Below are 101,978 nucleotides of genomic sequence, written 5' to 3'. Positions count from 1 at the left end.
TGTGTACAAATACATAAATAACAGCATCTATGTACAATGCTAGCAACATTATAAAACGAGGTTTAAAGTATTTACAGTGCAGTGCAGTCAATGGGGTAATAGAGGTGTAGGGGTTACTGCAAATGGTTGATCAGATTAAATAACCCGAGGAAATAACACAAACAAATTGCTAGAGGAAATCATCAGGTCTGGCTGGATCTATGGGGAGCTCTCGGCTCGAAACGTCGACTGTTTATTCCTTTCCACAAATGCTCCGAATTTCCAACATCCGCAGAATTATTTAGCTGCTTAGGGGAAGAAACTATTAAAATTGTTAAGATGGCGTGAGCTGTTTCTTTTGAAAGTCCTATAACGTTCTCCACAAGTTTTTTTTTGAAAAAGGCAGTATGCAAAGGGCGCAGTCTGCAATGACTTTTTCATGCACGCTTCTTTATTCTGGACACTTGCAAGTCCTCCTGTGATGGTCGACTGCAGCCAATGACATTTTCAGTTCATCTGGCAGTTTGCTGTAGATTTTGTATTTTAGAAACATAGAAAACCTACAGCACAATAGAGGCCCTACAGCCCACAAAGCTGCGCTGCACTTGTCTTTACCTTAGAAATTACCCAGGGTTACCCATAGCCCTCTATTTTTCTAGGCACTATGTACCTGTCCAGGAGTCTCCTAAAAGACCCTGTCGTATCCGCCTCCACCACCGTCACCGACAGCCCACCTTCTGCGGAAAAAACTTACCCCTAACATCTCTTCTGTACCTACTTCCAAGCACTTTAAAACTATGCCCTCTCATGCTAGCCATTTCAGCCCTGCGGGAAAAGCCTCTGACTATCCACACGATCAATACCTCTCATCATCTTATACACCTCTATCAGGTCACCTCTCATCCCCGTCGCTCCAAGGAGAAAAGGCCAAGTTCACTCAACCTATTCTCATAAGGCATGCTCCCCAATCCAGGCAACATCCTTCTAAATATCCTCTGCACCCTTTCTGTGGTTTCCACGTCCTTCCTGTAGTGAGGCGACCAGAACTGAGCACAGTACTCCAAGTGGGGTCTGACCAGGGTCCTATATAGCTGCAATATTACCTCTGGACTCCTCAACTCAGTCTCACAATTGATGAAGGCCAATGCACCGCATGCTTTCTTAACTACAGGGTCAATCTGCGCAGCAGCTTTGAGTGTCCTATGGACTCGGAGCCCAAGAACCTCCTGATCCTACACACTGCCAAGAGTCTTACCATTAATACTATATTCTGCCATTATAGTTGACCGACCAAAATTAACCAGTTCACACTTATCTGGGTTGGACTCCATCTGCTACCTCTCACGCAGTTTTGCATCCTATCAATGTCCAGCTGTGGCCTCTGACAGACCTCCACACTATCCGTAACACCCCCCAACCTTTGTGTCATCAGCAAATTTACTAACACAACCCTCCACTTTCTCACCCAGGTCATTTATAAAAATCGTGAAAAATGGAAGAGTAGGGATCCCTGAACAGACCCCTGAGGCACACCACTGGTCACCGACGTCCATGCAGAATATGACCCAGCTACAACCACACTTGTGGGCAAGCAGGTTCTGGATCTACAAAGCAATGTCCCCTTGGACGCCATGCCTCCTTACTTTTTCAATAAGCCTTGTATGGGTTACCTTATCAATTGCCTTGCTGAAATCCATGTACACTACATCTACTGCTCTACCTGCCTTTGACAAAGCCAAGCTGACTATTCCTAATCATATTATGTCTCTCCAAATGTTCATAAATTCTGCCTCTCAGGATCTACTCCATCAACTTTCCAACCACTGAAGTAAGACTCACTGGTCTATAATTTCCTGGGCTATCTTTATTCCCCTTCTTGAATAAGGGAACAATATCTGCAACCCTCCAATCCTCCAGAACCTCTCCCATCCCCACTGATAATGCAAAGATCATCTCCAGAGGCTCAGCAATCTCCTCCCTCGTCTCCCACAGTAGCCTGGGGTACATCCCGTCTGGTCCTGGTGACTTATCCAACTTGATGCTTTCCTAAAGCTCCAGCACATCCTCTTTCTTAATATCTATATGTTGAAACTTTTCAGTCTGTTGTAATTCGTCTCTACAATCGCCAAGATCCTTTTCCATAATGAATACTGAAGCAAAGTATTAATTAAGTACCTCTGCTATTTCCTCCAGTTCCATTCACATTTTCTCACTGTCGCACTTGATTGGTCCTATTCTCTCACGTCTTATCCTCTTGGCCTTCACACGCTTGTAGAATGCCTTGGGGTTTTCCTTAATCCTGTCCGCCAAGGCCTTCTTGTGGCCCCTTCTGGCTCTTCTAATTTCATAGATACATAGAAAACATACGGCACAATACAGGCCCTTCGGCCCACAAAGCTGTGCCGAACATGTCCCTACCTTAGACCTACCTAGGCTTTACCCATAGCCCTCTATTTTTCTAATCTCCAACCAGGAGTCTCTTAAAAGTTACTATCGTTTCCGCCTCCACCACAGCCGCCGGCAGCCCATTCCACGCACTTATCACTCTCTGCGTAAAAAAAAAACTTACACCTGGCAGCCTCTCTGCCCCTACGTCCAAGCATCTTAAAACTATTCCCTCTCGTGCTAGCCATTTCAGCCCTGGGGAAAAGCCTCTGGCTATCCACATGATCAATGCTTCTTATTGTCTTGAACACCTCTATCAGGTCACCTCTCGTCCTTCGTCGCTCCGAGGAGAAAAGGCCGAGTTAACTCAACCTATTCTCATAAGGCATGCTCCCCAATCCAGGAAACATCCTTGTAAATCTCCTCTGCACCCTTTCCATGGTTTCCACGTCCTTTCTGTAGTGAGGCGACCAGAACTGAACACAGTACTCCAAGTGGGGTCTGAACGGGGTCCTATATAGCTGCAATATTACCGCTCGGTTCTTAAATTCAATCCCACGATTGATGAAGGTCAATGCACCATATGCCCTTTTAAAGACAGAGTCAACCTACGTAGCAGCTTTGAGTGTCCTATGCACTCGGACCCCAAGATCCCTCTGATCCTCCACACTGCCAAGAGACTTATCATTAATGCTATATTCTGCATCATATTTGACCTACCAAAATGAACCACGTCACACTTATCTGGGTTGAAATCCATCTGTCACTTCTCAGCCCAGTTTTGCATCCTATCAATGTCTCGTTGTAACCTCTGACAGCCCTCCACACTATCCACAACACACCCAAACTTTGTGTCATCAGCAAATTTACTAACCCGTCCCTCCAGTTTCCCAAAAAGGTCATTTATAAAAATCGCAAAGTGTAGGGATCCCAGAACAGATCCCTGAGGCACACCACTGGTCACCGGCCTCCATGCAGAATATGACCGTCTACAACCACCCTTTGCCTTCTGTGGGTAAGCCAGTTCTGGATCCATAATGTAATGTCCCCTTGGATCCCATGCCTCTTTACTTTCTCAATAAGCCTTGCGTGGGGTACCTTATCAAATGCCTTGCTAAAATCCATCCACACTACATCTACGGCTCTACCTTCATCAATGTGTTTAGTCACATCCTCAAAAAATTCAATCAGGCTCGTAAGGCACAATCTGCCTTTGACAAAGCCGTGCTACCTATTCGTATTCGTACTATGCCTCTCCAAATGTTCATAAATCCTGCCTCTCAGGATCTTCTCCTTCAATATTGTATCATTTCTTCATGCATGCATGCATTACTAAATGACAATAAAAGAGGACTGCGTATCTTCATAATCACATAACTTACCAACCACTGAAGTAATACTCATTGCCTTATAATTTCCTGGGTTATCCCTACTACCTTTCTTGAATAAGGGAACAACATCTGCAGCCCTCCAATCCTCCGGAACCTCTCCTGTCCTCATTGAGGATGCATAGATCATTGCCAGAGGTTCAGCAATCCCCCCTCCCCCCTTCGCTTCCCACAGTAGCCTGGGGTACATCTCATCTTGTCCCAGTGACTTATCCAGCTTGATGTTTTCTAAAACTCCAGCACATCCCCTTTCTTAATATCTACATTCCCAAGCTTTTCAGAGCACTGGAAATCATCCCTACAATCGCCAGGATAATTTTCCATAGTGAATTCTGAAGCAAAGTACTCACTAAGTACCTCTGCTATCTCCTCCGGTTGCATACACACTTTTCCACTGTTACACTTGATTGGTCCTATTCTTTCACATCTTATCCTCTTGCTCTTCACATACTTGTAGAATGCCTTGGGGTTTTCCTTAAACCTGTTCGCCAATGCCTTCTCATGGCCCCTTCTGGCTCTCCGAATTCCTTTCTTAAGCTCCTTCCTGCTAGCTTTATATTCTTCTAGATCGCCATCATTACCTAGCTTTTTGAAACTTCCGTAAGTTCTTCGTTTCTTCTTGACTAGATTTACAACAGTCTTTGTACACCACGGATCTTATACCCTACCATCATTTCCCTGTCTCATTGGAACATACCTACTCAGAGCCCCACGCCAATACTCCCTGAACATTTGCCACATTCCTTCCGTACGTTTCGCTGAGAACATCTGTTTCCCATCTATGCTTCCAAGTTCCTGCCTGATAGCCTAATATTTCCCCTTACTTCAATTAAATGCTTTCCTAACTTGTCTGTTCCTCTTCCTCTTCAATGCTATGGTAAAGGAGATAGAATTGTGATCACTATCTCCAATAAAACTATTATACTGAATAATTTTATTGTGTTTCTTTGTATCTCCTGTGAATGCCCGTAAGAAAATGAATACCATTATTGCATTTGGTGACATACGTGTACTTTGATAGTAGATTCACTTTGTACTTTGATAATAAATTTATTTTGTTTTGATAATTGACCCTGCTGAAATCTAGAGTAAAACACACAGAGGATGCAGAGGGGGATCACAAAGGCGAGGAAAGAGTACCGGGTCGAGGCAACAGAGACCTATGGAGAAGAGGAGTTCGGTAGGTAATAAAATGGACGAGGTCACGGCGCTAGCCAGGCGTCAGAGAACATTCCTGGAGTGCAATGTTATGTGTTTCACTGGAACAGGGCTGCACGAGGACATACCCGATCAAAACTTCCGATCAACGGCTTCCAGACCGTTCCGGCTGACTGGAAGTGCACTGAGAGCCGTAAGCGTTAAGGAGTTGGGTGCTTACTGTTCTGGTTAACAACAGGATGGTACAATCCGGGTCATATTACGATCGAGGAACCTGTTTGTAGACCGGATATTGAACTTTTTACTGTTGGACTTCGGCCACATTCCACCGAGGTACAACACTGGGCGGAACGGGAGGCCGTTCCTGCCTGTGGCCATCGACCTTGCAGCTCCTCCCGTGGAGGGCCAGACACCCTGAGCCAATAGACTGGTCCTGGACTTATTTTCCAACTGGCATAGTTTGCCTTTTGTTGTTTGATTGTTTGTGGGTTTTGTATTGCTATATTTATGCTCTATGCTTGGTTGGTGCGGCTGTAATGAAACCCAATTTCCCTCGGGATCAATAAAGTATATCTATCTATCTATCTATCTATCTATATTGATTATTATAACACCTGATCAATCGCTGGTGTACTACAATCACCCCATATATTATCAGCTGAAAAATAACAACTACGGTTGCCAAAGTAAACAGAGGCGTTTTCCAGAGCAGCCCTTTAAGCCCACTATGGTTTTGTCTTGCTTTAAACCCGCTCTCTAAATTACTGAACCGAACGAAATTGGGTATTAAAATTAGAGACAACCAAACGAGTTATACCTTGACACGCCTTCTGTACATGGACGATTTGAAATTATATGCTCATTCATCAGTAAAACTAAAGGAATTAATTCAAATAGTAGACCTATTTTTGAAAGATAGAAACATGAACTTTGGACTGGATAAATGCAGAACATTAAACATATAGAAATGTGCAATAAAGCTAATAGAATATAAAACGAAGCAGCAGGATACAATGCAACCGATGGATGAAATGTAACATATAAGTATCAATGATATAAAGCAAAGAAAAGTGCCACTAAGGGAAACGTTCGACGAAATTCATGGCTCAATAAAATCAGCCCAACCGAGCTCAATAGTAAAAATATAACAAGGTCAATAGACAATTTCGCTTTACACATATTAACATATTATTTTGGCATTATATTTTGGTCCAAACCCATCCTGAAATTTTAAATAGAAGAATAAGCATTTTAGCTAACACTATATACACCCGAACGAACTTGGAAATAATACTATCTAAGATAGAAGAGAAAAGAGGGACAACAGACATAAAATGTACATAATACTTCTAAGGATATGTTTTCATCAATCAGAGTTCAGCAATTCAGATGGGAATTACGCACTACTAAACTCAAATGAAAGCATAACCCAGAAAAGTGAAGAAATTATCACTACAGAGGAAGATGTTAACCAATGGAAGAGCATGCCCTCAATCGAAGACATTCCCTCGTTCTGAGTTGAGTAGATGTCGACGAGGAGGCGTCGAACGCCTGGCTCAGAGTTGGAGATGTCTTTCCAGACACGGGTGAGGTTCCGAGTGGCAATACAGGACCATATGGCCAACACAGAAATGTCAAAAATATATAATAAACGACTAACAAATTCAAGGCGGTAAATGCAGGAAATGCAAGGAAAAACCAGAAACAATCAGCACGTCAGAGAATCTTACAGCAGGTTAACTCAATCTCATCACTTACACGGACACAATCAAGTGGTAAACTTCATTCACCAAAATCTTGCTTTAAAATACAAACACATAAAAGACTTCATACTCTGCCATAAATAAAAGCCTGATCTAGATTTAGAGTCAGAGTCCTACAAATTATATTACGGCCAATCCATTATTACAGACGGGACAATACATAATACCCGTCCAGATATAATAATACAGGACAAACAAGCAAGAACAGCTTACTTAATAGATACAGCCATTCCAAACACACATAATGTACAAACGTTAATAAGTGAAAAATACTAGAAATATGCTGAAATAAAGAGGCAATTGAAAGACAGTGGAACATGAACAGAGTATACATTGACCCAACAGTAATATCTCTAACTGGTATCATCCCAAACTTACACATTCACATTCAACGATTAGGCCAACAGAGCAATATTCATGAAAACCTACAGAAAGCCACGATGTTAAACAGCAATAGAATAGCCCGAAGGTTCCTGAGACTATTCCTCAGAAATGAGTGTGCTTGGCTATGCCAGTACCTCAGGTTCTACCAGCTTGAGCTTTGGAAAAAAAAAAGAGAATAGTAATAACAATAACCAATAAACAAATTAATCAATGAGCGAGCAAGCAATAAATACAGAGAACATTGGTTATAGAGTCCTTAAGATTGAATCCACAGATTGTGAAATCAGTTCAGAGTGAAGTTATTCCCTCCGCTTCAATGGATTATGGTCGAGAGGTAATAATTCATCTCGAACCTGATGCCATCTGTACCTCCTTGAAGGGATTTATGGTAAGTACGTGGAAAGAAGACAGCCCAGCCAAAGTCCTTTGAAGTCAGCGATTGGGAACGTACTTTGGTTACAACAATCATTACAAGTTAATATAACTGCTTTCACAAATAGCCGTAGTTCATGACGATATTGGTTAATTCTCGAAATCTCTCGAAGGAAAGGACAATCATAAAGAAAAAGTGGGTCTTCGATCGTCCACATCATGAGGATAATATTTATATTTTCAGACCATAAGATACAGGAGCAGATTTAGGCTATTCAGCCCTTCGTGTCATCTTGTTTGTAAATCGTAGCTGCTGATTCCCGCCTTTTCCCCATAGCCCTACTCCCCTTTACCAATCATAACCAATCATTCTCTACCTTAAATGCGTCCTGTGTCTTTGCCTTCACAGATAACTGAAGCAACAAATTCCACAGATTCACCTCCCTTTAGCTAAAGGAATGTCTCCTCGTCTCAGATTTTGTGGGTTTTGTAGATAGAATGTGCCGGCAGCGGTGGTGGAGGTGGATACGACAGGGTCTCTTAAGAGACTCCTGGATAGGTACATGGAGCTTACAAAAATAGAGGGCTATCGGTAACCCTGGGTAATTTCTAAAAGAAGTTCATGTTGGGCACAGCATTGTGGGCCGAAGGACCTGTATTCTGCTGTAAGTTTTCTATGTCTCTATGAATTGACTTGATGACATTATGAATGCACATAAATAATACATTGAATACAGCACATTTCCCTGCATGCATTTTATATTAATAACCCTTAGTATTGATTACTAAAATCACTGTATTTACCAGGTTGAAGTTTCACCAAGGTTCGGAGAGCTGAGAATGTGAAACTGGTTCCCGTTGGCTTAATCGGTAAATTAGCTTATTGTTATCACAGGAACGGTGAAAATTTCGTTTTGCACGCCTTCCATACATCAGTGCACTGAAGAACAATAGAGATGAATTTTAGTAGGACATGGATTAACAATACGACGAAAAAGATCAGAGGACAGGAGGATGTCAGAGTAGGGAGAAGGGAAGGAGCGCAGGGAGATGGGAGGTGTCTGATGTATACGGGAAACCCCCAACAGCAGGAAGATGGACCAATTGGCTGAAAGCTCGGCTCATTGTAATGCAGAGAACCACGCATGCGTTGAGAATGAAAGGGATGAACTGAAATGGACCCGTCAAGCAAATCTCTCTGATATTTGCCATTGTAGGTAATTCATATTCCCAGAAACGCATCTCAGTTAGTTAAACACCGGAATATTGGAACGCGTGGATGCGGAGATGGGGATTGATCAACGCGTCAGAATCTGTGGATAGGAATATAGAATTCACGAATCGGCCAGTAAGATCGACCTTTTCTTCCTTTCCATAGATGCTGCCTGACCGGTCGAGTTCCTGCTGCCTTTTGTGTGACTTCAGGCTCCTTAGCGCCTCCTAGCGTAATGGTGGACGGTCTATTGCAAAGAAATATCATATTAACCCAAAATATTAATAAACAGTTACTTCGATCGTCGCCATTTTCTACGATAATGACAGTCAGAATCTCCTCCCAGGGTACAAATGTCAAACAACAGAGGATGCTTAGCTGGGGGACGGGAGGGGGGAGTGAAGTTCAAAGGCAAGTTTTTTTTTACAAAGGAGGAGATCAGTGCCTGAACGGTGCTGCAAGGCGTGTGGTCGTTGAAGCAGATACGATAGAAGAGTTTAGGAGTATGTTCGATAGACACATGGAGATGCAGGGATTGGAGGGATATGATTATGTGGAGGCAGAAGGAGTTTAATATTGTGCTCGGCGCCTATATTTGGTTCCTGTATTCTATTCATGGGTATTCTTCTGTGTTTTTCGTCTTCTGTGCGTGAACTTACAATAATTTCAAACTCCCGTTTATTGTCACATGAACAAGAAAGTGTACGCATGGGTGTTCTATAAAATTCACAGCAGCATCACAGCATTCACAAGGAAAACAAAAATTAACCATACACATATTTTAACAAGGAAAAAAAAACCTTAACAAGTCAGTAGTATCTACAGCCTGGCGCCCAGATCGCGTGAACAGGAAACCCGCAGGGAGCCGATCTCGCGGAGATGGTCACCTCGCTGAGGCGGACGGACAGTCAGAGACGGACGATCCCTCCGCTCTCAGCGCGCTCGGCCGCTCTGCGCTTCGGCGCTGGCCCTCTCACTGAAGGCACCGCAACGCAAGGATCACGGTGAGAGTTCGGAAGCCAAAGCTGCTTACAGATTATCCAGAGTACTCAGGGCAACAGCGAGCGGTGCCGCTGCCTGGCAACTGCAGATAACGGGTTTGATTCCGACCTCCGGCGGCGCTTGTGTGCAGTTTGCAGATAAGCAGCTCGGTTTGTCCCGCGTATTTCCCAAAGAGTGCGCACCTGTAGGTTAAATTACACTACACCCCCAATGGGCGGGTGTTCGTGGAAAGACAATGATGGACGGGTCTGAGAGAGCAGATGACAGGGGAATGGGAGTTATAGGATTTCTCTGAGTCGTGAGTAATTTCACCATTTCTCTTTTTCCGTTCCCCATTCTAGTTTCTTTACGCTTCTCTTCTCCTCGCCTGCCTCGTCCTCTCGACCCCCTCATCCTTTACTTTTTCCTGCGGCCCACTTTGCTCTCCTATCAGATTCCTTCTTCTTCAGACATTTATCTTTTCCACCTAACACCTCCCAGCTTTCACTTCATCCCCCTTTTCCACCCATCCACCTTCCCCCTCACCTGGCATCACCTATCACCTGCCAGCTTGTTCCCGTTCCCCTCCCCCTTCCCCCACATTCTTATTGTGTCCTCCGCCTCCCTTCCATTCCGGTCTCAGGCCCAAATAGCGAGTATTTCCCTCCATAGATGCTGCCTGATTGCTAAGTTCCTCCAGCGTTTTGTGTGGCCCACTCAAGATTTTCTGAGAACTGGGAAGGCCACGATGGCCAATTCGCCTCCTTCTGAGAGAGAATAGAGAATATTCTGCCCCAGACCATCCTCTGCCTCCACAGATGCTGCCTGCGCCGCCGAGCTCTTTCGGCTCCAGATTCCAGCATCTCTCGTGTTTCCACAGGGCCATCGAACACGACAGCACAGAAGTAGGCCCCTCATCCCATCTAGTCCGTGCCGAAATATTATTCTACCGAGTCCCATCGACTCGAACCCGAACCATGGCCCTCCGTACAGCTCCCATCCATGTACTTATCGAAACCTCCCTTGAGTGCAGCCCTCGAATTCGCATCTACCAGGAGACAGATGGGCTCGTTTACTGAGACTTTATAGATAGTCCTGAGAAGTAATAAAGGGATGACCACGTTAATGGGAGCTCGTTCACCCTCTGTGTGAATCAGAATAACAACCAGGTTACAATACATAATAATGTAAAAACTGTGAATCACAATACATATATTGTATAATTTAAATAGAATTAGTAATGCAAAAAGAGAGCAAACTTTTTTTTAAAATGAGATACTCTTCGTGAGCTCATTGTTCATTCAGAAATCTGATGGCAGTGGAGAAGAAGCTGTTCCTGGATTGATAAGTGTGTGTATTCTCACTCCTCAACCTCCTCTTTGATGGTAGCAATGAGAAGAGGGCATGTCCTGGATGATAGGGGTCCTTAATGATGGATGCCGTCGTTTTGAAGCATCGCCTTCAGAAGGTGTCCTGGATGCTGAGGAGGCGAGTGTCTATGATGGACTGAGCTGAGTTTACAAATATGTGCAGCTTTTTTCTAAACTGTGCAGTGTCTCCCCCCCACCCCATCCCCACTCCCATACCAGATGGCGATGCAACCAGTAAGAATGTTCTCCACTGTACATCTGTAGAAATTGGCAGGCCAAATTTGCTCAACCTCCAAATGAAATATAGCCACTGTCATGCCTTCTTTACAATTGCATTAATATGTTAGACCCGGGATAGATCTTTCAGTGTCAGTACAACCTCCTTCTGTAGACTGCGTACAGTTTGCTCTGGTGTGGAATGGCAGGGTTAATGGGCAGCTTATAATGAAATTTGGGCTAGATAAGTCACCGGTTAAATGTCTTCCACGCCCCTCCCCGGGAGCCTGGCCGGGTGTTGGGGCGGGGGGAACACTACAGGTGCTACTTTTGACGCCGATACAACAACAAATTGCATTTCTGTATCAGATTCCGCGTGGAGCAGGCAGATCGGACTGAATGATATCGAGCCCGATTTTACAGCGTGCTGTGGGGAAAAAATGGAACTAGGAATTGGTTGAAGGTTGAGATTTGTATGACTGGTTTCCCTTCCCGCGGCAGAGCAGCTTTATTTATTTTATATGAAACATTGCGGAGTAGGGCCTTCAGGCCGAGCCGTCCCAACAACCTCCAAGAAACCAGATTACCCGTCACCGAATCACCAGACAATTTACAATGATCAATTCACCAACCCAGTATGACTGAGAGGGAACCGTAACACCGGGAAAATGCACTCATTCCACGAGGAAAATATAAGGAGACTCCTCGAAGCTGTCGCTGGGATTGAACTGTGAACTTCAGAACGGCCGAGCTGCAATGGCGTCTGATATTATCTGTTGTGTTACTGGCGAGTTCCTAGTCTTTCATGTAATGATGTCTGGTTACAAGGACCTTTCCACACACACACACCAGACTATGTAAAGTGTTTAATCCCCGGAGGGCATTGGTGAACGAGATGTTTTGTTTCCACATCTCTGAAAACGTAACCACTCCTTCTCCTCACTCCTTCCCCACACTTTCTCCATCTTCCTATCACACACCACCTCCTCCTGACCCCTGCATTTCATAGCTTCCTTCACATCATTAATAAAATGCTGTAACCTCGAAACATTAAATCTGCTTAACGATCAAGTTTAGGGGAGTTTAAAACGTGCAACACGTTAGTGCCGCGGTCAGCGTTACCCTATTGCAGCGGCAGCGAGCAGGGTTCAACTCCCGCCGCCACCTGTAAGGAGCTCGTAGGCTTTCATCGCGACCCTGTCGGATTCCTCCGGCTGCTCCGTTTTCCTGCCACGTTCCAAAGATGTACGGTTAGTAGCACACAAAATCTGGAGGAACTCTGCAGGTTAGGCAGCATCTCTGGAGAGGAAGTCGATGTGAAGAGTCTCGGCCAGAAGCCTAACTGTTTATCCTTTTCCATGGATGCTGCCTGGCCTGCTGACTTCTTCCAGCATTCTCTCTGCGTTGCTCTGGATTTCCAGCATCTGCAGAATCCCTTGTCTTTAGGGCTAGTGCGCTGTTGTATGTTGGCGTCGGAAGCGTGGCCATATCCTGGGACTGTGTTGGTCGTTAACGCAAAACGACGCATTTTGTTGCATGCGTCGATATGCACGTGACAAATAAAGATATTTATCTTTTACAAAAAATAAATTATTTCAGAGAGAACGGGCGGGGTGGGGGGGGGGGGGTTAGGGATCCGGAATCCGGCACCATGTAAGGAAGAAGGAAACAAAAACGAACTCCACACTTGCAGTTGAAACATAAACGATTTAATGAAACGACTTTCCTTGATTGCACAGGCAGCATCGGTCACTACAGCGATCTCTGACGTGATTCGCGGTTAGAGCTCGTTAATCAGCAATAATTTAGTTTTCAAAAGCCTTGTGCTGTCACTAAAATTTTCTTCACACATAGCCCTGTGGGACAGCTGAACCACGTTGTGGGCGGACAGGGATGCGGGATCAGGGAAACTCCCGCAGGCTCCAGACCAGCAGCAGCAACGCCGGCAGGGCCCGAGTCATGGCGGACAGCCCGAGGGATCCCAGAGGCGGTGAGTGTGACAGAACTGGGAAACAGAAAGAGGCAAGTTCATTTATTTATTTAGAGATCCAGCAGAACCGGCCCTTCCGGCCGAAAAAGCTGCACCACCCAGCAACACACCTATGTAACCCAAGCCAAATCACAGAATTTACAACGACCTACGAACCGGTACGTCTTTGGATTGTGGGAAGACACTGGAGTACTCGGAAGGAGCCCATGCTTTCACGGGGAGGAAGTACACACTCCTGGAATTCGCCCCCAGCGTTAATAGCGTCGCCATAATGGCTGCGCTGCTGCCCTGCTCTGCAGTCAGAGCCCGTTCATCTAAAGACAGCACCGCTCCCCCCCCCCCTTCCTCACTGTTTGCACATACCCCCTCCTGTTCTAGAGGAGCTTTCCCTTCTGCCTGGTCCCCATCTCCAGCACGCCCGTGCGAGCGAGCTCCATATTCACTGGGAATGATGTTCCTCCCTAATTATCTGATGGATATACCAGTTCTTGTCTGAGTTTTTCAATTCTCCACTCTATCCTCTTCTCCCTTCTCCTCACCTGCCCATCAGCTCTTCTCCCTCACCCTCATCACCCTCTTCTCCCTTGGTCCTCTGTCCTCTTCAGTACTTTCCCTTTTCCTCTTGCCACCTCCCATCTTCATACTTGATCACTCTCCCCACCCACCTGGCTTTATCTATCACCTTCCCTTCCGGCATCTGCCCTTCCCCGCACTTTCACCAATTGGAGAGATCCGCTCGACGCCGGCCCCGTCATTCTTCACTGTAGATTTTTGCCTTCTGCATTCCTTAAACCCTGTGCCCGGCGCCCTCCGGCTGAGAAAGGCATTTGCAATGATTCCTGGTATTTGAACATTCAGTGGGGAGAGAAGGCGAGACTCTGCTGCCTTCCCGGTGCCGCTCCGGAACACTCGTACCGCTGGTGGGAGAGATGCACAGGGAAGTCCCGAGAAACATGTGCAGGGGAATGTTGTGGCGGGTGAGGCGGACGGATCCTCGATGCCGGTGCACAGTTTGGTTTGTTCACCAGACCAGAGGAACAAGGTAACTGCCTCCGGCTTTACAGTGAGACTAGTCAGATCTGCCGGACAGGTTCGAGAGGAGGTGACCCACACCCCCAGCCCCCTCCTGGGTTGCAAACGGGACGGAACAGTCAGGCCTCGGCCACGAACTCCCGGATGTTGGGCGGACACTCACCTATCGGCATGGAGGCCTTCATGGTAATTGGCATCCCTAGCGCCTCCTTCAAAGCAGCCCGCTGCTGCTCACTCACTCGGTCCAGCTGAGCCTCAGTCACGGCGGCTGCACCCTCTGGAGAGAGAGTCTTCAGCTGGGACACGCTCAGGGCCTGGCACAGATACTGAGACGTCACTACCAATGTACGTCCGATATACCCACCCCGTCACTGCCCTCACCAACAATCCCCCATCACACCCCGTCTACTCCACCTCTCCCCAACAACTCCCCCTATCACTGCCCGTCTGCTCCAACTCCCTCCAACAAGTCCCCTTGTCACTGCCCGTCTACTCCCCTCTCTCCAACATCCCTCCTCCGTCATTGCCCATTTACTCGACCGCCCTCCAACAAATCCACCCCCGTCGCTGCCCGTCTACTACCTATCCCTCCATCAACCACCCGCCACTTCCTGCCTGTTCCAACTCCCTCCAACAAACCCCAGTCACTGCCCCACTACGCCACCTACAAACAACATCCCCCATCACTACCCGTCTATTCCCCTCCCTCCAAAAACATCCCCCAGTCACTACCCGTCTATTCCCCTCCCTGCAAAAACATTCCCCGTCACTACCCGTCTATTCCACCTCCCTCCAATATCCCTCCACCGTCACTGCCCGTCTATTGTCCTCCCTCCAACAACTCCCCCGTCACATCCTGTCTACTCCAACTGCCTCTAAACTCCCCCTGTCATACCCCGTCTACTCCACCTCCCTCCAACAACTCCCCTCGTCACTGCCTGTCTGCTCCACCTCTCTCCAACATCCTTCCTCCGTCATTGCCCATTTACTCCACCGCCCTCCAACAAATCCACCCCCGGCTGCTCGTCTACTACCCGTCCCTCCAACAACCACCCGCCACTTCCTGTCTGTTCCAACTCCCTCTAACAAACTTCAGTCACTGCCCCTCTACGCCACCTACCAACAACATCCCCAGTCACTACCCGTCTATTCCCCTCCCTCCAACATCCCCCAGTCACTACCCGTCTATTCCCCTCCCTCCAACATCCCCAGTCACTACCCGTCTATTCCCCTCCCTCCAACAACATCCCCAGTCACTACCCGTCTATTCCCCTCCCTCCAACAACATCCCCAGTCACTACCCGTCTATTCCCCTCCCTGCAAAAACATCCCCAGTCACTACCCGTCTATTCCCCTCCCTGCAAAAACATCCCCCGTCACTACCCGTCTACTCCACCTCCCTCCAACAACATCCCCCGTCACTACCCGTCTATTCCCCTCCCTCCAACATTCCCCGTCACTACCCGTCTATTCCCCTTCCTCCAACAACATCCCCCGTCACTACACGTCTGCTCCACCTCATTCCAACAACTCCCACCCCCGCCCCCGTTCACTGGACGGGTGCATTCCGCCAGGTGCAGGGGCCAGGGGTGCTCCTGGCGAGTTTGGGGCACGGTTCAGTGAGGGCATTCGGGTACAGAGTTACTGACGGCTCGGGGTGGGGGGGGGGGCGGGTGCAGACTGGGTTGCAGCTGATGGAAGGAGGAGCAATGCCGGAGTTTATAGAGCGATAGAGGGGACTGAAGTCGATGGAGTGAGTTTTGAGAATTGGGTGAACAGAGGCCAGAAGCCATGAATCTGGACTGGTCGCCCGGAAGCCTAGAGGAGTCAGCATTGCGACCGATTCTTTTCACGTTATACACTCTGTCAACGGTTTCGATGAAGGACTTGGCCATATTAGGAGAATGGGCAAAGAAGTGAAGATGGAATTTAGTGAAGAGAAGTGCATGGTCATGCGCTACAGCAGAACAAAAACAAAGGCAAATGCTATTTTCTAAAGGGGAGAAAGTTTCAAAACTAGTTTGCAAAGGGACTTGGGAGACCCGGTACGGGATTCCGCAAAGGTTTGCTTTCAAATTGAGTCGGTGGTAAGGAACGCAAATGTAATGTTAACATTCATTTCGAGCGGAGTGCTATATAAAATCAAGGATGTAATGTTGAGGATTTATAAGGCATTGGTGAGCGCAATTGGAGTTTTGCGAGCAGTTTTGGGCCCCTTGACTAACAAAGAATGTGTGGCACTGGAGTGGGTCCAAAGGGGGTTCGTGAGAATCATTCTGGGAATGAGAGGGTTAATTTATATGGAGCGTTTGATGACTCTGGGCATAGACTCGCTGAACTCTAGGAGAATGGAAGGCTGGGAATCTCGCGAATATTTAAAAGCCTAGACAGAGTGGATTGGAGAGGATGAATTCTATAGTGGGAGAGTCTAGGATCAGAGGGCAAACCCTCAGAATAGAGGGACGACCATTTCCAACAGAGATAAGAAGGATTTTCTTTAGCCAATTCATTGCCACAGAGGGCTAAGAAGGCCAAGTCATTGGGTGTACTTAAAGCAGAGATTGATAGGTTCTAGATTAATCAGGGCGTCAAAGGTTACAAGGAGAAGGCGGGAGAATTGGGTTGAGAGAGATAATAAATCAGCCACGATCAAAAAGTGGAATGGATCGAATGACCTAATTTTGCTGCTGTGTCTTATGGACTAAGAAGCCTCACACTTGGCAGCGTGTGACCCCAACAGTTCGGCGGGTGGGAACTGGGATCGTCGGCGTCCAGTTCATCCGACACAGGCGCCCACAGTGAACCATTCCGCGGCTAATCCCCTCGGCCGACATATTACCCCGCAGGCACTCACCTTGAACCTGTCGGGTGGGATAAGGCTCACAGCCTGGCTGCAGATGAAGGGCATCACTTTTGGATCCAACTCGCTCAGCTCCTCAGCGCTCGCTCCAGCTGTAGGATATGGCGTTGTATTGATTAGTGGGATGAGGCACTACCTTCTCCTGCTACCTCACTACACACACCGTCCCGCACCAGGGTCTCGGTCAAAGTCCGGTCCTTCGATCCGGGTGTCCCTCACTCTTGGGGGGGGGGGGGGAGTGTAGAGACCTGAGCCTGTTACCCGTTTAACTCGGTGGTCTTGGGGTTCGGATAAATATCGGTTTCATATTATAGCCACAGGGTCGCATTGAGCAGCTCATTATGGTTCTCGCGCACCGCTCCCTCCTCGCCCCCTTCCCTCAACGCGGCGCTCCCTCCTCGCCGCCTCTCCGGCGCTCTGGTGCTTCTTCCTCACCTCGTCTCCCTCCACAGCGCTGCGTCCACGCAGGCCCTACCACAACGCGGCGCTCCCTCCTCGCCCTTCCTTCAACACGGCGCTCCCTCATCCGCCTCTCTCCATCGCCGCGCGCACCTTTCTCAAATCTTCACCTCTAGCGCGAAGCCCCCTCCTCACCGCTCATGATACGCGGTGTTCCTTCCTTTCACGCGGCGCAGTCCTTCCACCTCACCTCGCAGCCCCCGGCGCGTTTCTCTCTCCTCGCCTCCCACGGCACGCTCTCCTCTCTTCCACACCTCCCCCTCAATCTTTCAGCCGCAGCCCCCGGCGCGGCACTCACTCCTCTCCGCCCCAATACAGCACGGCGTTGCCCCCCCCCCCCCCCGCCCCTTCGCAGCTCTTGTCGGTAGTGCTGCGCTCCCTCCTCGCTGTCCCTCCCTTGACACGGTACACTCTCCTCGCACATTCACGGTGCTCCCTCCTCTCCTCTCCACCAGCCCCCTCCCTCAACCTGGCACTCCTTCCTGCCGCCGTCTCTTCAACAGCTTGGCACACCCCCTTCACCACTCATCGATAGCACGGCCCTCTCTTCGCCGCCGTTCCCGGAAGGCGACGCTCCCTCCTCGCCCCCGTTGCAACAGCGTCGCGTTCCATCCTTACAGTCCCTTCCACAGCACGGCACTTCCGCTTTCTCTCCCGCTGTGCTGCTCACCACCTCCCCTTCCGTAACACGCGTTCCCTCCTCATCACCCTCCCACAGCGCGACACTCCTTCCTCACTACCCCTCCCACAGCGCGACACTCCTTCCTCACTACCCCTCCCACAGCGCGACACTCCTTCCTCACTACCCCTCCCACAGCGCGACACTCCTTCCTCACTACCCCTCCCACAGCGCGACACTCCTTCCTCACTACCCCTCCCGCATCACGACGCTCCTTCTACGCAGCCTCTCTCACGCTCTGCAGGAACCGGATTAAACGGTCTGGCTAGGAGTCCGGAGTAGAGCGGGGGATGTTAAGCTTACCAACGATAGCGCCCATCTCCGCCATGTCCTCCGCCTCCCAGCTGGTGATGGGGCCGAAAACATTCACTGCTCTGTCCTTCAGTGCGTCCAGGGTCTCGGGGCCACACGCCTGCTGCCCCAGGCTCCCAGCTGCTACTCTGTTACAGGGGAGGACAACCCCACTGAGCCGCACAGTCTGTCAATGAAGCTCCCTCCTTCCTCCTTCCTCCTTCATACCAAGTACAGTGGCAGGGAAGTGTTCCCACCTCACCCTCCCAGCCTCACCCTCCCACCCTACCCTCCCAGCCTCACCACCACCACCTCACCCTCCCAGCCTCACCACCACCACCTCACCCTCCCAGCCTCACCACCCCCACCTCACCCTCCCAGCCTCACCACCACCACCCCCACGTGATTGTTGAGGCCCGGACAGAGTGTTCCTGGTGTGTGGGTTGAAGAGAGAAAGTGGGAGCAGCAGATGGGCTGAAAGGTGGGAGTAGGCGTGTCTTTTGTGAGCAGAGAAGCTTCGAGAACAGATGTAATGGAGGCTGTGGGAAGTGTGGATAGGGCTCGGCGAGGCAGACGCATAGGGATGGATGTGGAAGTAGCCGGGCGGTGCAGGCAGACGCAGATCGGTGGGGATGTTAGCAGGCAGAACAGGCGGATCGGTATCGGTGGGGTCGCCAACATCTCTCATACCAGAGGAGATCGGTGTGGACGGGATTGGTGCCACCAGCGTCTCTAACAACTGAAGGGATCAGTGAGATTACCAATCTCACATACTTGTGTCCACATTGAGTTGCAATGCAAAAGGCAGACAAAATCGAAAAGGGTGAATACAGGACTTGAGATGCTATATTTGAATGCGCGCCGTATACGGAATAAGGTGCACAGTTACAGATTGGCATCTAAGATGTTGTGGGCATCACTGAATCGTGGCTGAGAGTAAATTAGAGCTGGGACATTAATGTCCAAGGATACACATTGTATCGAAAGGACAGAATGGTAGACAGAGTGGGTGGCGTGACACGGTTAGCAAAATAAAAAAAAGAAATGAAATCATTAGAAAAGTTCCCATAGTGTTCGAATGTGTAAATCGTTGTGGATAGAGCTAAGGAACGATGCTGCCTGGCCTGCTGCGTTCACCAGCAACTTTGATGTGTGTTGCTTGAATTTCCAGCATCTGCAGAATTCCTGTTGTTAGAGCTAAGGAACTGCAAGGTTTTAAAACCTGACAGGAGTTACATACAGACCCCCGAACAGTAGTAAAAATGTGGTCTACAAATTACAACGGGAGGTAGAAATTGCATGACAAAAGGGTAAAGTCATAGAGGATTTCAATATCCCAAAATTGGAAAAATCAGGTTGGTGCTGGATCCCAAGAGAGAATTTGGAGAATGCCTACAAGGTGTCTTTTTAGAGCATCTTGTGGTTGAGCCCACTGATGGATCAGCTATTCTGTATAGGGCCCTATGCAATGAACTGGAATTGATTAGAGAGCCTAAGGTAAACGAACCCTTAGGAGACAGTGATCATAGTATGATCGAATTCACCCTGAAATTTCAGGAGAAGTTAAAGTCAGATGTATAGGTAGTGTAGTGGAATAAAGGGAATTACGGAGGCATGAGAGGGGAGCTGGCCAAAATTGGTTCGAAAAGAACTCGGGCAGGTATGATGACAGAGCAACAATGGTTGGAATTTGTGGGATCAATTCAGAAGGCGCAAGATATATACATCCTAAAGAGGAAGAAGCGTTCTAAAGGCAGCATGCCACAAGCGTGGTTGACAAGAGAACTCTAAGCCAACATAAAAGCCAAACATATGGCATATAACTGAGCAAACATTAGCGAGAAATTAGAGGATTAGGAAGCTTTTAAAAACCAACAGAAGGCAACTAAAAATTCGTAAAGAAGCACAAGATGGAATAGGTAGGTAAGCTAGCCAATAATATTAAAGAGGATACCAAAAGTTCCTTCTAATACATAAAGTGTAAACGAGGGGCGAGAATAGATATCGGACCACTGGAAAATAATACTGCAGAGGTAGTAATAGGGGGACAGGAAATTGCAGATGAACTGAATAACTTCACTGTGGAAGACACTAGCAATATGCTGGAAGTTCCAGAGTGTCAGGGGTAGAAATGGTGAAGTTGCCTTTACGAGGGAGGACAGTCATGGGAAATGAAAACTCTAAAGGTGGATAGGTCAAGTGGAACAGATGGTATACAGCCCAGGGAGCTGAAGGAGGCAAGAGGTTGTGGAGGCATTAGTAAAAATCTTTTAAGAATCAATTGATTCTGGCATGGTTCCGGAGGATTGAAAAATTGCAAATATCACTTCACTCTTCAAAAACGAAGAGACAGAAAAAGAAAATGATAGGCCCATTAGTCTGACCTCAGTGATTGGGAAGATTTTGGAGTCGATTGTTGAGGATGTGGTTTTGAGGTACTTGGAGGCAAATAATAGAATAGGAAAATCTTGCCTGACGAATTCGTTGAAATTCTTTGGAAAAAATGGCAAGTAGGATAGACAAAGGGTAACAGGTGGATGTTGTGTACGCATAATCATAAGGTCTTTCATAAAGTGCTACACATGAGGCTGCTTAACAGGTTAAGAGCCCGTGTTGTTACAGGGAAAATACTATCATCGATAAGGCACTGGCCGTTTGGCAGGAGGTAAAGAGTGGGAATAAAGGAAGCTTTTCTGTTTGGCTGCCGGTAACCAGTGGTGTTCCACATAGGTCTGTCTTACGTTATATATATGAATGACTTGGATGACGGAATTGATGGCGTTGTGGCCAAGTTTCGAGGATACAAAGACGGGTGGAAGGGCGCGTAGCTTGCAGGAAGTAGGGAGTCTATAGTTTGAGCCCCTTATCTAAGGAATGAGGTGCTGACATTGGAGAGGGTTCAAAGGGGGTTGACGAAAATGATTCCTGGATTAAAAGGCTTGTCATATGAAATGCGTTTGATGGCTCTGGACCTCTACTCACTAGAATTCAGAAGAATGGTGGTGATGGTGGTGGTGGGGGGGGGGGGGGGGGCGGGGTTGATCTAATTGAAACCGATCCAATATTGAAAGGCCTCGACAGAGTGGATGTGAAGACGAGAAGAAATTCAGCAAGTGACACGGGTGACCCAGACCCCGATTTTTCAATGGTCGGAGGGAAGACATTGGCAACTGTCCGGCCGGTGTCCTGTTCCCGCGTATGACCTATAGGGAACGGTTGGGATTAAAAAGCTGGTGAAGCGCTAATCCGTCCTACCTGGCACAGGAGGGGTGGGGCTGGGGCGGGAAGGAAAGTGCCGGAGAGGGACGGAAAAGGGAGGGGCAAGGGAGGTGCTAAGTTGCTGAAAGGGGTGAGAGAATCTGGGGAGGAGGGAACGGGCAAAGGAGATCTGGATGAAGGGAAGGGTTGGAGGAGGGTGAGGTGCGAGGAGGATTAGGGGTGTTAGCCTGGTGCAGGGGAAGTTAGAGGAGGTGTGGGAGGTGTCCGGAGTGTTGGCCTGGGGCAAGGGAAGGGAGAGGAGCTGTGGGAGGGGTCCGGAGTGTTGGCCTGGGGTAGGGGGAAGGGAGAGAATCTGTGGGAGTGGTGAGGGTGAACCTATGGACTGAGGAGGACCGGTGTTCTGAGGAAAGGGACGAGCTCGGGGAGGGGTACGTTGTCGGACGTGGAGTGTGGCGGGATAGAGGCCTGGAAGAGTGTAGGAGCTGTGAGAGGAGGAGATGGGGTAAGAGTGAGAGTGTCGGGCCTGTGGATGGGGTGCGGAGGTGTACTGGCTGGATGAGGAGGGGGAGGAGCTGAGAGAGTAGGGAGCGGGGAAGAGGGGGGCGGGGTGACGAGTCCTGGGGGATGGTGTCTCACCTGAATTCTTCCTGCTGTAGCTGTGAGATGAAGGTCGCGTTCATGGCGCAGGCAAAGCTCCCCAGGCCGATGAGCTCGAGGGATCCCAACGAGGCCGCAGTGGTCCCGCTGAGCGCCAGATATCTTTCCACAACAGCCTTCCGCTGTGGTCCACGGGGAACGGGTTAATCAATACCGAAAGAGGGCACAGGGTTATCCCAGCAACTCACCCCTCCCCGTCCCTTACAACACTACGGGTGTACAGTCATGTTTCTCTACTGACCCGATCCCCCTCGCTCTAACCATGGACTCTGACGGACAGCGGAAACCCCCGTCCTTGGGCACTGATCAACTCCGAGACGTTTACATACGAGCTATAATAGCGTCGCGCTAACCGCTACGCTACCATTTCAGTAGTTGAAATGTTCCCCCTCCCACGCCCACAATTCCATCCTAGGAATTTCCGTTCCAGCAGTGTGTACTAATGACTACTCGCCGACTGACAGTGCGTCCGGGTCACTTGTGATATGTGGCTCTCCCTCCACAGAGTGCAATGTCCGATGTCCTCTCCATCAATCAGTCCCCGGCCGCCTCTTCCCTCCCAGACGCACACACCTTTTACCCCTCGTCCACCCACAGCCTAGGGTTCCCTCGGTAAAAGAGTACCCTCTTCCCTCTCACTCCTCCTCGTCTTCAGATTCACTCTCCACACGCCGCCCTTCCACCCACTGACCGTCAGTAACTGCTGCAGGACATGTCTGCGTGGGAGCGCAGCTTAGAGTCGGGAATTACCTGCTCCTGGGTCCAGGTGGGACAGGCCGAGACGGCGGCCAGGGTATCGATGGTGCCCAGGTCCATGGAGCGGAGCTCGCTGGCGGACATCATGGTCAGGATGCAGTTCAGGGCCGCGATGTTGTCAGGGCTGAAACTGGACACTGCGCCCCACGTCTGCAACACGGACACACCCGCTGTGATCCCCCTCTCCACCGCACATCCACCATTACAGTGAGGGAGCGCCGCGGGTGGGAGGAGCTGGGGATCGGGGAGCGCGGAGGGAAAGAAGAAGGGCGCCGGCGCCTTGGACGTGTAGAGGGAATGGAGGTGGGTGCGTGGCCGAGGGAGCACCGAGGCGGTTGTGGAAGGCTGTGGCACGGGGGTGGGGCGCCGAAGAGGGGGAGTAGGAGGGTAAAACACTGCGAAAGCGCCGAAGGGGAGGGGATAGCATCAGAGGTGTAGAGACAGGGAGGACGTGATGGCGCCGGGAGAGCGCCAAGAGGAGATGTTGTCATGGGCACGAGAAAATCGGCAGATGCTGGAAATGCAAACCAACACATACAAAATGCTGTAGGAACTCAGCAGACCAGGCAGCATCTATGGAAAAGGCATATGATGCTGAGGCTTTCTAAGGCACTGGTGAGGCCTCATCTTGAGCGCTGTGAACAGTTTTGGGCAAGACTTTTCATCAGTTGTCATGGGTGCGCCGAGGGGTGAGGAGCGCCGTGGATAGGTGATGCTGACACAGCATCTCCCTGCCTACGCCGGTTTGGACCCCGGGTACCCAGCCCACCGTTACTACCTCAATGGCCTTGTTCTTTAGAGCCAAGCATTGCTCTCGGGAGAAACCGCTGACCGTCCCCAGTATATCGACTGAGTCGGCGAAAGTCTGGGTGGTCATGCACGCCAGCTGACCCGTGCTCCACTGGCTGTTGGCCTCCCCCAGCTCCCGTATTTCCTCGGTGCTCGGCAGCACGGTGCAGGAATCTGCTGAGGCGGAGAAATCAACGGTCAGTGTCGGCTGTGATACAGGCTCCATAGCAGTTGTCTGCAGTCACGTGGCTCCTCCTCCTCCCCCAGCCCCACTTCCCGCCAGCTCCCTCTCTTAGATTACCCCCCCCCACCCCGTTCACTCTCAGTTCTCCTTACTATCGAGCAGGAGGTACCACATTATAATATGCTCTTCGAATGGGATACAGCTTCATCCACTCTCCCCCCGGCCCCAGGGTGTATGTGCACCTTATTAGTTGTTAAATTATTTTGCTAATATTACTTTATGGATTATGTGCGAGTTATTTGTACTGTGTTGTGCATCTTAGTCTGGAGGAACACGGTTTCATTGGTTGGTACACATGTGTGCGGGTGGATGACAATAAACTGAACTTGAACTTGAGGTCACTTCCGTGCCTGCATCACTCGGTACTGTAATGAGCTCCTCGGGCCTACGAAGGGTGCTGGAGAACGTTGGTTCCGGGGTGTTTACAGCACCTGAATTGGTTAATTGTTGTTTAACGATAGTCACCACCATTCGAAGTTCATTGTGTTTTTCTCGAGTGACTAAATCTTTGTAATGTGGTCTCCTGGTGCTTTGTGTTTAAACTTAAGTTTACGCTCACAAGATCGGGAACTTCCATGTTCCTCGTATTATTTAAACGAATGGCCGATTAGCGATCATTGCAGGGTCCTAGTTTTGAGAGTGTTACGTTTCGTCGTGTCGCTCTGGCCAGCCGTCGATGTTCTGTTGTCATTCTTATAAATAAACTCTGGCCGTCGTTTTTCCGTTGGAGTCTTCCCTCCGCGTTGTGTTCCGATATTACCAGCACAGAATGTGACAACTGCCATCAGGTTCCTGGCCGGAAAAAAATCCTAAAACACCTCGGATTGAATTCATTTTTCCCCCCTTTCTCAACTTGAACGAATGTCTTTATGTTTATTCTGTTATTGTTGTGTACCTATAAATTATTTATAATTACTGTGACTGTTTATGTTAACTCATATTTGTTATGATCAAATTCCTGTGTGACAGCATCTGAGGATCTCATCTGGGCCCAACGTATTGATCCAATTACGAAGTAGGTACAGTGGCTGAGGTTGAGGAGATTTGGTATGTCACTGCCGCCACTTGCCCTTTTCAACTCAGCTGTCGTGGAGAGCATTCTCACTGTCTGGTAAGGAAAGCACAGGCTCAGAAAGAGTTGTAAACTCAGCCAGCTCCATCATGGGCACTAGCCTCTCCAGCGTCCAGGACACCTTCAAAAGGCGATGCCTCAAAAGGGCGGCATCCATCATGGAGAGATGTAGAGCCCTCGTCATCCAGAACAAATCCTCTTTCATTGCCTCCATCAGGGAGCCTGAAGACCCACACCAGCTTCTTCCCTTCCACCATTAGATTTCCGAATGGACAACTACCTCACTATTTTTGTTCTGTTTTTACGCTACCTACTTAATATTTAAAAAAAATATTCCTATGATTAGTATAATTTATATATTACACTTTACAGAGGCTGTCACACACAAAAAAAAATCACGACATTCAGTGAAAGTAAACCTGTTTCAAATGCATCTGGCGCAGTTGAACCGCTTGGCTGGTATGTACGTGTGGGGTGGACGGGCCTGCTTCCGTGCAATTTAACGCTGGCGACCTGCAGAGGGCTGTCGAAGCCGAGTCAATGGCAGTGGTTAGTAAGACGGATTTAGCATACAGAGATATGGGGACCTGCTGAAGGTGGACATGTCACCATCGTAATCGTAATGAACGACGGAGCAAGTGGCGGAACACGGGAGGTGTTGATCCCAGACTGCCGGGGAGACAGAGGGGGCAGGGAAACGGGGAGCCTCACCTGCCCGTCTCCTGCGTGAGCTAGCCGCTGCCGCTGTTGACTCCTCCCTGAGGATCTGGAAGATCTTTTTCTCAACGTTAGAGAGGTTGAATCCGGTCAGGAATTCGGTGGAGGTGCCTGTGCTCTGTTTAGGCTGGGAGGCCACGAACTCCGACAGAGCTTCCTTAATATCACTCTGCAACGGGAAAAAAACGCGTCAGATTGTGAAGTAGTGGATTACCTGGGATTTCCTGCCAAGCTCTTTCACCCGAAAAACCCCTCAGCACGGTGACGGCACAGAAAAATCCCTCAAGTAACACCCAATCAGTCCTTGTCCACCTGCACTCTAAGTCAAAAGGTCGCAGGCAGAAGACGACCTTTCGCCCCTCGAACCCTACACTGTTCAGCATGCTCATTGCCGACTCCCTCCTCCCCTTCCACTCAACATTTCAGACTGGACAGCCCGCAACGGGAGGAAGACCGTAAGGCAAAGGAGTAGAATTAGGCCATGCAGCCCATCAAGTCTGCCTCTCCATTCCATCCTGGCTGCTTTTCACCCCTCTCAACCCCACTCTCCTGCCAGATATCACTTCAATTGAAACCATCGCGGGTTAACCACTTCTCCCTTCTGCCTGTTCTGACCTCATTTCAGATTTCCAGCATCTCAATTTTGTCCCTGGTTTTCATGGACATGTTTCCAGTCCGGAGCAGGGAATTTTAAAGGTTTGGGTTTTAGACAATAAGACATAGGAGCAGAATTGGTCTGTTCAGCCCCACCCCCACGGCTGATTTATTATCCCTCTCCACCTAAAATGACTTGGCCTCCACAGCCACCTGTGGCAAAGAATTCGAGAGACTCACCAGACGCTAGCTGAAGAAATCCCTCCTCATCTGTGTTCTAAATGGAAGCCTCTCTATTCAGATTCCGTGACCTCTAGTCCTCGACACTTCCACTATAGGGAACATCCTCTGCACAGACATCTCAATCTGGGCCTTTCAATAATGGGTTTCAATGAGTTTTCCCACCCCACCCCTCCTCCCCATTCTTCTAAACTCCAGCGAGTACAGGCCCAGAGCCAGAGCCATCCAACGCCCCGCATGCATTAACCCTTTCAGTCCTGGTATCATTCTTGTGAAACTCCTCCGGACCTTCTCCAATGCCGGCACGGTTTTTCATCGATAAGGGACCAAAAACTGATCGTAATCCTCCAAGTGCGGCCCGTTTCAATGTGATCACCCTTCAGTCTTCTAAATTTCAGTGAGTACAGGCCTAGGGCTATCAAATGCTCCTCCTAACTTAACCCTTTCAGGAAGAATACGTACACGAGAATTCAATGTACGTATACTGTAATTGGTTTACTTATTTATTATTTTCTTCTATATTATGTATTGCATTGACCTGCTGCTGCTAAGTTAACAAATTTCACGACACATGCGGTGATAGTAAACCTGAGAAGAGCCGACAACTATGCTCCCCAAGCCCACTCCCCATCTCCGAGTTCTGCTGCTTGGTGTTATGGTGTGTCAGTTGACGGAATCGCCCCCTCCCGAGCAGACGCTGAGGACCTGCGCCTGCCACACAGCACTGTTGTCCTTCCCGACGAGCCGCGGGCTAGAAGGTTATGCCGGTCGCTGATCTGAACTTACCGTGTTGGGTAGCTGTAGCACGGTGCGCTCGTCTAGCAGGGTTATCATGGAGCCGAGCGAGGTCACTACCTCCACCGTCCACTGAGATGAAGCTCTGGGAAGGACCAGAAGATAACTATTGGCCGCAGAACAGACAAGAGCGCCTTTCTAAAGAGCTGAGGGCGTCTCACTGTAAGACAGGGCGGGGGACCGACCCTTCCGGCAGAGACGCAGGCTTCATCTAGTTCAAGTCCTGATGGGGGGTAGCGGTGTGTTAAGGAGGGAACTTCGTAGTTAGCTCTACAACTGTGAGGGTAGGGGGTGTAAGCAGCAGGGATTTGGGGACTGTGTCGCTGGTGGGATTGGAGACGGGGAAGGACATAGGAGCCGGAGGGGTTCATATAGATAGGGGCAGGGATATAGAGGCCGGAGGGGCTTAGAGACGTCGGGGAGGGGCGGGTGGAAGGACCGGAACAGGTCATAGAAAAAGGGAGGGTTGTAGGGGCCGGAACTGTAGGTACTGAGATGGGGAGAGTTCTAGTCACATCTCTCCCATCTGTTGGAGTTACACAGACACAGTCTCATCCGCCGCCACCCATGTGTCCGCCTTGCAAACCCCGCTTATGACCAACAACGGCTCCCGCCCTTCCATTGCAGCATCTCACCAGAGTTCGGCGTGCGGACTCGTTGCCACACGGCCTAACCTGGTCCAGCGGCACAGAAAGAATGGCGGCCCCCATCCCTCCCTCACCCGCCCCTACGGATCGTGAAAGGGAACTCACCCCAGCGTTTCAAGCAGCCTAGTACGCAGGCTACTGGCTGCACTTGGGTGGAATTGTTTGCACTTGCAGAAGTGTGGGATGGAGGCGTTGAAGGCAGCTTCCGGTAGGTCCGAGATGTTCTGTCCCGTGAATTCGCACAGCAACGCTCCGAGCTGGGCCACAGCCGTTCCGTTCAGAGCCGATACTGGCAGATTCTGCAACAGGAGAAGAGTTCAGCTCAGCCAGTGGCTGAATACAGGGATCATTCAGCGGGCATGGGTGGTACCTCGAGCTTCCCCTCCACATACTCCCAGGGTCAGGCACGGAGTGAAGGTCCCTCCTCACCGTCCCATCACACACTCCTGATGTCAGACACGGAGTGAAGCTCCCTCTACACTATCCCATCACACTCCCAGGGTCAAGCACAGAGTGAAGCTCCCTCTACACTATCCCATCACACACTCCCGGGGTCAGACACGGAGTGAAGCTCCCTCCTCAAGGTCCCATCACTCACTTCCAGGGTCAAACGCAGAGTGAAGCTCCCTCTACACTATCCCATCACACACTCCCGGGGTCAGACACGGAGTGAAGCTCCCTCCTCAAGGTCCCATCACTCACTTCCAGGGTCAAACGCAGAGTGAAGCTCCCTCTGCACTATCCCATCACACACCGGGGCAGGGACAGCACGGAATTGGTTAGATATCCGTGCACTATTGGGGGCTTCTCTGTCCATCATCTCAGACAGTGTTCATGTGGAGAAGGAGCAGGTGGTGTCCAGGACGGGATCGTTCGCTTTGGGAGAGACACCCCGTGAATGGCCAGCTGAATTCCACCTGTGTGGAGCCGTGCTGTGCCTAGCAGATCCCTGCAAGTGTTTTTTTTAAATGTCCTGTCCGGTTATTTTCTCAGCCCGGACAAGTTCGCTCTTTTGCTCTCCATGTGTAGGTGAGTGGGACAGATTGTAGGTGAAGGGACTATTCTTCACAGTTTGAATTGTACTTCAGGCTAGCGCTACTGGTTTCAGCACATAAGGCTGTTGAAATCCACTGTTTAATTCTTAGATTAAACAGTTTAATTGATTTCCTTCGCAGTTGAATAATTATCTCCGTGTTGTGTCTGTGTCTGTGTTATGTTGTACTGCAGCGCGCTCGGGGTGGGTGGCATTTGGAAGCATGGGCCAGGGCTGCTGAGCCAGAGCCCTGAGAGGGTAAGGAACGAGAAAGCGGACAAAAGGACGGGATGACCTGGCAGCTCCCGTACGCAGAGCGAGGGATATCTGACCCAGCTAGCAAGGAGCGTCGCACGGTGGAAGGGGCGTTTCTGTGGAAGTATTACACTGGGGGAGGGGCTGTACTGAAGAAAGAATACAGTGTGGGAGGATCGATACTGTAGGATGGGCAGTACTGAGGGAGGACCGCACTTGGCAAGGATCATATTGAGTCCTGACGAAGGGTTCCGGCCCGTAACGTTGACTGATCGTTTCCACAGATGCTGCCCGACCTGCTGAGTTCCTCCAGCATGTTGTGAGTGTTGCTTTGACCCCAGCATCTGCAGAGTATTTTATATTGAGGGCAAGTCGCACTATGGGAGGGGCGTTACTAAGGGAGGGTCACACTGTGGTACGGATGGTGGTATCTGAGCTCCCGGGAAAAAAGTCGATTTATTTTGGAGTAAACCCTGAAGAACGGTGACGAGGTCGGAGCAAGATGTCGGACAGAGTTATCTCATCTTTGGCAAAGGACTGCAGCAGTTTTCTTCTCGGAGGAAGGTTGTTTGCCGAGTTTTGTTGTGTCTGTGCTCAGCCAGCGGCAGCGACAATGGCTGGCGGCTTGCCAAGGTTAATGTCCAATTTTTACCGGGAGTTGGGATGGATTTCCCCGAATGTTTACACCGACAACCCGTCTCCCAGCTGCAGTACTCGGCTCGGAAAGAGCGTGTTGCGGCGAATCTTCGGACGGAGGACCATCGGAGCGGCCCGGCTGCACAGCAGGATGGTCAGCGCTGGAGTTTCAATCCCTGCCTGTCTGGAGGAAACTACTACCCTTTCTTTCTTGCAACACACACAAAAAGTTGCTGGTGAACGCAGCAGGCCAGGCAGCATCTCTAGGAAGAGGTACAGTCGACGTTTCGGGCCGAGACCATTCGTCAGGACTAACTGAAGGAAGAGTTAGTAAGAGATTTGAAAGTGGGAGGGGGAGGGGGAGATCCGAAATGATAGGAGAAGACAGGAGGGGGAGAGATGGAGCCAAGAGCTGGACAGGTGATTGGCAAAAGGGATATGAGAGGATCATGGGACAGGAGGTCCAGGGAGAAAGAAAGGGGGAGGGGGAAGCCCAGAGGATGGGCAAGAGGTATAGTGAGAGGGACAGAGGGAGAAAAAGGAGAGAGGGAAAAATAATAATAAAAATAAATAAAGAAAGAATGGGAAGGTGGGGCATTAACGGAAGTTAGAGAAGTCAATGTTAACAGAAGTTAACAATATACTCCTTGCCCATTCTCTGGCGGTGAGTGTGTGTGAACGGGACAATGAAGATGAGGATGACCTGAACGCAGTGAAGAAGACAAGGAGACTCTTTTGAAGCCGAGATGGCGGAGGAGCTCGTTCCCTGCAGTGCGTCTCAGACTGTAACGGTGGAGGAAATTCATGAGTACTTAGCGGTATCTCGGCGCAGACAGCATAAGGCCCGACAAGCCGCTGACCGATGAACGGACTTGCCTGGGATGGTGCAATCCGTCCACACCATCCTTACAGAGAAGGAGAGGGATTCGGAAGTGATTGAGAGGGAGCGACACTGCTTCAGAGAGTTCCTGAAAACTCTGTTTAGGGTGCACAGGCACTGGGTAAGGAGGCCTGCTGCCGCTAGTCGGGACGTTTGTAGCAAGATATAGCACTATCATGGATATTCCAGTAGCAAGTATTCAGATCAATGGCGGCTGGAAGTCTTAACGCAGGGTCCATCATCTCTCGGTCCTCAGGGAATGGAGATATACGATGAACTTCCTGCAAGAAACCCACACCGAGCCAGGATCCGACGGACGAATCCACCTGGGCCATGGAGCGGCGTGGGAGGTGGATATGAGTCACCTCAGCTCCAGTTCGAGCGGGGTGGTGAGATTGTTGGCCCCGGAAGTAATCGAGGTCAAGTCAGACAGCACGGCAGCTGAGTCCTGATGAGAGGTCTCGGCCTGAAACGTCGTCTGTCTACTCTTTTCTATAGATGCTGCCTGACCTGCTGAGTTCCTGCAGCATTTTGAGAGTGTTGCTTTGGATTTCCAGCATCTGCAGATTTTGTCGTGTCCGTGACCCGCACGCTTGGACGGTATATCAGTACACTATGTTAATGCGTACGCCCCCAAGCCCGAACACATGCAGGCGCGCTTGTTTCATCGGATAGCTGAGCTGTTTGGCTCCATTGACAGAGGCGACTGTGCTGTCCTTGGGGGTGATTTCGACTGTACCCTTGAGGAGAGAGATCACTTTGTCCTCAGCAACTGAGTGTCTTTTGATTTGCTCGACACCTGGCGGAACTTTCACCCTGACTCGTGTGGCTTCTCCAGGATGACTGGAGGAGAAGGAAGAAGTTCGCGACTCGACCGGCGGCACATTTCCAGGTCGCACGTCTCCCGCGTTTCGACGGCCTCCATGTGGCCAGTGCGGTTACTGGACCACCGTTCCGTCGGTTCTGGGAAGCCTGGAAGAACTGGGCGGTTTCCGCTCCCTCAGACTTCGGTGGGATGTGGGCAATGTATGTCCCGGATCGAGTGAATCGAGAAAGAGCGGGAGTCCTTTGGAGGAAGTGCCAGGGAAGAGGGAAGCGCTGTGGGGCTGGGGTCTGCAGCTCGCGGAGTCCTGGGGTCCTTTCGTGAGGTCAAGAATCCAGTTGTTATGAGAGCTGGGCCCTGTCTCACCCTTCTTTTACTCTCTGGAGAAATGGAGGGGTGTGCGCAGGCAACTTGTGGAGCTGATGTTAGTTCCTCCATCACGGATCCGGCGAGAATTGTTAAAGAAGTTCACTCATTTTTTGCGACCCTGTCTCGCCGGAACCGTCAAGTGAGGAGGCGCAGGGGGAGCTGTGGGAGGATCTGCCAAAGGTCACCCTGAGGCTGTACAGCGGCTGGACTCTCCCCAATGGCTGGAGGAACTAGCCGGCACCCTCAACCAGCTATGGAGAGGCACGATTGTGGAGTTGACGGGTTGACTGTGGCATTCCTCTGGGCCTTCTGGGTGCTGACTACACCAGGGTCCTGGGCGAAAGCCTGCCGACATGTGAGATGCTGCTCTCTTGGCACAGGGCAGTAGTGACTCTGCTGCCGGAAGTGGGATCTTCACTGCCTGAGGAAATGGCGTCTGGTGTCTCTCCTGGGCACCGAATCGAAGATTTTTGCTCCGGCAATGGGCAATCGCCAATCGCCTGGGTTCCGTGCTATCCCAAATGATCCACCCAGACCGGTCCAACGCGGTCCCGGGCCAGTTCATTCAAGACAATATCCACCTCGTTCACTTGTCTCGTTCCGCTGGCCTGTCAGTCGCCTTTCTCTCTCTCCATCGGCAGAAGGCGTTCGACGGGGTGGATCGTGACAGCCTCCTCCAGACTGCATGCATTGGAACGGGACCGCATTTTGTTGCCCGCTGCTGCTGTGGAGTGCCTGATAAGGGTCAACGGATCCCTGACGGCGCCCTTTTGTTTCGGCGGGGGCGGCGGGCGAGGGCGTACCGGGGCAACTGTACTCTTCCCTGTGCCTTTTTCGGAATCGGTTGGCAGGTCTGGTTCTGCGCGGGCCTGAAATGAAGGTAACCAGTTTAGCTTACGCCGCCGATGTCCGACAGAAGATGCGAGACTGCTCGCGGGTCCTCTCAGCCGCGTCGTCTGACAGGGTCAACTGGAGAACGTCTCTTAGTGGGTCGGTGGAAGATGAACTCCCTGCCAGAGGCGCTAAGACCATTTGCGTGGAGCACCGCGTACCTCCTCAGTCTGGGGGTGTGCCTAAGCGCCACCGCGGACGCATGGCCGGAGAACTGGCGGAACTTAGAGACTGAAGTCTCCGCCCGGCTGCAGTGCATGTCGGCTCTACTCCGCGCGATCTTGTACTGAGCCATGTTATTGGCCATTGATCAGCTATGCTTTGGTAACGGCTGATCACTTTAGTCCCGCTCACTGTATTTGTCGCCAGGTCGCAGAGGAAGCTGGAGGACTTCTGGGGCAATCGGAGGCATTGGGTCCTTGGTGTTCGGATTGCAAAGGACGGTCAGTCACTGGTGTGCGGAGGTAGCCAGTTATCAGCTTGCCGCCTCAGATCCCCGCAGAGATACGTGTGAACACGGCAGGCAGTGGCGACACGCCTTCTTCACCGAGGGCATTGCCTTCAGGAGGGTACGCGGCTCCCAGCAGCGACCATCAGCCGCTCCACTATGCAGGACTATTGCAGGTCTGGGTTAGCGTCTCCTCCAGTCAGAGCGTCCGGGGAGCAGCGGCATCCATCCCGCCACAGCGGGCGCGGGGGTGACTCAGGGGTGTGCAGTGGCTCCAGCCGCGCCAACCCCTGCTCGGCCGGAGGTGCTGGTGGGAATCAAGCCCCGAGAACCCCTTCGGGAGCCAGTCCCACACAGCATGAACTGCCCAGCGGTGATACCCACCGCGACACGCCGAGCCAGTTCCTGTACGGGCTGCTCTTGCACACTTCACTTCATTGCCCTCGCCTGATGTCCGTGACGGCCTGTCTTACCATCACGCGGTGTGGGAAATCCACATTGGAAGTCTCTCTATGCCGGGGTTTCCCCCTGCACTTTGGACACCTGGGCGGGGGGTAACGCGCGGGGCAGAACCCTGTAATAGATTCCTGAGAAAGTTCAAAGATCCCCCGTCCACCTGTCCTGTCTGTGGATGGGAAGAGTCGGTGTACCATGTCTGCATGGAGTACGAGAGGTTGCAGGCCCTGTTCGAACATCTAAAGGGGCTGCTTGAGAAATTTTACCTGCATTTCAGCCCGGCACTCCTGGCTGTATGGGTACCTAGTAAGGAGGGGTCGGGTCGCTCAGAAGATGTCCCGGTAAGTTGGCCTGGCCAAGCTGGCCATTTGCGAGGCAGCGGGCAGTTACGGGCTCTGCCACTCTTCCCTGGTTACATTTGTGCCAGGGTGTTTCCTAGAGAGAGAGAGAGAGAGAAGATTCGGGAACGGTGCCCCCCCCCCCGGGTGTTGAGGGCATTGTAGGTGGTATTAACTCTATTTTAATATAAGCACATCGACTCCATTGTAACCCCTAAGCTTTGTATGTCTTTGATATTTGAATAAGGTTTTGTACGTTTACTAAAAAGGGAGCGGTGCTGAGTGAGGGGTTTACTTCCTGAGACTCAAAGTGCAAGGTCTGTCCCTGAAGCTATAGAGATAAAGGGCAGATTATTCACTTCGAGATAGGCTGTGGCCTATATGAGCTGACTCCCCCCGCTCCCCTCCCCCTCCCATCTCCCACCCGCAGGTCGGTGTGAGGCAATTGTGCTCACCTACCCCGCCCACCCTGTACCCACCAGGCAGCGCAGTGCACGATCCCGCAGTGCCCCTCGGACGGGGGAACTTCGCGGCAGCAGCTCCAGCTTTGCCTCAGCCATCTGTGCCAGGAAACCGCTGCAGTTGTTGCCGTACACACGGGTCAAGGATTCTTCCCTATGGGGAGAGGAACAGTGAGACAGGCTGATAACTGCTGATACAGACCGTGTCAAAACAGCCCACACACCATACCGACGTACCACACCTCACAAACCCAACATCAACACAAACCCCACCCCAGACATCCAAAATCAACGCACATCCCACCACACAAATCCAACATCTACGTACACCCACCCAACACCAACACACCCTAATTCAACACACATCCCACCCCACACACCGCATCCCAAACACCCAATATCAACAAACACCCACCCAACAAACCCAACATCAACACACACCCACACCAATTCAATACACATCCCCACCCCACACACCTAACATCAACACACACCGCATCCTAAACACCCAACAAACCCATCAACACACACCCACCCCAATTCAATACACACACCCACCCCAATTCAATACACATCCCCACCCCACACACCTAACATCAACACACACCGCATCCCAAACACCCAATATCAACAAACACCCACCCAACAAACCAACATCAACACACACCCACCCACCTAACATCAACACAGACCGAATATCAACAAACACCCACCCCAATTCAATACACATCCCACCCCACACACCTAACATCAGCACACAGCCCATCCCACACATCCAACATCAGCACACACCCCACCCAAACACCCCATCTCACACACCCAACGCCAACAGACAGCCAGCACAATAGTCCCGCCGCACAGCAACAATCCCACCATACTGATGCACACTATCCCACACCCCCAACACCAAAACACTCCATTGCAACACCCCAACACAACCCCAGTGCAACAAGCACACCATACCGATACACCCCACACCCCCAATGCCAACACACACGCCACCAAAAAACCCCACTGTATCGATATACACCACCCCACACACGCAACACCAACTCATACCCCACGGTAACACCACAACGCACACACCCAACGCCAACAGAATCCCATCACAATACCCCACAGCACTGACACCAATTACCCCCCCCCACAAAAAAACAGCTTACCCATCAACACACACCCCACCCCAGAAAAATGGAGAGCTATATGGGAGAGCAGGATTAGATTTGTCGTGGAGTAGGGTAAACAGTTGTCACAAAATCGTGGGCCGAAGGTCTGTATACTACTATGTTGTACGTCCTTTCTGATACCACACCAGTGATTTAACTTGTAAATGGAAACTTTGAAACTTGATCAGAGGGATGTCAGTTTATGAGATCCAGGGCTAGTGAACAAGGAGGGCGAGGAGGAAGAGGAGGGAACACTTGCCACGGGATGCTTGAGTCCCTCGCATACACCAGGCACTGAGCAGGAAATGGACCCTCTCAGGGCCCCTCAGTTACTTACCCCAGGAAAAGCAGGACTGAACTAGGAATGCTCTTTGATAAGGTTTCCACTGCCTGGCCGTTGGCATTTGCTGGCAGGTTCCGGATGGTGTCTTGGAGCTTCTGCCCTGCGCACATCAACTGCAAAAGCAAAATATTTAGATGTTACCTAGTTACCAGCTGGTGAAATCCCTCAGATCCAAGCAGAACTGATGGATTCTTAGACTCCGACTTCTGCAAGGCATTTCAAAATGGCTTGAAAGCTAAGAGGAGTAACAGCTACAGAAGTGATTAGCCAATCATAAGAGTCAAATGCGAAGTGAGTGATAACATCATGAAGGATCCCACCGACCTTGATCATAGACTGTTTGTCCCACTCCCGACAGGGAGCAGACTACGTGGTGTCCACGCCAGGACCAGCAGAGGGCGGGTTCTAGATGGTGAGGGTCCATTAGCGATAGGTGCCACCTTTTGAAGCATCGCCTTTTGAAGATGTCCTTTGTGGTGGAGATGCTAGTGCCCATGAGTTAGCAACTTTCCGCAGCTTTTTCCAAGATTATGATAATAAACCAACTAGATACGAAGGGTTATTGTGGGAAATCAAAACCCTCTTCTCATTACTACCTGAAGGCACACACTCCGTGTTTTAGGAACAGCTTCTTCCCCTCCGCCATCAGATTTCTGACCAGAGGTGGGGACAGAGGACTGGCAGGTTTAGCAGTGTCAGCATAAACTGGTAGGTGAGATGTTCAAATTCAATCTCAAGTTGCAAGTTGCAAGTTTAACCGTGCATGAATACAGCCAAACAAAACAGTGTTCTTCCGGGGACAAGGTGGAAAATACATTAACAACACCACACTCCACATAGCACATAGAACTCAGGTCTTCAGCAGATTGTTACGATGGTTACAGTTTCAAAAAAAAATTGTCACAAAGAGAGAAAAGAATAACATCTCCCAAGGACCTGAGTTGACCTGGTCTAGCTTGTTCTTCCACCAAGCGAACACTGGATGGCAGCACTGAGCAAACATTGGCGAGCAGCAATACGGGAGGGGCCAGCGCCCAATCCAGTTTGAACTCCAGCGGCACATAGCCAGCACAGCAAGGAGTGCAGGATCAATGTTCAACTTTTACATTGTCAGAATAACCAGCTGAGATCTCTAGGGGTTTGGGTGTTGCTTTTTCTGGTGACACTATACGAGATGAAGTTGTGAAGGACTTGACCAAGGGGTGTAAGAGGGGCAAATTTTGGCAAAGGGAACAGGAGGTGGAAAAATGGGAAATTTCCCATTTTCCGGTTCAGATTCAGATTTATTGATCACGTACACATTGAAACACACAGTGAATTGAATGACTGTCGATACAGGTCACAAATTTCGCCATGCACTCTGGCGCTAACACAGGACAGCATAGTCAGAATGTTCGGCAGAAACAACCACAGCAAAATAAGCCCCGTTCCTCCCAACGCGCACACACAGTCCTCCAACTACAGGTCAGGCCACCCCTGGTCTCCAGCTCCCCAGCAGCCTTACGGATTTGCGGACATTATCATGAAAACTGAGAAAAGCAGTTTATTTAGACGGGAAGCGATTTCAGAGCTCGGAGACGCCGAGGGACCTGCGGGTCCCAGTACAGGACTCCTTTAAGGCTCAATGCAGGTGCAGCTAGCCATTGGGACAACTCACACAATGTTATCAAGGATCAGTGATCAAATTTACATATATTTACAAGTATTAGAAATTTGCTGTGGTGTGTCAGCGTGACATGCCGCAAAAATAATCATAAAATGATAATTAACAATTATAAAGAATGACCTAAAATATAAAGTTAGAGGTTAAAGTACAGATATGGAATAATGTGGGAGGAAACCGGAGCACTCGGAGGAAACCCATATCTTCACGGAGAGGAACGTGAACGTGTAGGTTTCCTCCCAGATTCCAAAGACGTACTGGTTAGTATGTTGTACAGATGCATGTTACGTGCATTGCGATCAGCTCACAGATTGCTTACTGGACAGATACCAAGCTGTGCTGTCAACGAGGGAAGGCAAAGCTCAGAGAGTGTGATGGAGAGCTCAGGGTAGACAGGATGTTTCCTCTTGCGTGAAAAATTAGAAACTGGGGTCATTTCCGCATTATGAAGGGGGGGATATTTAGTTCTGCTTTTATGTAACTGCACACGTGGTTTAAAATGTTGAAAGTGCTATATGATTTCAAAAGTTATCGGACTATCCAGCAGAGTGGATATGGATTTTGTAAAGGAAAGTTCAACAACCGCTCTAGAATCCTTTAAGGATGGGATGGACAGGGTGATCCCACAGAGGTGATCATTGGATTTCTAGTAGATATCAGACAATGAGTCCTGCCTGGAAGTGCCTGGGGACTCAGGTCAAATATTATATAAACTGGAGACTGGCTAACCAAGAATGAGGAAAATGGGCCTTCTTCTGAGATAGCATTAATAGTGGAGGGTCACAGCAACATGTTACTGGGCCTCGGCTATGAATATCTATATTAATGAGTTGCCCAGTGGGTTCTCCAGACCTTCCAGTCAGTGTGCAGGTAAATTGGTTTACTATTGTCACATCATTATCATTATTATTTCTTTCTTTTTGTATTTGCACAGATGGTATCTTTTGAATGGCCAAATTGGTGCAGTCTTTCATTGCTACTTTTATGGATTTATTGAGTATGCCCACAAGAAAATGAATCTAAGGTTGTATATGGTGACATGTATGTACTTTGATAATAAATTTACTTTGAACTTTGAAGATTGATAAAATTGAGTGAAAAGTATTTTCCACATCAATTCAGATAATTTAATCACATCAGTACATCGAGGGAGTACAAGGGAAAACAATAACAGAACATAGAGTAGTGTCACAGTTACTGAGAAAGTGTAGCGCAGACTGGCAGTATGGCGCAAGAGCCATGAAGTAGATTGTGAGGTCAAGAATCCATCTCATCATACTGAAGTTCATCTGATAGTCTTCAAGAGTCTGATCACAGAGGGATAGAAGGTGTCCTTGAAACTGGTGGTACATGCTTTCAGACTTTTGTATCTTCTGCCTGATGGGAAGGAGGAAGAAGAAGTATGTGTGGGATGAGTGGGGTATTTGATTTTGTTGGCTGCCTTAATGAGACAGTGAGAAGTGTGGACAGAGTCCATGGAGGGGATGTCAAACAAGGAGTCTAGGATGTGGGAGATAAGAGTATGAGGCTGATCGTCACTGACAGATGTTAAGCTGTTTTCTCTCTCCAATGACGGTGTTACTCCGTAGTTCTCAGACTGGGCACATTGAACCTCTGGGGTGCCTATGAGAAAGCTGAGCCCTCTCACTGGCCTGCAGACAGAGGGTGGAGAGTGGACGAGGGAAATAGACAGAGGGTGGAGAGTGGACGAGGGAAATAGACAGAGGGTGGAGAGTGGACGAGGGACAGAGACAGAGGGTGGAGAATGGACGAGGGACATGAGACAGTACAGCACCTGTTTCCTTGACAGCCATGTGGTGTTCCTCAGTGCCAGGCCCATCTTCATGCCAAACCGGTCACCATAGGTCTTAAGCTTCTCACAGGTCACACCCTGAGTCAGGGGCCCCAGCTGGCTGTGGGTGGCAAAAGATGTATAGAAATGATGGCAGAGTGGACCACAGGGGTTGCTTCTGCACTCTACAGCTCTAAGACCTAAGACCACAAGGCACAGAAGCAGAATTAGGCCATTCAGCCCGTTGAGTCTGCTCTGCCCTTCATTCATGGCTGATTTATTTTCCATCTCAGCACCATTCTCCTGCCTTCTCCCTATGACATTTTACACCCTGACTAATCAAAACATATCACCCTCTGCTTTAAGGATACCCAATAACTTGGTCTTAATGAATTCCACCCTCTGTCTAAAGAAATTTCCTCCTCATCTCTGTTCTATCAAGTTTTCAATGAAATCCACTCTCATTCTTCTAACCTCCAGAGAATATAGCCCAGAGCCATCAAATGCTCCTCGTATGTTACCCCTTTCATTCCAAGGATTATTTTCGTCAGCCTTATCTGGACCTTCTCTAATGCCAACCTTTCTTATCCTTTCTTAAATAAGGGACTTAAAACATGAACAGACAGACACTTAAACCCATGAGCACCTTTTTTTGCCACCAATTTTCATGGTTATATAGACAGGCACTTTGAAAAGCACATGGCAGGATTTGTGGAGTTGGTGTTACCTGAATTTACTGGCTGACATGGATCCATCCTTCAAGACAACTTTGCACAGGTACAGAGCCTAAACCAGACAGAAGAAATTGCAAGAGTTAGATCACAAGGCAAGGGTGATTTGGATGTCAATAGATAAATACATTTTCAATTCATCTATACACAAAATATTAAGTCAAAAGTCCCTCTGAATTTCCACTGGAATATGCACTCTGTTACCTCTTTACCTGCTGTACCTAAGAGAATGGCCACTGAGTGTATGTTTGTGGTTTTCTGCTGTTGTAGCCCTTCCATTTCAAGGTTGGACATGTTGTATATTCAGAGATGCTCTTCGTCACTGTTTTAACATGTAGTTATTTGAGTTGCTGCCATCTTCCTGCCAGTTTCAACCAGTCTGGCCATTCTCCTCAGGCCTCTCTCATAAAATGGCATTTTCACCCACAGAATTGCTGCTCACTGGATATTTTTTGGTTTTTGTACTGTTACGTACCCCGTAACTGGGTTGCCAAACCAGCAGAAATGGACCACTTAGTTGGAGTCTGGTTAACAGAAACTAATAAAGTTTTATTACAGAAATAAGCAACACAGTACTCTAATCATAGGCAACAGGTTAGCAATGATAAAACACACATGTACACAGAACTAGGGTAATAGGAATCAACCAAGCTCTATCGCAGTCTAGGGGTAAAACGATCAGTCTCAAGTGACGCAGAGTTCAGTTCAGCATAGTACAGTTCGCAGTAATCGCTGTTGTGCTGAGAGAGACAGAGACAGAGAGAAAAAAAAATACAAATCTGATACAGACAGACCTTTACTGTTCTTTGCAGTTAGCTCTCGGGCGGACCCTTTGTTATGTCTTCTGTGGTCACCGACTGTGACCCCTCCGCTCCGGATACAACCGTTCTTCCGTGGTGAACCCGGCACCCAGGCAAGGGTGGACACACACACCAGGTTCCCACCGATCATACCCTTTCCACCCTGTACGTCTATGGTCGGTTCCCGCGACCAGACCTCCAAACTCGCACCAACTTGTGGGGGCACACCGCTCTTCCAGGGTCTCGTGATCTCGTGGTGTGTCGTGCCTTAGCGAACCTGTTCTTTTTATCCCCCTGCTGGGGTATCGCCTGTCCATCAAACTTCAAACAGTTCAGGTTCAAAGCAACCGGTCTGTCAATACTCGGAACTGTGTCTCTTTTCGTTAATCTCTCTCTTCTCTCATTAGCATTTTGAATGTTTCTCCATTGTCTCCCTCATCTCTCTCATCAGCATCAATCTTCTGATAATTTGGTTTGTCGTCACAGTACCACTCTCCATAAAATCTAGAGACCGTCATGTGTGAAAATCCCCGGAGATCAGCAGTTTCTGAGATACTCAAACCAGCCTATCTGCCACCAACAGTCATTCCATGGTCAAAGGCACTTAGATCACATTTCTTCCCCATTCCGCTGGTTGGGTTGAACAACAACTGAACCTCTTGACGATGTCTGCACGTTTTCATGCATTGAGTTACTGCCGCACACACACACACAGCCGACTGCTATTGCTGGTTACAACATGTCTGGTGTATTCCAGGGAAATGTATAGTATGTACACAACACACCTTCATAGATGACCAGCAGATGGTGGATAATGTACCAATGAAGTAAGTGACTTTGTGTGAAGCAAATTGTACCAACATTACAGACAGTTCATATTCCTAGACAACTGTTTGTCATGAGTTTTTGTAAGGTGATGGGGAGGGTGGAACGATGGCACCAGGAAGCCAATGAGTCTGGCTGAGAAGGTGGAGTGGGGGGTGGGGGGGAGAGGGTTCAGCAACTCACATGAATCATGGTCCAGGGTTTCTCAGTCAGGTTGTGCAGGTTCCTGACGTTGGCGCTCCTGATAGCTTGGAGGGGCAGTTCCTTCACCAGTGATCCCGACAGAGACTCAAGGGCAGCCGTACTGTTCACCCCTTCCAGGATCTGCATGGGGAAAACAGAGATGAGTCTCAATTCTGCTTTTTGAAGAACAAGGAGAACAGTAGACCACTCGCACAGGAAATGCTGGAGGAGCTCAGTGGGTCAGGCAGCAGGTACAGAAATGAATTAAGGGTTGACATTTCAGCCTGAGACCCGTCATCAGGACTGGGAAGGAAGTGGGAAGATGTCAAAATAAAGAGCTAAAGGGAGGGGAAGGAGGACGTGCTGGTATGTGAAAGGTGAGAAAGGTAAAGGTCTGAAGAAGAACCTGATAGGAGAGGAGAAATGATTATGGGAGAAAGGGAAGAAAGAAGGGCCACCAGAGGGAAGTGATAAGCAAGTGAGAAGAGGGTAAGAGGGGGAAAACCTACTGAAAGGAGCAAATCTCCCTAGAGGGAATATGAAGGGTTGCTCCTCCTCCCGAGAAGGGCCTCCTTGTCAGCTCATCCAAACACTGCTAGCATTTCTCCTCCTGCTTGTTCTCTGTCGCATTAGAGCGTCATAGGAAGTCATTCCTGCCTGTGGCCCTCAAAATGTACAACTCCTCCCTTGGAGGGTCAGACACCCTGAGCCAATAGGCTGGTCCTGGACTTATTTCCTGGCATAATTTACATATTACTATTTAACTATTTATGGTTTTATTACTATTTAATTATTTATGGTGCAACTGTAATGAAAACCAATTTCCCCCAGGATCAATAAAGTATGACTTTGACTATTTTTTCTCCCTTGGTCAAAAGCCGATCTTCAATCCCAATGATCAATGAAACAATGATTTGAAAGAAATAGAAACTGCAATCATTACAGTGTGCACCTGGACTTACTGAGCATAATTACCATCCCAGATTGCACCCCTGCATCTAACATGTTAGAGTGGAGGGAGCTTGACCCTGTGTCTAACCCCAGGAGTATGTGATGGGACCATATGGAGGGAGCTTCACTTTGTGTCTAACCTCAGGAGTGTGTGATGGGACAGTGTGAATGGAGTTTCACTCTGTGCCTGACCGTGGGAACGTGTGATGGGACAATGTGGAGGAAGCTTCACCCTGTGTCCAACCCCGAGTGTGTGTGTGATGGAACAACATGGAGAGAGCTTCACCTTGTGTCTGTTCCTGGTCATGAGTGATGGGACGGTGTGGAGCGAGCTTCACTCTGCGTCTGACTCCGGGATTGTATGATGGGACAATGTGAAGGGATATTCATTCTGTGTCTGACTATGGGTGTGCGTGTTAGGACGGTGTGGAGGGAACTTCACTTTGTATCTGACCTCAGGAGTGTGTGATCGGTCAGTGCGGATGGAGCTTCATTCTGTGTCTGACCCCGGGAGTGTGTGATGAGACAATGTGGAGGAAACGTCACTCTGTGTCTGACCCAGGGGTGATTGATGGGAAGGTTTGGAGGGTGTTGCATCCCCATGTCTGACCCCAAGTGTGTTTGATGGGACAATGTGAAGAGTGGATCACCTTGTGTCTGATCCCAGTAGTGTGTGATGGGATGGTGTAGAGGGAACTTCACTCTGCGTCTGACCCCAGGAATGTTGAATGAGGTGTGCAGAGGGAAATTCCCTCTGAGTCTGACATCAGGAGTGTGCGATGGGACATTGTGGAGGGAGCCTCACTCTGTATCTGACCTCAGAAGTGTGCGATGGATGGTGTGGAGGAAGATTCACTCTGTGTCTGACCCCAAGTGTGTGTGATGGGACTGTGTGGAGGAAGCTTCACTCTGTATCAGACTCAGGAGTGTATGTTAGGACAATGTGGAGGGAACTCCATTCTGTGTCTGTCCCCGGATTGTGTGATGGGACGGTGTGGAGGGAGCCTCACTCACTGTCTGAGCCAGGAGTATGTGAAGGGACAATGTGGAGGGAGCTTCAATACCCTGCCCTGGATTGGTCAGGTAGCTGGAGCTGAGGTTGCTAAGCTGGGGTTTACTGAAATGTTGAGACAAAGCCGAGGGACTGCCCCTACTGTGGACATTCTTGCTGTGGGAGCTGTGATCTATCAACAGCTGGCAGTTCTGTTTCAATGCTCTGCTCTTACCGTTTCTACAATGGTCTTCCTCTGGAAGGATGACATCTCTTTGGCCTCCTTCTCCAGACCTTCCTTGACCGCCTGGAGTAGCTGCACCCCACTCACATTGCGAAGCACTCTGCTGTTGAGCCCACTCACCAGACTTCCCAACTTCTCCAGATCAGAGCTTGAGGAGATCTGTGGGAGAGGCAGAGAGCAGCAGGAAATCAGCGGGGGTACTAAACTCCTTCAGCATTGCAAACTTCCTCTCTGCAAATACTCTGTCTAGACTTTTAAGTATTCAGTAGGTTTCAATGAGGTCGCCCCTTAGTCTTGTAAACATCAGCAAGTATAGCTTCAGTGTCACCAAATGCTTCTTGCATTAACCCTTTCATTCCCAGATTCATTCTCATGAACCTTCTCTGGACTCTCTCTGTTGCTAGCACTTCTTTTCTTAAATATGGGACACAAAATGATCTCTACAGCACACCAGTTGTCTCAAGCCTCCAGTTAGAATGGAAACTATCCACTAACACACTCAGGGTTCTACTTCTAAGCCCACTTTGAACCCAATTTACTACTTCATCCTCAATGCCAAGCGATTGAACCTTCTGTTAAATTTCCATGCGGGACCTTGTCAAAGGCCTTGCTAAAGTCCATGGAGACAACATTCACTGCCTTGCCATCATCAACTTCCCTGGTAATGTCCTCAAAAAAGCTCTATAAGATTGGCTAGACATGACCCACCACACATAAAGCCATGTTGGCTATCCCTAATTAATCTGTCTTTCCAAATACTTATATATCCTGCCTTTTAGATATTTACTCACTACTGACTTCAGGCTGACATGCCTACCAATTTCCCAGTTTCCTCAGAGACCTTCTGGAATAACAGAACAACATTATATATCCTGAAGCCCCCCAGCACCTCGCTCTTTGTGAATAATGTTTCAAATTCCTCTTTCTGGGCCCCTGAAATTTCCACACTAGCTTCCCCCAAAGTCCAAGAATTCTCCTTGTCAGGCCCTGGGGTCCTCAATGCTGTTTTGCCTCAGTTATATAGACTCCCAAGAAAATACAAATGTAAAAAATCCATTTAGGATCTCCCCATCTCTTTTGGCTTCATGCATAGATAATCGTCCAATTTTGTTCTTAATATATCTTTAAAAGCTCTTCACCTTTTATGCCTTCTTTTAGCCCTCTTAATTTCCTTCTTGTGTTCTCTTGCATTTCTTATACTCAAGTACCTCATTAGTTCCTTGCTGCCGATACCTGCTATGCTCCTCCTGCTTTTTAACCTCAATGTCTCAGAAAATCTTTAATCTCTCACTGCTACAGTCGGAGGCTTCCATCCGCTTCAAGAGGGTGACAATCATACCAGTACCCAAGAGGAGCAAGGTGAGCTGACCCAATGACTATTGCCCAGTTGCACTTACATCTACTGTGACGAAGTGTTTTGAGAGGTTGGTCATGGTCAGAATCAACTCCTGTCTAAGCAAGGACCTGGACCCGCTGTAATTTGCCTATCGCCACAAGAGATCTACAGTTGATGCAATTTCGCTAGCTCTCCTTTGGAAATAGTAATAGGTCAAGCGGCTGTTTATTGATTACAGCTCAGCGTTGAACACAGTCATACCCTCAATTCTAATCAAAAATTCCAGAACCTGGCCCTCTGTACCTCCCTCTGCAACTAGACCTTTAACTTCCTCACCAGGATACAATAGTCTGTGCAGATTAGAAATACCATCTCCTTCTTACTGACAATGAACACTGGTGTACCTCAAGGATGCATGCTTATCCCACTGTTCTATTCTCTCTACACCCACGACTGTGTGGCTTGGCACAGCTCAGATTAGTGCAGAACAATCGATTCGCAGAGAGAGAGAGCTTCGCACAGGTTGGGGAGAAGAGTTTTAAAAAAAGGAGTGTTTCGTGGAGCTCGGCGCATTGGTAGCGGACCAATCGATTCATGATTCATTAGCAGGAGCAAATAAAAGTAAAGTAGGGTCAAAGTGGAGCAGCCATTGTGTGAGCGGACCAGTGTAGGAGTGGGAACTTGAGGCTTCGGTGAGGAAGCACAGGTAAGTAGCAGATAAGGCTTTTATAGTGGTTGAATAAAAAGTCACTAAATTGCAGCTAATTAAATAAAGTAGGGATGTTGCAGGATCAGGTGATGAGCTGGTCATCCCCATCATGATTCCTGATGACCACATCTGCAGCAAGCATTGGCTGCTCGAGGAACTCAGGCTCAAAGTTGATGACCTGGAATCTGAGCTTCAAACACTGTGGTACATCAAAGAGGGGAAGAGTCACCTGGATTCTCTGTTTCAGAGGTAGTCACACCCATTAGATTAGCTGCTTCATATTGGGTCTGGGGTCAGGGACAAGAAGGTGTGACTGTGAGTGAGGCAGCTAGTGGGATCCAAAAGACAGTGCTGGAGGAGCTTCAGCCCTTGAGTTTGTCCAACAGCTCTGAGATTCTTGTTTCCTGTGCGGATGAGAGTTGGGGCTATAGGAAGGATGAGCAACTTAACTGTGGTACCATTCAAGAGGGGAAGAGAAGAGAAATGTAGTTGTAATTGGGGATAGTATAGGCAGAGTTGCCTGCCTGGTGCCCAGGTTCAGGGCATCTTATCTGACCCGCAGAGGAATTTGCAGTGGAAGGGCAAAGATCCAGCTGTCATGGTTCATGTGGGTACCAACAACATAGACAGAATGGGGAAAGAGGTTCTGTTGAGCAAGTTTGAGCAGCAAGGGACTAATTTAAAAAGCAGAACCAAAAAGGTGGTAATCTCTGAATTACTACTTGAGCCACGTGCAAATTGGCAAAGGGTCAGGAAGATTAGAGAGTTAAATGTGTGGCTCCAGGATTGGTATGGGAGAAGTGGGTTTGAATTCATGGAAAATTGGCTCCAGTAAATATATGCAAGACAAGGTTGGATAGATTTTTGCATAGTAGGGGAATTAAGGGTTATGGGGAAAAGGCAGGTAGGTGGAGATAAGTCCATGGCCAGATCATCCATGATCTTATTGAATGGTGGAGCAGGCTCGACATGCTAGATGTCCTACTCCTGCTCCTATTTCTTATGATCCTATGCTGTCTCTATATTTGCTGACAACATAACTGTTTTTAGCAGAATTTCAGATGGTGACGAGAAGATGTATGGGGGCGAGATAGATCATCCGATCAAGTGTGTAAAAAACAACAACTTTGCACTCAACGTCAGTAAGCTGAAAGAATTGATTATTGACTTCAAGAAAGGCAAGTTGAGGAAACACACACCAGTCCTCATTGAGGATTCAGAAGTGGAAAGGGTGGGCAGCTTCAAGTTCCTACATGTCATCATCTAAGGATCCATCCTAAGCCCAACAAATCAATGCAGTTACAAAGAAGACAGAGCAGTGGCCATATTTCATTTGGAGTTTGAAAAGAATTGGTATGTCACCAAGGACACTCACAAATTTCTACAAATGTACTGTGGAGAGCATTCTAACCGGTTGTATCACCTTCTGGTAAGGAGGGGCCACTGCACAGGATCAAAAGGAGTTTCAGAAAGTTGTAATCTCAGTCATCTCCATCATGGGCACCAGCATTGAAGACACCTTCAAAAGGTAATGCCTCAAGAAGGCAGCATCCATCATTAAGGACTCCAATTACACAGGACGTGTCCTTTTCTCATTGTGTGAGAGATTCACACTCAATGTTTCAGGAACATCTTCTACCCCTCCACCATCAGATTTCTGAATGGACAGTGAACCCATGAATACTTCCTCAGTATTTGGTTCCATCTTGTTTTGCACTAATTATTTATTTTTGTGGTGTGTGTGTGTGTGTGTGTGTATGTATTTCAGTGTACGCTGTCCCAAAACCTCAGATTTCACGACCACTGCCAGTGATGTTAAATCTAATTTCAATGTTCCATAAACCTGTTAACCTTGCCTTGCCTTTTATTCTGATAGAAAGATACAGGATCTGTACTCTCAATATTTCACTTTTGAAGTCCTGCCACTTACCAAGCATCCTTTCACCAGAAAACATCCTATCCCATCCACACTTGCCAGAGCTTTTCCAATGCCATCAAAATTTATGGAATAAAATTACATTATAGTAATGTAAATAGGCGACAGGAGGATGGGTTGTAGGCAAGAGAACTGGCGTGGGCTTTCTGGGTCTAACAGCTTCCTCCTGTGTTGCAAGGAGACATGAGGATGTGAGACACAGGTTGTTTCAAGAGGACTAGAATATAAAAGCAAGGGTGTAATGCTGAGGCTTGGTCAGACCACATTTGGAATATTGTGAGCAGTAATAGGCCCCTTATCTAAGAAAGGACGTGCTGGTACTGGAGAGGGTCCAGAGGTGGTTCACAAGAATGATTCCAGGAATGAAAGGGTTAACACATAGAGCATTTGATGGCTCAGGGCCTGTATTCGCTGGAGTTTAAAAGAATGAGGGGACATCTCATTGATACCTGTCAAATATTGAAAGCCTAGATAGAGTGGATTTGGAGAAGATGTTTCCTATCATGGGGAACTGTAGGACCAGTGGGCACAGTCTCAGAATACAGGGGCATTTCTTTAGAACAGAGATGAGGAGGCATTTTTTTTAAGCCAGACTGTAGTGAAACTGTTGAATTCATTGCCACAGATTGTTGCAGAGGCCAATCATTGGGTATATTTAAAGCAGAATTTGATAAGTTCTTGATTAGTAAGGGTATCAAAGTTTATGGCGAGAAGTCAGGAGGAATGGGGTGAGAGATGTAATATATCAGACATGATGGATAGGAGAAGCAGAATCAATGAGCCAGATGGTCCAATTATTCTCCTATGTCTTATAGTCTAACATTATCCTTTCTCCAACTTAGAACCTCAGCTGATGGACCAGTCTTATCCTTCTCCACAATTATTTTAAAACTAATACACTTCTGATCACTAGAACCTCTTCACACACTTCTGTCACCTGCTCTGTCTTGTTCCTGAGAGGAACTCTAGTATCATGCTCTCCCTAGTTAGAACCTCTATTAAGTAAACTTTCCGAAACACATTTGACAAACTCTGTCCTATCCAGTCCTTTCAGCTTATGGAAGTCCCAGTCAATATGTGGAGAGTTAAAATCACATAGAACCTCTCAGTGCAGTACAGGCCCTTCAGCCCACAATGTTGTGTTAATCTTTTAAACTACTCGAAAAACTATCTAACCTTTTCCTCCCACATAGCATTCCATTATTCATGTGCCTACCTCAGAGTCTTTTAAGTGTGTCTAATGTAACTGTCTCTACCCCCATCCATGACAGGGTGTTCTGTGCACCAAACTCTCCCTGTGTTAAAAAAAAAAGCCTACCTCTGAGATCCCCTCTATACTCTCTTGCAATCACCTTAAAATTATACTCCCTTGTATTGGCAGTTTCCACCCTGGGAGAAAATCTCTGGCTGTCCACTCTATTTTTGCCTCTTATCATCTTATGCACCTGTATCAAGTCACCTCCTTAGTAATAGCAATTACACTCACTTCTATCCCCCGACACTTGAATTTCTGGCATACTGCTGGTGTCTTCCACAGTGAAGACTAATGCAAAATACTTATTAAGTTTGTCCACCATTTCTTTGTCCCCATTACTACCTCTCCAGGGTCACTTGGTAGCTGCTAAGTATTTACTTTTGTCGCTCCTTTACTCTTTATGTATCCGAAAAAGCTTTTCGTATCCTCTTTCATTCTACCTCTCATCTTCCTTTGTTCCAAAGAGAAAAGCTCTAGTTCTTTCAATACATCTTCATAAGACATTTTCTCTAATCCAGACAGCATCCTGATAAATCACCTCTGCACCCTCTCTAAAGCTCTCACATCCTTCCTACAGTGAGGCGACCAGAACTGAATACAATATTCCAAGTATGGTACAGCTAGGGTTTTCTAGAGCTGCAACATTACTTCAAGGCTCTTAAATGTGATGGTACAACAAATACACCATCATAAGAATCCTATCAATTGTGTGGCAACTTTTATGGATCTACAGACTCCAAGTTTTCCCCCATTCCTCCACACTACTAAGAACCCTGTATTCTGCATTCAACTTTGAATTTCCAAAAGTGAATCACTTCACACTTTCCCAGGTTGAACTCGATCTGCCACTTCTCAGCTCAGCTTTGCATCCTGTCAATATCCCATTGTAATCCTCAACAAACTTTTTTTACACTATCCACAACACCACCAACCTTTGTGTCATCTGCAAACATCCTTCAATTTCCTCATCCAAGTCATTAATAAAGAATCACAAAGGGCAGATGTTGCAGAACAGATCCCTGTGGAACACCACCGGTCACCGACCTCCAGGCAGAATATTCTCCATCTTCTGCCCTCTACGGGGCAGAGGTAGAGTGAATGCTCTCAATCTTTTTCCCAGGTAAGGAAAGCTAAAAACTAGAAGGCACAGGTTTAGGGTAAGAAGCGAGAGACCAAAAAGAGACCTGGGGGCCATGATCTTCTCACAGAGAATGGTGGGTGCAGTATATGAAATGAACTGGCAGAGGAAGTGGTAAGGTAGGTATGGTAACAACATTTAAAATACATTTGGATCACATCCCGAGCAGCTTAGATGTTTACATGCCAAAGGTGTGCAAATAGCACTGGCTTGGTGGGCATCATGTCAGTACGGGTGAGTTGGGACAAAGAGCCTGTCTCCATACTGTATTACTCTGGAAGTAAAGAAGAGGCTGATGATGGAGTTGTCTGCTTTCCTTTAAAACAAGTACTTCTTTATGGCCTGATATTCAGCCAGTGAATGTCCTACTCTGCCATTTCTGTCACCTTTCTCCTCTTACCTTTCCTCCACCTTTCAGGAACTTCTTAACCAGAATCCTGGACTTTTGCTTTGACCAGTCTTTCCCTCGGCCCAGGTCGGAGATGATGTCGGGGATGTCTCGGTCGCTGATGTTGGCAATCTGCGTGCTGGAGAGGGCGGATGCAGAAGGTCCCATCTTTTGCAGGAATGCTTTGTCCAGTGGCTGCTTATTGGCCAAGTCCCTGATTATGCTATTGAGGTTCTGCAGTACAAGGCAGCATTAGGGATCCCATCAAGACTAACATCCCTCTTCCCTGGTTTAACGTAAAGACCATGATTATCAACCCACATACTATAGTAACCCAACTGTCAGCCTAGCCTTCACCCACAATGCACCTAAAATCTACCTACCATCCAAACATAATCCAATTCTGGATGTTCACCCCAACCATAGACCTTACAACATCATAGACCAACCCCACATCACAATCCCAACCCTCGCACCAATACAAATCCCTAACACCAATCTGAACCCCTCGCCCCAATTGCTAGCCCATGCCTCAATCCCAATCCTTTACCATAATCCCAAATCCTCACCCCAATACAAACCCTTCCCCCAATCCCAAAGCTACACCCCTTCCCTCAACCCAATGTCAATCCTCCACCTTATTCTCATTCATCCCCTTGTCCACATCCCATCACCTCATCCCAATCCCAAACATTCACTCCAATCTCATCCACCTCCCCATTCCCAAACCCTCACTCCAATCACAAACCTTCACTCCAATCCCAATACATCATCTCCATCCCAAAACCTCACCCCAATCCCAAAGCTCACATGAATTCCAAACTTTCACTCCAATCCTAAACACACATCCATCATCCCAAATGCTGACCCCAATCCCAAAACTGCACTCCAATCCCAAACACTCACCCCAAGCCAAAACCTCACACCAATCCCAAAACCCTACCACAATCCCAAAAACCTCACCTGAATCCCAAACACACACTCCAATCCCAAACCCTTAGCCCAATCCTAAACCATCACCCAATCTAAACCCACACTGCAATCCTAAACCCTCACCCCAATTCCAAACCTTCACACCATCCTAGACCAGCCCCTTACCCCAATATCAACCTTTTGCCCCAATCCCAACCCCTCAGCCTAATCACAACACTCATCATGATCCCAATCCCAAATCCACAATCCAATCCCAAACTCTCATCCAAATCCCAAGCCTTCACCCCAATCCCATCTAGTCACCCCAATCCCAAACCCTCACCCCAATCCCATCTAGTCACCTCAATCCCAAACCCTCACCCCAATTCCATCTATTCACCCCAATCTCAAACCCTCATACCAATTCCAAACCAAAACCCATAACCCAATAACAACCCACACCCCAATCCCAACCTCTCAGCCCAATCCCAAACCCTCAACCCAATATCAAAACCTCAACCCCAATCCCTCACCGCAGTCCAAACTCTACCCAGTCCCAGTCCTCACTCCAATACCAAACACTCCCCAATCCCAAACTTCACCCACCTCAAAGCCAACCCTTCATCCCAATCCTCATTCCAGTCACAACCATCACACCCATCCCATATAAACCCTCACCCATTCACAGCAATCAAACCAATCCTAGCCCCTCACCCCAATCACAAACCTTCACCCTAAATCCCATACCCTTACCCCAATCCCATCCGTTCACCCTAATACAAACCCTCATCCCAATCCTCACTTCCTTTTGAACACTCACTCCAATTTGAACCCTGACCCCAATCCGTGCTGTGGGAGGGGTGGTGAGGTGGCACCACCCTGTGTGAAGGGCTGTGAGGGGGTATCGCACTGTAGGAAGGATGTGGAGGAGGGAGCACCGTGCAGTGTGAGGGGGAGTGAGGAGGAAGCACTGCACTGCGGGAGGGGTGGTCAGGATGGAATGGCATGCTGTGGGAGGGGTGGTGAAGAGGAAATGCCGTGTGGTGGAAGAAACCGAGGGAGGTTCGCGCTGATGGAAGGTGAAACAGTTGTAATGTGAAATGTCAGCCCTACGGTTGGGTATTAAAGGTTTTGTGGCAGCAACTGTAAGAATGGGGAATTTCCCATCTGAAATTCAAGTCCAACAGGTGACGAGTGTTGCATAGATCCATCGATCATCATTCTCTCTGTAATGCTCCCCAACAGCACACACAACATGCCCCAAGATGTCCTCATTCTTACGCACCTGACCCCCATGTTAAGCTGCTTGGCAGTGAGGACATCACTTGCTTTGCATAGACACAAGCCTAATATTTCTGCCCTACATAGTTAATATCTTTAATTTAGTTTCACCTTCTGGGCGTCTTTGTTCTTACAGTTTTTCATGGTGGATAAAAGGACCTCGGTGATTTCTTTGTCAAGTGATTTTGCGTCAGCACAGAAACAAGACAATCCTCCCAAGCTGAAAGGCAAGGAAACAAGACACTTGATGCTTGGCCAACCTCATGTTTCAAGTTCAAATTCAAATTTATTGTCATCTGACTGTACATGTATACAACCAAATGAAACAACGTACTTCCAGACCATGGTGCACCTACAGAACATATATTACACATAAACAAAATAATTCCACGAATACAATATAATTCAAATGCCTGTGAACTACACAGCACGGGTAAACATCACACTGCCGTCTGTCCTAGTGACAAGACTGCAGTGGTGGCAGAGTATTCATTAATCCCCCAGTCTGAGGGAAGAAGCTGTTACCCAGCCCAGCAGTCCCAGTCCTGATGCTTCTGAACCTCCTTCCAGACAGTAATGGGTCAGAAAGATTGTGGCATGCTTGGCAGAGATCCTCAACAATGCTTCACACAGTGCAGCAGTTCCCAGAAATTCACTGGCAGATGCCGCAGTAGAGGTGGGTGACCGTTGGTCTGTGCACCACACAGCACCTAAACTCACTCACACCTGGCAGAGGGCGAACCCCCCCACTCAGGATAAAACCCCTCAATGTCACAAAAAATCGCGGGTGATAATGGGCGAATGCCACACTGTGAGACAGGCAGTACCGAGGGAAGGTCACCCTGTGGTACTGAGGGAGGGCCACTCTGAGGGAGCATAGCACGACACATTTCCTCCCCATCTCTTCCCACCTCCACCCTCCAGCCCCATTTCCCCACCCTGCTCATCACCTAATCCTCGATCTTTCCCACCACCCTCCAACCTCTCACCCACAATCCCAATAATCTCCCCACCCCCCACCTAACCTCCCCCACCCGCCAGAATCCGGCCTAAACATACCGGGTGATGTTTCTGAGCTTGCATTGGGTACTCAGCTGAGCCAGAAGCTTCTTTCCCCGCCTGGGGTCCATGTCAGATAAGCCTGAGAGGTTCCTGGCGATGTCAGGACCAGCGAAGAGGTTGCAGAGCTGAGGAGATAAAGGAGAGAGAGCAGTGTGAGGTGGGACTGGCAAAGCTGCCTCAAACCAGGCCCGGCCAACCATTCCTCAGGTACACATCCGGGGAGCACAAAGGTGGTGCTGTCCCCAGCTAGAGTGCCATGCTGTTCTCAGTCTCCTTATCCCTAGGTCAGACATCATACACAGTTCCCATCTCCATATTCCAGGGTCAGACCCAAACTGGAAGCACTGTGTTCAGCTCCTTCTCCTGATTCCTGGATCAAATGCAGTCCAGGAGGACCATACATAATCCAGGCCCCAGAATTTTAAAATGGGATATCTAAAACCCTTAAAGTGAACCACAGCACAATCAATGGAGACAAAACTGTATGTGAGTCAAGGAAAAAAACCTTCCCTCAATACCATCCAATCACACACTCCCGGAATCAAACATAGAGTGAAGCTCCTTCCGCATCATCCCATCAGACGCCAACAGGGTCAGACCCAGAGCGAAATTCCCTCCATCCCATCGCATCATACACTCGCAGGGTCAGACACAAAGAAGCTCCTATCACACACTCCTGTGACCAGACACAGAGTAAAGCTCCTTCTACACTGTCCCATCACATACACCCCGAAATCAGACACAACGAAGCTCCCTCTACACAGTCCCATCACACACTCTTGGGTCAGACACAATGAAGATCCCTGCACACCATCCCATAACACACTGCTGGGGTCAGACACAGAGTAAACCTCCCTCCACCCTGTCCCATCACACACCCCCAAGGTCAGACACACAGTGAAGTTTCCTCCGCACTGTCCCTTCACATACTCCCAGGGTCAAACATGAAGTGAAGCTCCCTCTACACAGTCCCATCACACACTACTGGGGTCAGACACAGAGAGAAGCTCCATCCACTGTCCCATCATACACTCCCAGGGTCAGACACAGAGTGAAGCTCCCTTCACACCATCCCATAGCACATTGCAGGGTTTGGGGAGGCTGGTAGATAGTTTCATGATACAGCTCAGTACTCCGGGTTCTGTCAATGACCTCCCATTGTGTAATCCATCCATTTTAAAGATACCATTGGTCCATTCAGAAGTACCTGCGGAGGCCGGACATTAGCAAATTCTTTGTCAGGAGCATCGAGGATGAAGAATCCTATTGTATCCACAGCTCTACTGGTCATCTGCAGCTGCCTACATTTACCTTGGGGAAGAAGAGCAGAATTTTATTGACGCATCTCCTCCTCAATGCCACAGTTACTCATGCAACTCACCCACTGCATTCAGTTCCTCCTCACCCCCTCCTGAGGCATGCAGTCTTACCCCGCTTTTCCATATTTAATTATGTCTACTTAGAAATTCCCATTGAATCCATTTCTACCATCATCAACAGCAGCACTTTCCAAGTACCACCTATTCGCCGCGCAAACTTCAGATGGGAGCCAGGGACAGCGGGGGCTGTTACAGTTGGTGGGGTCACAGAGATGGGGAGGGGCGTAGGGACCAGAGAGGGTCACGGAAATGGGGAGGGGCGTAGGGACCAGAGAGGGTCACGGAGATGGGGAGGGGCGTAGGGACCAGAGAGGGTCATGGAGATGGGGAGGGGCGTAGGGACCAGAGAGGGTCACGGAGATGGGGAGGGGTGTAGAAGCCAGAGAGAGTCACAGAGACGGGGAAGGGTGTAGGGGAGGGAGGGGAGTCGGGGAGGGAGGGGGTCACAGAGAATCGTTTTGGATTCAGTCTGAAGGTGTGGTTATTGACCACAGAGGTGAGAAATGACCTCACTCAGGCAGAGAGGAGTTATTGGGATTCTCTCTGCAGAAGAGCAGCAGAGATTCAGTCAGTGAGAGGGTTTTGCTCAGAGTTCAACAGGCTATCAAGATATGCAGGCTCATGACATGGACAAACGCGTTCCTCCAGCCCTCAGGGAAGCCTTGTTCTCAGATGTAAAGTGGTGAAGGAGGCAAGAGGATGGAGGAAGGGCATCAGGGGCTTAGATAGAGGCCATGGTAAGCTGCAGAGCTTCTCACCTGGTGGAGGTTTATTTGCAAGCCCGGATGTGGGGCCTGTCTGCTTCATGGATTGCCCGGCCTTCTCACCCTGACACTGAGCCAACACCAGACTCCGCCTGGCCCATTGGAAGACTTGCATCCGAACATCCAGGCACATCTTTTGGTACCTCTCACGTAAGAACGTCATCCTGGGGAGAACACCATCTATCAGCTTCATGCCAATCGATCACAATCATGGTGAGGTGGTCGCAGACACGGTGAGATAGAGTCCAGCCATCCTGGACGTGGTGAGACAGTTGCAGCCACGGTGAGTCGGACGCAGATGCGGTGAGAGTCTGGCACAGTTGCAGACACAGTCTGGCAGTGACACCATTCTCTGAGGACTGGTGGGCATTGACAAGCTCGCACACATGTCTGGATGCCAGGGGTGGGGTACCCAGGCTGCCTGTTTAGTACACAGACACATCTCACCCTGGGAGGCCCCAGGATGCCCTACCTCAAACGGAGCAGTTGTTGATCCTCCTCAGTGTATGAGGGATCAGAATGCACAGACTGTGGACCCCTTACTTGCGCACACCCTTCCCTAGACAGTCCCCACCCAGACCAGGACAGCCCCAGCCTCCCAAAACCAGTCGCCCCTGGGTGGGGTCTGAGGGAGCATGGGAGTGATGACAAGAGGTGATGATAGGCTGATGATGGGGAAGACAATGGGCAGTGCAACTAGGGTTTGATAAGGGTTACTGTTGAGATCAGTGCTGGGAGGCCGAGTGAGATCTGGATTGAAGGGATGGTATAAGGTCCTGAGGGTGGGGAGGATTGGGTTGTTAGAACCACACAACATGGAAGGCTGTGGTTAAACTGGGAAGAGAGCAGAGGACATTTACAAAGGACATTGTCAGGACTAGAGGGGTTGGCTTTTAGGGAGAGGTTGACCAGACTGGCTCTTTACTCCTTGAAACATGGAATGAAGAGCAACCTCAAAGAAATGTTTAAAATCATGAGATGCAGAGGTAAGGTCTTTTCCCCATGGTAGATGAGTTCAAAATTAGGGGGTATTGACTTAGTGAGAGGGGAAAGAGTTACAAGGGGAGTGAGGGAAATCTTTTCCACGTAGAGGGTGGAGAGTGCAGTGGATTTTGGCTCATTGATTCATCAGTTAATCGGGTCAGCTGCTTATATGGGACAACTCTTTAACAACAAGAACAAATTGAGAAAGTAGCTGGGATTCCCTTCATTTACTTGGGGTACTATATTGCTTAATTTGGGCAGGAGACTGTTGCTGAACATTTTCTAATTCGTTTCAGTCATGTGCATATCGTATGTGCTTAGAGGAAACAGCTTTTAAATAGCATCACTTACATGTTTGTTTTCAAAGAGCACTGATTTTGGTCACCGATACTTGGCAAGTAATAAACAGTAAGACAATTAAGAACTGATTTGTTCACTGTGGCTTCAAGCATTCAGACTTGGGGATGCCAGAAATGGCTGAGAGTGAAAATAAAACGATTTCGCTACTTCAACAAGTTAGAAACTATGAAGAATTTGAAGGTATCAACAATCATCTTGAATGTTACAATAAAAATGAAGATTTGGAGGATGCAATCATTGAAAGCACTGTATGAAGGCAGCCCATTATCTGCAATAGGTGTCTGCACTGATTTTTTTTCATTTACTGTCAAGAAAACGGCAGAGTACACTGAATGAATTCCTCAGTCATTAATTAACTAATACATAGTTTTGTATTACTGTTGTAGTTTTCCTAGCATTATAATTTATTCTATATTTCATTTGAATACATAATTTGTTACTCTGTTAAATAGTAGTTTGTTTTTTTTTAACTATTTCCATAAAAGTTTGGCTAATTGTGCCAAAATGTACTGGTCCCGATAAGTCCCAATTAACTGGAATCCACACTACATGGAACAAGCCACCAAAAGATGTGGATGATGCAGGTTCAATAGTATTGTTTAAAAGCATGTGGACAGGTACAAGAAAGGCTGGACTTGTAGGGATATGATCCAAACACAGGAAATGGGACTAGCTGGGTCGGCATGGATGCTGTGCTGAAGGACCCGTTTCAGTGCCATGGGCAACACAGTTACTCACACAAACTCGATCTGGGAGGAGTTGCTGATGGTGGAGAGCCGATGGAAAGTCTCAGGCTTGGCCCTCAGGAGGAAGTCCTCGGCTTTCCGCAGCAGCCGCTGAAGGAGTCGAGCAGGCAGCTGACTGCAGTTCCTCACAAAAATGTTCCAGACCATGTCCATGAGCCCACTGTCCTCTATGCAGCGGGTTAGTGCTGACCCATACACGTCATCCTGCAAAACACACAGAAACCTCAGAACCTTCCCACTTGCTCATCCCTCTTCCTCCATTAACCATGATCCACAGGTCAGGGCAGTGCCTGGAACAGGGGAGAATCCCAACAATGTTTCCTCTATACTGTCTCATCACACACTCCCGGGATCAGACACAGAGTGGAACCCCCTCACACCATCCCGTCAAACATAGAATGAAGCTCCCTCTACATAGTCCCATCACACACTTCCGGAGTCAGACACAAAGTCCCATCCCAGGCCAGGGACATCTCTGTTTGGAGCTCTATTGAAGTGCTTGTGGGTGGGAGGGAAAAGGGTGAGAGTGTCAACCTGACCCCTGTGATGTTTCTTCTGTTGAACTCTGTGTACCAGGTGGGGAGGTTACAGAGTACAGATGCTGGATGGTCCAGACTGACTGTGGGAGCCCAAAGGGGGTGTCTGGGGAAAAGACTAAAGGGGGTCTCTGGGGAGAGGAGCTCACTGGAAGAAGATGGGGGGGGAGAGGGGGAGTAGAACCACTGGGTGGCTGACACCATGGACCACTCACCTTCATGCTGTAGTTCAGTGCATGCAGGAAGATGAAGATGCCCACAATGCTGTTTGGACCATCCTCATACTCATCTTCTGGGGACTGCAACATAAGAAATGCTTTATTTGTCACAGTTACAGTACATCAACAAAAAGTGTCATGTGTTACTTATGTTAAATCAAATCAGTGATGATTGTAAGATAACATTATCATAAGATTAGAGAAGATGAATACGATAAAATAAGATTAGGTAAGACAAAATAAGATTATGGGAAGAAGGCAGGGGAATGGAGTTGAAAGGGATAATAAATCAGCCATGATGGAATGAAGGAGCAGGGTCAGTGGGCTGAACATTTTAATTCAGCTCCTATGTCTTATGGTCCTGAGGCCCTGGTTGGCCATAGATATTATGTCCCAGCTGTCTACGTGATTCACAAGCCAGTATGCAGACCAGCGCAGTATGATACAGAGTACAACGTGTTGTCCATGCAGCAACTCTCTCCACACAGCTGATCAATCCAAAGGATCAGCAGAGACTGATACAGTTTGGCACCAGCAGCATCACAGGGGTTGCCAGCCAGCGTGGAACTCAATGTGGGATTGCTGTAGAGACTCTACTCCGGTTTTTTCCCCTCAGGGTTGACTCCAAAAGCCTTTCCCATGGGTGGATATAGCCACAAGGCAGCAGAGGTTTGAGACATGAGTTTTCTTTCTCCTAGATGAGCTGCCACTGGTGGCTGATGAGCCCCATCTGCCTAACACAACTGGTTTTGAGTCACGTAATCCACATTTGTCCCTTCTCGAGTCAGTAGAAGTGGTTCAGCCAAGCTTCGTATCTGGACCATACATGAAGGTCAGGAGCTGGACTTGGTTTTCAGAGGCTATTTGAGATGCACGCCATCAGGAGCATTAAATAGGTAGTGGGAGCTTATTCCCATTACCACCCTGGGCTGCGACAACCTTAAAGAACCAACTTATGGTAATATGGCAACACACATCAAAGTTGCTGGTGAACGCAGCAGGCCAGGCAGCATGTCTAGGAAGAGGTATAGTCGACGTTTCAGGCCGAGACCCTTCGTCAGGACTAACTGAAGGAAGAGCTAGTAAGAGATTTGAAAGTGGGAGGGGGAGGGGGAGATCAAAAATGATAGAAGAAGACAGGAGGGGGAGGGATGGAGCCAAGAGCTGGCCTCCTGTCCCAAGATCCTCTCATATCCCTTTTGCCTATCACCTGTCCAGCTCTTGGCTCCATCCCTTCCCCCCCCCCCCGTCTTCTCCTATCATTTTGGATCTCCCCCTCCCACTTTCAAATCCCTTACTCAGTTAGTCCTGACGAAGGGTCTCGGCCTGAAACGTCAACTGCACCTCTTCCTAGAGATGCTGCCTGGCCTGCTGCGTTCACCAGCAACTTTGATGTGTGTTGCTTGAATTTCCAGCATCTGCAGAATTCCTCGTGTTTGCTAAGGTAATATGGTCTAAGATCATAAGATTAACTATTCGTCAGAACGACATCAAATGTGCAGTGAAATGTGTTGATTGTGCCAACAACCAACGTAGTCTGAGGATGTGCTGGGGGCAGCCCACAAGTGTCAGCATCTTCAGGCACGAAAATAGCATGTCCACAACTCACTGACATACGTCATCGGAAAGTGGAAGGAAACCCGAGCACCCAGAAGAAACCCCCGTCGTCACGGGGAGAACGAACGAACTCCTTCCAGGCAGAGTCAGAAATTGAATTCTGATCTTACAGCCAGTGCTGTACGGTGTTGTGCTAACTGTGGTGCCATCATGAAGTGAAGGACTACAGACAGCAACAAGCTTCAGAAACTGTCAGATTCATTTGTTTATCACAAGTACAGTGAAACGTACAGCGAAATGCACCATTAGCGCCAACAACCAACGTAAGCAAAGGATGTTCTTGGGGCAGTTCACAAATGTCGCCACACATTCTAATGCCAACATAGCATACCCACCATGAGGGATATAGATAGGTTAAGTGAGAGGGCATGGGCTGAGTAGATGGAGTACAAGGCCATCCAATTAGAAGGGAAAATGCTATTATTTAAATAGCGCTGTTGTGCAGAAGTACTTGGGAGTGGTACTGATGAATTGCAAAAAGCTGGCCTGCAAATTCAACTGGTTATAAAGAAAACAAAAAGAATGTTGTTTTTTCTTGCTGGAAATATTGAGTTTAAGAGCAGGGAGGTAATGTTGCAACTGTACAGGGTACTAGTGAGGCCACATCTGAAGTACTGTGTGCTGTTCTGACCTCTTTTCTTGAGGAAGGACATATTATCCTTGGGGGCAGTGCAGAGGCGGCTCACTGGGTTGATTCCAGAGATGAGGGGGTTAGTCTAAAGGGGGAGGTTAAGCCGCTTGGGACTACACTCACTGAAATTCAGAAGAAAGAGAGGGATCTTACAAAAACATATAAAATTATGAAAGGAATGGATAAGAAAGAGGCAGGAAAGTTGCTTCCACTGGTAAATGAGACGAGAACTAGAGGACATAGCCTCAAGATTCGGGGAATAGACTTTAGATGGAGCTGAGGAGAAAATGCCTTTCCCAGAGAGTAGTGAATCCTCTGCCCAGGGAAGTAGAGATTTTAATTCTACCTTATTAGATATATAGAAGACATTGTTAACAGAAGAATTAGGGGGTTATGGGGAGGAAGTCAGGTAGGTGGAGCTGTGTCCATGGCCATCTCGGCTGTGGTCTTACACAAAGCCAGAGCAGATTCAATCGGCCCGTTGGCCAACTCCAGCTCTTGTTTTTAATGCTCCAAAACAATGTGAGGCAAACATGCAACAAGCAACGAAACAAACCCCTTCTCACCCATTGGGTTCCGAGCCCAGACTAAATGAGTCAGGAAAACACACGTCAGCACAAGGGAGTCTGTTAGGTGTAAGAACTTACCCACATCCCGTCCTCCTCTGGGCTCCATCGATCTGGTTTCTCCTGTAACAATAGCACAGATCCTGAGTATCAGTTATCACCCGTCATCTGTGGTCCGGAGAGGTTGTGTGTGAGGTGTGTGGCTGAGGGACATCAGTGACCATGGAATGGAATAGTGGCCACGTCCCAACTTTCTGACCCATCCACCCTGCATCCGGAACCTAGTCCCCATTGTGAGGGCATGCTTCCATTGTACAAATGTGTTAGACAATTGATAAGCAAGAATCCACTAACCACACCGAGAATCTCAGCCAAATCAACAAGTTTAGTTTAGGCCCAGGTGATTAACATCTCCCAGAAACTTCTAGCTGCATTACTAACTGGAAAACAGGGATTTATGGATGTTCGGATTAGCAGTCAGAGTGGCCAATCAACCCTGCAAGACCGCTCAATGCAACAAGCCCATGACTGATTTACATTATATCCCAAATTCCATGGTCACATTTCCCTACTGTAGACTTTTACCAACTACTAGACACCCCCTGCTTATCACAGCAGTCCTTTTCCGCTTTAATATATTCACAGAGCTGCTCCTCTGCCCTTTGACAGAGTTTTAAAAAATAAGTAAAATACGTATTAATAATCTAGAGCATGGATATAATCCCTTCAGCCCAATTCAATCCTGTTGACCATCCAATTCACTTGCATTAAGTCCAGACGCCTCAAAAACTTACCTGTTCAATTTACTTAAAAACTTTGGTATTGTACCTGCCTCAACTAATTCCTCAGGCAGTTCTTTCCGTAGATGGACCACCCCCAGGTGAAGAGGTTACCACTCAGTTCCCTTTTAAATATCGGCCCTCTCTCCTTAAGGCTATGGCCTGTAGTTTTCAATTCCTTTTCCTTAAGAAAAGACTGTGACTGTAAACCCATCTCTGCCTCAGATTATTTTACAAACTGCCATATGTAGGCCCCTTTCACTCTGATGCTCCAAGGTAAAAACTGCTGGTCTGTCCACTCTCTTTGGATAACTCACACCTTTGAAACCTGGGAAGACTCTCATGCACCGTTTTTTGTAGTCTTTGTATTCAATTCTTCAACACGATCCTAAGCACGCACACGTAGGGTCAGACAGAGTGAAGCTCCCTGCACACCGTCCCGTCACACACTCCCAGGGTCAAACACAGAGTGAAGCTCCCTCCACACCATCCCATCAGACACCGCCCCCCCCCCCAGATTAGACACAGAGTGAAGCTCCCTCCACACTGTCCCATCACACACTCCGAGGGACAGGCACAGTGTAAAGCTCCCTCTACACCATTCCATCACGTAGTACCAGAGTGAACCTCACTCTACACTCTCCTGTCACAAACTCCCAGGGTCAGACAGAGAGTGATGTTTCTTTACACAGTCTATCACCCATTCCCAGAATTAGACACAGAATGAAGCTCCTTTTACATCGTCCCATCACACACTCCCCGGGTCAGCCACAGAGTGAAGCTCCCTCCACACCATTCCATCACACACATACAGGTTCAAACACAGAGTGAAACTCCCTCTCTACCATCACATCACACACCCCTGGGACATTAACAACATGAGCTGGAATATTTTGCAGATGACCAGATTCAAGGGATGTAGTCACTGGTTGTGTTCCATCCAGGTGGATACCCGTGTACCCCAAAACCTCATCCTGATTAACGGACTCCAACAACTTCCCAACCACTGAAGTTAAACTAACTGGCTTATAATTTCCTTTCTTCTGCCTCCCTCCCTTCTGAAAGGGTGGAGTGACATTAGAAATTTTCCAATCCTCAGAAACCATGCCAGGATCTAGTGACTCTTGAAAGATCATTACTAATGCCTTCACAATCTCTTCAGCCACCTCTGTCAGGATCCTGGGGTATAGTCCATCTGGTCCAGGTGACTTATCTACATTCAGACTTTTCAGCTTCCCATGAACATTCTCATTAATAGTAAGAGGAGAGTGACTCGCAGACATTAGGCTTTCAACTTCCTCAGAGGACTCACAGAGCCAGCACTCTGGTCATTGTGCCTCTACTTCCATTACTGCCTGGTTTTGTCACAGTAACCCTTCATACTCATGAAGAATCCTTCTCTGAAAATTCGTAAACTCTTTCCAGGAGAGTGCTCCCTTGTTCCGCATTTTCCCTCAAAGAAAATATTCTTTCAAAACCTATCAGAATGTATGTCCTGCTGAAGGGTCTCAGCCCAAAATGTCAACTGTACTTTTTTCCTGGCCAGCATTGTGTTTGTGTCGCTTGGATTTCCAGCATCTACAGATTCTCTCTTGTTTGCCATCAGGCTGTCATATATTTAATCACATTCCCTCACACCCATACAGTCAGAGTCCTACAGCCATTTGGTCCCACCGCTGCAGGTGTGAGAACTTACCCACATCCAGTCCCCAGTTTTGTTCCATCCTTCTTCCTTCCACTGTAATAATACAGCAGATCATTAGTGTTTGACAGTAACACAAAACCCCAGTTATAAAACCCATACTGAGACGGAGGAAGACGTGAACATACAGAATAGAAACAGGAATAGGAAACTCAGCCCAGTGATCCAGTTCGCCATTTAATCAGACCGCACCTGACATCACTGAAATCTCAACTCCATATTCTAGTTTTGTCACAGTGACCCTTCACCCTCTTCCTAATGACAAACTTTCCAACATCAGCATTGAAAGTATTTGCTTTCCCTACCCTTGAGGGAGAGAGTTTCACAGACTCCTCACCCTCGGTGAGAAGTAAGATTTGATTCATCACCGATTTAAATTGCCCATTGGTAAAGCGTGACACCCAAGGTTGAGATTCTCTCCCAACACCCATCATAATGAGTACCCTCAGGATTTGTATTTCTACATATCCCAGCTAACTTTCCCCAAACTGTAGAACACAGAACATAAAAATCTACAGCACATTACAGGCCCCGCAGCCCACAACGTTATGCTGATCATGTAACCTGCTCATACCCTCTATTTTTCTAACCTCCATGTACCTGTCTAAGAGTCTCTTAAAAGACCCTGTTGTGTCCACGCTCCCTATCTCTCTCTACACCATCCCATCAGGCTCTCCCATGGTCAGACACAGACCGAAGCTCCCTCCACACTGTCCCATCACACTGTCTTGGGACAGTAACAATATGAGGTGGGTTTTTTGCAGATGACCAGATGCAGGGGATATGAATCTCCGTCACAGACTATGGGTGGATTTTTACACCTCAACACTGTTTTGAGTCCAGACCAACCGAGTCAGAACACCCGTCACCACAAGGTAGTTTGGTAGGAGCGAGATCTTACCCACATATAGTCCATGGATGAGTTCCATCCGGGTGGATATTCCTGTAATAGTCCACAGGATCATAAGGCACAGGAGCAAGATTATTCTATTCAGCCCATCAAGTTTGCTCCATTCCATCATGGCTGATTTATTATGCTTCTCGATTCCATTCTGCTGCATTCTCCCCATAACCTGCAATGCTCAGACTAATCAAGACTAATCAACCTCAGTGTTAAATATACCCAATTGCTTGCCCTCCATGTCTATTCCACAGTTTCACCACCCTCTGGCTAAAGAAATTCCACCTTAGCCCTGTTTCTAAATGTACTCCCCGTATTCTGAGCCTGTGACCTCTGGTCCTTGGCTCACACACTATAGGAAATATCCCCCTGGCATCCAATATACCAAGGCCTTTCAATAGTCAATAGGGTTCAGTGAGATCCCCCCTTCATTCTTCTGAACTTCACCGAGTGCAAGAAGTGCATCAAACAATCTTCATACATTAACCCTTTCATTTATGGAAACATTCTCGTGAACCTCCTCTGGACTCCCTCCAATCCTAGCACATTTTCTCTTAGATTCGGACTGAACACAGTTCACAATGTTCCAAAGGCAGTCTGACTAATCACTTACATAGTTTAAGCATTATTTTCTTGTACTTGTATTAGATTCTTCTTGAAATCAATGATAACATTGCATTTGCCTTCTTACCACCAACTCAATCTGCAAGTTAACCTCTGGGAAATCCTGCACAATGACATCCAAGTCTCTTTGGACTTCTGAATTTTGAATTTCCACCCATTTAAACTGTAGTCTACACCTTTATTCCTTGTACAAAGTGCATGACCATACATTTCCTTACACTATATTCTATCTGCCACTTTGTCTATTTTTCTAATACAACCAAGTCATTTTGCAGACTCCCTGCTTCCTCAACAAAACCTGCCTCTCTACCTACCTTTGTATCGTCTGCAAATTTGGCCACAGAGCATCAATTTTGTCATCTAAATCATTGACATATAATGTGGAAGAAGTATTGCCAATACTATCCCCTGTGGAACACATATAGTCATTGCCAACCAATCAGAATAGCAGACTTATTCCCACTCCTTGCCTCCTGCCAATGCTCTATCTATGTTTCTATCTTTCCTGTAATACCTTGGGCTGTTAGCATGTTAAGCAGCCTCATGTGCAAGGACCTTCTGAAAATTCAAGAAAACAGTATCCACTGACTCTCCTTTGTCTTATCTGCCTCAAAGAATTCCAGCAGACTTGTCAGGCAAGATTTCCTCTCGAGGCAGCCATGCAGTGTCCCATTTTATCATGTGCCTGCGAGAACCCTTAGTCACATCCTTAATAATGGCCACAACATCTTCCAAACCACTCAGCTCAAATTAACTGGCATATCATTTCCTTTCTTCTGCCTCTCTCCCTTCTGAAAGAATGGTGTGACATTAGCAAATTTTCAGTCCTCAGTAATAATTCCAGGATCTAGTGAACCTTGAAAGATCATTACTAATGCCTGTACAATCTCTTCAGCCACCTCTTTCTGAACCCTTGGGTGTACACGATCTGGTCCAGGTGACTTATCTACTTTCAGACTTTTCAGCTTTCCAAGCAAACTCCACTCTGTCTATTCCTGATGAATTGAAATAGTGAAGTAACATTTGCACTTGGACTCACAGATATCTGGCTATCAACTTCCCCAGAAGAATTGCAGAGATGATGCTCTAGTCATCAGGTCTCTACTTCCATGGCTTCCTAGTTTTGTCGCGGTATCGCTTCAATCTAATGAAGTATTTTCACACGAAAACATGTAACCTCTCTGCTTGCACTGTTCTTTCCGGGCGAGACTTGCAAAGAACATTTTCCTGATCTCCGGGCTAATCCAGCGGATCCATTATTGAACAATATTCCCTCGTTCTAGATTATCCCTCAGGGAAAACATTGTATCAGCATTCAATCGTCCAGTCTACACATGTCAGGCTGTTTAATCACGTTCCCTCATACCCATACAGTCATGGAGTCCAACAGCCACTGTTGCAGGTGTGAGAACTTACCCACATCCAATCCCCAGATTTGTTCCGTCCTTCTGCTTTCCACTGTAATAATACAGCAGATCATTAGTGCTTGATGCCAACACAAAACCCCAGTTAGAAAACCCATGCTGTGACAGAGGAAGATATGAACATACAGATTAGGAACAGGAAAAGGAAACTCAGCCCAGTGATCCAGTTTGCCATTTAATCAGACCATGCCTAACATCACTAAAATCTCAACTCCACACTCTAGTCTTGTCACGATGACCCTTCACTCTCTTCCTAATGACAACCTTTCCAAAATCAGCATTGAAAGTATTTGCTTTCCCTGCCCTTGAGGGACAGAGTTTCACAGACTCCTCACCCCTGGTGAGAAATAAGATTTGACTCATCAGTGGTTTAAATACTGGTGCCCATTGGTAAAGAGTGACAACAAAAGTCGAGATTCTCTCACTACAGAAACATCCGCTCCTTAGCCATCATAATGAGTACCCTCAGGATTTGTATTTCTACCCATCCCCGCTAACTTTCCCTAAACTGTATAACACGGAACTTAAAAATCTACGGCATATAGCCCTCTATTTTACTAAGCTCCATGTACCTATCTAAGAGTCTCTTAAAAGACTCTATTGTATCTGCCTCCATCACAGAGTAAGAGAGTGAAGCTCTCTCTACACCATCCCATCAGGCTCTCCAATGGTCAGACACAGGGTGAAGCTCCCTCCACACTGTCCCATCACACTCTCTTGGGACAGTAACAATATGAGGTGGATTATTTTGCAGATGACCAGATGCAGGAGATATGAATCTCCGTCACAGACTATGGGTGGATTTTTACACCTCAACACTTTTTGAGTCCAGACCAACCGAGTCAGATCACCCGTCACCACAGGGTAGTTTGGTAAGAGCGAGATCTTACCCACATATATTCCATGGATGAGTTCCATCCGGGTGGATATTCCTGTAATAGACCACAGGATCATAAGGCACAGGAGCAGGATTAATCTATTCAGCCCATCAAATTTGCTCCATTCCATCAAGGCTGATTTATTATCCTTCTCAATTCCATTCTCCCCATAACATTTAATGCTCTGACTAATCAAGAAACTATCAACCTCAGCTTTAAATATACCCAATTACTTGACTTCCGTGGCTATCTGTGGCAATAAATTCCACAGTTTCACCAGCCAGTGGATAAAGAAATTTCACCTCATCTCTGGTTCTAAATGTACTCCCCGTATTCTGAGGCTGTGACTTCTGGTCCCAGGCTCACACACTATCGGAAATATCCCCCCGGCATCCAATATACCAAGGCTTTTCAATAGTCAATAGGGTTCAGTGAGATCCCCCCTTCATTCTTCTGAACTTCAGCGAGTGCAGAAGTGCATCAAGCAATCTTCGTGCTTAACCCTTCCATTACCAGAAACATTCTTGTGAACCTCCTCTGGACTCTCTCCAATCCTAGCACATATTCTCTTAGATTCGGACCGAACAGTGCTTCCAGTGTTCCAAAAGCAGTCTGACTAATCACTTACATAGTTTAAGCATTACATTCTTGTACTTGAAATCAATGCCAACATTGCATTTGCCTTCACACCACCAACTCAATCTGCAAGTTAACCTTTAGTGTATTCTGCACGATGACATCCAAGTCTCTTTGCACTTCTGATTTTTGAATTTCTTCCCATTTAAGCTGTAGTTTACACCTTTATTCCATGTACAAAGTGCATGACCATACACTTCCTTACACTATATTCTATTTGCCACTTTGCCCATTTATCTACTACATCCAAGTCATTTTGCAGACTCCCTGCTTCCTCAACAAAACCTGCCTCTCTACCTACCTATGTATCGTCTGCAAATTTGGCCACAAAGCATCCATTTTGTCATCTAAATCATTAACGTATAATGTGGAAGAAGCATTGCCAATACTATCCCTTATGGAACACCTATAGTCATCGCAAACCAACCAGGATAGCAGACTTAATCTGACTCCTTGCTTCCTGCCAATGCTCTATCCATGCTTGTATCTTTCCTGTAATATCTTGGGCTGTTAGCAGGTTAAGCAGCCTCATGTGCGGCACATTTTCAAGAGCCTTCTGAAAATCTATGAAAGCTGTACCCACCGACTCTCCTTTGTCTTTTCTGCCTCAAAGAATTCCAACAGAATTGTCAAGGCAAGATTTCTTCTCGAGACAACCATGTGAACAGTGTCCCACTTTCTCATATGCCTCCAAGAACCCCGGAGACTCATCCTTAATAATGGCCACAACATCTTCCAAACCACTCAGCTCAAATTAACTGGCATATCATTTCCTTTCTTCTGCCTCTCTCCCTTCTGAAAGAATGGTGTGACATTAGCAAATTTTCAGTCCTCGGAAATAATTCCAGAATCTAGTGAATCTTGAAAGAATATTACTAATGCCTGTACAATCTCTTCAGCCACCTCTTTCTGAACCCTTGGGTGTACACCATCTGGTCCAGGTGACTTATCTACTTTCAGACTTTTCATCTTTCTAAGCAAACTCCACTCTTTCTATATCTGAGGAATAGAAAGAGTGGAGTAACATTTGCACAGACATTGGGACTTAAACTTCCCCAGAAGATTTGCAGGGCTGGTGCTTTTGTCATCGGATCTCTACTTCCACGGCTGCCTGGTCTGGTCACAGTATCGCTTCAATCTAATGAAGTATTTTCCTATGAAAACATGCTACCTCTCTGCTTCCACTGCTCTTTCCAGGACAGACTGGCAAACAACATTTACCTGATCTCCAAGTTAAACTGGCGGATGCATTATTAAACAGTATTCCCTTGTCCTAGATTATCCCTCAAGGAAAATATTATATCGGTATTCATTCGTCCAGTCTACACCTGTCAGGATGTTTAATCACGTTCCCTCACACCCTTACAGTAATAAGAGTCCGACAGCCACTGTTGTAGGTTTGAGAACTTACCCACATCCAGTCCTCAGATTTGTTCCATTGTTGTGCTTTCCACTGTAATAATACAGCAGATCATTAGTGTTTGATGCCAACACAAAACCCCAGTTATAAAACCCATGCTGTGACGGAGGAAGACGTGAACATACAGATTAGGAACAGGAATAGGAAACTCAGCCCAGTGATCCAGCTCGCCATTTAATCAGAAATCTCTGAAATCTCAACTCCATATTCTAGTCTTGTCACAGTGACCCTTCACCCTCTTCCTAATGACAACTTTTCCAATAACAGCATTGATACTATTTGCTCTTCCTGCCTTTGAGGGACACAGTGTCACAGACTACTCACCCTCTGTGAAAAATAAGATTTGACTTATCACTGGTTTAAATTGTGGTGCCCATTGGTAAAGACTGACACACAAGGTCGAGATTCTCTCACTACAGAAACACCTGCTCCACATGCATCGTAACGAGTACCCTCAGGATTTGTATTTGTGCACATCCCCGCTAACTTTCCCCAAACTGTATAACACAGAACTTAAAAATCTACAGCACATTACAGGCCCTTCAGCCCACAATGTTGCGCTGACCGTCTAATCTGCTCATAGCCCTCTATTTTCCTCAGCTCCATGTACCTATCTAAGAGCCTCTTAACAGAAACTTTTGTATCTGCCATCCCCACATAGAGTAAGAGAGTGAAGCTGTCTCTACACCATCCCATCAGGCTCTCCCATGGTCAGACACAGAGCGAAGCTCCCTCCACACTGTCCCATCACACTCTCTTGAGACAGTAACAATATGAGGTGGATTATTTTGCAGATGACCAGATGCAGGGGATATGAATCTCCGTCACAGACTATGGGTGGATTTTTACACCTGACTGTTTTGAGTCCAGACCAACCGAGTCAGAACACCCGTCACCACAAGGTAGTTTGGTAGGAGCGAGATCTTACCCACATATATTCCATGGATGAGTTCCATCCGAATGGACATTTCTGTAATAGACCACAGGATCATAAGGCACAGAAGCAGCATTAATCTGTTCAGCCCATCAAGTTTGCTCCATTCCATCATGGCTGATTTATTATGTTTCTTAATTCCATTCTCCTGCCTTCTCCCGATAACCTGTAATGCTCTGACTGATCAAGAAACCATCAACGTCTGCTTTAAATATACCAGAGTAGGAAAAGAACACTCAGCCCAGTGATCCACTTCGCCATTTAATAAACCGTGCCTATCATCACTGGAATCTCAGGTCCACAGTCTAGTCTTATCACGGTGACCCTTCACCCTCTTCCTGATGACAACCTTTCCAACATCGGCATTGAAAGTATTTCTTTCCCTGCCTCTTGAGGAGGGAGTTCCACAAATCCATCACGCTCTCTGAGAAGCAACACACATAAAAATTGCTGGTGAACGCAGCAGGCCAGACAGCATCTATAGGAAGAGGTACAGTTGACGTTTCAGGCCGTGACCATTCGTCAGGATTAACTGAAAGAAGAGATAGTAAGAGATTTGAAAGTGGGAGGGGTGGCCTCCAACCTTATGGCATGAACATTGACTTCCATTAATGCCCCACCTCCCCTTCCTACTCCATCCATTATTTAATTTATTTTTTTTTCTCCCTCTCCTTTTTCTCCCACTGTCCCTCTCACTATACTCCTTTCCCATCCTCTGGGCTTTCCCCCTCCCCCTTTCTTTCTCCCTGGGCCTCCTGTCCCATGATCCTCCCATATCCCTTTTGCCAATCACCTGTCCAGTTCTTGGCTCCATCCCTCTCCCTCCTGTCTTCTCCTATCATTTTGGATCTCCCCCTCCCACTTTCAAATCTCTTACTAGCTCTTCCTGCGGTTAGTCCTGATGAAGGGTCTTGGCCCGAAACGTCGACTGTACCTCTTCCTAGAGATGCTGCCTGGCCTGCTGTGTTCACCAGCAACTTTGATGTGTGTTGCTTGAAATTCCAGCATCTGCAGATTTCCTCATGTTTACCCTCTCTGAGAAACAAGATTTAGTGAGCCCATTGGTAAAGAGTGACACCCAAGTTCGAGAGTCTCCCGCTAGAGAAAAAAATCCACTCCATATCCATCGTAACAAGTACCCTTAGCATTTGCATTTTTACCCATTTCAGCACAGTTACCCCAAATTCTAACAGAGTCATGCTCTCACTACATCATCCCATCAGACACTCCCAAGGTCAGACACAGAGTGAAGATCCTTCTCCACCATCCCATCACATACTTCAAGGATGAGACACAGAGTGAGGATCCCTCCCCAATCTCTCATCACACATTCCCATGGTCAGATACAGACTAATCTCCCTCCACACTGTCCCATCACTTCCTCCAGGGATCAGATATAGAGTAAAACTCCCTGTCCACCATCCCATCACACACTCCAGGAGTCAGACACAGAGCAAACCTCCCTTCTCCTCATAGTTTTTAATGCTGTGACTCATCAAGAAATTGTCAACCTCCACCTTAAATATACTCAATAAGTTGACCTCCACAACCATCTGTGGCAATAATTAACTGTGGCTAAAGAAATTCCTCCTCATCTCTGTACTAAACACATTCCCTCTATTCTGACTCAATGACACTGGGCCTTCAAGTTCCCCAGAGGACTCACAGAGCCAGTGTTCAGGTCCTCAGACGTAAACTTCCATGGCTGCATAGTTTGGTTAGAGTAACCCTTCTATTGGCATTGGTGGGTTTAAAATATGGAAGAAAATGTCGAACTCTAATGGGTCAAGGACAGTGGAACCAGACAGATCTATTGTTTTTGTTGCTGCCACGTGCTTGGAGATAGAGGCCCTCATTTTGTTGAACTGTTTTTCATCCTCCACTTTGTAATATGAAGTTGCTTTGCTTTCTGTGTTTTAAAGGAAGCACTATGTTGCTTCTGGTAATCTGCAGGACTAGAGATACTTTCCAAATATGAAGTTACTTGTGAATTGCTTTTAATTTAATATAACATGAAGTTTTGTGAATGTTGGGTCTGTGCCTGCTGGAGTGTTTGAGCTGGTTACTGAAGAGAACAAAGCTCCATAAATCATCGAACGTCACTTGCTGGGAAGAGGGCAATAAATGGCCTGCAACAGAGCCAACAAAAAGGTGTGAAAGGTCAATCAGATGACCTACAGCCAATGACACTGGAATGCAATATTTAAATTGGTAAGGAATGAATATAAAAGTGGACACATCAAGTATGCTATCAGCAAAAACTCTCTCAAAAGATCAACCATCGCAAGAAAGAATCTTCACGCCTGAGGGTGGAAGAAGAAAGGATAGATCCCCTATTCTGGTGTTATAAATTGGACAATTTGTCTGAGTGAGTATTGGTACAAAGGGAACAGCAGAATTCATATTCTAAATTGTTGGCCCGGGGTCAACATAGTTCTGTTGTTGTTTGTGCAGACAGTAAAGTGTGAGCTTCCATTAATTACAAGTTGCATAGTAAGTTTCTTAACCTAGTTCCATTAATGAATGGTTAACACTTCATACTAATGAAGAACTTTTCGCCAAAAATCCGTAAACTCTCTGTTTCCACTGTTTTTGCCAGATAGACTTCCAAATATTTCCCTTAACTTAATTTTAAATTGGCGGATGCATTATTAAACAGTATACCCGAGTTTAGATTCTCCCTCAAGGAAAACATTGTATCGGCGTTCATTCACCATGTCAAAACCCATCAGGGTGTTGTATGTTTAATCACGTTCCGCTGCACACACACAGTCAGAGAGCCCTATAGCCATTCAGCCCATCTGCTGGAGGTGTGAGAACTTACCCACATCCAGTCCCCAGTTTTGTTCCATCGTTGTGCTTTCCACTGTAATAATACAGATCATTAGTGCTTGACACCAACACAAAACCCCAGTTATAAAACCTATGCTGTGACAGAGGAAGACGTGAACATACAGAATAGAAACAGGAATAGGAAACTCAGCCCAGTGATCCAGTTCACCATTTAATCAGACTGCGCCTAACATCACTGAAATCTCAACTCCATATTCTAGTCTTGTCACAGTGACCATTCACCCTCTTCCTAATGTAAGGGTTTCTTCTTTTATGTCTTACATGTTCAAGGAGATCTGTTTTTTTTTGTGAGAATGATGTAATGGTCTTTTGGAGGTCACCTGATGTGATTTTTCTGCCGATGTGAGGTCACGTGATGACATGTGCCCCGTGACTATATAAGGGTCGACCCAGGTGACGCAGTTAGTTTTTGAGTTTGTAGATTTCCAAGTAGAACATGTTGTGCCTCCGTTTCTTGTTGTGTGTTTGTTTTTGTGACGCAGTTTCATTTTTAAAACGGAAGGTGCGTTCTCTTACAAGACATTGTATTATTGGACTGGAAATTTGTGACTGGAAGTGCCAGTTTACTCAATTCCGACAGTTTTGAAGGGAGAGTGAAGAATTCATCGAAGTGAAGGATCGAGAGAAGTCGGCATCGTTTGACAGTTTAATAAAGAATCGACCTTATTGAGTCTTCGTTGAAGAGAACCTGCATTGAGATAACTCTTGCAAAAGGGCAATGAGTTCATGCAAAAAGGCTCTCTCTCTCTCTAAAGGAATTTAAAGTCAGTTGATTAAAACTGCTTATTTTCGGCATCGGGAATCCTGTGGACAGAACTATATCTGACTGTATCGCTTTAAGAACTGTTTCCGCATTTAACGCTTTAAGAACCAGAGCCAAGTGGAGTTGATGAACTGCTGCGTACCTGTTTACCTCCGGTTAAAGTTTTCCTTTGTTTTTTTTCCCTTATCGTTTATACATGTTTAATAAATGTTTGGTTGTTTTTATAAAACCTGTCTCGATTAATATTCATTGTTGCCAGTTACATAACATATGTTACTGCTAAGGTGAATAAAATGGCTTCTCTGTACTGTTAACTGCTGAGACAGTGGTTCTCTATAGCAGTATGTTTGGATTATAATTAGTGATAACGGGACTTGTATTCATTTGTTAACTATTTGGGATAGATGTATTCTTTCTGTCTGTGTGAAAGCTGTTAGTTGCGCGGGCTGTGGAGAGAAGGGGCAAGGAGGATGAAGAGAGAAAACATGGCTTGAGGAGACGGTTGCCGGACCCGCTGGGCCTGGGCTCGGGGTGGGAGCCTAGGGGTCGATGACGAGCGAAGGAGGATCAGCAACAGGGAATCTGTGAGCTCCAACGTTTGTGCACTGGACATGTTTATGAAATTATTTACGCCTTTTATTTGTTTTCCTTTTCTTTTGTTCTCTACTAACCCCATACTTAAATATAAAATCTTAATCGTTTAACCGCACATTGTGGACTAAAGGTTATTTCAGGTTACTGATGTTACACAGGGGACACGACACACAGCATCCACACAAACTTGATTACCCAGTTTGGCGGGGCCAAAGGCTGCTATCCCCAGAAGGGAGCGAGCTGAGCGAGCCTGAGGCTTACCAGGGGGCTACACTGATGACAAACTTTCCAAAATCAGCATTGAAACTATTTGCTTTCCCTGCCCTTGAGGGAGAGTTTTCACAGACTCCTCACCCTCGGTGAGAAATAAGGTTTGACTCAGCACTTGTTTAAATTCTGGTGCCCATTGGTAAAGAGTGACAGCAAAAGTCAAAATTCTCTCACTACAGAAACATCCGTTCCACCCCCATCGTAACGAGTACCCTCAGGATTTCTATTTGTACACATCCCCGCTAACTTTCCCCAAACTGTATAACACAGAACTTAAAAATCTACAGCACTTCACAGGCACTGCAGCCCACAATGTTGTGCTGACTGTCTGACGTGCTCATAGCCTCTATTTTCCTAAGCTCCATGTACCTATCTAACAGTCTCCTCAAAGACTCTATTGTATTTGCCTCCCCCACATAGAGTAAGAGAGTGAAGCTCTCTCTACAGCATCCCATCAGGCTCTCCCATGGTCAGACACAGAGTGAAGCTCCCTCCACACTGTCCCATCACACTCTCTTGGGACAGTAACAATATGAGGTGGGTTATTTTGCAGATGACCAGATGCAGGAGATATGAATCTCCGTCACAGACTATGAGTGGATATTTACACCTCAACACTGTTTTGAATCCAGACCAACCGAGTCAGAACACCCGTCACCACAAGGTAGTTTGGTAGTAGCGAGATCTTCACCCACATATAGTCCATGGATGAGTTCCATCCGGGTGGATATTTCTGTAATAGTCCACAGGATCATAAGGCACGGGAGCAGCATTAATCTATTCAGCCCATCAAGTTTGCTCCATTCCATCATGGCTGATTTATTTTCCTTCTCAATTCCATTCTCCTGTCCTCTCCCCAAAACCTGTAATGCTCTGACTGATCAAGAATCTATCAATGTCAGCTTTAAATATACCAAAGTAGGAAAAGGATACTCAGCCCAGTGATCCACTTCGCCATTTAATAAACCGTGCCTAACATCACTGAAATCTCAGCTCCGCAGTCTAGTCTTATCACGGTGACCCTTCACCCTCTTCCTGATGACAAACTTTCCAACATCGGCATTGAAAGTATTTCCTTCCCTGCCTCTTGAGGAGGGAGTTCCACAACTCATCACCCTCTCTGAGAAAAAGAGATTTAGTGAGCCCATTGGTGAAGAGTGACACCCAAGTTCGAGAGTCTCCCACTGGAGGAAACATACACTCCACATCCATCGAAACGAGTACCCTCAGGATTTGCATTTGTACCCATCTCCCTTCAGTTGCCCCAAAGTCTAACAGAGTCACGCTCTCACTACATCATTCCATCAGACGCTCCCAAGGTCAGACACAGAGTGAAGATCCTTCTCCACCATCCCATCACATACTTCAAGGATCAGACACAGAGTGAGGATCCCTCCACACTGTCTCATCACACATTCCCATGGTCAGACACAGACTAATCTCCCTCCACACTGTCCCACCACTTCCTCCAGGGATCAGACAGAGAGTAAAACTCCCCCTTCACCATCCCATCACACACTCCAGGAGTCAAACAGAGATACCCCCTTTCTCTTCATTTTAATGCTGTGACTAATGAAGAAACTACCAACCTCCACAACCATCTGTGGCAATGAATTCCACAGATTAACCACCCTCTGGCTAAAGAAATTCCTCCTCATCTCTGTACTAAACACATTCCCTCTATTCTGACTCAACGACATTGGGCCTTCAAGTTTCCCAGACCCAGTGTTCAGGTCCTCAGACATAAACTTCCATGGCTGCATAGTTTGGTTAGAGTAACCCTTCTATTGGCATTGATGGGTTTAAAATATTTAAGAAAATGTCAAACTCTAGTGGGTCAAGGACTGTGGAAGCAGACAGATCAATTGTCTTTGTTCCTGCCATGTGCTTGGAGATAGAGGGTGACATTTTGTGGAACTGTTTTACATCCTCCACTTTGTAATATGAAGTTGCTTTGCTTTCTGTGTTTTAAAGGAAGCACTACGTTGCTTCTGGTAATCTGCAGGACTAGAGATACTTTCCAAATACGAAGTACTTGTGAGTTGCTTTTAATTTAATGTAACATGAAGGTTTGTGAATGTTGGGCCTGTGCCTGCTGGAGTATTTGAGCTTGTTACTGAAGAGAACAAAGAGCCATAAATTATTGATTGTCACTTGCTGGGAAGAGGGCATTAAATGGCCTGCAACAGAGCCAACAAAAAGGTGTAAAAGGTCAATCAGATGACCTACAGCCAATGACACTGGAATGCAATATTTAAATTGTTAAGGAATGAATATAAAAGTGGACACATCAAGTATGCTATCAGCAAAAACTCTCTCAAGAGACCCATTCATCGCAAGGGAGAATCCCCATGCCTGAGGGTGGAAGAAGAAAGGATTGATCCCCTATTCTGATGTTATAAATTGGACAATTTGTCTGAGTGAGTATTGGTACAAAGGGAACAGCAGAATTCATATTCTAAATTGTTGGCCCAGGGTCAACATAGTTCTGTTGTTGTTTGTGCAGACACAATAAACTGAGCTTCCATTAATTACAAGTTGCATAGTGAGTTTCTTAACCTAGTTCCATTGACAAATGGTTAACACTTCATGCTAATGAAGAACTTTTCTCCTAAAATCCGTAAACTCTTTCCACTGCTTTTGCCAGACAGACTTCCAAATAGTTCCCTCATCTTCATTTTAAATTGGCAGATCCATTATTAAACAGTATTCCCAAATTCTAGGTACTCCCTCAAGGAAAACATTGTATCGGCATTCATTCACCATGTCAAAACCCATCGGGGTGTTGTATGTTTAGTCACGTTTCCCTGCACATACACAGTAAGAGAGCCCCATAACCATTCAGCCCATCTGTTGTAGGTGTGAGAACTTACCCACATCCAGTCCCCAGTTTTGTTCCATCGTTGTGCTTTCCACTGTAATAATACAGCAGATCATTAGTGCTTGATGCCAACACAAAACCCCAGTTATAAAACCCATGCTGTGACAGAGGAAGACATGAACATACAGATTAGGAACAGGAAAAGGAAACTCAGCCCAGTTATCCAGTTTGCCATTTAATCAGACCATGCCTAACATCACTGAAATCTCAACTCCACACTCTAGTCTTGTCACAATGACCCTTCACCCTCTTCCTAGAGACAACCGTGCCTAAAATCACTGAAATCTCAGCTCCACAGTCTAGTCTTATCATGGTGACCTCTTCCAAATGACAAACTTTCCAACATCGGCATTGAAAGTATTTCCTTCTCTGCCTTTTGAGCAGGGAATTCCACAACTCATCACCCTCTCTGAGAAAAAGAGATTTAGTGAGCCCATTGGTGAAGAGTGACACCCAAGTTCGAGAGTCTCCCACTGGAGGAAACATACACTCCACATCCATTGAAACGAGTACCCTCAGGATTTGCATTTGTACCCATCTCCCCTCATTTGCCCCAAAGTCTAACAGAGTCACGCTCTCACTACATCATCCCATCAGACGCTCCCAAGGTCAGACACAAAGTGAAAATCCCTCTCCACCATCCCATCACATTCTTGAAGGATCAGACACAGAGTGAGGATCCCTCCACACTGTCTCATCACACATTCCCATGGTCAGACACAGACTAATCTCCCTCCACACTGTCCCATCATTTCCTCCAGGGATCAGACAGAGAGTAAAACTTGCCCTTCGCCATCCCATCACACACTCCAGGAGTCAAACAGAGATACCCCCTTTCTCTTCATTTTAATGCTGTGACTAACGAAGAAACTACCAACCTCCACAATAAGTTAGCCTCCACAATCATCTGTGGCAATGAATTCCACAGATTAACCACCCTCTGGCTAAAGAAATTCCTCCTGATCTCTGTACTAAACGCAGTCCCTCTATTCTGACTCAACGACACTGGGCCTTCAAGTTCCCCAGAGGACTCACAGAGCCAGTGTTCATGTCCTCGGACATAAACTTCCATGGCTGCATAGTCTGGTTAGAGTAACCCTTCTATTGGCATTGGTGGGTTTAAAATATTAAAGAAAATGTCAAACTCTAGTGGGTCAAGGACTGTGGAAGCAGACAGATCAATTGTCTTTGTTCCTGCCATGTGCTTGGAGATAGAGGGTGACATTTTGTGGAACTGTTTTACATCCTCCATTTTGTGAGATGGAGTTGCTTTGCTGTCTGTGTTTTAAAGGAAGCACTACGTTGCTTCTGGTAATCTGCAGGACTAGAGATACTTTCCAAATAAGTTATTGCTGAGTCATTTCTGATATAATGCAACATGAAGGTTTGTAAATGTTATGGTCTGTGCCTGCCTGGAGTATTTGAGCTTGTTACTGAAGAGAACAAAGAGCCATAAATTATTGATTGTCACTTGCTGGGAAGAGGGCATTAAATGGTCTGCAACAGAGCCAACAAAAAGGTGTTAAAGGCCAATCAGCCTACAGCCAATGACACTGGAATACAACATTTCAATTAGTAAGGAATGAATGTAAAAGTGGACACATCAAGTATGCTATCAGCAAAAACTCTCTCAAGAGACCCATTCATCGCAAGGGAGAATCCCCACGCCTGAGGGTGGAAGAAGAAAGGATTGATCCCCTATTCTGATGTTATAAATTGGACAATTTGTCTGAGTGAGTATTGGTACAAAGGGAACAGCAGAATTCATATTCTAAATTGTTGGCCCAGGGTCAACATAGTTCTGTTGTTGTTTGTGCAGACACAATAAACTGTGAGCTTCCATTAATTACAAGTTGCATAGTGAGTTTCTTAACCTAGTTCCATTGACAAATGGTTAACACTTCATGCTAATGAAGAACTTTTCTCCTAAAATCCGTAAACTCTTTCCACTGCTTTTATCAGACAGACTTCCAAATATTTCCCTCATCTTCATTTTAAATTGGCAGCTCCATTATTAAACAGTATTCCCGAGTTCTAGATACTCCCTCAAGGAAAACATTGTATCGACATTCATTCACCCTGTCAAAACCCATCAGGGTGTTGTATGTTTAATCACATTCCCCTGCACATACACAGTAAGAGAGCCCCATAACCATTCAGCCCATCTGTTGTAGGTGTGAGAACTTACCCACATCCAGTCCCCAGTTTTGTTCCATCGTTGTGCTTTCCACTGTAATAATACAGCAGATCATTAGTGCTTGATGCCAACACAAAACCCCAGTTATAAAACCCATGCTGTGACAGAGGAAGACATGAACATACAGATTAGGAACGGGAATAGGACACTGAGCCCAGTGATCCAGTTCACCATTTAATCAGACCGTGCCTAACATCGCTGAAATCTCAACTCCATATTCTAGTCTTGTCAGAATGACCCTTCACCGTCTTCCTAGAGACAACTGTTCCAGTAACAGCGTTGACACTATTTGCTCTTCCTGCCTTTGAGGGACACAGTGTCACAGACTACTCACCCTCTGAAAAATAAGATTTGACTTATCACTGGTTAAAGAGTGACATCTAAGGTCGAGAATCTCTCACTACAGAAACATCCGCTCCACTCCCATCGTAACAAGTACCCTCAGGATTTGTATTTCTACACACCTCCACTAACTTTCCCCAAACTGTGTAACACAGAACTTAAAAATCTACAGCACATTACAGGCCCTTCAGCCCACAATGTTGTGCTGACTGTGTAACCTGCTCATACCCTCTATTTTTCTACCTCCAAGTACCTATCTAAGATTCCCTTAAAAGACCCTGTTGTGTCCACCTCCCCCACATAGAGTAAGAGAGTGAAGCTCTCTCTACACCATCCCATCAGGCTCTCCCACGGTCAAACACAGAGCGAAGCTCCCTCCACACTGTCCCATCACACTCTCTTGGGACAGTAACAATATGAGGTGGGTTATTTTGCAGATGACCAGATGCAGGGGATATGAATCTCCGTCACAGACTATGGGTGGATTTTTACACCTCACTGTTTTGAGCCCAGACCAACCGAGTCAGAACACCCGTCACCACAAGGTAGTTTGGTAGGAGCGAGATCTTACCCACATATATTCCATGGATGAGTTCCATCCGGGTGGATATTCCTGTAGCAGACCACAGGATCATAAGGCACAGGAGCAGGATTAATCTATTCAGCCCATCAAGTTTGCTCCATTCCATCATGGCTGATTTATTATGCTTCTCAATTCCATTCTGCTGCCTTCTCCCCATAACCTGTAATGCTCTGACTGATCAAGTAATTATCAACGTCGGCTTTAAATATACCAAAGTAGGAAAAGGATACTCAGCCCAGTGATCCAGTTGCCATTTAATAAACCGTGCCTATCATCACTGAAACCTCAGCTCCACAGTCTAGGCTTATCATGGTGACCTCTTCCAAGTGACAAACTTTCCAACATTGGCATTGAAGGTATTTCCTTCTCTGCCTCTCGAGCAGGGAATTCCACAACTCATCACCCTCTCTGAGAAAAAAGGATTTAGTGAGCCCATTGGTGAAGAGTGACACCCAAGTTCGAGAGTCTCCCACTGGAGGAAACATACACTCCACATCTATCAAAACGAGTACCCTCAGGATTTGCATTTGTACCCATCTCCGCTCAGTTGCCCCATATTTTAACAGAGTCACACTCTCACTACCTCATCCCATCAGATGCTCCCAAGGTCAGACACAGAGTGAAAATCCTTCTCCACCATCCCATCACATACTTCAAGGATCAGACACAGAGTGAGGATCCCTCCACAGTCTCTCATCACACATTCCCATGGTCATCTCAGTGGATATCCCTGTAATAGATCATAGGACCATAAATCCTAGGAGTACGATTAGGCCATTCAGCCCATCGAGTCTGTCCCATCATTCCATCATGGCTGATTTGTTATCCCTCTCAACTCCTTTCTCCTGCCTTCTCCTCATAACCTTTAATTCTCTGACTAGTCAAGAAACTATCAACCTCCACTTTAAATGTACTCAATGAGTTGGTTTCACCAGCCTCTGGATAAAGAAGTTGCTCCTCATCTCTGTTTCTAAATGCAGTCACCCTATTCTGAGGCTGGGACTTCCAGTCCAATATAAGAAATAAACTCTGGACATTCACTATATCAAGATCTTTCAATATTCAATAGGTTTCAGTGAGATACTCCTCACATTTTTCTCACCTTCAGTGAGTACAAGCCCAGAGTCATCAGAAATTCCTCATACTTTAACTTCTAAGTTTCAGCATCACATTCTTTCTCTTTTATTATATTCATCTCAAAAGGAATGCTAACATTACATTTGCCTTCTTACCACCCACTCAATTTTTAAGATATCCTTGTGGGAATCATACATGATGACACACCCAATTCCTTTTGCACTACTGATATTTTAATTTTCTCCTGTTTAAAAAATATTCAATACCTTTAGTCCTTTTACAAAACTACAGGACCATACAATTCCACACACAACATTCCATTTGTCCCTCTGCCCATTCTCTCTATGTAACTAAGTCTTTCTGCAGCCTCTCTGCTTCCTCAACAACACCTGCCCCTCCACCTATCTTTGTGTTGTCTGCAAACTTGGCCACAAGCCACCAATTCTGTCATCCAAATTATCGACATATAACGTGAACGGAAGCAGTCCCAATACAAACCCACCCTCACCCCATGGAACGCCACTAGACTCATGTGCAGCACCTTGTCCAAGGTCTCCTGAAACCCCAAGTATATAATATCCACTGGTTCTCCTTTGTCTTTCCTGCCTATTATATCCTCGAAGAATTCCAGCAGATCTGTCAGACAAGGTTTCCCCTCGAGGAAACCATGTTGACATTGGGCTACTTTACCATTGGTCTCAAAATACCCCAAAACCACATCCTTAATCTTCCCAACCACTGAAGTCAGGCTTTCTTCTGCCTCCATCCCTTCTTAAAGAGTGGAGTGACATTAGCAATTTTCCAGTCCTCAGACACAATTCCAGAATCTACTGATCCTTGAAAGATCATTACTAATGCCTCCACAATCTCTTCAGCTAGCTCCTTCAGAACCCTGTGGAGTAGGCCATCTGGTCCTGGTAACTTGTCTACATTCAGACTTTTCAGCTTACCAAGCACCCACTCCTTCTTGATGGTAAGAGTGGAGGAACATTTGAACTTGGGCTCAGATATTGAGCCTTCAACGTCCCCAGAGGACTCACAGAGCCGGCACTCTCGTCATCGGGCCTCAACTTACAAGGAGGCCTAGTTTTGTCACAGTAATCCTTGATACTAATGAAGTTTAAGAGTTTCAAGGCACATTTATCATCAAAGAATGTATAAATTATACATCCTTAAGATTTGTTTGCTTGCAGGCAGTCACAAAGCAAGAATCTTGAAACAACCCAATTAAACAAAAATAAAGATGAACAACCAATGAGCAGAGAAAAGGAGAAACAAAACACAAACCATTCAAGCAATAGAAGCAAGTATGAACAGTCCAAACCAAAATGAGTCCTTAGATCAGACCCTGGAGCAGCCTAGAGTAGGCCTAAAGCCTCAGTATCAATAAATCATATTAGCAGGCATGGAGCACAGCAGCCAGGGAAGTCCTCACAGCCTCAGTGCCATGGAGAAAGGAGTGAACATTGTGAGAGAATGAACAAAATCAGCTCTCACCACTGATCCCATCTATCTGAGCCAGAGTTCCAATTGTGCAAAAAGCATCTTATACCTCGCACTAGGACCCAGGCACCACTCCAGCAAAAGGCCCCGGCCTAGAACATGTAGACCAGCGACTTGCTCCAGGCCTAGATTTCACAGCCCAGCTCAAGGTCACTCCTGATTTCTTCAAATCAGCTCAACGCCCAGAGTATCCAAATTCATACCCGGATCAGACCTACGGGCATCAAAACACCTCTGCTTCGATCTTTCATCACCAAATGGCTCACTCCATCTGTGCGATTCTGCAACATACCAGCACGATTCATCCCTCGAATTCACTTCACCCTTGCTCGCCTCTTCACTGTTTGCATGATAACTTACAACAATTTATTTCAGGAAAGGCTTTAATAGCAATACACATCAAAGTTGCTGGTGAACACAGCAGGCCAGGCAGCATCTCTAGGAAGAGGTACAGTCGATGTTTCAGGCAGAGATCCTCCTAGAGACGTTCCTAGAGATGCTGCCTGGCCTGCTGTGTTCACCAGCAACTTTTAAGTGTGTTGCTTGAAATTCCAGCATCTGCAGTTTTCCTCGTGTTAAGGTTTAAATAGCAATACTTTTAGTTGAATTTCTTGCCTTTTGAACTGCCTGTGAGCCATTGCACACATTTGGTACTGCCATCTTACACCCAAGTTTAATGAAGAATTTTTCAGCTTCCTGAGAGAGACTTCCAAACAACATTTGGGTGTAAATATTCAGATCCATTGTTAAGCAGTGTTCCCTAGATCAAAATTCTCCCTCAAGGAAAACATTGTACTGGCATTCATTCAACCACTCAAAACCCATCAGAATGTTCTATATTTAACCACGTTTCCCTGCACATACATTGTCAGAGTCCTACAGCCATTCGGCCCATCTGTTGTAGGTGTGAGAATTTACCCACATCCAGTCCCCAGTTTTGTTCCATCGTTGTGCTGTCCACTGTAATAACACAGATCATTAGTGCTTGACACCAAAACAAAGCCCCAGTTATAAAGCCCATGCTGTGATGGAGGAAGATGTGAGAATACAGATTAGGAAGAGGAATAGGACACTCAGCCCAGTGATCCAGTTTGCCATTTCATCAGACCGTGCCTAACCTCACTGAAATATCGACTCCATATTCTAGTCTTGTCACAGCAACCCTTTACCGTCTTCCTAATGACAAACTTTCCAACATCAGCATTGAAAGTATTTGCTTCCCCTGCACCTCGAGGAAGAGAGTTTCACAGACACAACACACTCTGTGAGAAATAAGATTTGACTCATCACTGGTAAACAGTGACAGACGAGGTAGAGATTTTCCCACTGGAGGGTAAATCCGCTCCACATCAGTCCTAACGAGTACCCTCAGGATTTGCATTTGTACCCATTTCTGCTCACTTTCCCCAAACTTTAACAGAGTGAAGCTCTCTACACCATCCCATCAGCCACTCCAATGGTCAGACACAAGTTAAAAGTCCCTCTCCACCATCCCATCATACACTCCAGGAGCCAGGCACAGAGTGAAGCTCCCTCCACACTGTCCCATCATACACTCCCAAGGTCAGACACAGAGTGAAGCTGTCTCCACACTGGCCCATCATACACTCCCAAGGTCAGACACAGAGTGAAGCTGTCTCCACACTGGCCCATCATACACTCCTGGGATCAGACACAGAGTGAAGCTCCCTTTCTACCATCCCATCTTCGTCTCTCTGGACATTAGCAACCTGAGCTAGTTTATCTTGCAGATGACCGGATGCAGAGGGTTTTAATCTCTGTCACAGACTAAGGGTAGATTTTCACAGCTGAACACTGGGTTCAAGCCCAGACCAACTGAGACAGAACACCCAACAGCACAAGGAAGATCGGTAGGTGGAGAACTTACCCACATCCAGTCTTTGGTTGTGTTCCACCCCGGTGGATATCCCTGTAATAGATCATAAGACCATAAGACATAGAAGCAGACTTAGGCCAATCGGCCCATTGATTCTGTTCTGATATTCCATCATGGCTGATTTATTATCCCTCTCAACTCCATTTTCCTGCCTTCTCTCCATAATGCTTAATTCCCTGGCTAATCAAGAAACTATCGATCTCAGCTTTAACTATATGCAATGAATTCCACAGATTCACCACTTATAGATAAAGAAATTCTTCCTCATCTCCATTCTAAATGCAGTCTCTCTTTCTGAGGTTATGACCTGTGCTCCTCGGTTCAGTAGAGGAACCACAGGAATCATACTGTCCACATCCACTAAATGTAGCCCTTTTCATATTCCATCGTGACATTCCCCCCCTCATCCTTCTGAACTTCAGCGAGCCATCAGACACTCCTCATAAGTTCCCCCTTCAATTCTGGAATAATTCTCGTGAACATCATCTGGATCCTCTCCATTGCCAGGACTGACGAAGGGTCTCGGCCTGAAACGTCGACTGCACTTCTTCCTACAGATGCTGCCTGGCCTGCTGCGTTCACCAGCAACTTTGAAATGAGGAAGAACCCATTGTTACTACCTGTCTTCCATATACTTACACAGATTCTGAAAGAATCTCCAAAATTCTGAAGAAAGTCTGGATTAATACCATCTACAAACCCGTAAGGAAGCTCAAATCCCTGCTTATGCAGTTGAAAGATAACCTGAGACTCAAGACAGCAGCATTTACAGGATTCCATCTGCTTCTTTTCCCTTTCTCCCAATGTGTCAAAGTCTTTCTGCAGACACTTGGCTTCCTCAACACCATCAGCCCTTCCCCTGTTTTTATATCGTCTGCAAACAGGGCCACAAAGCAATCGGTTCCGTCGTCCCAATCACTGACATTCAACAGAAAAGAAGCGGTCTCAATCAGTCTCCTGTGTAACACCACCAGCAACCAACCAGAATAGACTCCCTTTATTCCCACTCTTTGCATCCTGCCTGTCAGCCAATGCTCTATCCATGCTAGTAACTTTCCTGTAATACCATGGACTCTTACCTTGTTAAGCAGTCTCATGTGCAGCAGTTTGTCAAAGGCCTTCTGAAAATCCAAGTAAACAACATCCACAAATTCTCCTTTATCTATCTTTCCTGTTACTTCCTTAAAGAATTGAAACAGATTTGTCAGGCAAGATTTCCTCTCAAGGAAACCATGCTGACTTTGGCTTACTTTATCATGTGCCTCCATGTTTCCTGAAACCACATCCTTAATAATGGGCTCCAACATCTTCCCAAGTTGCAAGTCAGGCTAACTGGCTTATAATTTCCTTTCTTCAGCCTCCCTTTCTTCTTAAAGAGTGGAGTGATATTAGCAATTTTTAGTTTTCAGAAACCATTCCAGAATCCAGTGTTTCTTGAAAGATCATTCCTAATGCCTCCATAAACTCTTTACCTACCTCTTTAAGAACCCTTGGGTGTAGGCCATCTTATCCAGATGACTTATCTACCTACCTCAAGGCATTTCAGCTGCCCAAGCAAATTCTCCTCATTAATAGTAAGAGTAGAGTAATATTTGGCCAGGTGGTTGAGGCATCAGCTGGAGTTGTTTAGCACTTTAGTGCTAGCATGTTTATTTAGTTTATCAAAAATCAGATTTACAAAAATTAGCAAAAACAGTGAAAGGAAAACTGCCAATGCTTACAACAAGGTATCTCCCAGAAAACAGAATAATAGCTCCACAGTTATTTCTTGTCCAATGTGAACTGGCAGCCCTGATCTCTCTCTCTCCAACGCCCCCCACCCCCTGCCACTGAGAGCGATGAGCCCCCGTGTATTAGGCACTAGGACATACTATCTTTAATTACCCAGAAACTTAACTTACAAATAGACATGAATTAGTTACATGAATGTAGTTACAATCATATTACAAAATAGATACAAGTACCTACCTTAAATACAGTATACAAACTATATATGCACATTTACACAACCCCATTACTAAAGAAATGGAATATTCCACCATGGATGGCAGGAAAGGCACCATATAGCCAACCGAAATACGTCAGCTTGGTTTAGGACTCGTTATGAGAATATACTGGGGAAGACATTGATATACACACTCAGGGTAATGACAGCAGAACGTCAGAGCAGTGTGTGTGTGTGTGTGTGTGTGTGTGTGTGTGTGTGTGTGTGTGTGTGTGTGTGAGGGGTGCGTTGACCGAGTGCTCTCCTTCACGTTACCACTCTCCTCTCCTGCGACAACGATGCTTGGCAGCCTAGACAGTTGTCTGCAGTGACATTTTCTTTCCCTGCTTGATGGTGCACACACATTTAGAGGGTTGGAGCTCCAGGTACCACCATGTCATTCTTGCATTAGGGGCCCTCATTGTCTGAATCCACTCTGAGGTCTGTGTAAAGGTCAAACTGCCTGCCAAGGAGTAATACCAGAGGCCGTCAATGGCCAGACACTCTTTTCAATGATGGAATATCTGGTTTGCCTTGGGAGGGGTTTTCAGCTCAGCTAAAGGGCAGGTTGCACTTCTCCAGGTTCTTCTTGGGTCAGCACTGCTTCGAAGTCTACTCCTGAGGCATTCACCTGGACAAGGAACTGTCTGTCAAAGTCTGGACTCTGAGGGACTGGTGAAGAAAACAAGTGGCTTCAAGGGCTTGAAAAGCATTTTCACACTCACTTGGCCACGTTACCAGGCTGCTTACAAGCTCCACAGTAAGATTAGCCAGAGCTGCAGCCAGAGTGGTAACTTGGAGAATGAACCTGCAGTACCACCCTACTAGACCCAGAAAGGGCGTCACTTGCTTCTTGGTGTCAGGTCAAGAACTGTTGCAGATTGCTTCCTCTTTGTCCACCTGTGCTCAAACCTCTCCATGTCCCAACTGGTAGCTAAGGTGTCTGGTTTCTCTTTCTGCCCACCCACGTTTTTGTAGATTGAGGGTGAGACCAGCAGCATAAATATTCCCCAGGATGCTGTGTAGATGGTCCAGGTGCTCTGATCATGTCTGGCTGTAGACAACCACGTTATCTAGGGAGGCTGCACCATTGTCTTCAAGACTTGGAGCACCTGGGTCATCAGTTGCTGGAACTTTGCTGGTGCACCATGAATCCAAAGTGATCTGAAACACACCCAAGATTGTACAGAAGGCTGTGAGCAGTTTTGATGGGTCATCCAGGGTAGCCTTTACAAAGGGCCAGTGTAGCAATATAGTTTGCCGTCCAATCCTTTCTCATAGGTCAACAAGGCGGGGCATAGGATAAGCATAAAAAAAAAAGAAATGGCATTCAGCTTCTGGAAATCAATGGATACCCACAGGCAGGCTAGCATCCAAGTCAGCCAAAGATTGTAACCCGGCCATTGCTTTGGTTTCAGTATGAGTCAGGCCGAAATATGAAACGGCTGATGTCAGAAATCACAAATATTTCAGCATTTCAACAGAATCAAGTGCCTAACTCTTAGGCAAACACCACACTATCAAGCTTATGGTCAGCTATTCCAAACCTTGTTTCAACCCAGCATGAATCAACAAAAGGTCATTGCTTGCCACAAGCTGCTCCTGGCTGTGGTGCCTCTAATTTTGTCGACACGTTTGGATGTTGGTGTTCGTTTGGTATAAGTGTCAAAATCTTTTGTTGACAGAATGCAGCACCAACCCATGTCGCTGCTGGCGATCATATGGGTAGTTATCTTGTATAGCACACACTCTGATCACTCCCGTCAAAATCATCCAAAGGTCGAAGAAATATACTTGATCCTTTATTAGCAACGAGCAAAACATGCAATCTTGAAGCAATGTAATTAAGCATATTTAAACAAAGTTAAGTGTAATTAAATGGTCAACAGAAGATATAATATCCGGTGGTCCCCAGCTCTAAACTGCCCAAAACAAAGCATGAAAACATAGCTGAACCCTTCACTTTTATCACGCCCCCATCCACGTGGCTACCTACCATAATAAACACACAACACAGAGTACAATGCAGATAGAAAACAGATGCATGGCTGTTGTGTGCAGTCTTCCATCAATTATATTGGGCTTCATGTATCTACTGTGAATGCCCACAAGAAAATGACAGATATGTGAGTGGAGTGGTAGTTGATCATTGTGTCGGACGACGACAGCAATACCTATACTGGAGAGCTTTTAAAGACAGAAAGCTGTTGTAATGGGGCATTTCCACTCTCTCAATCTCAGAAGTCCAGGTCTAGTGGTACAAACAAGTGTCACAAACTGTGTCTTTCTTGGTTACATATGTGTACTGTACTTTGATAATAAATCTACCTTGAACTTTGAAACACTCACTACATGCTCCAATCACACACACCCGGGGTCAGACACAGAGTGAAGCTCCCTCTACACTGTCCCATCACATACTCCCAGGGTCAGACACAGAGTGAAGCTCCCTCCACACCGTCCCATCACACACTCCCTGGGCCAGACACAGAGTGAAACTCCCTCTACACCGTCCCATCACACACTCCCGGGATCAGACACAGAGTGAAGCTCCCTCTACACCATCCCATCACACACTCCCGGGGTCAGACACAGAGTGAAGCTCCCTCCACACCGTCCCATCACACACTCCCTGGGCCAGACACAGAGTGAATCTCCCTCTACATCATCCCATCACACACTCCCGGGGTCAGACACAGAGTGAAGCTCCCTCTACACCATCCCATCACACACTCCCGGGGTCAGACACAGAGTGAAGCTCCCTCCACACCGTCCCATCACACACTCCCTGGGCCAGACACAGAGCCAGTATAAGGAAGTTTGTTAAGTATGAGAACTTACCGACATCCAGTCCCCAGTTGCGTTCCATCGCTGTGGTTTCCCCTGTAATAATAGAGCAGATCACTAGTGCCAGTCTGTGCTCCAGAGAGGTTGTATGTGAGATGGGTGGTTGAGGAACATTATTGACTATGGAACTGGCTAGTGGGCACATCCCAATGTGGAGATATATCTGCCCTCCATCCGGAAGATCATCCTACAGTCTGAAACTGACCTTCAATTGACCTGCCACTCAATCTATACACAACAAGATCCCATAAGCACCACTGGGTACCATCAGATCATCAGTGTTTGATTCAGGGATAGACTCCAATAAAAAAAAACCCCAGTTATAAAAGCAGTGACCCTTCACTCTCTCTCTAATGACAAACTTTCCAAATCGGCATTGAAAAGATTTCCTTCCTCTACCCTTTGAGGAAGAGGGTTGCATAGATTCATCACCCTCTGTGTGAAGTAAGATTTGACTCATCACTGCCTTAAGTGACCTCCAAGTCTGAGATTCTCCACAAGAGTAAACATCCACTCCACATCCATCATCACGAGTGCCCTCAGGTTTGTATGTTTACCCAGCCTCTTTCACTTGTACCAAGCTGTAGCAGAGTGAATCTGCCTCAACACTATCCCATCACATACTCACAGGGTCACACAGAGTGAAGCTCCCTCCACACCATCCAACAGACTCCTGGGGTCAGGCACAGAGTAAAGCTGCCTAAACACCATCCCATTACTCACTCCTAGGGTCAAACACAGAGTGAAGCTCTCTCTATACTGTCCCATCACACCCTCCATGAAAGTAACAAAATAATTGAGATAAGTCTGCAGATAGCCAGATGCTGTGCACAGACAGAGGGTGGATTTTTACACCAGAATACTGGGTTTTGAGCCCAGACCAACTGAGACATCTAAACACCCGTCAGCACAAGGGAGTTTCTTAGATGTAAAACCTTACCCACATCCAGTCCCCCATTGTGTTCCATCGATCTGGTTTCCCCTGGAATAATAGAAGAGATCCTCAGTGTCAGTTATCATCCGGCATCTGTGCTCCAGAAAAGTTGTGTGAGAGGTGGGTGGTTGAGGGACGTTAGTGACCATGGAATAGGGTAGTGGTCACATGCTAATTTTTTTAACCTCTTTGCCCTCATTTAGAGACCTGACCTCTAACTGGACTTGTCTCTTTCTCTCTACTTTTATCCCATCCTGCCATATACTTCACACCAACCAGCCTCACATTCTGTTGGGATGCTCTGATCACCTCTCCTGGTCCAACCACGTTGATGTCACCAAGAAAGCTCACCAACTTCCTCAGGACACTAAAGGAATGCGGCATGTCCCTGTCGACCATTACCAATTTTTATTGATGCACCATAGAAAGCATCATGTGATTCCCCTTCATACTTATTGCCCGCCACACTGCTGGCATTCAGGACAGCATTATTGGTTCTCTATCCCACTCTGTCCTTGGTCATCTTCTCTATCGTATTGGTGATCAAGTTGGATAAGTCTCCGGGACAGGATGAGATGTACCCCAGGCTGCTGTGGGAGGTGAGGGAGGAGATTGCTGAGCCTCTGACAATGATCTTTACATCATCAATGAGGACGGGAGAGGTTCTGGAGGATTGGAGGGTTGCAGATCTTGTCTCCTTAATCAAGAAAGAGACTAGATATAACCCAGGAAATTAAAGACCAGTGAGTTGGTAAGTTGATGTAAAAGATCCTGAGAGGCAGGATTTATTAACGCTTGGAGAGGTATAATATGATTAGGAACAGTCAGCATGGCTTTGTCAAAGGCAGGTTGTGCCTTATGAGCCTGATTGAATTTTCTGAGGATGTGACTAAACACATTAATGAAGGTAGTAAAGTAGATATAGTGTATATGGATTTCAGCAGGGCATTTGATAAGGTACCCCATGCAAGGCTTATTGAGAAAGTAAGGAGGCATGGGATCCAAGGGGATCTTGCTTTGTGGATCCAGAATTGGTTTTCTCACAGAAGGCAGAGTGGTTGTAGAAGGGTCATATTCTGCATGGAAGTCGGTGACCAGTGGTGTGCCTCAGGGGTCTGTTCTGGGACCCTTTCTCTTCGTGATTTTTATAAATGACCTGGATGAGGAAGTGGAGGGATGGGTTAGTAAATTTGTTGATGACACAAAGGTTGGGGGTGTTGTGGATAGTGTGGAGGGTTGTCAGAGGTTACAGTGGGATATCGATAGGATGTAAAACTGGGTTGAGAACTGGTAGATTGAGTTCAACCCAGATAAGTGTGAAGTGGTTCATTTTGGTAGGTCAAATATGATGGCAGAATATAGTATTAATGGTAAAACTCTTGGCAGTGTGGAGGATCAGAGAGTTCTTGGGGTCCGAGTCCATAGGACACTCATAGCTCTGCACAGGTTGACTGTGGTTAAGAAGGCATACAGTGCATTGGCTTTCATCAATCATGGGATTGAGTTTAGGAGCTGAGAGGTAATGTTGCAGCTATATAGGACCCTGGTCAGACCTCACTTGGAGTACTGTGCTCAGTTCTGGTCGCCTCACTACAGGAAGGATGTGGAAACCTTAGAAAGGGTGCAGGGGAGATTTACAAGGATGTTGCCTCGATTGGGGAGCATGTCTTATGAGAATAGGTTGAGTGAACTCGGCCTTTTCTCCTTGGAGCAACGGAGGATGAGAGGTGACCTGATAGAGGTGTACAAGATAATGAGAGGCATTGATCTTGTGGATAGTCAGAGGCTTTTTCCCAGGGCGGAAGTGGCTAAGATGAGAGGGCATAGTTTTGGAAGTAGATACAGAGGAGATGCCAGGGTTAAGTTTTTTACACAGAGAGTGGTGTGTGTGGAATGGTCTGTGGCGACGGTGGTGGAGGCTGAGATGATAGGTTGGGTACATGGAGCTTAGAAAAGTAGAGGGCTATGTGTAACCCTAGGTAATTTCTAAAGTAAGTACAGCTTCAGCACAGCATTGTGGGCCAAAGGGCCTGTATTGTGCTGTAGGTTTTCTATGTTTCTAGTCTTTGTTTCTATGTATCCCAAACATGGTTCAGGGTTCTCAGCTGCACACCGATATAGAAAGATACTTCATTGCTGTTTCTGTAGCAATGTTTTTTCACTAGTCAGGGTTGTTAGCTCTGAGCTGAACTCCTGACCCTGGAGGTCCAATGGACCACTGTTAGTCTGGCCTCTACTCTTGGCATGGGAGACACTACCAAGAGCCAAAGCACAAGGGCGTGACTCCAACCAACACAGCCCTTTGGGTCATTGAGGCATGCGAGCTTCCAAACCGCATTTCAAATTTGTGGTCTTGGATGTTCCCCTCCATAAACTCTGTCTATACTTCTCACTGCCTCAGTAAAGCAGCCAGCATTATCAAAGGCCTCCTCCCCACCCCAGACATTCTCTCCTCTCCTCTTCCCAAAAGGCAGAAGATATAAAAGCCTGAAAGCACATACCACCATGCTCAAGGTGGTATCCCACTGTTCTCAGACCCCTGGATAGACCTCGTGTAGGATGAAGTGGGCTCATTATCTGCACTTAGCATTTTTGGTAACTTTTGCACTTTATTCTGGATTGTTATTTGTTTTATCTTGTTCTATCTCAATGCACTGTGTAATGATCTGACCTATATGAACAATATGCAAGACAAGCTTTTCACTGCACCTTGGAACACGTCACAATAATAAACTAATTCCAGTAGATGTGATTGTCAAGATCCCAATCTGGCTCTATCGTATCCTATTTGAGGCTTGTCCCGCTATGCTTCAGGAACCACAGAGATTCCGCCACTCCAGCATGGGCTGGCACAGATGGTAGGTCTTGTCAAGCCCAGCTGATGAAGATGTATTGAGCTAAGTTCAAACCAGTATTTTTGTTTTTGAAACAGGTGTGGGGAGAGTTTAGGAGTTGCACCATTACCTGTGGGTATTTGCTGAAGTTGTCGTAGGGTTTCCCCTTTAACTCCATGATCAAATTGTGCATTTTTGGTTTCACACTAGGGGGGCAGAAGCAAAAATATTAGCGGCTGATCAACAGGGTCAGAGTTAAGCAAACAAACACAGTTCCAGTTGCCTTCACTCCCCGAATGTGTCTGTTTGTACCTAGACATTGGGACCTCACATGGCAACTCAGAGCTAATCAAATGACTTCATGAGGGAAGCAGAGAATCACCACATTCTTGCTACCAATATGCTAGCAAGAATGCAGTAAAATGCCGGTGGATCTAGATCACTGGGGCTTGGAACTCCATCACATTTAGAATTACCGAACAGACCAGGAAGGGTTTTATTATTACTGTTCTCAAGATATGGCAACCCATCCCTACATCTGATGTGTAGATGGTGGAAGGTATTGGGTTCATTGGGAGTCTGGACAGTGGGAGGAAATAGGAAGAGACTGGGTTCATTGGGAGCGTGGATGGTGGGAGTGGATGAGGATGGTTTGAGTTCTCCGGGAGTGTTAATGGTGGAGTGGATGTGAAGGGATTTAGTTCATAGGGAGTGTGGATGGTGGGAATCGATTTGAATGGGTTGCTTTCATTGGGAGTGTGGATGTGGGAGTGGATGAGAAAGGATTGAGTTCAGTCTGATTGACCACATTATTCAGTGGGACTAATTAGATTTTCCCATTTTCCCAGGAATGGTTCTATTTAAAATCTTACCTTCGGCAAAAATTCATGAATCCAGCTGGAGTACTGAAATCTGCAAGAGAGGAACAGATCAGTCAAGCCAGTACCATGAGCTTTTCCTGATACTGACTGAACTAGGCTGGGCAGAGGCTTCTAACCTGTGGCAGCAAAGCAAACAATCCCTTCTCCTGGAGACTCACTAATCACACCTAAATCGCACCCAAATCATTGTCATCATCTCCATCTGCAGTTTAGCATCACCAATCCCTGTTACACCACTGGTCACAGACTAACAGAAAACTACCCTCCACTTCAAACACCCTGACTTCTGAAAGGGGATGGTGCACATATTCCTGTATATACCAATACCCTCTGCCTCCTGCCACCAAGGGTGTTGAGTGGCATGTGGAGCAGCTTCCTAGGTGAGAACCTTTCCAACGGCCATGTTGATGTCACAGCCAAGAAAACTCATCAACACCTCTACTTCTTCAGGATGCAAAAGCACTTCAGCATGTTTCTGCTGACTCTTGCCAATTTATATGGATATACCAGTCGAAGCTTCTGTTTGGATGCTTCTTTGCTTGTATTGCAACTGCTCTGCACATGACCAGAAGAAACTGCAGGGAGTTGTGGACATTTGCCCTTCATCCTGCATTGTTACTGTCTGACCTTGTTCTACCTGAATGCACTGGGTAATGATCTGATCTGTATGAACAGTTTGCAAGACAAGCTTTTCACTGTATCTTGGTACATATGACAATGACACACCAATACTATTACCCTCTGCCTCCTGTCACCAAGGGAGTTGTATATCCAATTAGCCAGCTCACCTTAGACCTCATTGAGCCTACAGGAAAACCAGCCTCCCTTCCATGGACTTGTGCCTATACCTCTTGTCAACACAGTAGCCAACATAATCAAAGCTCTTCCCCCCTTTGACATTTTCTGTTCTCCCCTTCCCATTATGCAGAAGATACAAAAGCCTGGAGGCATGTACTACCGGGATGAAGGACAGCATGGACCCCACTGTTGTAAGATCCTTGAATGGTCTTCTACACTTCATCCCACAGTCTACCTGGTTATGGCCTTGCACCTTGTCTGCCTGCACTGCGCTCTCTATTACAGAGAAAGCTACAACACTTTTTTCTGTATTCTGTGCAACACACTTACAAAATCCTAGAGGAACTCGGTAGGTCAGGCAATATCCATGGAAATGAAAAAAACTGTTAAAGGTGTGGGCCAAGACCTTTCATCAGCATTGGAAAGGAAGGGAGAAAAAGCCAGAATAAATGGGGAGAGAGACACTCCTCTCCTATCAGATTCCTTCTTCTCTGGCCCTTTACCTTTTTCACCTATCCCCCCACCCCTACCCACCTGGCTTTACCTATCACCTTCGAGCTTGTCCTCCTCCCACCCTCTTATTCCAGCTTCTTCCCACTTCCTTTCCACGAAGAAGTGCCGGGGCCTGAAACATTGACCGCTTCTTCATTTCCTTTGATGCTGATCCGCTGAGTTCCGCCAGCAATTTGTGTGCGTTACTCTGGATTTCCAGTATCTGCAGAATCTCATGTGCTTATGATTCTGCATACTCTTACTGATTTCCCTTGTACTACCTCAATGCACCATTGTAATGAAATAATCTCTATGGATCACATGCCAAACAAAGTTTTTCACTGTATCTAGCAGATGTGACAACGATAAACCAACATCGTGTTAGCAGCATGTGGACAGTGAAAATGACTCTGAAAGGTCAGATTGAACATGACTGTCAAATGTCATGTCCACCACTGCGGGTAACTCAGACTGATACACTCAGAGATTGATAACCTCATTCCTCAGTGTCCGAAAAGGATAACATGGACTTAGCGATACCCACAAAACACTGGAGAAAATCAGCAGGTCAGGCAGCATCTAGGAAAATAACTAAACAGTTGACACTTCAGTAAAAAACCCATCAACAAGACTGGAAAGGAAGGGGGAAGATGCTGGAAAATAAAAATGGTGGGGGGGGGGGTGAGGAGGATAACCGAGAAGGTAATAGGTGAAGCCAGGTGAGTGGGAAAGTTAAGGGCTGGAGAAGAAGGAATCTGATAGGACAGGAGATTGAATCGTAGGAGAAAGAGAAGGAGGAGCACCACGGGCAGGTGAAAGGCAGATGAGGAGAAGAGGTAAGAGTCCAGAGTTGGGAATAGAAGATGAAGGAAGGTGGAGAAAAAAGAAAAAAAATTTTTAGATCACCAGAAGGAGAAATTGAATTTTATGCCATCAGGTTGGAGACTACCTAGTTGGGTTATGATATGTTGCTCCTCATCATAGCAGAATAAATCAACACATCGGGACAGGAATGGGGATAAAAATTAAAACAGTTGGCCATTGGGAAGTTTTGCTTTTGGCAGATGGATGGGAGATGTTCGACAAATTGACTGGAATAGCAAGGGTCAAATGCAGGGGAAACTCCCCCTCCCACTATTCCATCAAATACCCCCCACCTCCACCAATCAAAATAAATTCTAGGACAGGTAGGCACCACAGGGACTTGAGTGGCTTCTGGGGAGAGAAGACTAGGTTATAATTTGAAAGTATTGACTGTAAATACAGTGACTGCTGGAATACAGTGGTGTTATAGTAATCACTGACTAAACCTTATTTGGAAAAGGACATCAATCACATTGGATACAGTTAGAGAACACTGGATGTTTTAAGTTATGTGGGGTGGAACAGTAAATTCTTAATTTTGTATGATTTGAATGATACTTGCCAGAGCTGGGACATTCTTCTGCCTAAAAAAAGAGAAGAGGGCATTATCAGCAATCTAACAAACACCATCCCATACACAATTCACCCATGCATACCTCACAATGATCGCACGTCACCCGGTGTTAATCTCATATGAATCCGACTGCCCCACACCCTCTCACAGCCCAATGTCAATCTCACACTAATCACACTGTCCCACTCTCCACAGCCCTGTCTCAATCCCACACTAATCCCACAGTCTCACTTTCCTCACAGACCTGTGTCAGCACCACACTAATCCCATCTCACAGCCCTGCTCTCTTCCCATAGCCCTGTGTCAGTCACACACTAATCCCACTAACGCACTCTCTCCCTACAGCCTGGTAGAAGTCCCACACTAATCCCATCCCACTGTCCCACTCTCTCCCCACAGCCCTGTGTCAGTCTTCACATTAATCCCATCCCACTGTCCCACTCTCTCCCCACAGCCCTGTGTCAGTCTTCACATTAATCGCATTCCACTGTCCCGCACTCTCCCCACAGTTTTAGGTCTTTGATTACTTTCCAGTTTACAAGGTGCCATCAGGAACAGGCAGCTGCTCTGTCACAACAAGTGTGGGCTCCATCATCCCAGTAAGGACCAACCCCCACCCTGTTCCTCCCCTCACCAAGGGCTAAAACACTTTGATACTGAACGTTTTGTTGACTAATGGCTTCATTTTACCAGGCAGTGGAATTTATTTGATTTCTTACCAGCAGTTTGGCGACTTTTCTCACCACCTCTGGTTGCCTGAACATGTCTGCTGTGGCTGTGGGTAGAGAGGGTATTGAAACATTTACTCCTTTCTCTGAGTTAACAACATGTACATACACTGACCACAACTTTCACAGAGCATAAAAAGTGCAGTATAACGCAGGTCCTTCGGCCCATGATCTTGTGCCATCCTCTTAACATATTCTATGAATAACCTAACCCTTTCCTCCCACGTAACTTTCCATTTTTCTTCCATTTTGCTTATCTCAGAGTTTCTTGTATGTACCTATTCTATCTGCCTCTACCACTGTCCCTGGCAGCAGCCACCACTCCCTGTGTAAAACAAAAACAACCTCTGACAAGCTCCCTATACTTTCCTCCAATCGCCTTAGCCATCTCTGCCCTCGGAAAAAAGTCTGGCTATCAACTCAGTCTAAGCTTTTTATCATCTCTGTCAAGTCACCTCTCATCCTCCTTTGCTCTAAAGAGAAAATTCCTAGCTCGCCCAACCCTTCCTCATAAGACATGCTCTCTAATCCAGGCAGTGTCCTGGTAAATTGCCTCTGCATCCTCTCTAAAGCTTCCACATCCTTTCTATAACGAGGCAACCAGAAATGAGCAGATTTTAAATGTCAAAGTTGCTGGTGAACGCAGCAGGCCAGGCAGCATCTGTAGGAAGAGGTACAGTCGACGTTTCAGGCCGAGACCCTTCGTCAGGACTAACTGAAGGAAGAGTGAGTAAGGGATTTGAAAGTTGGAGGGGGAGGGGGAGATCCAAAATGATAGGAGTAGACAGGAGGGGGAGGGATAGAGCTGAGAGCTGGACAGGTGATTGGCAAAAGGGGATACGAGAGGATCATGGGACAGGAGGTCCAGGAAGAAGGACAAGGGGGGGGTGACCCAGAGGATGGGCAAGGGGTATATTCAGAGGGACAGAGGGATAAAAAGGAGAGTGAGAGAAAGAATGTGTGCATAAAAATAAGTAACAGATGGGGTACGAGGGGGAGGTGGGGCCTTAGCGGAAGTTAGAGAAGTCGATGTTCATGCCATCAGGTTGGAGGCTACCCAGACGGAATATAAGGTGTTGTTCCTCCTACCTGAGTGTGGCTTCATCTTTACAGTAGAGGAGGCCGTGGATAGACATGTCAGAATGGGAATGGGATGTGGAATTAAAATGTGTGGCCACTGGGAGATCCTGCTTTCTCTGGCGGACAGAGCGTAGATGTTCAGCAAAGCGGTCTCCCAGTCTGCGTCGGGTCTCATCAATATATAAAAGGCCACATCGGGAGCACCGGACGCAGTATATCACCCCAGTCGACTCACAGGTGAAGTGTTGCCTCACCTGGAAGGACTGTTTGGGGCCCTGAATGGTGGTAAGGGAGGAAGTGTAAGGGCATGTGTAGCACTTGTTCCACTTACACGGATAAGTGCCAGGAGGGAGATCAGTGGGGAGGGATGGGGGGGACGAATGGACAAGGGAGTTGCGTAGGGAGCGATCCCTGCGGAATGCAGAGAGACGGGGGGAGGGAAAGATGTGCTTAGTGGTGGGATCCCGTTGGAGGTGGCGGAAGTTACGGAGAATAATATGTTGGACCCGGAGGCTGGTGGGGTGGTAGGTGAGGACCAGGGGAACCCTATTCCTAGTGGGGTGGCGGGAGGATGGAGTGAGAGCAGATGTACGTGAAATGGGGGAGATGTGTTTAAGAGCAGAGTTGATAGTGGTGGAAGGGAAGCCCCTTTCTTTAAAAAAGGAAGACATCTCCCTCGTCCTAGAATGAAAAGCCTCATCCTGAGAGCAGATGCGGCGGAGACGGAGGAATTGCGAGAAGGGGATGGCGTTTTTGCAAGAGACAGGGTGAGAAGAAGAATAGTCCAGATAGCTATGAGAGTCAGTAGGCTTATAGTAGACATCAGTGGATAAGCTGTCTCCAGAGCCAGAGACAGAAAGATCTAGAAAGGGGAGGGAGGTGTCGGAAATGGACCAGGTAAACTTGAGGGCAGGGTGAAAGTTGGAGGCAAAGTTAATAAAGTCAACGAGTTCTGCATGAGTGCAGGAAGCAGCGCCAATGCAGTCGTCGATGTAGCGAAGGAAAAGTGGGGGACAGATACCAGAATAGGCACGGAACATAGATTGTTCCACAAACCCAACAAAAAGGCAGGCATAGCTAGGACCCATACGGGTGCCCACACATTTTAATTCCACATCCCATTCCCATTCTGACAGGTCTATCCATGGCCTCCTCTACTGTCAAGATGAAGCCACACTCAGGTTGGAGGAACAACACCTTATATTCCGTCTGGGTAGCCTCCAACCTGATGGCATGAACATCGACTTCTCTAACTTCCGCTAAGGCCCCACCTCCCCCTCGTACCCCATCTGTTACTTATTTTTATGCACACATTCTTTCTCTCACTCTCCTTTTTCTCCCTCTGTCCCTCTGAATA

The 101,978-nt window shown here is 47.1% G+C and overlaps 2 protein-coding genes across 2 annotated transcripts; both read right to left on the bottom strand.

Moving 5' to 3' along the window:
* Positions 1–12,941: 12,941 nt before the first annotated feature.
* LOC134337079 (otoancorin-like) lies at positions 12,942–53,699 on the bottom strand. Its single transcript, XM_063031888.1, has 18 exons — positions 53,596–53,699; positions 51,304–51,525; positions 44,521–44,688; positions 42,344–42,484; positions 40,532–40,590; positions 39,808–39,925; positions 36,344–36,462; positions 34,859–34,994; positions 28,356–28,549; positions 27,595–27,688; positions 25,969–26,143; positions 23,931–24,115; positions 23,147–23,302; positions 22,376–22,518; positions 18,533–18,669; positions 17,086–17,183; positions 14,395–14,545; positions 12,942–13,214 (listed from the first exon to the last, which is right to left on the bottom strand). Exons 1-18 carry the CDS (start codon positions 53,626–53,628, stop codon positions 13,111–13,113), a joined length of 2,433 nt encoding a protein of 810 aa, XP_062887958.1. The 5' UTR covers positions 53,629–53,699; the 3' UTR covers positions 12,942–13,110.
* An 834-nt stretch (positions 53,700–54,533) lies between these two features.
* LOC134357952 (uncharacterized) lies at positions 54,534–87,709 on the bottom strand. The gene is made up of 16 exons (XM_063069764.1): positions 87,685–87,709; positions 86,597–86,638; positions 78,999–79,040; positions 74,470–74,511; positions 71,640–71,681; positions 70,703–70,744; positions 68,668–68,709; positions 67,770–67,811; positions 65,730–65,771; positions 64,823–64,864; positions 62,429–62,470; positions 59,531–59,614; positions 58,772–58,983; positions 56,684–56,853; positions 55,754–55,857; positions 54,534–54,671 (listed from the first exon to the last, which is right to left on the bottom strand). The coding sequence occupies exons 1-16, from the start codon at positions 87,700–87,702 to the stop codon at positions 54,534–54,536; spliced, it is 1,146 nt and encodes a 381-aa protein (XP_062925834.1). The 5' UTR covers positions 87,703–87,709.
* Between the last annotated feature and the right edge of the window lie 14,269 nt (positions 87,710–101,978).

The sequence above is a fragment of the Mobula hypostoma genome, chromosome 2, assembly GCF_963921235.1.
Source record: "Mobula hypostoma chromosome 2, sMobHyp1.1, whole genome shotgun sequence".
NCBI classification, from domain to species: Eukaryota; Metazoa; Chordata; class Chondrichthyes; order Myliobatiformes; family Myliobatidae; genus Mobula; species Mobula hypostoma.
Note: the sequence above shows the minus strand (reverse complement) of the source record. Positions and strands in the feature narration are given on the sequence as shown.

What these genes read in the sequence shown, in the direction of transcription:
- LOC134337079 (XM_063031888.1), bottom strand. Translation starts at nt 53,628, where the DNA reads ATGAAAAACTGTAAGAACAAAGACGCCCAGAAG. An exon ending in TGCTACAGCTACCCAACACG is followed by an intron (nt 26,144 to 27,594) that starts GTAAGTTCAGAT and finishes TTCCCGTTGCAG; the next exon opens with AGTGATATTAAGGAAGCTCT. An exon ending in TCCCACCCGACAGGTTCAAG is followed by an intron (nt 14,546 to 17,085) that starts GTGAGTGCCTGC and finishes TATCTGTGCCAG; the next exon opens with GCCCTGAGCGTGTCCCAGCT.
- LOC134357952 (XM_063069764.1), bottom strand. An exon ending in CATCCATGGAATATATGTGG is followed by an intron (nt 67,812 to 68,667) that starts GTAAGATCTCGC and finishes GTATTATTACAG; the next exon opens with TGGAAAGCAGAAGGACGGAA. An exon ending in CTAATGTCCGGCCTCCGCAG is followed by an intron (nt 54,672 to 55,753) that starts GTACTTCTGAAT and finishes TTATCTCCTCAG; the next exon opens with CTCTGCAACCTCTTCGCTGG.